Source organism: Rosa chinensis, chromosome 1 (assembly GCF_002994745.2).
Source record: "Rosa chinensis cultivar Old Blush chromosome 1, RchiOBHm-V2, whole genome shotgun sequence".
In the NCBI taxonomy this organism is placed as follows: Eukaryota; Viridiplantae; Streptophyta; class Magnoliopsida; order Rosales; family Rosaceae; genus Rosa; species Rosa chinensis.
In genome coordinates this window covers 21,279,852-21,422,819 of record NC_037088.1, presented here as the reverse complement: position 1 = coordinate 21,422,819, position 142,968 = coordinate 21,279,852, and the positions used below count along the sequence as shown (strand labels likewise).

General features: G+C 36.2%; 10 protein-coding genes, 4 long non-coding RNA genes and 1 pseudogene across 32 annotated transcripts in view; 5 read left to right on the top strand and 10 right to left on the bottom strand.

Moving 5' to 3' along the window:
• The window catches only part of LOC112189256 (serine/threonine-protein kinase VPS15), an 8,096-nt gene extending 4,696 nt beyond the window's left edge, over positions 1-3,400 (bottom strand). Inside the window, exons 1-8 of the mRNA XM_024328552.2 lie at positions 3,031-3,400; positions 2,830-2,952; positions 2,693-2,738; positions 2,458-2,618; positions 1,923-2,002; positions 1,540-1,645; positions 1,205-1,381; positions 1-1,106 (exon numbers count right to left, since the gene is read on the bottom strand). The exon at positions 1-1,106 is cut by the window's left edge and continues 2,074 nt beyond it. Of these exons, the coding sequence (XP_024184320.1) occupies positions 1-1,106; positions 1,205-1,381; positions 1,540-1,645; positions 1,923-2,002; positions 2,458-2,618; positions 2,693-2,738; positions 2,830-2,952; positions 3,031-3,303 (2,072 nt within the window). The 5' untranslated portion in view covers positions 3,304-3,400. The remainder of the gene's footprint in view (positions 1,107-1,204; positions 1,382-1,539; positions 1,646-1,922; positions 2,003-2,457; positions 2,619-2,692; positions 2,739-2,829; positions 2,953-3,030) is intronic.
• Positions 3,401-17,730: 14,330 nt separating this feature from the next.
• On the bottom strand, positions 17,731-20,865 carry LOC112182499 (alcohol dehydrogenase). The gene is made up of 10 exons (XM_024320997.2): positions 20,735-20,865; positions 19,992-20,128; positions 19,693-19,739; positions 19,257-19,582; positions 19,067-19,149; positions 18,911-18,986; positions 18,758-18,819; positions 18,340-18,435; positions 18,088-18,249; positions 17,731-17,971 (listed from the first exon to the last, which is right to left on the bottom strand). The coding sequence occupies exons 1-10, from the start codon at positions 20,772-20,774 to the stop codon at positions 17,855-17,857; spliced, it is 1,146 nt and encodes a 381-aa protein (XP_024176765.1). The 5' UTR covers positions 20,775-20,865; the 3' UTR covers positions 17,731-17,854.
• Positions 20,866-36,985: 16,120 nt separating this feature from the next.
• On the top strand, positions 36,986-38,924 carry LOC112194065 (60S ribosomal protein L18a-2). Its single transcript, XM_024334329.2, has 2 exons — positions 36,986-37,805; positions 38,274-38,924. The coding sequence occupies exons 1-2, from the start codon at positions 37,611-37,613 to the stop codon at positions 38,610-38,612; spliced, it is 534 nt and encodes a 177-aa protein (XP_024190097.1). The 5' UTR covers positions 36,986-37,610; the 3' UTR covers positions 38,613-38,924.
• Positions 38,925-43,395: 4,471 nt separating this feature from the next.
• On the top strand, positions 43,396-49,999 carry LOC112194044 (probable beta-1,4-xylosyltransferase IRX10). 2 transcript variants are annotated; one of them, XM_024334314.2, is made up of 10 exons: positions 43,396-43,626; positions 46,042-46,148; positions 46,230-46,715; positions 47,005-47,151; positions 47,266-47,330; positions 47,420-47,489; positions 48,199-48,417; positions 49,023-49,166; positions 49,271-49,406; positions 49,542-49,771. In XM_024334314.2, exons 3-10 carry the CDS (start codon positions 46,344-46,346, stop codon positions 49,769-49,771), a joined length of 1,383 nt encoding a protein of 460 aa, XP_024190082.1. In that variant the 5' UTR covers positions 43,396-43,626; positions 46,042-46,148; positions 46,230-46,343. The 2 variants fall into 2 exon arrangements, with proteins under 2 accessions (XP_024190082.1, XP_040368517.1); XM_040512583.1 differs by having other exon boundaries at positions 46,042-46,715; positions 49,542-49,999.
• Positions 50,000-81,627: 31,628 nt separating this feature from the next.
• Positions 81,628-83,345, bottom strand: LOC112180253 (zinc finger BED domain-containing protein RICESLEEPER 2). 2 transcript variants are annotated; one of them, XM_024318774.2, is made up of 3 exons: positions 82,355-83,345; positions 81,926-82,235; positions 81,628-81,837 (listed from the first exon to the last, which is right to left on the bottom strand). In XM_024318774.2, exons 1-3 carry the CDS (start codon positions 83,294-83,296, stop codon positions 81,746-81,748), a joined length of 1,344 nt encoding a protein of 447 aa, XP_024174542.2. In that variant the 5' UTR covers positions 83,297-83,345; the 3' UTR covers positions 81,628-81,745. The 2 variants fall into 2 exon arrangements, with proteins under 2 accessions (XP_024174542.2, XP_024174553.2); XM_024318785.2 differs by having other exon boundaries at positions 81,628-81,801; positions 82,355-83,342.
• A 294-nt stretch (positions 83,346-83,639) lies between these two features.
• Positions 83,640-85,514, top strand: LOC121051192. The gene is made up of 2 exons (XR_005805336.1): positions 83,640-83,995; positions 84,149-85,514. It is a non-coding gene; the product is annotated as an uncharacterized LOC121051192 (long non-coding RNA).
• Positions 85,515-95,214: 9,700 nt separating this feature from the next.
• LOC112183657 (chlorophyll(ide) b reductase NOL, chloroplastic) lies at positions 95,215-102,310 on the top strand. Of its 2 annotated transcripts, none has more exons than XR_005805071.1 (13): positions 95,215-95,518; positions 95,882-95,950; positions 97,095-97,156; positions 97,340-97,426; positions 98,171-98,238; positions 98,341-98,389; positions 98,473-98,558; positions 100,090-100,147; positions 100,766-100,816; positions 101,488-101,534; positions 101,620-101,661; positions 101,889-101,999; positions 102,127-102,310. XR_005805071.1 is itself a non-coding variant. In XM_024322021.2 (13 exons), the coding sequence occupies exons 1-13, from the start codon at positions 95,278-95,280 to the stop codon at positions 102,172-102,174; spliced, it is 1,023 nt and encodes a 340-aa protein (XP_024177789.1). In that variant the 5' UTR covers positions 95,215-95,277; the 3' UTR covers positions 102,175-102,310. The 2 variants fall into 2 exon arrangements, 1 of the variants encoding a protein (XP_024177789.1); XM_024322021.2 differs by having other exon boundaries at positions 101,488-101,538.
• A 1,228-nt stretch (positions 102,311-103,538) lies between these two features.
• On the top strand, positions 103,539-108,418 carry LOC112181728 (probable inactive leucine-rich repeat receptor-like protein kinase At3g03770). Its single transcript, XM_024320114.2, has 7 exons — positions 103,539-105,116; positions 105,309-105,439; positions 106,314-106,554; positions 106,914-107,119; positions 107,208-107,257; positions 107,758-107,869; positions 107,982-108,418. Exons 1-7 carry the CDS (start codon positions 103,766-103,768, stop codon positions 108,228-108,230), a joined length of 2,340 nt encoding a protein of 779 aa, XP_024175882.1. The 5' UTR covers positions 103,539-103,765; the 3' UTR covers positions 108,231-108,418.
• Positions 108,419-112,729: 4,311 nt separating this feature from the next.
• LOC112188519 lies at positions 112,730-117,989 on the bottom strand. 3 transcript variants are annotated; one of them, XR_002931463.2, is made up of 7 exons: positions 117,846-117,989; positions 116,749-116,857; positions 116,384-116,671; positions 116,183-116,230; positions 115,202-115,271; positions 114,790-115,065; positions 112,730-112,922 (listed from the first exon to the last, which is right to left on the bottom strand). It is a non-coding gene; the product is annotated as an uncharacterized LOC112188519 (long non-coding RNA). The 3 variants fall into 3 exon arrangements; XR_005805512.1 differs by having other exon boundaries at positions 112,730-112,917; XR_005805511.1 differs by lacking the exon at positions 112,730-112,922 and having other exon boundaries at positions 114,939-115,065; positions 115,958-116,230.
• On the bottom strand, positions 113,317-114,339 carry LOC121051358 (bZIP transcription factor 53-like). The gene has a single exon (XM_040513638.1). The coding sequence runs from the start codon at positions 113,970-113,972 to the stop codon at positions 113,700-113,702; it is 273 nt and encodes a 90-aa protein (XP_040369572.1). The 5' UTR covers positions 113,973-114,339; the 3' UTR covers positions 113,317-113,699.
• A 2,272-nt stretch (positions 117,990-120,261) lies between the features above and the next one.
• LOC112181989 lies at positions 120,262-122,588 on the bottom strand. 2 transcript variants are annotated; one of them, XR_002929228.2, is made up of 4 exons: positions 122,445-122,588; positions 122,054-122,220; positions 121,745-121,876; positions 120,262-120,603 (listed from the first exon to the last, which is right to left on the bottom strand). It is a non-coding gene; the product is annotated as an uncharacterized LOC112181989 (long non-coding RNA). The 2 variants fall into 2 exon arrangements; XR_002929229.2 differs by having other exon boundaries at positions 122,054-122,287; positions 122,445-122,575.
• Positions 122,589-123,199: 611 nt separating this feature from the next.
• Positions 123,200-123,697, bottom strand: LOC112203618 (annotated as a pseudogene).
• A 3,379-nt stretch (positions 123,698-127,076) lies between these two features.
• Positions 127,077-131,854, bottom strand: LOC112186795. 10 transcript variants are annotated; one of them, XM_040516929.1, is made up of 8 exons: positions 131,594-131,850; positions 130,903-131,022; positions 130,706-130,789; positions 129,653-129,730; positions 129,129-129,254; positions 128,954-129,037; positions 127,581-127,631; positions 127,077-127,452 (listed from the first exon to the last, which is right to left on the bottom strand). In XM_040516929.1, exons 2-8 carry the CDS (start codon positions 131,018-131,020, stop codon positions 127,112-127,114), a joined length of 882 nt encoding a protein of 293 aa, XP_040372863.1. In that variant the 5' UTR covers positions 131,021-131,022; positions 131,594-131,850; the 3' UTR covers positions 127,077-127,111. The 10 variants fall into 10 exon arrangements, with proteins under 10 accessions (XP_040372863.1, XP_040372855.1, XP_040372860.1 ...); XM_040516921.1 differs by having other exon boundaries at positions 131,608-131,850; XM_040516926.1 differs by having other exon boundaries at positions 131,619-131,850.
• A 5,034-nt stretch (positions 131,855-136,888) lies between these two features.
• LOC112203609 lies at positions 136,889-138,948 on the bottom strand. Its single transcript, XM_040505452.1, has 4 exons — positions 138,930-138,948; positions 138,275-138,521; positions 137,560-137,735; positions 136,889-137,394 (listed from the first exon to the last, which is right to left on the bottom strand). Exons 1-4 carry the CDS (start codon positions 138,946-138,948, stop codon positions 137,180-137,182), a joined length of 657 nt encoding a protein of 218 aa, XP_040361386.1. The 3' UTR covers positions 136,889-137,179.
• Positions 138,949-139,952: 1,004 nt separating this feature from the next.
• On the bottom strand, positions 139,953-142,768 carry LOC112189994. 4 transcript variants are annotated; one of them, XR_005808631.1, is made up of 5 exons: positions 141,996-142,768; positions 141,346-141,435; positions 140,637-140,739; positions 140,494-140,559; positions 139,953-140,214 (listed from the first exon to the last, which is right to left on the bottom strand). It is a non-coding gene; the product is annotated as an uncharacterized LOC112189994 (long non-coding RNA). The 4 variants fall into 4 exon arrangements; XR_005808632.1 differs by lacking the exon at positions 139,953-140,214 and adding an exon at positions 140,221-140,386; XR_005808633.1 differs by lacking the exon at positions 139,953-140,214 and adding an exon at positions 140,221-140,386 and having other exon boundaries at positions 140,662-140,739.
• Between the last annotated feature and the right edge of the window lie 200 nt (positions 142,769-142,968).

Here is a 142,968-nt window from a genome sequence, read left to right as displayed (position 1 = left end):
AGGAGTGCTCTCCTGATATTGGGAGTTTGCTTGGGACCCATAACAAGCTCTTGAATGACTTCAGCTATGGACTTCCTCAACTGGGCAAGCTGTGCATCATTATTTACCTTGTGGAGCTGACCAGATGTCTCACTAGATGATGCCAGTAGCTTCTTTGGAGAACTTAATTCATCAAGCACACCAGCCTCACTCAAGGTTATTGAGTGAACTAAAAAACCATAAGCAGTTAGTGCCAGCTTAGCTATATTACTGGCATAACATATCCTCACACTTTCCTCTGTATCATCAGGAAGCATGGAAAGCATTGGTAGAATATACTCTGGAAAAATTTTTGCATCACTAGGAGGAAAATCTCGAACTAAAGGGAGAATGTCACATAACGTCTCCAAGGCTGCACAACGCACAATTGCAGCTTGATCTGAAAGCATTGCAACAACATATGGAATTACACGCTGCAACCTGTTTTCATCATCAATATACAATGCAGATGACTTCAGCAAAAGTATCGCCCTCCTCCTTAAATGAGGCAATTTGACATTGCGTATGCAGGAACATAGCAAAGAGGTAATCAGAACCATGCCCTCACATCTCAAACTGTCTTCAGGTAATGGTAAAAAAGGCATACCAAAGGTATCTGACTGGCTGTCATACTTGGACATCAATGAATTCAGATCATTCATTGTAATCTTTTTTAGAAAAGGATGATCATTTCTCCTAAATGCATGGGAGATAGTCTGAAGTAATTCACCAGGAGATTGCATGCCATAGTTTCCAAGATTCTGGGAAAATGCAGAATTAGTGTTGTCCTCCACCATTGGCTTCATATTAGAATAATGATTGCTCTGTTTAACATCCCTAAGAAGCGTATTGATATCACCGAGAAGTTCAAATTGATCGCGCTTGAAACCTTTATCCATCTCTACTTTCTTTCCCGGTGAGCCCTTTGTCAAATTCATGTTCTGCATTGCAATCATGTCCTGAGAAGATTTACCGCTAACAGCATGGATGTTTGAAGGAGTTCCATGTCCAGTGCTAGTGTCCTGAGATGACCTATTGCTCATCATTTGTTTCAGTATCTCAGGAAAAACACTCTGGCAAAGTGCAACCTGCACACAGTAATTACATGGTGAATTACTATAACATAACTACGTGAATCAGGAAAAAAAAAAAAATGGCATCTCATATATGGAACAAGATTGTCTACCCTCATATCAGAATGAAGCGGATTCCAGAAACAATGAAAATTATGCAGAAATGGAGAGAAGTAACTCGGAAACACAATAGTTGTATACTCCTGCAGGTAGCTATCAGCAGAAAGTCGCAACTCTGGTTCCAACTGAATCATATGAAGTATCATTTTGCGGATTCCACAATCTGGTATCTGCGTACAGAGCATACAATAGAACAAGGTACGACAATAAGCAAGAAGAATGTAAAAGATAACCACTATTAAACATGGTAGTCATAACATAATCATGTAAAACCAGTAAACAGTTATATAGAACAATGTAGAGAGTGTCAGAGAGAGAGAGAGAGAACCTTTTCAAGAAGTTGACTAGGATCGTATTGCCCTCTACGATAAGCGAGAAGTTGAGAGAGTTCAAATAGGGGCTGACCCTCAAGAAAAAGCTCAGCAATCACACACCTAAAAAAGTGTCAAGAATAAATGATAAAAATTCCAATGAACAACTTGATACATCTACTGGTTTTTGAGATATACTTTGCAGTGCCACATGAAAATATGAAGTATGAATATTTAAAAGGTTTATATGTTAACAAACTGACATGCAACTAACTTTCATCTAAGAAATGTCAAAAGCCGTTTCGACCATCTAGTATATGAGATTTCAATTTCAAAATTGACATAAAAATGAAATGGTAATGCTTTTGAAAAAAGAGATGCTAGTGCCTCGAAAGCTCACCCTACAGCAAAGATATCCATAGATGGTCTTAATGGTGCATCTTGCGCAACTTGCATCTCACCTCCATGCTCATAAAATCTCTGAAAGTTGAAGGTTGTGAAGAGATTAATTATGTAACCATCTTAAAAGTAGATATGGTGACAAGTATCAGAAGCATAAAAAATCATAACTTTAATGGTGATTGGTGAAAGATTCATTAGCTAACTTCTAAATAAGAGGACCAAATACAAAAGCAAAATTGTATAGAAGGCCAGAAATGTTGTATACATTGCAAACAAGAATATGCTAAAGTCTTGTAGCTTATAAAACTGCTTAAGTTTTTGTTCCAGCATTCCAGGACAGAAGCCATTGTATGAATTCCACAAACATACTTCAATCAAGATATATTATGAGTGCAACCATACCCCAACCCTTCAAAACCTACATATATGAATCAGAAATTCTTACGGCTTTCCAAACAAAAGGGAAAATTGAGATAGATATGTATCTTATAAATTGAAGAAAGCAAAGAAAGTAAAAGGAATCAAAACGCAACCTCGGGAGCAAGATAACAAAGCCTTCTTCCTCCGGTGTCGTAGAAAAACGAGAAATCAGAAGGGTCATCATACGGAATGTAAGTGGGTTTGAAGGATGCAAAGTCAGCAAGATAGAGCCAATTCCAAGAAGTCACCAGGACATTCTCGCACTTAATGTCACCTAAAAAATGGCACAGATTAGACACAAAAGATATTGACAGAAGGTCATTGGTGAAACTCAGATGATGAACTCACCGTGACATATTCCTTTGTCATGGCACTGTTTCACAGCAAGAAGTAACTGCACAAGCACAAGCACCGGAGGAGAATATAATTGCCAAAACAAATCAAACTTGGTGGGAATTGAGAGAGAGAGGGAGAGGGAGGGATACCTGAAAAGCCAACCATTTCTTTTCGATGAGACTGAGAAAGGGGCGCGTGCTCAATCGATCATGCAGATTATTGAAGAAGTATTGTCTCACAAGATAAGCTGCTTTATCCGTCTCTTGCCAAAACTGGAGGAAAACTCAAAACTACTGAATTAGGAATATGAGGTGTTGAATTAGGGAAATTGGGGAAAGGAATTGAACAACCTGGAAGGGCCAGAGGTGAGGGTGATCGAGGGCGCGAAAGGTCTCCTTGATATGGAAGAGACGGCGCTCGTACTCGCGGAGATCGATGGAGTCGCCGCGCTTGAAATAGACCTTGACGAGGACCAAACCCTCGTCGTGCTTGCACTGAATCGACTTGAAGAAGCGTCCGCGACCTAAAACCTCTTTCAGCACGAGGTTGTAGGACGACGGCAGGTCGTGCAGGTAATACTCCGACGCCGACACCTGGGTCGTCCGCGCGATCTTGTTCCCCATACCTACTCCTTCCCTCTCCCAATCAATTCAACTAATTTTATCACCCATGCTTCATCTCAATAGCGCCAGCGATGGGATTTTGCAGCTGTCAACTGGGAAATCAGAACAAGTAAGAAGAACAAAAGACCACCTGAGGGCAGGGCTGTAATTAAGCTGATTTTCATATAATTATTTTCAACCTTTTTTTTTTTTTTTTTGAATCGGCCCGAGGGGCAATAATATCATTCATCACAAGCCAGAATAGACCGTTACATACTCTTCCGCTGCCATTTAAGGTCATAAGCAGACAAGAAGATAGTGTTAGTAAATTTATTGTAATTAGACAAAATCTAGATTCCCAATACAAGGAAATTTATTGTAATTAGACAATAAAGCTAAAAACATAAAGTTGGACCAAGGGTCAAAACCCTAGCCCAATTGAAGGCCCTAGGGTAGCCCAAAAAGAAAAGCCCAAACCACAAGGCCCAGCAGGATTTGAAGCAGGCCCAAACTTCATCTCCTACGTGTGTCCGTGCAGCGCCGTTTGCTCCACCACCATCCGCTGTAACTAGACCTGTAAATGGACCGGATTTTTATCCGGACCCGCTCCAGATCCGTGACTATTGGACGGGTTTGGATCGAACATTTTGATCCGTTGATCCGTTAACCCGTTTAATAAACGGATCGGATTTGGATTTAGGTCGATCCGATCCATTAATGATCCAACCTGTTTTCGTAATAATAAAATATTATTTTTTATTAATATATTATTATTTTTTTTAAATATAAAATATAATGTAATTTTACTTTTGGTGATACTCTTCATGTAGATCATATTATTTTAATATTTTATTAATATCTTATGAGGTATCATGATATAAATTTAATATTACTATTTAAAATTTAAAAATATTTGAAATTATAAACGGATCGGATTAACGGATCGAGTATCCGTTAATCCGACGGATACGGATTTGGATCGAGGTATCAATGATCCGCCGGGTTAACGGAGCGGGTTTGGATCGAATTTTTTTTTTAGTAAACGGATTTGGATTTAGGTCGATCCGATCCAAACCCGGTCCATTTACAGGCCTAGCTGTAACTGGCCGCGCCAACCACGCTCAACCAAGTCGCACCGGCCTGACCCAGCCTACAACAACCACCGTTGGCCTCGCCGCGCACCCCACCAGAAACAGAAGCCACCCAAGTCCTTCAGATCCTCACCGCCGCATAGCTCGTTAGAACTACGCGGCCGCTCCACCTGTCAGAACCACGCCGCCGCACGAATCTGCAGAGCCCACGTCGGACCTCCATCCCTGTACAACGCTACGCGACCACACCCAGAGATTTAGTCTGGAAACCCACCCAGCCCCGTCCAACACCTTGAGCCCCGATGCTTCCCTCTTTGATCTTCCCGAGCAAATAGTGTTCAACACCCGTCCGGCAACGACCCAAGAGTGGCAAGGCGAACCTCTACCTATCTCGAGCACCATCGGACGAGCAGAATTTTGGAAAACCTCGACCTAGGGTACTCCGGGTTTCTTGGAGCCTTTTGGGACAAAGATAATAAGAAATTTTCAATCTAATTAATTATTTTCAACCTTAGTTACCTGAGGATAGTTTTTAAAAGATTGTGTTACATTTTTTTTATATATAATTATAGAATGTCAAGCCTTTTATGGAACATTAGAACCAATAGGAGGGAACTACTTACGTGTAAGGGTATGTTAGGCTAAATATCCGGATCTTCATCCATCTCCAAAGCATGCTTTGTCGAACATATATTCTTTCTTTGAACCCAAGGCAGTAGCTACAAGCTTCCACGGATTCACTTATTCCATCGTGGGTTTATTCTTGGCCCCCAAAGGCCTCCTAACTTTGCATTTCTTTGGAGGTGAAACAAGAAGCATGTCAACCTGATTTGGGATAACCAACTCTGACGTAAACCCTAACTCCACTAGGGAAGTAGCTGTACAGGGGACCATAGCCTTAGATTTTTTGCAATAAGTGATCATAGTCATGGAATCAGCTATGTTTGACTCCACTAATCGTTGAATGCTCCACCACCGGACACTGCACATGAGGAGGCACAACCAACTGCATAGTCAAACGGAACTGTGCCAAATTTGAGTCGACTTCGCAACTGATATCCCAAGCAGAGACATGATGAAACCAATTAGAGCAAATGGGAGTGACCGTTGGCGCCACTACACCACTGCTGCCCACCAGTGAGTGATTTATTAAACCTAAGCCCAAGCCTAAGCCTGACTCGGAACCCTTAATCCCATTTCGAGAAAGGTTAGGGTTAGGGTTTGCAGCTCCGGCCCCTAGCACCGACACCCACTGTTGAGTACCAGCCACCACGAGATCGAGTTCCATACAGATCCAATGGCATAGAAAAACCCTGCCATTGGTGCTCCAACAATCCACAAACGCGACAAAAGCCCACCACTTTTTCATACCTAAAAGTCACCATCGCAGTGAAGGAATGGATGGATTTCAAAACTTTTTAAATTAGTGCGGAATTAGTTTAACCATTAAACTACTAACTAAACATAAAACTCATTCCTTTAACCCTTGATCTTGGCTTATTATGATACGTCTATAAACATAGTATGCTTAGTAAGGAAGAATAAAGAGGGAGTTTATGTTCTACTCACCCTTGGAGCGTGATCTCAATCCAATCTAAGTGAACCACCAAAGTTCCTCTCCTTGTGTGTGTCTCCTCCACCTTGAAGCACCTTGGATTAAGAACTCCTTCTTGTACTCCTTCTTGGGTTTGTAATCTTCTCTTTGATGTAACAAGTAAAGCCACAAAAGGATATGGCCTCTAAGGATCTTCACCAAGTGAATCAAGAGATGAAGAAAGATGAAAGAAAAGAAGAAGTATGCAAGTGTTCTTTTTTCCTTTAATTTTTGTAATGGACCAAGGGAGAACTCTCTCTCTCTCTCTCTCTCTCTCTCTCTCTCTCTCAAATCCGAAAATAATAGTGTGGAGATCCACACACACTTTTGTCCATACTTTTACTTTATATAATAGGAAATAAATCCAATTACTAAAAGAAAAATATTGACTTTCATAAAGCCAATATATTGGCTAGTCCATACATGTTATTGGGCACTAAAATTGTGTCTTGGGCTTTCATTTAAGTCTCATTTAGTGAAGCCCAAGTCCACACAAAAAACCCGACAATCGTTTAGGCCCAATAGGGTCGGTTTTACCCGAAAATCCTAATTATGTCTAAATAATAAATCTAATTAATTATTTGGTCATAACCAACTCTTGTTTAACCTTCTTTATATACTATCTCAATGATACACTTATATAGTGTGCGATCTCTTAGGTTTTAATTAACAAGACAGTGAAGTTTATAGAAACCATTCTATGTTGTTTACGAATCAAAAACTCCATTTTGGATTCTCCCTTGTTATTAGGATCATAAATGTTTATCAATCCTCAGGGACTTCACAAGTCATGAGTGACGTCTTGCAACATATCATGACTACCCTAGTTAATATAGAATTACAAATAACCTATTCAATTGGAATTACAATACAATACGGTCATTCTCTAACACGATCTTCTAAATCACATCATTGGGGTATGGAATTGATATGTCAACCCCCTAATATGATTTCCATTCTTATGTGATTCTTAGAATGTGATTAGAAACTCCTTTTTAATCTCATTCATTGCTTTGGCCGAAGACTCATTGAATCATGTCTTTGAACATACACCTTATTTACTTAAGGATAGAGATTCCTTGTAGTACACTCACATGTCTGCATCACCGAATTGATTATACCAATGAATGCATCTATTATATTCATTAAGGGACACAATATTATTGCATCATCAAGAGATAATCCATTCACTCATAAGACAACTATGGTGTCTCAGGTCAAAGGACTAATTTGTATTATTACAATTTAGAGTTCAAGTTTGACATGTAAGTAAGACTCCATACAAGAACTCTAATGATCGCGTTCAGTGTACTCTTTAAGATAAGAGCACCCACATACTTGTATTAGTGTCTCTACACAAATGATAAGAGACATATCATCCTCTATATTGAGCATACACAGTATGTGCCAGTCTTTCCGGATCATTAATGTTCAAGTGATAATCCTATGACTAGCTAGAAACCTTTTAGGATAAGAGTGCAAAGAGTAAATGTCTCACACATCTAACTCTTTAGATTATTTTCTCTTCACTCATATTCCTTGGACCTTGTTCAATCAAATATCAAATATAAGCAATGAACAATAAACTTGCCCTTTTGATTAATAATAATTACAATAATAATTATATCAAAATGATTGTTTTAGGACACAACTCCTTCAATCTCCTACTTATACTAAACCCAATCAGTCATGAAACATACACCCATCTTTTCAAGATGTCGTTCTAACTTTACTTGTGATAAAGACTTAATGAATGGATCTGATATGTTATCAACAGTGCTACTTTGAGAATGTTAACGTCTCCACGATTAACAATCTCCCTTATGATATGGAAACGTCTTTCGATGTGTTTGGATTTTTGATGAGACCTCGGTTCCTTGGCTTGAGAAATTGCCCCATTGTTGTCACAGTAAAGTGGAATCGGTGACTCAATGGTAGGAACAACATCAAGTTCAGTGATGAACTTTTTCATCCAAACTGCAGCCTCTGCAGCTGCAATGTATTCTGCCTCAGTAGTGGAATCTGCAGTAACGCTTTGTTTGCAGCTTCTCCAATTTACTGCGCCTCCATTCAAGGTGAAGACAAATCTTAATGTGGATTTTTTGTCATTTACATCAGATTGAAAATCTGAGTCTGTGTATGCTTCCACTTGCAACTCTGATTGCAAATCACCACCTCCATAAACGAGGAATAAATTTTTAGTCATTCTCAAGTATTTGAGGATATTCTTAATAGCATTCCAGTGTTCTAAACCTGGATTGGGTTGATATCGACTAGTTATGCTTACACCATAACTAATATCAGGTCTAGTGCATAGCATCACATACATGAGGCTCCCTATTGTAGACGCATATGGGATTTTGCTCATTTTTTGCACTTCCTCAATCGTTTGTGGGCACATTTTCTTAGAAAGGTGAATCCCATGTCTAATAGGCAGAAAACCCTTCCTAAATTGTTCCATGTGAAATCTATTCATCAATTTGTCTATGTACAAGGATTGAGATAATCCAATTAATCTTTTTGATATGTCTCTATAGATCTTTATTCCTAGTACATAGGCAGCTTCTCCAAGATCCTTCATAAGGAAGGTCTTGGACAACCAAACTTTAATTGAAGATAACATTCCTACATCATTCCCAAAGAGTAGGATATCATCTACATAAAGTACAAGGAACACAACAGCACTTCCACTGACCTTCTTGTAAACACAAGGTTCATCCATGTTTTGTGTGAAACCAAAACATTTGACTGCATCATCAAAATGAATGTTCCAACTCCTTGAAGCTTGTTTGAGTCCATAGATGGACCTATGAAGCTTACACACTTTATGAATGTCATCTTTATACGCAAAGCCTTCAGGTTGATCCATATAAAGCTCTTCCTCAAGGCTGCCATTCAGAAAGGCAGTCTTTACGTCCATTTGTCATATCTCATAATCATAGTGAGCAGCTATAGCAAATAATATCCGAATGGATTTAACATCTATCTAAATGCAGCAGTTTTCATATATATTTGATTCAAATGACAATTTTTTTTGTGAAATAAACTCGCATTACAAATAGAAACTTATTGGGGTTTGATCAGCGATTACCTATAATCGTTGTTATCCCGTCCATTTGTTTTTTGTTTTTTTTTTGTAAGGGTCTAACAATTGCTCTCATCCATATCCACCAATGTTGCGGAGGAGGAAATATATAGTCAGGAGGCCATTTCATGTATATGAGGAATATCTTATCAAGAAAGTCATAGGTTGTTGAGGAAGAAATATAACGTCGATGAAAAAATATATAGTCAGGGACGTCGTATATTATCCATGCAGAAATATCTTGTCAAGGAGGACATATTATATCAAGAATGAAATATAACATTGATTATGCCTTATATTGTCGAGGCGGTCATATTTTGTTGAGAATGAAATATATTGTGAAGGGGTCATATTTTGTCAAGGAAGCCACGATATGGTTATTCATTTATGTGAAATACATGTCCAACTAGTTATTTACTAGACCAAACAAGAGCAAAATCAATCCATTAGACCCAATTGTAGAAATAAATATGGTTGGAGACCAAAGGCCCAAAAACACTAATGCAACCCTAAAACTGAAAGGGAAAGTTGGACTGGGCCACAAGAAGGATTGAGGCAACATGGAGCAAGCCCATAGCCTCACTATCCCCTTGCGACCAGATCAACACAACCACCTGAGCTCCGGCTACTGAACCTCGCCACCAGCTTATGCTCTGAACCACTAGATACTGGCGCGGCAGAGAGGACTACTGACGAGAAGAAAAGTTTCGACGGATCAGTGGAAACAATTAAAGATGGCCCAACCACCGTGGTACTAAGTCCCTTCCAGCCGCACTCCTTGATACCAGAGGCGGAGGAAAAACCACCGCCGTCGCTAGCCAAGAGCGAAACCGTAGCACAAGTTTTATTTCTCCTGGGCCAACTCTAATTTTCAAATGTGTGATATATTCTTTTCTCAAAAAAAAGAAAAAGAAAAAAGGCACATATATACTAAGCAAGATAATTTGCCTAAAAAATAATGATTATGATGCAGAGATTTTTTTCTTTTAATTTCATCATCTGAATGACCAAATTGTTAATGTCTAATAAATATGGTAGTTCCTTGAACCAAATAATTCACTAGTATAGATGATCAGAAAAATATTTTCTATGTTTTTAATGTCATTTTCCCAACATTTTACGTAATTATTCTCTTAACAATATCATTTCTAACTTACTTTGTTGTAATTAGGTACATTTGAGCTCCAAACGCAAGAAATGAGCTAAGAAGAGCTAGAAATCAAGGAAATGAATGCAAGGAGGAAATGAGGCACATAAATGATCAGCAATGGAGAAATGAAGTTTTCCCAGGAAAATGAATCCCAGTTGAAGTAGGAATCCTAAGTCAACTAGGAGTGAGCTCAGAAAAATGGCATGTGGAAATGAAGAAATGACAGAGTCCTAGTTGGACTAGGAAACCTTATGACACTAGGAGTCCTGGTGGTGTTAGGAGATGTTGTGGCTTCAAGATGACTCAAGATAGTTCAAGAATGTTCTAGAATGCATAAAGAATTTCGGCAGAAGAATAATGGGCTTTGAAATTGTCCAATTGAAAAGTCTGGCCCAAAAATTGAAGCATGTAACTTGCACATGAGTTTCTAGACCCTTCTTGACGTCTTGGAGAAATCCTAAATCAATTATTATAGATTTTTGCAGAAAATACATAGAAGATTCAAGAAGAATTCGGCAAGAGCAATTATGGAGAGTTTGGGAGAAAATCTACTTCGTATGCAATCAGGAAAAGAAAATAAAAATCACTTGAGGTTTCCTGGTTGTATTCTACATGCATGGTGGCCGAATTATGGCTAGATATATTGAAGAATTTTGGCCAAGAGAAGTTTACTTGTTCTCTAATTCAAATGGAATTTTCTCATTGGTCGGATGATGCAAACAAGGAGAACTCTTAGAGAATTAAACCCTAGGTCGTGCACTATATAAAAGAGGGATGTTTTTCTATAAGAATCATCATGAAACCCTGAATCAAAATCGCAATTCCTCTCCCCTTTACGCTCAAAGTTTCGGCCTCTCCAAATTGTTCAAGACTTGAACCAGTGAAGCAAGTTCATCCTCCATTCATCCATCCTTGCCGTGAGCCTCATCATCCTCCAGCACCTTTGAAGATCTTCTTACATTCTGGAAGCCTCTTTAAAAGTGTAACCATGAACCTTAACTTGTTATTTTTGGTTTTATTGTTTTGTGACTTAAAAATCAGATTGTGTAGCGTTCTCTATTTTTGGTTTTATTAGATGTTGCGATTTCTTGTGAGGTTAAAGTACATGTTTTGATGTTTAGTTTCCAATAACCCTGAAGCATGAATTCCTTTTAGGATTTTCAGATTTATAGTTTTCAATTTCTTTATATGTTCTTGAATGTTTGTTGGCTTTGATCTTCAATCCCACCTATCATGTTTTCGATTTCTTTGATGGCCAACTTAGGTTTCGAATTGCATGATTGAATCCATAATAAGATGCTAGCGTTCTAGGTCTTGTTAATTAAAGTGGAAAACCTATAATTACTTAGGTAAATCAACAAAGAGAATTGAATGCTTGATTAGCATTCTAACTTGTGTGTTTTTCTTAAATCAATCAAACTTTCTAAGTGCCTAATGTGCTGAATATGTGTGTTATTGATCACTCACTAGCATAACATGTTTAATAGGGTTAATTATGGTGCGTTCATCTAGTTAATTTAACTAAGGAAAGTAAAAAGAACTTATGCATGCGTTCATGGTTTGTTCTTGATTGATTTCGTTCAAGTATGTGTTTTGATTCGTGAACTATGATTTGTATTCTTGGCTTCATGTTAAAGGTTGTTAACTTCATCAATGCATCTCATCCGTCCATTATATCTTTGATTCTTGGTTGATTGGTCAATGTAATTAGTTAGTTAGATAATTAGTTTAGGAAATAATGCAATTTCGAAATCCCCTTAATTTCTTTTCTAATTTTCGTAAATATTGTATACTTGTGATTAATATTCTTTCTTTGACGTTTAAATGACAGGAGCACCCTCAATCCTCAGATAGAACGATCCTTACTTGCTATATACTAACAATTGTCAACATGGTTAATTTTGAGAACTCACTTTGAGCTCATCAATAGATAATAGATTGTTACACCTAAAAAAGTTTGCTTAAAAAATTGGATATGAAGGTTTGCTTAATAAAAAAAAAAAAAAATTGGTTCTGAAGTCTTCTCACAGATATGGTTTCTACTTCAAAAAAGCCTAATAAGGAAAATAATAGAGACACAAGTCACACAACTACATGAATTGCTGTAAAAAAAAAGAGCCAAAAAGAGTTTAAAAAGGGGCTTACCATGGTCGTTGGCCAGGAGAAGAGGGTGGTAGATCTTAGATGTGTCGGTCGGTCGGTGGTGGTGAGAGTGAGAGAGAAGGAGGGGGGGGGGGGGGGGGGGGGGGTGGGAGGGGTTGTATGACTTTTTGAGTGGGTGTGGGACTGTGGGCATGGGGCGAGGTGAAATGACTTATTGTTTTTATTTCCTATTTTCTTCTAAAAACGTTGTTTTCCCTTCCTCTATTTCTCACTACAATTCGGCCATTTCTTCCTTTATCATCTCTTCACCACCGTCCTATCTTAAAATCCATATCCAAAGTTGTGTAAATCATCTCATCTTCCACATTCAACTCCCCATTTCAATCGTGCTACTTGCATGAAAGCCGTCCGCTTTGTCTGTCAAAGATTCCAGCATCAACCGCACCCAGTCTAGATATCAAAGGGTTTTGATGTTCATGTCTATGTATGTCTGATTCAGGTGTTGATAGCACCTCAACCTTGTTTGAAGATCTCCTACATCCTCTGCTCCTAACGCTTGGCTGTAAAACTTTAGCTCGTAGAGATTAGTGTTTGTATGCAAAACATATTTCTAGCTACAAGATTTGATATTTAGGTTGGGGGAGTAATGACCTGCACAAAAGTTAGTACTCAATTTAAAACCCTACTAATGTAGTAAGAATAAGTAGGGATCGTTCTTAACCAGAGATTAGGGCCTAATTAATTCCTGAAAAATAAAACGTTAGCAAAACAAATTAAAGAATATCTTTACATTATTTACAAAAATACAAGAAGGTGATTTATGATTTATTTAATTTAACAACTAAGTAATTATATACACATGACACATCAAAACACAAAATCAAGTAGAATTTATGGATGGAACGAAATTAGATAGGATTAACCACTATTAACACATTGGCAAGGTTTCAAACATCAAATCACGAATCAAAATATGTTATAGCATAGAATCAATCAAGAACAAGGATGACCGCATACAAAGTTCTTTTTACTTCCCTTAATTAAATTAACTAGATGAACGCACCATAGTTAACCCTATTAATCATGCAATCACTAGTGGTAGCTAATCACTAACAAAAACACTTTCAGCGCATTAAGAATCATGGAAGTTTGATCAATTCAAGCTAAGAACACAAGTTAGAACGCTAATCACGCATGCAAGACTCATTGTTAATTTACCTAAGTAATTTTAGGTTTTCCACCGAATTTATCAAAGCCTAAAACGCGAGCACCTTAATATGGATTCAATTATATGTTTATCAACCTCAGTATGCATCCAAAGATCAATTAGCACATAAAAGATGGGATTGAAGCTCGAAATTAACAATTATGCAAGACATATATGAAATCGCAATTTTTCAACTTGAAAACCTAAAACATGGTTCATAGTATTCAAAAATCACATACTAAAATCAACACTTCATCAACCATAGAAATCGCAATTCATAAAACCAAGAAGGAAAACCAAATCGCAATTTATTAAAAACCCGAAATAGTTTACAATCCAAAAACCGAAAACAAAAATAGAGTTTCATGGTTACATTTTTTGATCTTCAAGGATGCAAGAAGCTTAAAAAAGTGGTGGAATGGATGAGGATCATGGTAAGGATGCTTGAATGGAGAGGAGGATGCTTCAGGGCCTTGAACTTGGATTTCTTTGAAGTTGCCGAAACTTGGAAGAAAATGGGGAGTGTTTGTGGCTTTTGATTATGAATTTTGTGGTGTGTTGAAGAGCTTCACAAACCTCTTTTATATAGTGAATGGCAAGGGCTAGGGTTCCCTTGAATTTCTCTTGAGTTGCATCACTTCTGCCAATAAGAAAATTTCATAAGAATTGGAGAGCGCAAGTAACCTTGAATTTGCCGAATTCTTCCTTGTATCTAGACCTAATTTCGGCCTCCTTACATGTAGAATGGAATTAGGAATCATAAGTCAATATTTATTCCTCTATTTTCTGCTCCAAAATTCCCTAGAAATTCGAAAATATCCCATAATATACCTTTGCCGAAATCTTTGATATTCCTTGTAATTCTCACGGCAAAAAGCAATCCTAATGGACCAAGAATTCATCTAAGACGTCAAGAAGGATCTAGAGACTCATGTGCATGTCACATGCTTCAAACTTTGGGTCAGACTCTGCCAAATTGGGCCAATTTGAAATCTATATTCATTATTGCCGAAATTCCTTCAATATCTAGAACATTCTTGAATTATCTTGAGTCATCTTCAAGACACAACATCTCCTAGCGTCACCAGGTCCCCTAAACTATTACTCAATTGACATTTTGATCATTATATTTTTAAATATATCACTTTAGCCAGTCAATTTTACATTTATTTTTCACTTTAGTCACTGCAGGTAAATACTCCATTACACATCGTTGAAACTAAGAATATTTTGGTCCAATTACTAAAAAATATTAAAACTCAAAATAATTTAAAAAGAAAAAAAAATACATCGTTAAAATTCACTACTTTTATTTAAGAAAGTAGAAGGATCAAGCTTAGTGTCGTTAGCCAAATAGTCACCCTCAAATATAAGGGACAAGTTATACTGTAGGGGATATCATATTCAAGGGATTGGAAAACTCACTCTAGCTAGGGAAACCTAACGGATGCTAAATGAATATGCAAATGTACAAATCACAAACAATGGCTCACAAGTGAACAAAAATTCATAGTGATTATATGCAAGGTGGAGTAGTGAATTGATTTTGGTTTTGGAGATGATTTGATTAGGAAACAACTAAATGAATACTTGAAATGTAAACTAGGCTAAGCTAAAGTAGATGTACTGAAATAGATGGGATTAGGACTTAAGATTTTCATCTCTAGCCTTTCTTGCAAACAATGATGCTTCTATAGTGAATGATGTCATTTTAATTAGCCAATTTCTCTCCTTGCATCCCTCTCGGATATGACAAGGGATATGCTCCTTTGATGATGTCAAGCAACCCCTCTTAGGTGTAACTTAACTACTTAAGTCATGCATTTCAATCCGGTTAGATATCTAATGCATTTACCTAAGTGCATAAAGCTTGGAGATGAAGAAATTATGCAAATCAATCATGCTTATCTTTAAGTTATTGTAGTTTACAACCCTAACATGTACATATGATATGCTATCATGCTTTAAACAACCAAGGTTAATTAAGCCCTATTTGTTTATCATATTATGGTAAATATTCATACGCAAATTGATTAAGTTCCTAAACAATCAACTCTTGAACTAGCATGTTAAGTTACTAACGGAAAGTGCATCAAACATAATATTTAGGGCTAAATACGAATTACTACCCTGTGGTATAAGTCCAAAATCAATTCAGTCCCTGAATATTTAATTTCATCAAAAACACCCATGCATTATGATTTATCATCCAATAGGTCCTTCCGTCTTACTTCCATCAAATGGAGCCGTTAAACAGCTTACTTGGCATGCCAAGTCAACTCTAGTGGGACCCACATGAAAGGTAAAATGCCAAAATTAACCCTGGCCCTCTTTAAACCCAGGCATCACCCAAAGCCCCTGTTATGCAGCTTTCTTTCTTAACACAGTCCCAAATCGAAAAAAATTTCGAGAAACCCAGAAACCTAACTCTCTTGCTTTGAAGTTAGGTTTCTGGGTTTTTAATGAAATTGAATTGGAACACTAAAATCCTCAATAAAAAACAAAGCAATCTCGCCGGCCATAAAGCCCAACACAATAAACGAAGAGAAGCCCATGTAGGCTTTCAAGAACTTAGTGCATCAAAAATAGAACAGAATGACCAAAACAAAAGTGACCAGAGTGACCATAGCCACAAACACAAGAGAGTTCAGAAGGGCACCTACGAATTTGTCCCAGGTGGAGATCGAAGTGGTACATGGAATTAACGATGATGGTTGAAGATGAATCGGAGCTTAAAACCGAGACCAATATGACAACGAGTAACATGCAGATGGAGACAAGGGTGATGATTCTGACGAGTTCTTCGCCGAGAGTTTCAAGAATGCTTGTGGGTCTTGGGTTTTGGGCCATTGGGTGGTCATGAATTGGGTCGATTTGGGTTGTTGGGGTGGTCCAGGTGATCGGAGAGATTTCAGAGTTGCGATAAGGAAGTTTATGAAGGTTTTGGTTGTTTAACTTGACCGTTTGGCCAATTATGACCTAATGGTGTTGGGTAAGGAAGAGATGAATGAAAATGAATGGTTTGTGGCTCGGTGTGTGGGCACATAACAGGGGCTATAGGTGATGCCTGGGTTTAAAGAGATCCAGGATTAATTTTGGTATTTTACCCTTCATGTGGGTCCCACTAGAGTTGACTTGGCATGCCAAGTCAGCTGTTTAATGGCTCCATTTGACGGAAGCCAGACGGTAGGACCTATTGGATGATAAATCATAATGCAGGGGTGTTTTTGATGAAATTGAATGTTCAGGGACTGAATTGATTTTGGACCTATACCATAGGGTAGTAATTCGTATTTAGCCCTAATATTTACACCAATGTCATACGAAATTGGTTAGGGCATTCAACCCTAACTCCAACAAACTAACTACTCACTCATAATCAAATACATAAGTTCCGACATGTTTATGAACATCAAACTAAAAAGTATGGATAGAGAAATGATTAGTGATGATCAAGTTGAGGATGGTGTAGATGAGCTCATGAAGACATTGACATGGTGCTAATGGTGACGGTGATGATGATTCCTCAAGTGATTCTAGACTCTTCTTCAGTCTCCTCGCTTGATTGTAGAGATGATTGAATGATACTTGATGTATATGAAATGGAATGGGTAGATGGAAAAAAATGATGAATTTGGTAGTGGTGGTAATGGAAATTATGGATTGAATGTGGTGGTGATAATGGAGGTTATGGATTGAAGGTGGTGGTGATGGAGGTTTGTGGAGGAGATACTAGTGGATTGTGTATAGAATAAAGAGAGAAAAAGATGTTATGGCTAAGTATGGGTGATCATCTTACTTATAGGGAGATGAGATGCTTAAATAGATGGAGAGAGATGTGTGAAATCATTATCAGAATCAAAAGGGAGCAGCTATAACCTTATAAGAAGCACGGATGTGAAGCATGAGAGTAGTATTAGATCCCAAAACCAAGGGAAAAGAGTATGAGAGTGATGGTGTAGATTAGAGTAGGTAATGATGAGTGAGAGATAGTGATTAAACCTAAAACATAATAGATTTTGAAGTGATGATGATGGCGGACCTTAGGATAATTGAGAGTAGAAATGGTATGAGAAAGATGGAAGAAATGTATGGTCGAGTAGGAACAAAAAAGTTCGAAATTTGATCATCATAGAATGATAGTGGGAGCGCTGTGATTAATGAAGAGTACCATGACAATGCGATATGTAGCGCGACCGTAGAGAGAACAGAACAGAATAACATGTAGAACATTATACAACTTTTCATTACTTAAAGGAAAGACATCCAAACTATTGCAAATTCCACACGCACTCTTTCGATTAACATAAAAACAAAGAAAACAAAGTAGAGTAGAACTGCTCTAATGCTCCATGCGGATGATGCACCGGATTCCCTGTCCTGCCAGCATGTACTCAAATGCCTTGTTGATCTCAGAGAAAGGAACAGAGTGAGTGATAAATTTGTCCAATTCCATCTCCTGCAGACCAAATTAATTCCCATGTCAAATTAATGTTTTCTACTCGTATCTAAGAACCCATCAGAGCTAACATGAAGCCAGTTGTAGAATGGACGGCTGAAAGAAAGTGCGATTACCTTGTTCATGTACTTCTCCACAACACAAGGCAGATCGGTGCGGGGCTTGTAGTTACCATAGAAAGTACCCTTTAGAGTCCTCTCATTCAAGAAGTTCATCGGATGGGTTTTGAACGCATCGTCTTTGTTTGGCACTCCAACAAGTACAGCAACTCCCCAACCCTAAATTTGGACAAAAGAAAATAAGTTACAATGTTAAACGTCAAGAGCAACCAATCAACAAGAACATGGAAGCATTAAGTAGATGCTTACATCATGAACACATTCAAAGGCAGAGATCATAGCCTGGATGCTTCCAGTGCACTCAACACTCCTATCAACTCCACCATTGGTCATCTCAGCTATCACCTTTATGCCAAAACTCAACTGTTAGTCTCTGTTATACAGTAATCACCACTGACTTTAAGTCCAATTGAGGAGTCATTATGTATTTGATTCAGTAAACCAGTAGTATAAATACATCGATGCAGAATTGAAATTTTCAAGTCAAGTCCTCAACAGATCTTATAGGGTGGAGTGATCTTTTACAGTGTGCAGTGCAATGAAATAAGAAAATACATTCTGAAGTGCAAGCACAACTGAGTAGTGCTAACCGAGAAATGAGACAAATGCAAATGCTGGGCTAATCAACTAGCAAGAAATACAAACAAAGAAAATCTTCTGTACTCACCTCCTGAACAGGTTTGTTATGATCTTTTGGATTCACAAATTCATTCACCCCAAACTTCTTGGCTGTCAAAAAGTGACAAATCAGTACTTCAACAAACCTTTAACATTCTATAAAGCAGAGTATTTCCTGAACATGAGTAGGCATTGTCTATACCTTCCTCAAATCGGTTGGAGTTCAGATCAACCCCAATGATCCTTGAAGCCCCAGAAACCCTTGCACCTTCCGCAGCCTAAATTGCATAAAAAAGATCATCAGAATAGTTCTAAATAGCTGAAGAAATGGAACAGAGAAGAAATAAGAATAACTTACAGCAAGACCAACAGCACCCAATCCGAAAATTGCAACAGATGAACCCTTTTTCGGCTTTGCAACATTTACAGTAGCACCAAAACCTTTTGAACACATATAGAACGATTCATTACTAAGATATACAAGTAACGAAACCAGCGATATATGTTCCACGGTAACGATTAAATGTGATAAGTTTGTTCAGCCGAACCTGTACAAATTCCGCAACTAAGAACACAAACTTTGTCAAGAGGCGCTGCAGGGTTGATCTTCGCAACGGAACCAACATGTGAAACAGTGTATTCACTGAATGTAGAGGTACCAACAAAGTGATAAATTGGCTTTCCATCCTTGGAAAACCGGGTCTGGCCATCATTGAGCATAGTACCCCTGTCGGTATTAATCCTTAGGAGATCACACATGTTGCTTTCCTCTGACTTACAATGTGCGCACTCCTTGCATTCTCCGGTGAACACCGGGAGGACATGGTCTCCCGGTTGGAGTTCAGTTACACCCTCACCTACGCTTTCCACGATTCTAAACAAAAAATCGCAAGCAAAAGTAAATATACCATATGAAAGGGAATTAAAAGCATAGTATTAATTTTCCTGTTAAAAAATAGCTTTAAGATTCAAAGATACACATACCCTCCAGCTTCATGACCAAAAATCCGAGGGAACAGTGGATTTTGTCCCTGTGACACAACAGAATTGTTTCAGTTCCAACATATGACGTCTATAATCTTCAAGGCTAGAATCGCATATTTAAATTCATCAACAATATTAGATAAATAGTGACATATTATAAATTTAAAAACGGAACAACTTCACTGATGGATTCCCATATATGAAACTAAACATTATGCTGAAACTCATACTGAGAAATCAGTTCACTGTACCTAGTTCAAACATTGATGGACATAGCTTTAATAAGTTTAAATATTTACCTTTGCTTCCCAGAAGTATACATCAGTGTGGCATAGAGCCGTAAAGAGGATCTTCAAGCGTACTTCATGTTTCTGGGGTGGTGCCACCTCCACTTCCTCAATAACCAGCGGCTTCCCAGCTTCCCAGGCTACCGCAGCTACAATCCACATATGCCATCATCAATTAGCAACAATTATATAGTCAAAATCAGTGTTCTCACTTCTCACAAAAGGAATTAACTACAAGACCAAGACATTTGAGTGTGGTAACAAATTGTAGAAATGAAAACAAACAAATTTCTTTATCAGATGTTTCACTGCATTGCCAGATAATAAAAGTAGTGTTTTTAACCAACTTTAGAGATCTCCCCGCATTACCATTCTCCTAAAATCTAATCAAGCAAAAGTTACAAAACCAGAGGAAGCCCAAGCCACTAGATGTTCAATTTACTAAAATGAAGCTGCTTATCGCAAGATGGTACAAATCTTAGACCAAAAGACAGAGTGATCATTACGATTCCCACTAACATTACTAAAGAACAGAATGAATGACACCCCCTTATGAGATACGGAAAACCCAATAATATCTTTGAAGTAAAAAAGAAAAGAAAAAAGGTGGAGTCATGATCATAAGCAAAAAATCACTAATGGGAAAGACCATCAACAGATCAATAGGGCGAAAATAACACAGTGGATCTCAGATTAGGGAATCAAACAGAAGGGTTTAGCAAGAAACAACGATCAAAGTGTCTAACATGTTTTACCTTTGCACTTGATCACCTTGCCAGCAGTACTGTTGGACATGGTTGAAATGTTTATGTCTGTTTGTGAGAGTAGAGTTCAGAGAATGTTTTGGATCTGAAATGGGACGTGAGTGGCGGTTTTTATAGTACGTGTGACTATGACAACAAAACCGCATAAGCCGTATGTACGAGAATACCATTTTCGTGTTGAGGAAATTACAACCTTGGAAAGTACGAATGTCAATGAAATTTTGTGATTCTGTGGAAGCCAGTTTTGGTATTACAATTACGAGCGCTAGTTAAACCGGACAAGGTTTTGGTTCTTACTTCTTCCAGCGGCGCCGTTGTTTCTCAGCCACTGCCACGGGGCCCCTTTTTTTGTGCTTGTTACTTCGGCTTTTCGGTATGGAAGGGAACGTGGCTTCTTCATCATACGTGTCTGCCAAGTCTTTTAATTAAACTAGAAAATATGCTCACGCTTTGCTGCGGAAAATGTGGAAGAGAGTAATTGCTTGAATGGATGGTAATGTTGTTAATATTATAGAATTATATACCAGAAATTCTTATGTAAAAGCACGCAGGGAAAAATTCTAGAGGAATTGTTTTTATTGAAATTATGTTCTTAAGTGAGGTACATTATGGCCAAAATTTTGTATTACAATGCATAAATTGAATTGAAGTATGCTCCTGAAGTAGCTGTTGATGGAGTTTTGTCTTGAATGGATGGAGTTGTGTGTACAGTCCTGCAAAATATTTGAAGAATTAGTAAGAATAGCATTATTATATTTGAGGTTAATTTTTCTTATTCATAGAAGTAAAATAGTTTAGAGAAGGTAAGGGGAACATGAATGGAATGACACGATTATATGTGGATTGAAAAGCAAATGCAGATAAACAACTAAAGTTCAATTAACCACAGTTCTGCAGAAGCTTCTGTATCAAGGAAAAGTAATTTGATTGAAAAATGAAAAGGATCAGAGATTATAGTCGGATAAGCACCACATCCTTGGACATTTGTGCAATTGGTAATTAGAAACAGTGCAATGATAAAACCCAACAGAACATCAGTTACTGGCAAATGAAGGGAGTATACTACTTTGCTGCAATTGAACACTATGCCTCCATTTTTACATTAGTTAGACGTTGAAGCACAATAATTAACAGTCTAAAGGTAAGAAATTAGCTGATCATTAAGGAAGAATCCCGGGGACTTTTTAATTAAACTGAAGATGCATTCATACATGTATAGAGCTTTTAATTAGCCTAGGGATGTTTATGAATATTGTATATTAGACAGAAGATGGATTAGAAACAGTAGGTGTTCATCTTAAAGCACCGTTTATATAGAAACTGGTTCCGGATATCAAATTTGTGTGGAATCCAACGTGGCAATCTACTGCCAACATGGTCTGTTTCAAGTTAATTGGCTTTAAATCCCAGACATACATTATATGGACAAAGAAAGCTGAAGCTGAAGTATAAGATCTTTAGTCACTCACAGTGAGGTTTCCGGTCAAAATCTAGCTAATTCATCTGTTCATCTGCCACCAAACAATGACGGTAGTTTCATCAATACACCACAAAATTGAGCATGACTAAGTCACTAAGGTGATCTGGCCAAAAAAACCTCCACTTAATGCAAGTAGTATCACAAAGCATTGATATAATAACTAATCTTTTGATCACAAAATCCCAAATTTCACATCAAATAAATACAGCAACAATGATACAGAAGCTTAATATCCCACCATATACAACTTTCCAGTCTAAACTACATAAAAACAACAAATTACATTTTTAATACCTAAAAACAAATAAAGAAAGAAAAAAACAGTAAAAACAATTATCACCACTTCTAATTGCAAAGTCTAATCCTTGAGGATCATAACGCAGCATACCAAATATGATCAATAAATTGCATACTTTCTTTGTAGCTATCTTATTTCTCAAAACCCAGCATACCAAAAATATGACATTATAAGAACGAAAGGTGATTCAACAGAGCAAAAACACCCAAATATTCCAATGAACAATATTTAGAACTGCGGAAGACAACCAAACAACAGATCAAACTGAAAACCCATAATAACACAATATTGAGATCCAAGAACAATCGACCGTGACAATAGCGCGACAAAATTATCAACTCAAAGCTTCAAATTCTGGAATCTTACCGATTTCAGGCCCTATTCTTCTTTCCTAGATATTCCAGTGAACAATATTTAGAACTGCGAAAGACAACCAAACTACAAATCAAACCCAATTCCAGCAAAAAACAACAAAAACGCAACCCCCAAAATCTAACCAAATGAAAGCTTCAAACTTTAGAACCTTACCGATTTCAATCCCTCCTCTTCTCTTTTCTACCACAGCTTCAAAAGAGGAAAAACTTTGTCATCACCAAAAGAGGTTAGACTTTCAGACCAAAAAAAAAAAAAAGGAGGTTAAACTGAACAGAAAATGTGCAAGTACTTTCATATGAGGATAAACTGACAATGCAGCATGTCATTTCGAACCAAGATATTAGTCCTCTGTAAACAATCTATACATTTCTTCTATATTTCTTAGGCCAGAAAAATCAACAGTGTTTTTAAATACTAACAACTGAATACAGACTTTAAATGGCAATCAATTAGAAGAAATTATAAAACAAAGACACAAATCAAACCTTGGAAGAACGAAAACTCAACTCATCCCAAAACCTTGGAAGAAAGTAACCCTAAATTGCCTAAATAATAGAGAACAATCCCAGATTTCTTACCATATTATAATCCAAAAAAGAAAGAAAAAGAAAGGAGACTACCATATTACAAAACTTCCTTTCAATTACCATTTTTGGATTTATTTCCACAATCATATTAACAAATTTCATTTCCAACCAAGTGAATCCTGGATGACGTCTATATCAGTGGCATCAAACAAAGTTGTCTGTTAAACCAAGGATTTATCATTTTATAAACATTTACAACAATGATGATCATAATAAACATGATAAATATACCATCGATTTGAATACCAAATTTGACTTCTACCAAAACAAACAGTATCTTCCTTTACTTTGAGTATTGAGACCATCTGTAGATATAAACAGACTATTTATGTGTTGTTGAATTTAGGCAACAAGGGATTTAAAGTGTAAAAGCAGAGGGACCCAAAACACGAAGAGGAATTTTAGATTCACTTCAAATCATAATAAACCCAGCAATCTAAGTACATTAAGACTGTTATGAGGAATTTTCATCCAAACCTCTCAAATAAACAACTCACCTTCCAGACAAAGAAAGACAGAGGCAGGCACTACACTTCCAACACAGAAAAGAAGAAGAGAAAAACCTCTATCTGCAATCAATCAAATACAAATTCCTCAGAAAAACCAAACTTTCGAATCAAGATGAGTGAGGCGCAATGTGTAAAAAGGAGAATGAGTGAGGTTCTACTTTCTGCAAGTCTCTCTCTCTCTCTCTCTCTCTCTCTCTCTCTCTCTCTCTCTCTCTCTCTCTCTCTCTCTCTCTCTACCCCGCAATGTTTCTCTCTCACTCTCTCTCTACCCCGCAATGTTTCTCTCTCAAATTGAGAAGTAAGAAGCTGGTAAGAAGCTGATCGAAATGGGTGTGCTAGACTATCTATCAGAAAATTTCACAATAAGCTCCAAATCCAAAAAGAAACACAAAGCAATACCAGTATCATCCAAACCTCTCAAATAAACAACTCACCTTCTAACACAGAAAAAGAAGAATAGTAAAACCTCTATCTGCAATCAATCAGATACCCTTGCGCATATAATCTAACTTGAAAACAAACTGAATCTAATCAGAAACAAAAGCCAAAGGAGAAAGAAAAGTCAAAAAATAAAAAACAAAAATGCCTACCAAGAACAGGAAATAAAATTAATAAAGTAATCGTAACTGCCACATGACTGCTAGCACTACTTTAATACATGAATACAGGCATTAAAATATTTCTAAATCTCATTAAGCAAATAAAGAGAACACAAAGTCAAGCCGTGAATCGCAATGTATAAAAAGAAAAATGAGTGAAACTCTACTTTCTGCAAGTCTCTTCTTCTAAGCACTATATGTACAAACCCAACGAAACACTAAATTCGTAAAACCCCTAATTTTCTCAACTCCTTGATCCCAGAAATTGTGACAAACAAAATGCAGATCCAATTTCAACAAAGCATAAAATGATTCATGAAATGAATCCCTCAATAAACAAAGCACTTAATCAATCATGGGTGACTTTGGGCTCAAAAACCAAACTTTCGTCAGAAACAAATTCCTCAATAAACCTCTATATTTACATTTTGAAGCAATCAATCAAATACAAATCCTTAGAAAAACCAAACTTTCGAATCAAATAGCGGACACCCAAAACCTAATCAAACCAATCAACCCGCCCCCACTCTTTGTCAATTCAACTCAGACATCGAACAAACCCATCAAATTAAACATACCCGGAACAAAAGGGAAGGAAGTAAAGCAATTGACCTGAAAAACCGAACGATAATTCGCCGCCAAAGACGCAAACAGGAACCTCAGATCTTCAAGCTGAATATGAGTGAAAACTTTGCAATCAGTTCGAGATGAAACTTAATCTGTATGCATGATCTGTTACACAAAGAGCATTACTGTAAGACTGCAGATGAGTTCCAGATCCATCCGTTTATGCGCATCACACACCGAACAGGCGGGAAAAACGAAAAAGCAATGGCAGCCTGAGATTGTGAGTGCAAAGAAAGGGCAAAACCGACCTTTCCACAATGAACAAATGTGAACAGGTAACATCAGTGGTGTTCACCTGATCAATTGCTGACTAAAGAATTTATGCTCAATAACCCTTAGATTTACATCTAAGGGTGGAAAACAAAACACCTCAACTTAATATAATTCTCTCTACCATTGGATTTACATCCAAGGGTGGTTGAGCATTATTTTCTTGGTCAATAACTGACCAGGTGAACATTTTCGCAGGTAACATTCCTTTAGTATATTTAGAAGGATTCTTGACCCAAAACACTAAAATTGACAAAAATCATAAAATGATGATATTACCCTCAACTCAATACTACCATCTACCACTCATCATCCTCTCTCTCTCTCTCTCTCTCTCTCTCTCTCTCTCTCTCTCTCTCTCTCTCTCTCTCTCGCGACCAGCGCTCTCATCCCTCTCCGATTCGACGATATCTCTCTCTCTCTGCAGACCGGCGGCAGCAGGAAGAAGAGTTCGGCCATCTCCGATCCAAACGTCCGGCCATGGCTGTTTCGATGTTTCCGAGTAGCGCACGAGGCACACGAAGTTGTCCCCAGCATGATCCAATCACCAGAGCTTCCAACCAGCGGAGATGGTGTTGTCGAGGAGGAGTCAAGATCCCGCAATCAGATCGGGTTTCGAGAAGGCTTTGGGCTTGAGCTCCCGGAGGTCGTCAACGACCTCATACACGACCCCTGCCTCGCCGGAAGACTACTTCCTGTCCCGGGTCTGCAGCCAGAAAGATGGGAGAAGAGGACATGGGTGCCCAGATCAGATTTTTTTTTTTTTTTAAGTAGGAAAGGAAAAAAAGTTTTAAATGTCCCAATAGACGTCTATTGGAGGGCAATAGATGTTTTTAAATTGATATAGTCTCTTTGTTTTTTTTTTAATCAAAGTTTTTTTTGTCTAATTTTAGGAAAATTAGTTCCCATTCCGGCTATCGAAAATTCTATTGGAGGGCAATAGACTTCTATTGGGGGGCAATACATAGCTGATAGTGGTCTATTGCGGGGTAATAAATATCTATTAGGGGGCAAAAAACATCTATTGGGGGGCAATAGAGGTCTCTATTAGGAGGCAATAGATGTCTATTGAGGAAAAAAAAACATTTCCGGTTAGATTTTCAGCAAATTCCGGTAGGCGGCAGCTAGTGACCAGATTCCTGGGAAAGTTGGCAGGAATCCGGCGACCGGTGACCAGGCTCCAGCAAAGTCTCCTATGATTTCTCTCTCTCTCTCTCTCTAAGTAACAAAAGAGTGAGGGTAAATGCCCACAAGATAGGCCAAATGCCCAAAAACGAAGCTTCAGAAATTTATCACCCAAGAAAACAAAGGCCAGACAAAAAGTTTTTATTTTTTTTGTTTTTAGTGACTGCAACATAGTTATTTACAAGGTTCTTGAACCGTAACCCCATTTTTAGAGAAAATATAGCTAAAAATTTACAGAAATGATCTACGCATAAGAACCTAAAAACTGAAAGGTCGAAATGTCGATTTGTAACCAAAAAGCCTTTTTTTTCTTTTAGTGACTGCAAGATAGTTATTTACAGGGTACCATAACCTCATTTTTAGAGAAAATATAGCTGAAAATTTGTAGAAATGATTTACTCACAAGGACCTAAAAACTGAACGGTCGAAATATCGATTTGCGATAAAAAAAAATTGGTCTGATGAGTCATCCCTTTTGTCATTTTAAGGGAACTTTTTGTGGGGTCCATTTTTTAATTGCATTTCGGCATCAAGACCGTTCGTTTTTTAGATCCTAATTTATAAATCACTTTTGCAAATTTTCAACCAAATTGAAGATCGTTAAGGTATCGAATTAGATTAAATCAATGGACGAACTGAATCTGTCTAACCTAAACCGTTCATGCTTATAATTGTAAATTGCAATTATAAATGTCTTAATGATCATCAATTTGGCTAAAATTTACATAAGTGATCTACTCATATAAACCTAAGATTTGAACGGTCGAGATCTCAATATGTGATCAAAAAGTGAATCTAATAAGTGACCCCTTAGACCATCTCCAACAGATTGGTCTTTTTCACGTGGAGACATTTACTGGTAACAAAAGAAGTATGGAAGCACTCCAACCCATGGGTCTTATCCTATGTGTAAATGACATATGGAGTTGGACTGTCAAATTTGATAGACCAAAATCAATCTGTCTTTTGTTTTTTAATCATTATCTCTCTATCTTCCTTCTCTCTCTCTCTCTCTCTCTCTCTCTCTCTCTCTCTCTCTCTCTCTCTCTCTCTCTCTCTCTCTCTCTCTCTCTCTCTCTCTCTCTCTCTTCTTTCCCCACAGAGCTTCTTTCTCTTTCCTTTTCCAGTTCTGCATCTTCTCATCTTCTCAGGCCTTGGAAGGGTGGCTGTTGCCGCCCAATTCCAGATCCACAGATCATTCAAAATTGAATCGAGGGACTAGTGAGTGAGTAGTGACAGACTGAGAAAGAATCCGGCGATGGCCGGGTCGACTCAGCTTGAGCAAGTCGTGACGACTCTTGGCCCCGACCCCCTCCCCTCTTTCAAAACCCTAATCTCCTACCTCCTCTGCCCCTCCTATTTTGAAAGCCTAATCTCCTCCCTCTTCTCCTCCAATTCCGAGCAGCGATCCGTGGCCGATCTCGTCTTCAACATCTGCAAAAACTACGATCCCGACTCACTCTCCCTCACACTCGCTCACCTCCTCCGATTCTCGCCCGCACCGGACTCCCGATTCATCTCCGCCGTCCTCCTCCACAATCAAATCCGCCTCTGGCGAAGCCTCTCTGAGAACACACAGTCCATGATACAACAAGAAAAACAGAGAAGAAGAAGAGTGAACATGACTAACCACGAAAGAGGAGAGATAAGAAGAAAGAGGAAAAGTGTTTATATATATATATATATATATATATATATATATAAATTTATAAACAAATAATAAAATAATATTTGAATTTAACACATCTATTGGAGTATAAATTTGTCAAAATTGACAATTGCCACCTCAACCTTCAAATTCAAATTTGACATAGGCATTTTGACTCAACCATTGGAGATGCTCTTAGAATGACTAAAAAAAAGTGATCTCTCATTAAAAGCAATCCTTGAATCTGAGGGCTGAAAATAAATGTACTATTTTAAGTTGTTATAGTTTCTGTTTTTGTATTTAATATATGTGGTTGAAATGCAATTGTCCCTCACAGTTCCTTAAAATTGTCTCATATATATATATATATATATATATATATATATAGGATCAAGAGAGAACATCTTTACTTTAAGTATTTGAGGATTTTTACTATTTTACATTAGTATATGACCTAATTCAATGATTTCAACCGTTGATCTTTTAGCTTCTTATGCAACTATTGTGTCTACAAAAAATTAACCAAATCCATAATCATTTGGTCACTCAAAAGTGTGTAAACAAATGTAGTCCGTTATATAAAATTAAAATGACCATTGTGCTAATCAAATGGTTAAATGTTTTCCAATTTGGCTAATTTTTTGTAGGATTCATTTGTGTGGGGGTTACTAGAGAATGAATGATGTGATTATTAAAATACATGGTAAAAATAAAAACATCTTCACTTTAAGAGTTTAAGGACTTCCTCTCTTGATTCTCCCTATGTGTTACGTCCCGTATCTCAAATTTACCGGTTTACTAGTCATTTGGACGGTAAACAGTAATTACTTTCACTTTTTACTTTGTTTCGATTTTTTTTTTTTTTTTTTTGAATAAAGGGCTGGTGCGGCTGCCCTCAAGCCTTGATTAATGAAACTGTCGAACACAAGGGGGGACATTGAGCCTAAATCCCTTATTATAATAAGCATCTAGAGAACGTCCTGAAATACTATCATGCGTCTCTACCAAATAACTGTATTCAACAAGGCACCAACTAGCAAAGAGTGCTCTACTGGCGACTCTATTTACTTTCACTTTTTACTTTGTTTCGATACTTTTAGTGGCCCTAAAAGTTGACTTTTTGTTCGGGTCAAAATTTGAGAAAATTTTCATCTGGAAAATCGTAAAGGATGTTAAACTGAGTCTGTTATATGTGGTACATAAAAATTGGAGTTCGTATGCTAAAGTTATGAAAAAAATTGTAAAGTTATTGTTCATGATAAGTTTCTATATGAATGAAAAGTTACTGAAGTAGGTTTTCATTTCCAAAAACCTACCCACTCGGTAACTCCCCCCCCCAGGCCACCTCTCTCCCTCTCTCTCTCTCTCTCTCTCTCTCTCTCTTCAGCATATCTTCGCCTCCAGGCCACCTCACTGATAGGAGCAAAAAGTGTGACGATATTATTGAATATGTGCCTCATTTTAGCCTTGTTTCTCCCTTAAGTTTAGTGTTTTGAGTCATTGAGTCGTTTTTAGAGTCTTGTTGAGTGTTTGGAGTGAAATAAGCGGAAAAAGTAAAATTCATGAAAAATCCTAACTGGATCAGGATTCCTCACTGTCGACTGTTTTTGCGGTCTTTACATTTTATTTTCTCTAGAAAATTCTGATATTCTCCTGCTTGTAGTAGGAAACCTTGCCTGGTTAAACTCTTGGAAACAGCAATGATTGAGTCATAAAATAAAGCATTAAGATATTTGACCAAGCAATGAAGAAGGGAATTAAAGGAGAAAGATGTTTTCAGTTGGGGAATAAAGGAGAAAGAAGTTTTCAGTTGAGGAATAAAAGAGAAAGATGTTTCAACTGGAAAATAAATAAGAAAAAGATGTTTCAGCTTGGAAATTAAAGGAATTGCCCCATTATGAGAGGAGTTAAGGCCTTAAAGGAGATGTTTCAGTTGGAAAATTAAAGGAATTACGATGCAATCCCATCCGTCCAATGATGAAGGGTATGATCGACAAAAGCCAACCAATGCTCCCCTATAAATAGGCAACGTCCATAACAGAATTAGTATCACTTCCCAGCCAAGATAATCACTTCCTGGCCAAAAAATTTTCCGAGACTCTGCCCAATTCACTCTTTAAACTTCCATCACCTACAAGACCGTGACACCATCTATCCATCAATCTACAAAGCTCTAAGGCGCTGAGTCAAGGACGCTCCACCACCATAGCAGAGACGAGTTCATCACCGTGTTGCTAAGCCGCTGAGAAAAGCTTCAAAGTGTAACTATGACTCTACTTACAATTTTTATTTCGGTTTTGTTTGTTTCAATTTGCGAGTTGTGTAATTGGAGACATGAAATTTTCAGAATATTTTTATTAATATTTTTGAGATTTTCAGTTTATTATTGAGTTAATTTCAAGAATTCTTTTATGATGCATGTTACAATCTTGTGCCCTTTTACGTGTTTAGGTAATTTTCAGAGTTAGGTTCATAAGTTTGCATGCTAGAATAACGGAGAGAGTTCTTGTATGTTTGCTTAATTTGCCAAGAGTAATTGTTATTTGTTAAGGCGCTGAGTTAAACAAGTAGTAATTAGTTCTAACGGGTGGTAAAAACTATGTTCAATGGTTAAATGATTCTGGAAATTACATGTTAAATTCTATGTGTAATGGTTAATTTGCACGTGTGAGTTGATTCGAGGGTTAGATAATACTACGAGTTAAGAGAATTACGCTGAGTGTTTTCGAAAATTAGTAGTATTAGGCTTGGTAAGGACTTTTCCGATCCAGGCCTACATTAGAATGAATCAGATAAGTGGATTGATCCGCTGAGGCTTTTCATTTGAGCTCTTATCTAGGCATTTAAGATGGGCACATTTTTGTAGCATGTTGAAATGGATTTTCTGTTTTTACACTTAGTAATTTCCGAGTGGTTTTGGTCAAGGTTAGGGAAGTCGATCATTGTATATAGTTTTATTTGTTTCGTTTTTATTTTAAGTAGATTAGGAACCAAATTTCAAAACCCCCCATTTTATTCTTTTATTTGTTAATTGACCTTTTTGTGTAGGCGTACCCTACAATCCCCGGACTGAACGATCCCTGCTTATCCTATACTGACAACTAAATTGTGAGGCTATTTCAGCCGCATCACTCACGACGTGCAACGGCTTTGTTGGCTTCGCCTCCTCCTCCCCTTGAAGCCTGTGGCAGTGATTTGTGGTGGTTTGGCCGGAAAACAGCCCTATAATCTCAAAAACCCGACTGTAGCTATTTCGGAGTCATCGCCGGTTTCTCTCATTTTTGGCCACCACAGATGACCAAACCACATCCATTAGAAGCGTCTTGAGCCACTCTTTATGCTTTCCAAACCTGTTGAGCAATTTGCAGTGTGGAGGAAGAAATCATAATTGAAAATTCTCATTGTATTTCAAGTTGCTTAATTGTTGGACCACTTAGAGGTATTTTCTGACTTTTCCATAGTTGAGAAAGTTTTTGGAAATGTTAAGACGATGTTGTACATGAAATTTGGTAGCCATTGGTGGTGGTGGGCGGCACACGCCGCCACTGTAGGTGTCGCGTGGAAGCGCGTAGGCCAGGGTTTTGGTCCTTATTTTTAGCCTATTAAATCCTACAATTATTTTAGAGTTTGAGTATGTGAATTTGGTGAAGATTGGAAAAGTTTTGAATCGATTATGAATTTTTGAAAATTTAGAATTTCGATTATCGATTTACGAGAATCCAACCATCGGATTTCTCTCGAATTTGCTTTTGAATTTGCAATGTGGATTGAAGGAGTTGAGTTCAAAGGAGATGTTTAGAATTTCGATTTCTAATTATCATAAATTAAGTCTCGGTTCTTGAAAAGCAATTATTTATTATATTGACTATTCAGGACAACGGATAATGCCAGTTGAAGAAGAAATAATTTGACGGTCGTCGTAACCGGTATCTGTGAGTGGACTTTTGTTTTAAATGATGATGCATGCGTTTGTTTCTTACATTAATGCTTTATTTAATTATCACGTTATATTTCGAGCATATAATTTAATTTCAGAATTTGATTTTCGATTTATCTCGTGGATTTGCTTTCAAGGACGATTTTCGGAGATTGAATATACTTATCTTGATTATGATTTGCGAAGTAGATTTGTGTTACTATTTCTTGGATATTGAGTTTTCGATGGTTTATTTTCGATATATGAGTATTATTAGAATTTATTATTTATGTGATTTTCGACTAATATGTTTTCCGAGGTAAATCCCGGGGATTAATATTATATATTATTAACTGATGTTGAGCTTTATGGATTTATATAGAAAATGAGATTTTCGAGGGATTTATTTATATTTATTATTTCTCACTTATTTCGAGGGAATTTGAGAATATTTTGGCGTGCGGGGCCACGTCATTGGAATATATTTATTTTCTTATGAGGAATTGGGGAAGCCTTATGAATTTATAGATTTACTAGTTTTCAAATGTTTCCTTCACCATACTTTGGTTGCTTTATTTCTAGTTCTCCTCCTCATATGAGTTGCAGTCGAGGCTCCTCCTCACTTACTTTGTGTTTGTGGGTCGAACTTGAGGATAGAGCCTGGGAGGCTCCTTTGTTGTATGGTGATTTCTTCTTCCCCATACTCTACCGTTACTTGACTAGCGAGGCTAGTTTGATTTATTTTAACCAGCAAGGTTGGAATGTTTTCATGAACATTTCGTTTGGCGAGAAATATATTTTAGATATATATTTTATAAATATTGCATGCATCGAGATTTTGGAAATAATGCATCTGTGGGAAAGTATCAAAATTTATTTAATTTAAATTTTTCTATTTATTTATTTATTTTTGTCCACTCACACTTACTTGTTTTTTTCAATACTTTTCCACTGGGCCCTTCGGTTTCAAATGCCCAGTTTGCAGGCTAGATTAGTTGAAGTCAGACGTACTTGGAGTTGAGGCATAGTTGTCACTGCTTCCACATTATAGGATCTATCGATCCTTTACTCTCTTTACTTTTTATTCTAGTATATCTTTTGTTTTAGAATTGTTCTGATAACCTGTGGGATTAATGTTATTAAGTTGAGATTTGTGTAATGTGAATTGGATGATGTTGTGCTTTCGGGAGGAGGATGGCTCCAGGAGTTGAGGATGGTGTTTGACATTAGAAGTGTAAATGTTTTTGTACAGGTTTTTGGTAGTCCATTTTTAGTGGAAGTTCTGCCAAATTTTTGGTAGAATTTCTTCTAAAATCGGTCCCGCAGGGCCATTTCGGATTTCAGGGTGAAATCCGGGGCGGGTCCTGTCACTATATAAGAGCCCTTCTACTGAGGGATCCTTTTTTTTTATTCTTTTCTAGGGATAGGGTATTAGACCAACTTTTCGATCATAGTTTGGCATCTTAACCGTTCAGTTTTTAGGTCCCAATTTGTAGATCATTTCTGCAAAGTTTTAGCTAAATTGATTATCGTTAAGGTATTCAAAATGACAACTTAAGATTACAAGTATGAACGGTTCAAGTTTGAAAGATTTGGTTCGACTATTGATTTAATCTAGTTTGATACCTTAACGATCACCGATTTGGCTGAAATTTTATTGAAATGATCTATATATTAAGACCAAAAAATTGAATGGTTGAGATGACGAAATGTGATCGAAAACTTGGTCTAATGCTCTATCCCTAGAAAAGTCCAAAAAAAAGGATCCCTTAGTGGAAGGGCCCTCCCTATATATATATACAGATTCTATCCAGAGCGAAGCCTCACTCTGAAATTAAAGTGCGAGGTTGGAGTTTAAGGTTACTTTTCGGTCTCATATCCACATCCCGACTGTTCAGCTTTTAGGTACTAATGTATAGATCATCTCTGCAAAATTTCAGCCAAATTGATAGTCATTAAGGCATTGAATTGCCTTAGAGCTAGTACGGTTCAAGTTGGACAGATTCAGTTCGTCCATTGGTTTAAGCGAGTTAGATACCTTATAGATCATTAATTTGACTGAAATTTTGCAGAGATGATCTATACATTAGTACCTAAAAGCTGAACGGTCGGGATGTGGATATGAGACCGAAAAGTGACCCTAAACTCCAACCTCGCATTTTAATTTAGAGCGAGGCCTCGCTCTGGATAAGATTTGTATATATATATATATATATATATATATATATATATATATATAATCACTCAGTAGACTATTTATTAGTTTTTAGGTCCCTATGCGTGGATTATTCTATAAATTTTTAGCCAAATTAATAATAGTTTTTCTCTATAGGCAATGTCTTATTTTTCTCATGAAATGTACATATTCTCAACACTCAGATGTTTTTTTTTTTAATACAAACACTCAGATGTTTTGTGGTGAAGAGAATGCATCCTGCCACCACAATTGACTAAAAGCCATTGCCTTATAGCAGATGCAGTGGGAAATCAAATGACACACCATTTGGGTGAAACATCAATTATGGCCAATGCAGCAACAAAATTTTAGTCAACTAATCAGTGATCCCCATGCGCCCGAGCAAATGATTGACCAATTTTCAGTCACCTAAGAGCCAAAATTCACAATGGACACCACAGGCACTTGGCTCTGCAGCCAACGGTCAAATTTTTGTCCTATCTAACATAAAGGCTAGAAAACTTGAGTCTTTCGATATCCAACCCAAAATGCTGTGGTTGTGCTTCTAGTTGAAATTAAAAATCCAAGCTACTAACAAAAATAAAAGGGGAAATGATCGTCTATCCAATTTTGGGGTTAATTAACCCCACTTACCCAAACACTCTAAGAGATTGCCCACTTTACACAATATTTTATATATATTTTGTCCTAATACCCAATTAAGTATTTTTTTAGAGTGGTGCTATTCACACACCCCCTCTATTTTTCTATTACTTTAATTCAATTTATTTTTACAAATTACCCTAACTACCCTCTCTTACAATTCTGATTATTATTATTTTTTTCTATTTGGCAAGTCAATCATGAATTAATTATCAATTTTTTTTTAAATATCCAACTATTACGCATCTTCCTATTAAAATAAGAGAAATGTAAACTTTACATTTTTTTTTTGATGAAACGGGATGAAGGGAAGATCCCTAGCATCACAGAATTTATTAAAGAAGAGAAAAAGAGAACAAGGGAGGGGACATATAAAGCCAAGAACTCCCTAAAAAAAGATACCAACTATTGAAAACAAAATTTCGGAAGACCCAAACGGTCCTCATTACAAAGCGAAGCAATGAAAGGGGGAGATATATTCCACCACACAAAACCATTATTCGACATACCATAGTTAGCCAACGCGTCAGCAACATGGTTTCCATCACGAAATATATGAGATGAACAAAAATTTATCTGAGCAATACTGAACAAACAGTTTTTCCATTCTACTCGCAGTTTGTCCTCATACGAGTAGGAGGGGTAAGACGCCTGCTTTACTCCTTTGTTATCTGGGGTTCCAATATTTCATCTAGCTTATTAAAGTTTCTCGTTTCTTATAGATTGGCAGTGGGTAAGTCTAAGGTATGTTAATGTATGTCATACATTAACTTTTTAATAAATATATATTAAATTAAATTAATTGGTGAAACCTGTTATCCAGGTCAACAGGTTAACCACTTATAATTTGACATGTGTACTTAAAAAAAAAAAAATACCATAGTAAGTACTCATTTATTGTTTTATACATAAATTATTCAAAAACTTGTAATGAAGATCGTAAATGTAGTAATTACTTTGATTACAGCTATAATTATCACTAAATACGTTCAATGTGGTTGTTTGTTGTAAAATGTCTCATCGATGATATAATTTACAAAAGAAAGGACTCTAGTTACAAAAAGAACAATTGGATTACAAGAATAAGGACTTGAAAAATTTTAGGTCTAATATGATTATTTACCATATAAACAAAGCATTTGTTGTAGCAGTGGTAAAGTGATCCTTTTTTTTTGTAAATAGAATCATATTTCAAGTAATTATCATAAAAACAACCATAATTACAACGTTATACCTCAATTGTTGTAATTTATAATAAAATGCATTGTCAAATGAGTAATTATCTCATGGATGATGAGATTTACACAAGAAAAGTATTAAGTTACAAAATATAGAACTTTAATACACAATTAAAGACTCGCACCTCATTTACAATATATACATAAAGTTTTACCACTTTGACAGCAATTCGTTGTCACATTAGTAAAATGGTTATGAGACCTGTAATATAAAAAATTACCATAAATAAGAGCTTGATTACTACTTCTACAATAATTCTTTGTCTCATTGATCAAATAGTTCTCAAACTTGTAATATTAAAGAATTACCACAAATACAACCTTGGTTATTACTTTGGACCTCAATTGCCTTAAAATCTAGAAAAAAACATTGTCAAATAAGTAAATAACTCTTAAACGACAGTAGTTACAAAATAGACAACCTTATTACGCTATAAAGGACTCACCGCAAATTGACTTAAATATATGACGTTTTGCCATTATAGCAACACATTTGTTATTTTATTAGTAATGTGGTTCTGAAAACTAGTAATAGTGAAGTATTAACACTTATTACAACTAAATTACCACTTTTTACCACAATACGTTCTTCACCTCTATTATCGTAAAATCAAAAGAGAATATGATTAATTTAGTTTTTTTTTTTCTTTTTTTTCATCTCGAGACTGAGGATGGCCCTCATTCTGACCTTCTCTATCTCCTTTCTTTGCCTCTGTTTCTTCCTTCTTCCTTCTTCCTTCTTCCTTCTTCCTTCTTGGTTGAAATTCTAGCGTATCGGAGTCATGGTGGCCTGACCATCGCTCGGCTATCACTCCTCCGCTGCAATTCTCTCCATCCTCTGTTTCTCTTGTGTTTGAATTTACAGAAATCTAAGCGAAGAAACCCCAAAACCCCCAAATCAGAATTCCCAAACCCTAAAATTTTCAATCTCTCTTACCACCCCAAATTCTCACCACCTCGACCATTCGTGCATGTCTTCATCGGCTACTGGAGTCGCCGGAAATGCAAAAGAACCGCCGGAACAGTAGAAATTTCTCGGCTTCGATAGAGCTCGTCGATGGAAACCCAAGCCGGTGGAAACCCAAGGCATAGAATTGGTCGCGATGTCGAGAGGAGTTGAATGAGACCTGTGCGCCGCCGTTTATTGGCTGGACGGAAGATTTCTGGTCGGGTCTTCTTTGCGGTTTCCGGGTTCGAGAAACGGGTCTCCAGCACTTCGCGGTTGCATGTTGTGCAGGTGGAGCGAAAGTGAGAGAGGCCTCTGAGATCGTAACCGTCTTCTCTAAATTCGCAGACATGGTTGCTCTCAAGTTTCACCAGTACCAGGTGGTGGGTAGGGCTCTCCCCAAGGATGCCGAGGACACCCCCAAGATCTACCGCATGAAGCTTTGGCACACCAATGATGTTCGCGCCAAGTCCAAGTTCTGGTATTTCCTGAAGAAGGTGAAGAAGGTGAAGAAGAGCAATGGCCAAATTGTTGCCATCAATGAGGTTATTTTCTTTTCCATTTTATCGTTTGAATTCATATTAGGCTCTGTTTATGCAGTATTAGCATCTCCTGTTTTGTCCTTTCACATTTTGTTGTATGAATCAAATCAAATTATGTTTATTCACTCTGTTTCAATTCGGGCATTAGGTGTGAAATGGAAGTTAATTATGTCCATTTGTGTTTTTGCTTAGTGTTGTTAGCTCATTTCGCATTTTGCCCGTGTTGGTTATACACATGTTTCATTTAAACCATAAAGAATCAGATTTTCTGTGTATATGAATCTACATTGGTCTTGGGTGCTGGTTTTTCTTCACAGAGTTTCTGCGGAATTGTACTATTTTGTAATCGTTGGTTGTGATGATCTCTTTTGTATTGCATTGTAGTTGTTGAAATGAGTTTTTTAGGTATAATTTTGAGGATTCTTTCTTTTCCTCTCTGGGTCTTGAGTATTTGGTTGGAATTGGGTGCAGATGTTGGAGAAGAAACCTACTGTTGTTGAGAACTACAGTATTTGGTTGAGGTATCAAAGTAGGACAGGGTATCACAACATGTACAAGGAGTACCGTGACACCACTCTGAATGGGGCTGTGGATCAGATGTGCACTGAGATGGCTTCTCGCCACAGGGTCAGGTTTCCTTGCATCCAAATCATCGAGACTGCCACGATCCCAGCTAAGCTTTGCAAGAGGGAAAGTACCAAGCAATTCCACAATTCCAAGATCAAGTTTCCATTGAACTCTGACGATGCATTTATGTCAGATTATGTTCGAATCCTCATTTTACTAATCGTGCATTGGACTGCTAACTGAAAGAAGTACTAGTTGCATATTGAACTTCTAACTTGTGGAATAGTGGTTTAATGTTATTGGACTACTGTTGCATCAGCTTGTTCGCATCATATCTCATGCAAATAGATAATCCATGGAAAGCCTTGTATGAATGCTGTTCGATAGAATGTTGGATAAACAAGGCTTTTAGTTTGTCATCATCCAAATGTAACTTGCAAAAGAGTCTGATAAAATGAAACTAGTTGTGCGCTATTGGTTATTTCTTAGCTTTATTCTTTGAGCCACGAGGCCGATCAGGACCTCACAGCGGCATTTGCAGTAATAAAGGTAGCTTATGAACGATCAAAGTTAAGAGAAGCTGCATTATTGTTTCTGGAAAATTAAACCATGCATGCGGCCAAGTTCGACGTAAAAGTGGTCCTCAATCCCTCATGGTTTTTATAAACCAGACGTGGTCCATTGCGCAAGTGTACGTATGTTGAAAATTAAACCAGACGTGGTCTCATTCATTCAATGTATAAATATCTAAAACTGAATTACTCCATTCTAAATCTTCAAAATGTGGTAGAGGCTAGCATATACTTGGGGCCAGACTGGTAGAATAAAGAAAAAATGATGCTGAAACCTGCTTTACTTTCTAACGTTTTCATGGCTATAGTTGGATTCAAATTGCTGGTAGGACCTGGTGTTCTTGGTTGCTGTATAATTTATTCCATCTCTCTTGTTAACCGAACATGTGATTGTGAAGATTGAGTAATTTGAAAAACGTTATGTTATTTTCATAACTGCTTCATACATGGTGTGCTATTTTTCTTGGAGGGGTATAGAATGTCAAACTAATACTCTTTTTTTTGGTCAACCATGACAAACTAATCTGTGTTTCACTATCTATGGATTATATAATTGACTCTATTGAATCATCAGAAACATTTTTTTTGGATACAAAGCAATCTATTGAACCAATAACAGTACAAAGAGTATGAGACAGCTAAGTTGCTGAAGGATATGTTTTTGGCATCAAAGTCGACTTCACAGGAGGTTACTTATAGTAGAGGGAAAGATCTAGCATTTGATGCTCTGAAGAGGTGAATGCTTAAAGCTTAGCTTCTTCTACATGTTAGCGTAGGATCATACAAAGATATCATCTCTGGTGAAGGGTATGAAAATTATAAATGATATTGTCTGTGTGGACTCCATGAAAAGCCAACTGTAAGTCTGTAACAACGAAATGAGACTTCTGATTGTAGACTGAGCCTGGATACCTTTAGATATTTGTCTGTGTATTCAAATCAAAGGGTGTAGGTATGTGTAGCAACAACCATTTCCATCATACTATAGCGCACCCATTTTTCTCAAGATACTAGGTACACTCCTTTTGTGGCAAGGGATATTGAACTATGTCATATCAAAGCCTAATTATGAGGAAGGAATTGCTGTGGTAGGGCAATACAATGCAGCTAAAATTTCATTAGAACACAATTGAATGGAGAAGGGAATCTCGAGCAATAGAGATAAAGCATCGGCATACCTGCACTTTGCTGAGGGTTAATTCCAACACCATCTGCAAAATAACAAGCAACAAGTGAGGAATGACAGAAATCTAATATCAAGAGGTAGACCTTACAACGGTGATGCTCAAATGTCTATAAGTGACATAAACTTGCTTTTCTTGATTGTTACTCAGCCAGTTACAAGGAATTGGGGAAATTACATGCCAGGACATATAAAAGCAACAATATTTGACCACTCAAGGCATTGATAGCCTAGGATTAAAGACCTCTTGCCGAGAGTCGCCTCATGAATTCGAAACTGTTTTATCATTGTATATAAAGCTCTATCCTTTCTCATTCTCCCCTCGATTCAATAATCCCGATTTTAATTCCAGCCTAACATCACTTCCCTCCTCTGTACATGGATTAAAAGTCCCTGCTCTCAATTAAAGACTACAGCTTCCTAAATTCAGAGGATCTAATCCAATCATTAAAGTATCGCCGTCACTTCCCAGAAACCAATAGCCCTAATCTGATCAATAACCTCTAAATTCAACTAACAATCAATCAAAATTTCCAAGCATACACGGATCATCAACTTCAAAATCACAAGCCCAAAAAAAAAAAATGAAGATGCAGAGCCCAGAAAGGGAATATACCGTTGGTGATGATAGCGCTAAACCCTAAACCCTAAACAAAGTTATCAGGCTAGGAAGATATACTGCCTTGGATCCGAGTAGAAAACAATCTTGTGTTTGTTGGAACTAGTTGTGTGTATCCAATGTTCCAATCCACCTCTATGCGGATTGTAGTTTGTTGTAAAAAAAAAAAAAGAGAGAGAACAGTACAAAGAAATCAGAAACACACTCCACACCTTACATAGAAGGTGGAATACGTCTGGCATCAAACAACATAAAAGGAGAAGACGAACAAACAGAAAACCTAAACCCATCATCTAGATGATAATGGTGCAACCTACCACTACAAAGTCTTGTAATCGCAGCTTATAATCACGTTTATATTATGGCCTGTCTCTTAGTTTCATCTGTAAGGCACTGCAATCAAGAAATGTAACTAATTCCCAACAAAGCTCAACTTCCCTAAAACCAGCAATTAAAGGATTCTACGTACCTGACTATTGATTAAAACATCCAGTTGTAGTGGTCGTTCTTTCTCGCTTTGTACATGAACAAAATGTCGTTCTTCCTCTTTTCCTCGTCTTCTCCTCTTTTTCAATTTAGGGTTTTTGTTTTTTAAATTTCATTGTAGATATGTAATTCAAAATTTTGAAAAAGAAAAAAAAAAAAAAAGATTTATAAAGGCTACCTGGTAAGCAGGTCACCACTATTGAATATTTCTGACCATCAGATATATTTAACTTTTAATTAAATCTAACGGTCTAAAATATTCAAAAAACTTGATGTATGGCATACGTCAACATATGCTAGAATTTTCCGATTGGCAGTAAGCCATTTTCATATGCAGTATGCAAATTTGGAAAATTTTTGGGCACAAAAAAAAAGGAGTATAGTAGAAAATTAATTGAACGAGACTTACCTGAAGGGTTAGACAAATGCAAACACACGCATAATCAATGGTATGAAACTCTTAATATAATGTATTTTAGATAACTGTATTGAAAGAACACTCACCCATAAATAAAAGTTCAACTATTAGGATGAAAAGAACACTATACTTTGGATATTACTTCGGGTATATAACAAGTAGATCCTATGCAATAATATCTCAAATGTTGCAAATACATCCAAAGAAAATACAATAGCACTTCAGTCGAAAAATTGTTGTCACATAATGGCACTACGAATTTGCAACAAAACATAAACAGAAAGAGCACAATGTTAGTCAATGCAAAGTTTTATAATGGATATCAGTAGCCACATAAACTTTCTTGATTACTTCCTCATCGCTCAAAACTTAACTTCTTCGTGCAAAATCTAAAGATCATGGTCAAAATTCTGATGTTAGGAAAAAATTTGAATCATCAACCCTACATAAGGTTTTAAGAACATTAGCTAATGACTTAGAAAAATAGTCTACCTCATTAAAATTGTCAACGTTCATGAAGCACAAAGGTGCTCCTCATTTTAGTTAATATTTTAGTTGCCCTACAAAAGTAAATAAGACAAAACACTCAATTTCCTTGATTACTTCCTCATCACTCAAAACTTAACTTGTCCAAGCTAAATCTAAAATTGCATGCTCTGTCATAATTGAACTTCAAAGCATCACAGTAGAGAGATGAAATGACTATGCTAGAGAAGTTTTTGATGGAAAAGAAAAGAAGGAATCACAAAGAGTTTTGAAGTCTTCGTTGATGTGCGGGAAAATAAGGGTTTAGAATTTGGCGATAATTGACTTGCAAAACAGAAGAAAAAAATAATCAGAATTGCAAGGGATGGTAGTTAGGGTAATTTGTAAAAATAAATTGAATTAAAATAATAGAAAAATAGAGGGGGTGTGTGAATAGCACCACTCTTTTTTTTATATTACTTTTTACTTATTTTTAGGACAATTTTGGCCTCTCCTTTTTTTTCACTTAGAGAGAGAAGTCATCAGAGACCTTGCCGGACTTTGGTGACCGGTGGCCGGATGCAGACTCTAGTGACCGGTGGACGGATGCAGACTCTAGTGACCAGCGGACGGACGCGGACTCCGGTGACCGGAATCCGGCCATCAGACTGGTGGTCAGATTTCGGCGTCCGATTTTATTGCCACCTAATAATACCCAATAATCATATTATTGTCCCCCAATAAACATATTATTGCCCCCCCAATACTCTTTTTATTGCCTCCCAATAATCATATTATTACTCCTAATAATCATATTAGTGCCTCCTAATAATCATATTATTATCCTCCAATAATCATATTATTTATCTTTAGTGAATTGCATAAACTCCCAAAACCAAAATGAATGCACTACATGCGCAATTGATCAATTTATATGTTCAATTATGCATGTTCACTTTTTTTTTCTTCCCTTTCCCCATTCTCGAAGCTCACAGTTTACCAAAAATAAAAAATAAAAAATTGGCCACCCAGAAAATGCTCTGGGCACCAACTGGAGTATGAGACTGGCTTTGTTTTTTCGTTGGTGCTTTGGAGCTTTGACTCTGAGATTGTCTATTCACCCATTGGCGGTTTGGAGGTCTGGGTTGGAGGACTGGGAGACCACACTATCCGAGACGGCAGCGTCTCCGGGTCAAGATCAGTTGCTGCTCCGGTGGATCTCAGGCGACGTGGATAACACGTCTAATATCCGGCTGCAAATTGGCGACATCGAGTTCAACCTCGGTTAACTGTTCATCGCTGTGCAAAATGAAGTGTCACTTTTGCCCTTGCTGTTTCGCTCAATTACAAGTTTGCCATTCTTTCACACGCTTCTTACGCGACCCTTTTTTTTTAGTCTGACGGTGGTGTTTTAGAATAGAAAAGACTGGAGCAGTGGAAGGCGATAATATACTGTTGGAATCGGGAGAGTCTCCATTTTGTTTGTATTGATCTTGAAAGCTTCGCTATCGAAAGTATTGTTTCCCAAATTTTTATGTTTTTTCATTTTGATTGGATTTTTTGTTGTTCTGTTCTGATTCGGGTTATTGATTGTGGGTTTCGGAAATTGGGAATTGAGTTATGTTGGGTTGTGGTTAGGGGCTTGATTTTGTTTGATTAGCTTTTACGGTTAGGGTTACTGAATTGGGGGTTTTCTTGGGTGATTGAATTTGACTTCTAATTTTAGAGTTTCGATTCCGAGTTTGCTGAAAAGCTGGGAATTGAGTTTTGTCGCTTTGCTGTGTTTATGCTTAAATGAAGAGTTGGCTAATATGATTAATTGAAATGGTAATTGAAGTGAAGTTTTGTAATATGGCAGTGTCCCTTTTTTTTGGATAATAATATGGTAGTCTCCCTTCTACCCATATATATCAGTATATGTGTTCGATCTCTTTCACCAAAGAGTCTAAATAGCAACATGTAATGGTGATGTCTGTTCTTAAAATAAGAAATAGAAGAATGAGTAAACATGACCTGCAGGAAAATGCAATTGATTGAGAGTATTTGGTTGAAATTTGGGATTTTGAGTTATGGATTTGATGTAAGGTTTTTGATTTTGATGGTAGATCGTTGGGATAAGAAAAAGAAGAGGAGAGATTGAAGATTTTGGTCGACTTTTGGAGGAAGGTTTGGGTCTGTCTTCGAAGAGGTTGCTGGGTTTTCGAAGAGGTTGCTGGGTTTTCGAAGAGTTGTGTGTTTAATTTGGGTATATCTTTGGTAACATGAAAGATGATGTCAAAATTGTTTGAACTTTAAACATTTAGTATTGAAAAAGATAAAATTTGAAAGGAAGCTATTTCTGCAATTTTGGTTTTAGTTTTGAGTTTAGGATCATTTTCTGGACTTTGCCCTCAAACTAAATCTGTGAATTTCAAGTGGTGAGTTTTCTCTCCAAACTATTTTACCCCTTTGATTAGTAAAAATATATTCTCTATTACTTCTCCACTTTCTTCACATTAAAAATATGTGATCATGTATCTAACTTTGTTAGTTTTCATTGAAAGTAAATTGTATTCCTCCAGTTAGGTGGATATTGATAAAAATATGACATAAGCATTTCAATGATTTCATGTTGTGTTAAATTCTGGGATAAAGAATTCTGGATCTCTGGAACTTCATGTGCCACTATAACTTGCAGAAACGCTTGGCAACTGAGTCTATTTTATCACTGGTCAAAATGGGGTTTCAGATGCCAAAATCAAAGTATAAAACTTTAGAGCAGAATTACATATTCTTGCCAGAGCTGGCACATCGACAAGCGAAACTCATAAAGAGCTTCAGGGTCATTTCCTCATATCTTTAAGATCGTAGTTATCTTAGGATTGAAGAACAGCAGACTTGATGAAAACCTATCTATACTGACATTCCAATTTAATAGAGTTTGTCTGTCTTTAACTAAGAGTTTATTGGTCTACATTTGTCACTATATTATAGATGATGAATAAAAATTCGAATAATGATACTATATTTGTTTTTGTGTTTGAGGTAGAGCTGTGAATGAATAAATCAAAGTTCAAATGTGAAAAAGAAGATCTCAGTAAATTCTACGCCTTGAAAAGCCTATTTCTCTCAATTGTGAATAAAGAGACATTCTGCTTATTCTTTACTTTTGGGTTTAGGGTTGAATAGAGTAAATTGAGAAAAGCATGTACAACAACTGTACTTTTTGTTAATGTATTACCTGTTGTTGCTGTTTAGGGATGTTCAAAAGTACCTAAACTTTGAGAAGTTATAACTAGAGAAAGACCTGCAATACATAAGTTTAATGATTATTCAATGTCTTTGTATTTGAAGCAAGTGAAGCTTGCAAAAATCCAAAAAGCAAATTACTTTGTTAACTGGGGACAACAATAGAGAATGAATCATAGTAGCTAAAATTTTACCAAGATAAATTCTTGGATTGGAAGATGAAAACAGTGAAAGTCATTGTGGTTGTGATGTTGTCTGCTATCGAATTTTTTTGATTACTATTAAATTTTTAGACAATTAGATTAGTTTGTTTCAAACTTTTTCACATGTTATCTGGTATATAAACTTCTTTATCACCATGTTAAACGGTTTTGCAGTACTGTTTTTCCTTTGTTTTGTTTTTTTGTTTTTGTTTTTTTTTGTTGTTCTCTCCCATAACTTATTTCAAAACATCTACAATGGAATTGGAGTTGAGCTGTTAGAATACACAACCGCAGCAAAGAGTATCAGAGCCAATTCTATGAATCACAAAGTTTCATAGTATTTAAATTAGGCTAAATTCAGATATGCTTGGTGACACTTTGGATAACAAAGTTTTGATGATAAATATTGTTACATTTGGTCAGTTTTTTTTTTTTTTTTTTGGCAAGAAGGAAAGGGACAAATTTAAGTGGTAACTGAATGGTTTTCTGTGTGTACAGTTCATGGAGTCCACTTAAGTTGAAGATGCATTTGAGTCTGCCAATGGATTAGATCAGTGCTAAACCCCCATTGTAGAAACTTGATACAAGCTTGCTTAAAATACCAGGTGTTATCTGAATCTTTCTCTTTACGATTGAAATACCAATTTTTGTAATATGTAAAATTGTAATTGTATTATATTATGTAGATTAAGATCTGAGGGGAAAAAAAATTTAACCCCTAGCATCGCGGGGGAGAATTTTCTAGTGATATATTTAGTCGACGTCGTCCCATTCCGATTCCATCGTCCTCACCGGCAGTCATGCTGGGAAGCGTAAACAGCAAAGCCCGACCATACAGTGCGCAGCACCACCAACAGCCTCTCTGCACCCGCAAGCACCAGATCGGAGCCCTCCTCTTGGTAGCCACCACCGTCTTCTTCACCAAGCTCCTCGACCGCTCCTCACTCCCCTGCTCCTTCACCCCCGCCGATCCCGTCACCGCTTCACGGAGCTCCGTCCACGTCACCAATGGCGGAGACCTCTTGTGGCCCCACCGCGGGTACGGCCCCGTCATCGACCTCAAGATTTACGTCTACGACGAGCGCGAGATCGACGGCCTCAAGGCCTTGATGTCCGGCAGGGATGGCGCCATTGACTCCACCTCTTGCTTGAAAGGCCAGTGGGGCACTCAGGTAAGCATTTTCTATCTGCTAGCTCAATTGCGGTAATGTTTGAATCAGTTACTTTTGCAACTACGGAGGAATCATTGTTTGTTTTTACTGTTTAGTTCATTTGAGGATTAATTGGTGCTCTTTGCTTGAAATTGTTACCTTTCATAGCAAGATTTGTGTGGAATAATTGGTTTCCAGGTCTGAGTTTTTGCTGAGGAAGTTGTTAAATGGAGAAAAGAAATTAAATCTTGAAATGATTAGGAGAAATTTTGTTCATGTGTGTTGATTTTGCTTGATTATTCAAATTTAGGTGAAAATACACAGGCTACTGCAAGAATCGAGATTCCGAACGAGGAAGAAAGAGGAAGCAGACCTGTTTTTTGTGCCGGCGTATGCAAAATGTGTTCGAATGATGGGTGGTCTTAATGATAAAGAGATCAACCAGACATATGTGAAGGTAAAGTCGTTGCGGTTTTGTTTGGACTATAAGTGGTGGGTGTTTGTTGTTCTTCCTTTGCATCTTATAAAGCAATAGGTTGTTATGTTATGCTCACAAGTTCAATACTTACAGGTGTTGAGTCAAATGCCGTATTTCAGGCGATCTGGTGGTCGTGATCATATTTTTGTATTTCCAAGGTAAATTTTGTTTTTCATGAATTATGCTTTCTCCTAACTTTGCCAGAAGTTTTTGTTATTGATGCTCACTTTCATGCTTTACTATGCAGTGGAGCTGGTGCTCATTTATTTAGGTCGTGGGCAAAATTCATCAATCGTTCCATTATTCTTACCCCCGAGGTATTTACTTATTCCAGCATGTATTTTCTGCTTTAGTTATTTACAAATTTGAAAGTGCAATGGTTTACATATATACTATATTTGTAAAGTTGTAGATAGTAGTTACTAGGATAATGTGAGTATTACAGTTCTTAAAATGAAAAAAGTTTACTCTAGATAACTTCAAGTCAAGGGACTTTACCATCTCATTGGCTAACTTGACAGAATATGGCATAATTAAAACAATAACTTTAGATAATAGAGGTCGTTGACGCTTATAGACACACACTTTACTTTTTTGTGGATAAGGTAATGTTCTCTACTTAGATGTCTTGTATGTTATGTTACCTGATTGTGATTCTAGATCATATATTCGAACAAGAGTTGAATGATCATGGTCCAGATTCCTGATTGAGTATGACATTAACATATTAGACTATCAAGACAAGCAGTCTTTCCCTCTCTTCCCCTATGTATTTTATAGGTTATATTAAGAGAGGATGTGCCTGAACGATGTAATGAAAAGAAATGAAATCTTGAACTTCTGCCATTTCATTCTCTCTTCTTCTTAAAATTTTTTGGGACAGTTTGTTTTTTCATATTTCAATTACTTTGTTAGTGGCCTTTGTATGTAAATTTTAACTTGTTCTGCTATAAGAATTAGTTTGGCACAGATAATTGTTTATAGGGGGTAATGACATAAACGTAGTAAATTCATATGTTAGTGCAGGGTGATCGGACTGATAAGAAAGATACAAGTGCCTTTGATACGTGGAAAGATATCATCATTCCTGGGAATGTTGATGATGGGATGACTACAAATGGTGCCACCCTGGTCCGCCCTTTGCCACTATCGAAGCGGAAGTATCTTGCTAACTATTTAGGTCGTGCACAAGGAAAGGCTGGCCGCCTTAAGTTGATAGAGCTTTCTAAGAAATTTCCAGATAAGGTATACTTTATTTCCTTGCAAGTACTGAAGGAGATTATCTCATCTGTGGAATTTATCATTTTCATGTACATTCCAGCTTTAATTGGAGTTCAGTTTGATCATGAAGCTTAAGATTATTCTGATGTTTTACTTACACTGGATGTATTCTGTGGACAAATAAAAGATGCTTCTTATTGAAAATTTTCAAAGGAGGAGCATGATTGATGCACCTCAATAGATGCAACATATAAGTACAAGCATTTTCTTTGTGATTTTTCAAACTGTTATGTTGTAATATCAGATACTGTAGAGGGAAAGAAAAATGACCTTCAACTTCTTTTCTAACCATTCTTCTATCCTGTTGGTGCTTGGGTTTTTAATTCAGATTATAGGCATTGATGTTAAGCTGTGACTTAATTACGGCACTTGCATTTTGTTAACGGCCTGGTCCTTTTCCTGTTGCTAATATTTATAATTATATGTACTGGTTTATGAAGTAGGATTCCTCTTTCTTATCAAATCGCTGATACCATGTTATATCTTTTTGGTTTTGTCTCATTCGACACATTTAATGTTAATTCATGAAGTAGGAATACCTTTAATTCATGTACTGATGTTTTGAACAGTTGGAATCTCCTGAGTTGAAGTTCAGTGGCCCTGATAAATTGGGAAAGATAGATTATTTTGAACACCTGCGCAACGCCAAGTTCTGCCTTGCTCCACGTGGGGAGTCATCTTGGACTCTTCGTTTTTACGAGTCTTTCTTTGTGGTCTCTCTCTCTCTCTCTCTCTCTCTCTCTCTCTACATGTGTATATATATATACATATATTATACCAGTACTGTGGAAATAATTTTTTTCTGGTTCTGCTACAGGAGTGCGTTCCAGTGATATTATCGGATGAAGTAGAACTTCCTTTCCAGAATGTTGTTGATTACACCCAGATATCGATTAAATGGCCGTCAACTCGAATAGGTCCTGAGCTTTTGCAGTACCTAGAGTCAATATCAGGTGAAATGCAGAATCCCATTCACATCTTACTTTGGTTACTGTATACTATACCATCTTTCCAAAGAATAAGTTCTAGTTCTCACCATATAAACATTTTGTTTTGTGTCTTGGTTGTTGACTTTTTCTTTCTCACAGATGAAATCATAGAGGGAATGATAAGCCGTGGTAGACAAGTAAGATGTTTATGGGCCTATGCTTCAGAATCAGCTTCATGTTCTGCAATGCATGCAATTCTTTGGGAACTTCAGAGAAAAGTCAGGTTGTTTCACCAATCAACTGAAACATTCTGGCTGCACGACGGATCTATTGTTAATAGAGACGGGGTCAAGTTTTCTGATTGGAGGCCTCCAATGCCCTTGCCTTGAGTATGCAACATTAGGGCCCCCTTTATACTTTCTTTCTCCATTTCCAAAGTTCATATTTGCGCTCATCTTTTCCTTTTTCAACGGTCCAAATTTTTGTTATATATTGTTTATTGATATTCTTTTCATTCTTAGTGATATAATTTCCAGGGTTTCCCATGTTGTAATTGTAGAACATCTCTGAGAAAATGATATTGCAGATGTAACTGAATTTTTTTGAGGTCTGCCTAATTTTCAATGTTTTATCTTTTTGTTACTTTGTTATCATGCTCGTCTAATGGGGCTCCGTAGGCACAACTCGATTTTATTCTTTTTTCTTTCATTAAACGTCATTTGCATTCGATTTTCGAATTTGGACCTAGGGTAAATTATCTGGTTATCAAGAATTTACTGAAAAGAAGCAAAAAAATTTGACGACAAATATGTCTGCTGATTACGTGATTTTCATGGTCTTCAGTGAAAAATGACTTGTTCTTTCTTCATAGTAGTCAAGTTGACCCCGGAGCTATCACAATCCACAACTGATATGAAATGCGACGTGTTCAGTTTTGAAGCAATGAAAATATGAAAGCAAAATTGTGGTTGTGCGCCACAAATGCTCAAGAAGCCGAAGCTTGAGAACCTCAAACTTCACAACATTCTTTCACAAACACTTCTTCAGTTCTTCTTGACCTGTCAAGTCACTCAAGTGACATTCGGTGACTTTTTGTGAACAGTATCTGACTGGTCAAGAAAAATGGTGGAAATGAAAGACAAAAAGCAGTGAATAATATTTACCTACCAACCTCAACGGGTGGACTTGCTTAAATTGCTTATCATTCAAGTTGTTCAAAATTTTTTTTTAATTGCATTTTAGATATTTTATACAAGGGCAGTAAAGAATTATTTACAAAATATGGATGTAGGATGAACTGAGAAAGGGGAATGCTAAATACACACGCAGCTGAGTGTGTGTTAGCCACACTCAGCCATGTGTCACTTTTTCATTTGATAAATGAATAAATCAATAAACCCACTTCTCTCTCCTCACGTGCATGTTTTTGGGTCAATTTTACCTCGTGTCTCACAGCCAACTCTCCTCCACCACCACTCCCTCCTACTTCCATTTTTTATCCAAAAAATTCCACCATGAATTCCGATCTGGGTCTCAGATCTAACCACCTCAGATAGCTCAACGATCAAAAGAACAAAACCTCCTCCTTCACCACCTTGCAGCCATCCAAACCCGCTTGGCAACCCAACAATATCTCATGGACCCACCATCCTGCTTCGGCGCCCCAGACGCCTCTCAACGACCCAACTTCCATGGTCGAAGAAGGGAGGACCACCAGCACCACCTCCATCACCACCTCTATGGGGATTTGATAATTCAATGAGAGCCTTGCAAATACTGAAATTTGGGATTTAGGAAAGATGAAATGCGATTGGGTTCTTCTTGCTTAAAGAGTAGGCACAAAATTAGAAGAGAGAAAGCAAGGAAAGATGAAATACAAATAGAAAATTGGCTGAGGATTTTGGTCTGGGTATGAACTAGGAAGACAGAGAGAGAGAGAGAGAGAGAGAGAGAGGAGAACAGGCCGAAGAAAATTTCAGCACATGAGAAGAGACAAAGGGTAAAATTGACCCAAATGATATGGCACATGAGGAGAGAGAGATCTGTTGCTGGTTTATTTCTCTAACAAATGAAAAAGTGACACTTGGCTGAGTGTGGCCAACACACACTCAGCTGCATGTGTATGTAGCATTCCCCACTGAGAAAATAATAGGGGTAATAGCCTCACTCTAAATAAAATGTTCCAATAAACAAGAAATTATTTATTAACAAAGTCTCATCCATGGTCCTGACAATTAATTTAAAAGACATTGATGACAATGGATTTCATTGACTGGCCATTCACAACCTCTTGTTTTGGAATTGAGGAGATCGATGCTTCTAGTTCTAGCTAGCTAGGCAAGGGACCGCTCCATGCACCTTGCATGAGTAGATGATGTGCCTGAATTTGCTCTTCTCCAAACTGAAAATCCCACCGTGTATTATCCAACCACAACTAACTAGAATATATTAGATTGTTAGCAAAAATAAAGGGGAAATGTGATCTTGGCATGGGGTCATCGTTTTATGGAAGGAAAAAAAGAAAAAAGAACAAAAACTACTTTGGTAATAGTTACCCACACATTTGAGATGTGATACCTAATGTCCTGATCCCTTTGACACACACAAAATCTTATGATATCATATACAAGTTCTTGGCAACTAATTTATGAAGGCCTAGCCTCTTTCCTGGGTTTATCGCAGATGACAAAAGTGCGGTTAATACGAGGACTTATAGTTCAAAAATAACAGCCGTTTAGGTCTTCCATTTCCAGTCTAAATATGTAGATTTACTTAATGGGAATTAGCTTTAGGTTACATACAGGGATACAGTCGAGAAAACTAAGAGCATATCTAAAACTCGATAGGTAGCCATGAAGGCGCATAAGGCATGTGGGTAAAAGACATTGGTTGCGTGAGGCCAAGTCATCATTCTAGCTAATCGATCACCATGGGAATCTCTCAATTCTTGGTTATCCTTTCCTTGAAGTTGGAAGATTTTTTTTTTTTTTTTTAGAAATAGATAACTTCATTACTTATCTATGGCCAGAAGACACATATATCACATGTTGTCTCATACCAACAGTTCTAGATGGAATAAGCCACCAAACAAATGACAGGTGACCCTCATTGTAAACAAATGCGCACAATTAGACAAGTGACAAGCAAGAGAAAATCGCAACCTAGTGAAGATACATGACTCAAAGCAACTGAACAACAAGTAAGTTCGCCTAGAGACCTCATTTGGTGTACGAAAATACTAGTAGATTGCAAAGATCCTCCCACAAATGTAAGATCCAGTAGGTCATGAGATATGGTTTGTTGACACCACATTTGAACTAAGGCCCAAACAACCTAAGCTCGATCCTCTCCTCCTTGCCCTTGAATATGACAGGAGACTACTCTCCCGGTGGCCGAACACCACCAAAATCCAGCAAAACCAGCTGGCAGATCGTTAATTCCTGGGTCCCAAACCCAGATCTATCATAGATCTCGTGAGTACCCCATCACATTGATCTGGACACCCAAGAACACGACATCCAGACTCAGTGCTTGACCAATCCTGTCGCCGTCGTTGATCTGCACCCACAACAACCACAACATCACCAAAGCAAGGCTCCGACTCCCTTCTGCAAAAACTCTGCTGCCATTCCTGTACCTCCATCGAAAATCTTCCAATCCCTATAAGAAGGGAGACGCCGCTCGAACCCGATCTCAGGTCTCCTCCTCCAACCAAGAAACCATCCCCACCGGAAGCTGAGCCAATCCAAACAACATGCAATCCACCCTTCCCTGAAACGAGGAAAGGGCCAATCAACAGCCTGGAGCAATCGAGGATGTAGAGGCGTCAAAGGCCTCCATGGAAGCCGGACCATGGGGGCAGCGCTAGGGTTTGTCGAGGAGAGACTCTCAACTCTTGGTATACTGGTCAGAGCATAAATGATAGAACCCCATCTTGGAAGATTTATTAGTACGTAAGTACGTTACTTAATTATTATTTTTAGTTTTGTTTGAATAATAAGCTTATAAATGGCCTATAAAACATTGTTTGATAGTCATGGCTCCAGTACTGCGGTCGATCGATCAACAACCATGAATATTCCAAAGCTCATGTTCAGACTAGTCTTTGGTAGGTTTTCAAAACAAATGTTTCTCCTCACTCTTTGCTTAATTTCTTCTAATTTCAATTAGCTTTCTGATCTTTGTGTACCTGCGCTTCTTTAATTTTTTAGGCTCCGCCATTCATGGAAATCTTGAACAACATTAAAAATTAAATAAGTTAGTAAACTATACAATAAAAGAGATACAAATTAATATTTTTATACATGGTAACGTTACACAACAAACAAGAATACAAACGTACAAGTATATGTATATGTATAAAACGAAAATTCAAGTATGGTGTAAGTACAAAACGGGTTTTTACAATTTTAGGGGTGGATTTATGAAATCAAGCAACTTACAAGAATTTAAATTTAATCACAAGTTTTAAATTGATTGAACATGCGGCCCAAGTATAGTCATCTAGACACAAGCTTCCTTTCAAATCTTTTGGGCAACCTTACTGAAATGGCCAGGTGGGGGAGGACGAACACAAGAGGTACAATTCATTTTGGCTTGTTCTACTCCCACATAGTGGTTTAGGCCCAATTGCATGCACTTCTGAATTCAGAACGCGTCATGGACGTTGTCCCCTTTCTAGACACCACCTCACATAGGCTATACTTACTAAGATAAGAAATTTCACAAGTGTGAAGATAGTTCAACAAGTGTTAATAAAAGCCGCCCTCAACCTTAAGGTGATACGCTCAAAGCAAGCATATAATTTAACCCTAAAAATATCATTAGTAGTATAAGCAAGTAGGGATCGTTCTATTCCGGGGATTGAGGGTACACCTGTCATTGTAAGACAAATAAAGAATCAAAATAAAACAAAGTATAATATTTACAAGAATATATACAAGTATACACATTTACGAATTAAGGAGGGGTTTTTGGAATTGGGTTTCGAAAATTAAAAGAATTAAAACAAATAAAACTATACAAACACAAGTACAAGAATGAAACATAAGAAACAAAGATCAAAACCAATTCCATAATCAAATTCGATTCAACCCTACAATTGTTCTTCCAAGTCATGAGAAAGAAGTTGATCATGTAAAACATTTGAAGCAAATGATTTTCCATATTTTACTTTCCTTTACTAATTAACCTAAGTGAAAGCATCTAGATCAATCCTATCAAACATGCAATCAAAGTCTACTTAGGTAAATTAACAATGAGTCTTGCATGCATGATTAGCATTCTAACTTGTGTTCTTGGCTTGAATTAATCAAACTTCCATGATTCTTAATGCGTTGAAAGTGTTTTTATTAGTGATTAGCTATCACTAGTAATTGCATGATTAATAGGGTTAACTATGGTGCGTTCATCTAGTTAATTAATTAAGGGAAATAAAAAAAACTTTGTATGCGTTCATCTTTGTTCTTGATTGATTCTATGCTATAATATATTTTGATTCGTGATTTGATGTTTGAAACCTTGCAAACGTGTTAATAGTAGGTTAATCCTATCTAATTTCGTTCCATCCATAAATTCTACTTGATTCTGTGTTTTGATGTGTCATGTGTATATAATTACTTAGTCGTTAAATTAAATAAATCCTAAATCCTCTTATGTGTAATTTTCTAAATAATATGTGTATATATATTCTTTAATTTGTTTTCTACTGTTTTATTTTCATGAAGTAAATAGGCTCTAATCCCCGGTTGAGAACGATCCATACTTATTCTTACTGCATTGATAGGGTTTTAAATTGAGCACTAACTTTTGTGCATGTCAATTTTTGGCGCCGTTGCCGGGGATTAAAATCTCTTTATTTCTTGATTAATGGCTTTGGAAATTGTTAATTTGTAATTAAAATTGTTTTCGAGATTTATGTTTGATCGTAATTTGTGGGAGTTTGATTTTAATTATGAGTTGATATTGATTGGAATAGGTGAAATCTCTTTTGTTAATATTAGCCTAAACCTTTTAAGGGCACCTAGTCCAGGTCCCTTTGATAGGAACATTTTAATGTGACGTTTTAATTGTTATTTCCTCATATTTACTTAGTTATTTCCTTAAATGAATCTTTCTTGTTTTAGAAAGTTACTATTTTTAGAAAGTTTCCATTTTTAGTAATAGTTTCTATTTTCAGGTCCTTGGAGCAAACAAGCTGGAATAAGCTCAAAAAGAGAAAGAAAAGCTGGAGAACGTTGGAGGGAGCTCAAGGACTGCATAAATGAGCTGAAACGAAGAAATGAAGTTTTCCTGGTCCAACCAGGAAACCCTGTTTAGAAAAGGAAACTTTGTCAAAGCAAGACTCCTGAGCAAACAAGGAAGCATGAGCGGAAAAATAAAGGAAATTGACGTTGGAGGAAGATTCCTGGAGGCACTAGGAGACATCATGGCTTGAAGATGACATGGAGGCCCAAGAATCTTCTAGATTAATGTGGATTTTCGGCAAATGAAGAAAGCCCATTGGATTTTGGGTTTGTGACGCATGTGAGATATATTTGGAGGATTTATATGTGTTTGTCGTGAAATACAAAGAGGAAAAGAAGGAGACAACGTTGAAAATCAGAAATATAATTGAAGATATGCCTTGGAGATTTTCGAGGGAGAGTTTTAAGGGAGGAAATATTCTTGGAGGAGTTAATTGTGTTGTTTCCATAAAATACCAAGAGGAAAAGAAGGAAGTAACGTGAAATTCTCAAGAGGAAATCAAGGGTGACGTTGGAGATAAGGTTTGGAGAGTTTTAAGGAAGGGTGAATGCTCAAAACAAGTCTAGGTTCATCCCTATATTCCCTAAAGGAATTTTGGCCGAAAATAAGAAAATAAATCAGATTTAATTCATAGATATTTCGGCAAATATATATTAAGGGATTATAAACTTATTTTGGAGAGTTTTGATTGGATGGATGACACATCAAAGGTGACATGGCACTCTATGATTGGTCGAAGCTGTGTGAAATTTTCTGAATGCTTGGAGAGCCTTGGCCGACCCCTATATATACTCCCCTATTCTTGACGTTAAGAGTTCCACACTCCACACATTCCATAATTCAGAAAATTCTCTCCATAACGTCAAGCTCTCTCTCTCCACCCTCTAGTGCAAACCACGGTTTCAAGCAAGGAAGAAGAAGAAGAAGAAGAAGAAGGAGCCGTGAGTATCATCATCCATCCTCCACCTTGAAGACTTGCTTCCAAGATTCAAGCATCCAAACGTCAACCCTCCATCCTCATCTCCATCTCATGGTGTAATTCAACCTCTTTCTTTGTAACCTTGTTTGATTTTCGTGGAATTTTTTCTAGTTGACAATAATATTTGAACAAAGTTTAAATCCGAATTCTTATGATTGAATGATATTTTCGATTCCTATAATTGTGATTCTAAGTTGCTTTTGTGAGATTGTTCAATTAAATTTGCTTTACAGAAAACTTTTATATGTTTATGTTCTTTGGTGGCCAACTTAGGATATATGCATGTAATTGATGCTAGATTTAAGTTTATGATGCACCTAATAGTTTTGTGAACTTGAATCAAAAGTAGTAAAGGCTTTGGACAAAAGTCGAATTTAATTGAAAATGATTACAAATAGATAAACTTTTTCATACTAGGTTGTGCACTTAAGTTGATAACCTTTTCAATTACATGTTCATCAACCTAAGTATCTATCCAAAGATCAATTAACACATAAAAATGGGATTGAAGTTCGAAACTAACAACCATGCAAGAACATGTTCAAATCGCAATTTTTCAATTCAAAAACCTGAAACCTAAAACAGGCTTCATAGTATTCAAAAATTACATAACTAAAATCAAGACTTCATCATCACAAGAAATCGCAATTTATGAATCCAAAACAGAAAACCAAATCGAAATTTATTCAAAACCCGAAATAGAATTCTTATACAAAATCGAAAACATAAAAAGGTGTTCATGGTTATACTTTTTGATCTTCAAAGACGCAAGAATCTTCAAAAGATGGTAGAATGGATGAGGATCATGGCAAGGATGCTTGAATGGAAAGGATGGATACTCACGACCTTGAACTTTGGATTTCTTGATATTGATGAAACTTGGAAGAGAAAGGGAGTGTTTATGGCTTTTGATTTTGAATTTTGTGGTGTGTCAAAGAGCTTCACAAACCTCCTTTATATAGTGAATGGCAAGGGCTACGGTTCCCTTTAATTTCTCTTGAGTTGCATCACTTCGGCCAATAAGAAAATTGCATAAGAATTGGAGAGCAAGTAACCCTGAATTTGCCGAATTCTTCCTTGTATCTAGACCTAATTTCAGCCTCCTTGGAATTAGGAATCATATTTCAATACTTTTTCCTCTATTTTCTCTCCAAAATCCCCTAGAAATACGAAAATATTCCATAATATACCTTTGCCTAAAGTCCTTGATATTCTCTTTAATTTCCACGGCAAAAAGCAATCCTAATGGGCCAAAAATTCATCCAAAACGTCAAGAAGAATCTAGAGCATCATGTGCAAGTCACATGCTTCAAACTTCGGGCTAGACTTTGCCAATTTGGGCCAATTCGAAATCCATCTCTAATGTTGCCGAAATTCCTTCATTATCTAAAACATTCTTGAACTATCTTTAGTCATCTTCAAGACACAACATCTCCTAGCCTCACCAGGTCTCCTAGCAGTATCAGGACTCCTAGTGTCATCAGGTTTCCTAGTTCAACTGGGACTTTGTCATTTCTTCATTTCCAAGCTTAATCCTAGTTGCATTAAGATTCCTACTTCAACTGGGAGTCCTTCTCCTGATAGAACTGGGAAAACTTCATTTCTCCATTTCTTCTCATTTCTACGCATCTAACTCCTTGCCTTCCATTTCTAGACTTAAAACTACCTAAAAACACAAAACAAGTTAGAAATGATGTTGTTAAGAAAATAACTAATCAAAATGTAGTGAGAAATGCACTAAAAATGTAGAAGAAATTAGTCTAAACAATTCCAATACATCATGAGTCGTTCTTTTTCTGACCCTTAGATGAGATCTTTTTAGCATTACAGGATAAAGTGGCTTCTTGAATACAATTAGCGATTTGCTTAATTTTAACCATGGCGGCGGCCAAACAACTTGATTTCGAATAAACATAAAATATGGTTCAACATCTAGTTAACCATAAGACGAAAAATAAATTGGATTTAATTGGAATGACGTACTTTGTTGAATCAGTTCAGATATTCCAACAATATAGAGATAAACGGTGTTTGTACTAAACCAAACCTACAATTATGCAAAAAAAAAGAAGAGAATTTAAAGAATTTTTAATTAGCAACTGAAGGTCAAAAATCAAAGAGTAAAAATAAGAACAAGCTATTTTTATGAATTGTGGATCACCATTCCATACCAGTTCAACAGAATTATATCAACAATATAATGAGAAGACCAGTATTTTTGTTTTCTTTTTCTACAAAGCGAAAAGATTCTTAAGTACTACAACTACATTCCACTATATTCCAATCACTCTCAATACCTCTTTCACAATTGCTTTGATGCTATTGCTTTTTCTAACCAACATGAACGTTCCGCATCAGACAGTTGTCTTCCAATGCCTCCTATGTCAGATACCATATATGAAAAGGTCAAGTGTAGTCTTTCCATATGAGACCTCAATTCTTCTTTTCTTACACACTTCCAACTATTTGACTTGGAAATTAGACGCACATCCTCTTCTAATCCTTTCTCCTTCATTTTGCAAATACCCATATCACCTTCCTCATTGTTTTCAAACTGTTTTTCAGATTTAATGCGTCCCTCTCCTGAAGATGACTTAATTTCATTAATAGCAATGAAGATGGGCTACAAATCATTCATACAAATAAAAATATGGTCTAGTATAAAAATTACTATCCTCTAATAATTCATGTACCTTCAATATTCTCCGTTTTGGCCTGTGCTCCTTTACTACTGTTTTGCTATATTTATATCACATCATATATTACAATTCATTTTGATTAAAAAATAAATAAATCAACTCTTTGTAATAGTATTACTTTCCTACTATTATAATACTTACACATAATTATGATATCCCACAACTCGTTCGGTTTTCCGCTTCCTTGCGATCTCCAACTTATTATCTTCTTTCTTGTATAGCTTCTTTGTAGGCATATTTGTCCCCATAACTTACATGTCTTCAATCAGTATCCTTAATTAACACATTCAATCATTCAACAGATAAATCGTAGACAACTTAGCAACATTACATGATGGAGTTGTTACATGACCAGCATAATAATGTAATTGCCTTTGTTAAAAAATCTAACATCAGTTTGATTGCAACTCCATACAAACTAATTGAAACACAAAAACACAAAATCAGTGGATATTCAACATCAGTTTGTATTAAACATTCTGTTTCAGTCCAATTAATGCAATCATAAACTACTAATCTCACACCTCCAAAAACAAAGCCATTAACCTTAGTAACTAGAATAAATTCATTTCATACTTACCCCTTTTTTCTTACCAACCTAACAAACCAAAATAAAACCTCAACACCCAAAAGTTTCAGTTTGTTAAAGGAAAAACATATTATGTGCCTTCGTCAAAGTAACTGACGAAGAGGGAATCAAGGAATCAGTGATTACCAATCAATTAGCATAAAAGATAGATCAATCAGTATTTAATATCATAATTGTAATCAATATTTCCATTGTAATTTCTTCCCTATATAAAGGGACTATGAAATGAAATGAGTAGACCATTCCAATCTCCATTTACTTTTACACGTTATCAGCACGCTCAGAGCAAATAGCCAAGAAAGAAAAAAAAATCCAAACCCTAAAGAAGAAAAAGTTTTTATTTTCTGCCGCTTTCAAAAAAAAAAAATAATAAAATAAAAAAATCTGCAGAAGCAGATCGAAAACCCCATCCTCCATCCTCCAAAATCCCGATTTCTCCTCCCCACCTCCTGCTCGCCCGTCACTACACCGATCCAAACCGGCCAGCAGCACCGACTCGACCACCGGATCGGCCCCAAACTCATCCCAGTCGCTCCGGCATCCCCAGACCGGCCTCACCTTCGCCTCTCCGGCTGAGCACCACAAGCCACCACCGGCCTCCACCGAATTACTAAGGGCACCCAGACGCCCCTGCGTCCACCCACCTGCAGTGCCCCCGCGCCAGCAGCACGATCGAACCTTCGATCCAGCCTCCGCGCGCACAGCCCAGCCTCCGACGCTTATAGCAGCGCCTCCGACCCGGCCCTGCATCAGCCCAGCCTCCGACCCGGCCCTGCATCAACCCAGCCGCGTCCGGCCTCTCATCCCCGCAGCCCAGCAGCGCCCGGCCTTACCTCCTTGCAGCCCAGCTACGCCCGGCCCCGTCCTCGCCCACCTGCAGATCCTCCTAAACCAGAAGGAAGGAAAGCCGGAGGAGGAAGAAGAAGAAGAAAAAAAAAAAAAAAAAAAAGGGCAACTCGGGCCGAAGTAAGGACCCGGCCCAGAAACGAAAAAACAGGCCCAGAACAGAACAAAAAAGAGGAGCAGGCCCTGCAGGCCCAAAAAAAAAAAAAGGCCCAAAGAAAAGAAGGCCCAGAGAAAAAAAACAAAAACAGAAAAAAAAAAAAAACTTGACCCAAAGTAAAGGGCCAGCCCAGAGAAACAGACCCGGCCCAAATATCGCACGCCTGCATCAACACGCACGTGCATTAGGATTGTTTTTCTCAAAACCAAGTATGTTCTCTTTTATTTTCATATTATGGTATATTTAATTATTTATCATTAGAATTTATTTTATTTTATTTCTTGAGCATGCTATTTTATTGCTTGTTATATATGTGATATATATTCGTGGAATCTAAAGCATGTGAATTTTATTTATATTTTCTATTTTTAAGCATGCTTTATACCTTATTGTTTATACCTTTATATTTTGTTATTACGCATGTTTAATTAGATAATTTTGATCATTTTCAGCATGCCTTGTTTTTATGTTTTATATAATTACCTTTAAGCATGATTTATCCTTATATAAATTATTCCTAAGCATGCCTTTATATTATGCTCTCATTTGTATTTTATGTTATGCATGATATATTCTTGCTATTGTTATATGTAGTATATAATTTGTTGTATATTTGTAAAATTTTGAACAAGCCATGTCATTTATTTTTATATATGCTATGTTTTATTATTAAATGTGTTATAGTTATTTTTGTAATACAACATATAAAATTCTGCTTTGCCATGATAATGAAAATTCATGCGCATTTATACACACAACATTACTGTGATAAAGTATTTTCACATAACATCGAAAAAAAAATGTGTGACCATTACGAATCTTGGTCTTGAAATCTAATTCATATTGTTTGGAAAATAATACACGTGGATGTCTTTTGTGACTGCGTAATTTATATCTTCTCTCTTGTTGATGTAGATGGCTGATCCAACTCGACCTGAATTTGACATTTTGGACTCAGAAGGACTTGAGTACCACCGTTGGGTTTCCGATGTAGAAACCGCATTTGTGGCAAAAGAATACACTGCCACCATCAAAACTACCACTGACCCCAAAGACGATGGACTGTCTGATAAGGTAAAAGCAAACGCCTTAATGTTTTTAAGGCGACATATTGATCCTAGCCTACGCTGGGAATACCTCCAGTTGAAGACACCCAAAGAATTGTGGGATGCCCTTAAGGGACGTTTTGGGAACATTCATGACACTTTGCTCCCAGAATTGACTGTTCAGTGGAATGAAATCCGCTTGCTTGACTACAAAAGGGTCAATGACTTCAACAAAGACATGTTGCGCCTAAAGGTACGTCTAAATTTCTGTGGAAAGGAACTCACAGAAGATGATATGATCCAAAAGACTCTTTCCACCTTTCCTACTTCAGCAATTATACTAGCGAATCAGTATAGGCTGGAGTATGATAATAAAAGAATCACAACCTTCAATAAACTGATCAACCTACTGCAAGTGGCTGAGAGGCACAATGAGGTTCTTTTGAGCAACAATGCCAGACCCGTTGGGACAAAGAAAATTCCTGAGGCTAATTATGGCAAAGTCAAAGGTGGAAAGAACCCAAATGAAAAGAGGGTTGGACGTGTTGATCCCTACCCACGTGGCAACAATGCACCACGTGGCAACTATGCACCACGTGGCAAGGGACATAGGGGTCCTGGTATGGGCCGTGGAGGTCCTGGTATGGGTCGTGGAGGCCCTCCCAATGTATGGCGCAGAGATGGTGGTGCTGGCCCTAGTGGTCATGGGAACAAGGTGCAAAGGGCACATAAGAACCCTTCAGTCAAACAGGGAAGAGTTGGCAATGAACCATGCTATAGGTGTGGAGTCATGGGGCATTGGTACAAGAACTGTCAAGCAAGCAACAGAGTAGCAGCCAATTACAAGAGGTATAAGGAGTCTCAAGAACAAGAGGCTCACTATATGGAAGAAGGAGGCAATGACCCAGATGTCAACCTCACAATTGCAAACTTCAATGGCAACAAGGAACTTGCTCAGTCAATGGATGCTTCAGATTTTGACTGATCTGCTTTATTTATTCTATTTTTCCAAACACAGTTATGAAGGCATAATGCCTCATTTTTTTTAATTAGACTATTACGTAGTCTTAAAGTTTATTTCAATAATTGTTTGAATTAGATTTCTGAATAAGACCTTGATTTGATTATCGTTGGCATATTAATAAATTTCGGATTTTATTCTGAAGCATTGAATTTATTCGATTTTTATGTACCACAAATATTCACATGGTTCGAAAAAGCACTATAAAGATGTAAAGCAATACATCTAAAAATATATATATATATATATATATATATATTATTAGAATGAAAAAATTATCATTCTACTAAAATAGTCATGCTCTAAAGAATATGAGTTATATTTTCAAAATTAATAATATATCCCATTTATTTGTAGGAATGAATCGAGGAGAAATCGAGTGCTTAGTTGATAGTGGGACTACCCACACCATATTAAGGAATAGGCAATTATTTATTGAATTAATAGCCTATAATTCCTCTGTGACTACGATGATTGGATCATCACAAGTGATAAAAGGGCGAGGAACTGCCAAATTTTTGCTGCCTAATGGCACAACATTTAAAGTCACAGACGCTCTATATGCACCTAGAGCTAATCGAACCTTGTTAAGTTTCAAAGATATTCGTGCCAACGATTATCATGTAGAAATACACTGTGAGAATGGAATTGAATACCTTTATATTACCTCTAATGAATGTGGAAGGAAACGCATTTTAGAGAAACTTATGAGTCAATCTAGTGGACTGTACCTCACTACGATTCGGATCATTGAATCATATGTTGTCACCAACAATGAAATGTGGGACACTGACTCATACAGGCTTTGGCATGACCGCCTAGGGCACCCTGGTCGTGACATGATGATCCGCATTTTGAAAAACTCACACGGACATCCCTTCTTTCGAGTGAAAAATAAAATGGGAGAAAAATCCGCCACACTGAAAGGTGTCGGTCCTCGTATTGCTCAAATACAGCCATCACATTCTGAAGTACCAGAAGCACTACCTCCCTCCCATTATGCCTCATTGACTATTTCAAAGGCACATCACTCGTTTTGCAAAGCCTGCTCTTTAGCAAAAACAGGATCGAGACCTTCCTATGCTAAAGATACAAAACAGAATATTCCATTCTTACAAAGGATATAGGGAGACATCTGTGGACCTATCCATCCAGAATGCGGACCATTCAAGTACTTTATGGTTCTGGTGGATGCCTCGACACAATGGTCACATGTCGTTTTATTGTCCACAAGAAATGCTGCATTTGCAAAACTCCTAGCACAGATTATACGCTTAAGGGCTCACCACCCTGATCACCCTATCAAGTCTATAAGGCTTGGTAATGCTGGAGAGTTTACATCAAAAGCATTTGATGATTATTGCATGTCTATTGAGATCGATGTAGAGCATCCTGTACCCCATGTGCATACACAAAATGGTCTCGCAGAAGCCACCATCAAAAGGCTACAGATGGTGGCTAGGGCATTGGTTATGCGCACCAACTTGCCTATATCTGCATGGGGTTATGCAATATTGCACGCAGCTTTACTCATTCGTTTCAGACCCACTGCTAGCCAACCATTTTCTGCGTACCAGTTGGTAACTGGATATGAGCCTGACATTTCACACTTACGCATATTTGGTTGCGCCGTATATGTGCCTATTGCACCCCCACAGCGCACTAAAATGGGTCCTCAGAGACGATTAAGTATTTATGTTGGATACGAATCTCCAACGATTATCCGCTATTTGGAACCCTTGACAGGCGATCTCTTTACCGCTCGATTTGCGGATTGTCACTTTGATGAGACAGTCTTCCCGTCGTTAGGGGAGATAGGAAAAAGGATTTTCCAAGGGAACGACAGGAATTGCTGTGGTTTGTTCCCACTCTGTCTCATTTTGATCCCCGCACTTCACAATGTGAAAGTGAAGTGAAAAGAATAATCGATCTTCAAAACGTAGCAGATTCGATGCCTGATGCGTTTTCTGATATCTCAAAAGTGACGAGATCACATATACCAGCTGCAAATGTGCCTGCAAGGTTAGAAGTCCCCAACAAGGGGCACGGTGCCGCAGATAGAGGCACTACAACCACACTTAGTGGAGGTATGGTTGAGGCCGTGGCTCCTCAAAGGAAGAGGGGGAGGCCACTAGGTTCGATTGACACTCACCCAAGGAAGAAGAGGGCGAGTAAGGACAAACCGATCCATTAATCATCAATGTAGAGAATCCCTCTCATGAGATTGTCTCTGATTATAGCTATGTCCATGAATCAATACTGGAGGACGCTCCGATGTTTGAAATGATTCCAGAGAACAAAGAAATCTCAATGGATTATGAGAATGCATATGAGTTGATAGAAAGATCTTCCATACACATTGATGATGTATTTGCATACACTGTTGCTCAAGAAATCATAGAGCACGATGACATCGAACCACGCTCTGTTGCAGAATGTCAACAAAGAGCAGATTGGCCTAAATGGAAAGAAGCAATCCAGGCAGAATTAGATTCTCTGACAAAGAGACAGGTATTTGGTCCGGTAGTGCTAACCCCACCAAGTGTAAAGCCTGTAGGACATAAATGGGTCTTTGTTAGAAAGCGTAATGAGAAGAATGAAGTCCTGAGGTACAAGGCTCGCCTTGTGGCACAAGGTTTCTCCCAACGCCCTGGAATTGACTACGAGGAAACATACTCTCCCGTAATGGACGTTATAACGTTCCGCTACTTAGTTAGCCTAGTAGTTTCCGAAGAACTGGAAATGCAGCTCATGGATGTGGTGACTGCATATCTCTATGGGGATCTAGATTCAGAGATATATATGAAAGTGACTGATGGCCTTACATTACCCAAGTCAAGTGACTCTAAACCACGGAGTGCGTTTGCAATTAGGTTGAAACGCTCACTTTACGGATTGAAACAATCTAGGTGGATGTGGTATACCTGTCTAAGTGACTACTTGATTGGGAAGGGATATAAGAACGATGAACTATGCCCCTGCGTATTCATAAAGAAAACAAGTTCCGGATTTGCAATTGTAGCAGTATATGTCGATGATATGAGCATAATAGGTACTCTTGATGAAATAAGAGAAACTGCGAGCTACTTGAAATCCGAATTTGAGATGAAGGATCTTGGGAAAACTCGATTCTGTCTAGGCTTTGAACTAGAACATCGAGTTTGTGGAATACTAATCCACCAGTCTGCGTATGTCCAAAAGATGCTCAGGCGATTTAACATGGACAAAGCGCATCCTGCTAGCACTCCTATGATCGGTCGAAGTTTGGATGCAAAGAAAGATCCATTTCGTCCGAAGGAAGATGACGAAGAAGTGTTGGGAGCTGAAATTTCCTACCTAAGTGCAATAGGCACATTATTGTACTTAGCCCAACGTACTCGACCAGACATTGCATTCTCAGTGAACTTGTTAGCTAGATTTAACTCAGCGCCAACGCAGCGTCACTGGAATGGTATCAAGAACATCTTCAGATACCTAAAAGGAACCATTGACTTGGGACTGTTCTTTCCCTACAGAGAGACAAGAGGGACCGCAGATGGAACTGCAATCCCTGAAGGAAATATTGATGGTGAAAGTGCCACACACTACACCGAAACGCCAAATGATGTTTTGGTTGGTTTTGTTGATGCTGGGTATCTCTCTGACCCACATAAAGGTCGTTCCCAAACTGGTTATGTATTTACCATTGGGAATACGGCGATATCTTGGAGATCAACCAAGCAAACCCTTGTGGCTACCTCCTCGAACCACTCAGAGATCATCGCCCTACATGAGGCGGTTCGTGAGTGTGTATGGTTAAGAGCTATCATCACACATATTCGAGGGACTAGTGGATTGAGTTCTACCACTAAAGAGCCTACTTGCATTTATGAAGATAATGCAGCTTGCATCGAACAGATGAAGATAGGATATATCAAGGGTGATAATACAAAACACATATCGCTGAAGTTTTTCTACAATCAGCAACAACAGCCCCTCCTCAAGATTCAAGTGAATCAAGTAAGGTCTGAGGAGAATGTAGCAGATTTGTTCACCAAATCATTGCCTAAAGCCATATTTGAGAAACATGTGAAAAGTATAGGAATGCGAAGACTTTCCAAGCTCCCTTGATTAATGTAAGTATCAGGGGGAGGTGTAGATGTCAGGGGGAGTCTAACACACACATGTCATTCTCAAAAGTAGAAGGTGCGTTGTGCTCTTTTCCTTCGACCAAGTTTTATTTTTTGTCCCACAGGGTTTTTATTGTTACTTGGCAAGGTTTTTAGTGAGGCAACAACTTATGCACCATTTCGTCTTTGACTTGGCACAAGGGGGAGTGTTAAAGGAAAAACATATTATGTGCCTTCGTCAAAGTAACTGACGAAGAGGGAATCAAGGAATCAGTGATTACCAATCAATTAGCATAAAAGATAGATCAATCAGTATTTAATATCATAATTGTAATCAATATTTCCGTTGTAATTTCTTCCCTATATAAAGGGACTATGAAATGAAATGAGTAGACCATTCCAATCTCCATTTACTTTTACACAGTTTTTTTTTTTTTACCCTGAATGATTCACAAACACCTAACATACATCACATCATGACCCTAAACCTCGGCCACATTAGGAAATAAGAGTTTTCAATGTACGAGGATTTGAACTGGGATGTTTATCCTCTATCTGCACAATTTTCGACGATCACAAAAGTTTTGCTTCGATCAAACAACTTTACGATCATACAAAACGAAACAAACCAAGCCTCCTAATTGCAGCTATACAAAAGTAATTGTTAAAGAAAATGAATGAATAAGTTCAGTACAAAAAGTCAATCTAAACCCGCGCGTCATTCATTTTGATATGGTAATGAGATTCTCATAAAAGAATTGACTTTATTGTAAATCAAATTTCATTAATTGGATGAAAAAGGGATTAATTTCCCTAATATACCAGTTGAATGTGTTCAACTATTGATCACAGAGCTTATTCCCCTATTGATCAGTAACACATTGCTGAAAAGATTATTCAAAAGAAGAAAATCAGGCACAAAGATACTCACCTCTTCGCTTTTCTAACATCACACTATATGAACACCCATCCACACCCAAAACTTACTCAGAACACAAAAGTTCAACATCGTAAATCACATTGAAACAAACTTATAATAGCAATCAACGCATCTACAGAACAGAGATAATCACAACAAACCAACAAATGAGAGCTTGATTACAGCAATTGAAATCCAAAATGGTTGAATAATATTACAGCTATCTTATAAAAATATGGTTGCTTTTATAATATTTATTGAACTGTCAATGCAAACTGGAAAACTTTCCTGAACTTGGATTGGTTCTTTCTGATAGATAAACTGAACTCTTCCCCTTTAAGTTCAAACTCAAAGAGAGAGAGAGAGAGAGAGAGAGAGAGAGAGAGAGAGAGAGAGAGAGAAAACCTTAACACAAAACAAAATAGGAAAATCGAAGAACGATCAGAAAAAGGCACACACACACACGATCAGAAAAAGGCACACACACAACACACACACACACACACACACACTTATGACATGGTCATGTTTTACAGGACAATCAATCCTGGTAAAAAAACTTTGTCAAATCCACTATCTCTAAATTTCTCTATGCATGCCAGTTTTGTAGATTCATTTTGGAGTTGAAATGATGAGAAATACATCATTTTCTAAAATGGTTAATCAAGTATCTATATCATTATTATGGAGAAAAATGAATTGCTAGATAATACCTCGAGAAATCCAACACTTATTATCTGGAAGGCTAAACTAAAGCTTCTAGATGGAGTACACAAAACTAGAAATAATTCTTTAAAAAGCAACCTCACTTGCAATATCAAAAATTGTAGTTCATTGGCATCAGTAAAATATTTTGGACTGAAGATGGCATCATGTACGAATTACAAAATAGACAATGAAGAAACAATCAAGTGAGGAAGGATACTTCTTGAAACTATTGTTGGTGGGTCCACGGAACCAACGTGCGGCTGCGTTCGTGTGATCACAACCCAGTACAAGCACATACCTCACTCAGTGACAACTAGCATGGGCCTCAGTGCACACCACTGCCTATATAATGGGAGCCTTACCTCAGGCTCCAGGCATTCATTCCATTCCACTCACTTTGGTTCTCTTAGAACTCATAGTTAGCTTCCGCTTTTCCCCATGTCTAACTTGAGTGTCTGTACCATTTCCTTTATTGTAAGTTTATCAAGAAATGTCAAGCGCAAGCCAGATTACGGTCAACTTCTGCTCAGCTACCCCGACCAGATTCACGTACAAACATTTGGAGCAGTCTATGGGAATTGCTGTGCAAAAGTAACTGATGAGAAATGTCAATCAGGTGGACAATTTGTAACCGATTTGGTTATATGATATAGTCATGTCATCTGGTTATCAAATTGTCGTTTTTTCTTTTCCTCAGTTTTCCTCACTACACTAGCAATCAATTAGGGAAAACAAAACAAAGACATACAACAAAATCAAATACTAAAGAGTACACAAGACATATATATCAAATTGTCGTTTTTTCTTTTCCTTAGTTTTCCTCACTACACTAGCAATCAATTAGGGAAAACAAAATAAAGACATACAACAAAATCAAATACTAAAGAGTACACAAGACATATAGTCTAGATAACAGTAAAAAAAAAAAAATTCTAGTGAAAGCCAAAATTCTTTTGAATAAGTTTTTTGGCTCTTTGATGCGAAGTAGAACCCATGTTTCCACAAATCTAAGGTAATAAACAATTGAAATATGAATTGAAACAGCAATGAAGGAAACCCAAGGAGAAGATTGAATTGAATGTGAGATATTACAGTAGATACAATAAAAAAAACACATAATTGAAGTAGATTAATACAAGCACGCTTTGATTGAACAGGAAAACAAACAATAAACCAGAAGCAAAAATGAAGAGAACTGCAGAATCACAAAACCCATTCAGCAATTACAAAAATTAATTCAACTTGATGAATCACACAACTAATTAGAAACCCCAATATATCAACACCTTGTAATTGGGAGAGTAAAGTAAAACAGCTTACCCAAACCCAATACGCCTCCGCCAATCGAGTCACTTATTCGAAACCCCAAAACATATCAACATCTTCTAATTTAGGATCACTACTAGCAAAATGGGTTACTCACACATATTTAAATCTGTGTGAAATAATGCTAATTCACACGGATGTCAGTAGGTAAAAGGCTGTACCTACAGTGCAAGTACGGAATGTTTTTCAGTTGCCTTTGGAGGGGGCGCTAATGCTCTATTCACACAGTTTTCAGAGTCTATGTGAAAATTCTTGTGGATCCCACTTGTCTTCCAACAAGCATGGTAAAATTTTATGTAATCTGTGTGAGATGAAAATAATAATGAATACATCAGTCAATGTGGAATACCTTAGTAACTCACATAGGCGTCTGAATGAAATACATTCTTAACTCACACATATATCTGTGTTCGATACATTCGTAATTGGCAGAGATGTATGTATGAAATACCTTTTGAACTTACCGAGATTTCTGTGTTGAATACCTTCTTAATTCATACAGATGTCAGTGTGGATTGATTAATATGGTCACACAGATTTTTGACTCATACAGATATCTGTATGAAAATATAAATGACATTAAAAAAATATTGTTGTTATTTGACAAATACAAAAATATAGGAAAATTATAATTTATCTTTCCCAACAGAATATATTCAATCTCATTCACAATTACTAACAATCAACTCAATGAAAATATTGAACTTTACATTCCCAATGGGAGTTTTTTTACATTATCAATAAGAAGTTTTTTTACATTTCTAATGAGAAGACATTTCATACCTTAAATAAATTCATGGCATACAAAAAACAAGGACGCTTTCCAGGAACACAATAGGTGGAACCTAACTAAAATATTCCCCCCTTAAACAACATACTCCTTGGCCAAGAACATAGTTTTGATGGAGCTTTGAGAATTAACTCAAAGTAGACAAAAATAAAACCATCAAATTAGGCAAATGACATATTTATAAGGAAAAACTTACCAACTCAGCTCAGCTGCTATTCTGGAACAATTTGAGGCATTTTCTGGCGATATCCATCATTGATGGCTGCGGTTGGGATCATGCCTTTGTCTTGTGATGCCGTCTCAATCCCTTAAAAACCAGCTTCTTTCATCCATCTACCCATTTCAAGTACTGCTAGTTCCTTTACCATTCTTGCATTCTCTGCCATCATTGCCTCTTGCTGCATCTTAAACTGCTCCATTTGGGCTGTGAGTTTTTTGTCCAACTCAGCAGCTTCCTTCCTAATTCTTTCCTCCCTCTTGGCAGCTTCAGTTCTCTCTTTTTCAGCTTCACTCCTCAATCTTTCGGTCTCCATGTGTTGTTCCTCAATTGTTGTTTTCAATGCTTCCACTGCTTGAGAAACTTCTTTTGTCGGTACGAATATGTGGAACATCACGCCAGCAGACTCCCGCTCTGTGATGACCTGGATTTCTGTTATTTAATTTTGGTAATTAATAATAGACCAGTTGTGCGAATAATTGTGATTGTGCTTTATTCGTAAGTTGTATGTGAAGTGGAATGGTTTTCGTACGTATAATTATGCAAATTTCACAGTTTAGGGGGTCGTGTGAAGTTTGACTTTTTCTATGTTGGGATTCTCGGGAAACTTCCTTCTTGAGAGTTGTAGAGCGCGTCAATACGAGTTCATGGACATGTGGTTCGCGTCAATCGGAGTTCGTATGAGAAAGTTATGGCTATCAGAAGAAGTTTCCGTTTTAGTATAAATATGGAAAATCAGAAAATATCTTCATAATTCCTCATTTCCTTTTTCGGAAACTCTCCTTCCTCTCTCTTCTCTCTCGGTCGACACCTTCAGAATAGATATTTTCGACTCCCGGCCCGACCCGAACCCGGCCAACCCAACCAGACTTTTCGGGGGTTTCCGGTGGTCTCTGGCCCTGAAAATTTCCAGACTAGCTCGTCTCAGCCGTCTGCTCCTCCCTCTGGTGTCCTCTAGCGGCGATTCTCCTCCACAGTGGTGTTGCAAGACGGCAAAGATTGAAGTTTTCAGACCCGACCGGAAAACATAGTTCTGGCTACGGTACGGCTTCAAGTTTCCTTTTTTGGCTTCGTGGGAACCTTATGGATCGATCTATGGTGTTTGTTTGGATCGATTTACGTGGAAATCGGTTCAACTCGGATTGAGCAAAAATTCAAAGCTTGTGAGGTAGTTTTCGACCCTTTATGCTTGTTTTCTGACTTCGAGCTAGTTATGAAAATTCATAAGCATGCTTAGATGAACAGCTTTGATGTTGGGAGTTTTGTGAAATATTGAGTTTTGGCCTGCGGCGGTGCGCCACCGCCTGTGGCGGTGTTCCGGCCATGTAGGGAACTGTTTTTGGTGTTATATATGTTCTACTCGTTGATACGAGCATTTCGATATATAGTATGCAAATTTTGGAGTTCATATGGATTTGTTATGATTTTTACCGTTTTATACTGGTGGATTTATTCAATCTGTGAGGTTTCGAGCTTCCAATCGACTTGTGGTTTGGACGTATCGATCGTGAAACTATTCCGAAGACTTTGGGAGGTCTCGGATCTGGTTTGGCCTCGATTGGCGCCACTTTGGGGATTTTAGTTCAAATGTGAATTGTTACTAAGTTGGAACCGTATGTGTTAGGTACTTGAAAAAGTATTTTGGATGGTTATTTTGTGGATTAGCTGCTTTGTGCTATATTGAAGATGCAGCGGGAGTTTCGAGGTGAGTAATCGTACAAGGTTCATTATGAACGGAATTATCATTATTGTTTTGGCATTAATTATTTAACTGCAAACTATAGTTGGTATTAGTAGGCATTCCTGAGCGAATGACTACGTATATATATTTACGTGAAATATATATATATATATATATATATATATTCTTGTAAATGATGTGTGATGAATAATATGCATGATGGTGTTCATATTATTGTAGAAAGCGACTTTTGAGGAAGCTATATTATGGAAAAAGATGTTTTCTATTGTTTGAAAAGTAGTGAATTTGATGTTACATGTTTGAGTCAAGCGTGACTCATTTTAGATATATTGGTCCTTGTACCAAGAGCCACAGATGGTGAGCAGGGATGGGGAAAGCCGAAACTAGATGTTGTAACGTTTTTAGGTCGGGTGCGACTTACTTAACGTTTGATTTTAAGACCAGACATGGTCTAAAGATCATATGTCACAAATGGTGACCTTGATGTTTGATTTTATGACCAGATGGGGTCTGAAATCATGTCACAGATGGTGACAGGTACCAAGGCAGAAAATAGGTAATCACGTTATAGATTATTGGGGTAACGGTCGAGGTTGTGATGGTGCTGAAATAGCCTCACAATTTAACCCTGCAAAATGTAGTTGTCAGTATAGGGTAAGCAGGGATCGTTCAGTCCGGGGATTGTAGGGTACACCTTCACAAAAAGGTCAATTAACAAATAAAAGAATAAAATGGGGGTTTTTGAATTTGGTTTCTAATCTAAAAATAAAAACAAAACAAATAAAACTATATACAATGATCGACTTCCCTAACCTAGACCAATACCACTCGGAAATTACTAAGTGTAAAAACAGAAAATCCATTTCAACGTGCTACAAAAAATGTGCCCATCTTTAATGCCTAGATAAGAGCTCAAATGAAAAGCCTCAGCGGATCAATCCACTTATCTAATTCATTCTAATGTAGGCTTGGATCGGAAAAGTCCTTACCAAGCCTAATACTACTAATTTTTGAAAACACTCAGCGTAATTCTCTTAACTAGTAGTATTATCTAACCCTCGAATCAACTCACATGTGCAAATTAACCATTACACATAGAATTTAACACGTAATTTCCAGAATTATTTAATCATTAAAGCATGATTTTTACCACCCGTTAGAACTAATTACTACTTGTTTAACTCAGCGTCTTAACAAATAACAATTACTCTTGGCAAATTAAGCAAACACACAAGAACACTCAGCGTGATTCTAGCATGCAAACTTATGAACCTAACTCTAAAAATTACCTAAACACGTAAAAGGGCCCAAGATTGTAACATGCATCATAAAAGAATTCTCGAAATTAACTCAATAATAAACTGAAAATCTCAAAAATATTAATAAAAATATTCTGAAAATTCCGTGTCTCCAATTACACAACTCGCAAATTGAAACACACAAAACCGAAATAAAAATTGTAAGTAGAGTCATAGTTACACTTTGAAGCTTTCCTGAGCGGCTTAGCAACAGGTGATGAACTCGTCTCTGCTATGGTGGTGGAGCGTCCTTGACTCAGCGCCTTAGAGCTTTGTAGATTGATGGATGGATGGTGTCACGGTCTTGTAGGTGATGGAAGTTTAAAGAGTGAATTGGGCAGAGTCTCGAAAAAGTTTTTGGCCAGGAAGTGATAGGCTAGGAAATGATCTTGGCTGGGAAGTGATGCAAATTCAGTTCTGGACGTTGCCTATTTATAGGGGAGCATTGGTTGGCTTTTGTCGATCATACCGTTCATCATTGGACGGATGGGATTGCATCGTAATTCCTTTAATTTTCCAACTGAAACATCTCCTTTAAGGCCTTAACTCCTGTCATAATGGGGCAATTCCTTTAATTTCCAAGCTGAAACATCTTTCTCTTATTTATTTTCTAGTTGAAACATCTTTCTCCTTTATTTCCCTTCTTCATTGCTTGGTCAAATATCTTAATGCTTTATTTTATGACTCCATGCTGTTTCCAAGAGTTCCACCAGGCAAGGTTTCCTATAACAAGCAGGAGAATATCAGAATTTTCTAGAGAAAATAAAGGGAATTAAAATGTAAAGACCGCAAAAACAGTAGACAGTGAGGAATCCTGATCCAGCTAGGATTTTTCATGAATTTTACTCTTTCCGCCTATTTCACTCCAAACACTCTACAAGACTTTGAAAACAACTCAATGACTCAAAACACTAAACTAAGGGAGATATAAGGCTAAAATGAAGCATATACTCATTAATATCGTCGCACATTGTGCTCCTATCAGGTTGCTGGAGACTCATAAGTATGTAGTTTAAAGGAGAGTTTCGAGAGTATTTTTCTTTTATTGTCTAGATAAGACTTGAATTTTTTCTTGATGGTTAAGTTAGCAAATAAAACATTGTCACAGCGGTGACTTATGTTGTCATTTCACGGAAAGGATATGAAATATTAGAAGGAATCATGGTTGCATGGTTTCCTTAAGCTGATTGTGTGAGTTGTTGATTGATATTCATGAGTTACTCATACGAGATTTCATAAGCTTACTGGGTTTGTTGTGTGGGAACCCGGTGCACCATTCTATGGTGTAGGGGTTAATCCTACAGGTCAGGGTAATCGTGGCTGAAGCTGAGGTAGTTTGTTGGCAGTTGAACGGGTAGGAAGCAAATTTTGTTGGCTTTGCTATTGTTATGACTTCCGCTATGTAGTAAGCTCTGAGGAGCATTTACGTTTTATTGTGTGATGACAATTTAATTCGTAAGTTGTGTAATATGTGACTCTGTGGAGCGAGTCAATATTTGAAATTGTGGGTTCAGGACATTAATATGTACTTGCTGTAAAGAGAAGATGTCTTCATGTATTTTGTATTGATGGCTGAACGATCGCGCATGTATAATTATGGGATTATATATCTATTTTTATTTGTGTTAAAAATCAGGGGCATGACACGCTCCAAGTCCCCTCACTTGGTTACGCTTCTCTACCCCCAAGAACCTTTGTATAGATATCTTCTCTAACTTGTAGAGTTATTTCGACATTTAAATTCCTTCTCTCCTCTTCAGCTTTTTCCAAATCTTGCTGCATTAAAAGTTGAAATTATTTATAAGTAAAGCGTTCGATTCATAAACCATCAGCCCAGTCATAATTGTATGTTTAGCATTAGGGAAAAGTGGGATGTTTGAAAAACCATAGCTAAGCAACAGAACAATGGCCTATAAATGATTCTATTACATTACTGCAAGTATGTGTAGTATTACATGATATCAGTTGGGACATGTAGCAGTTCATCATGAATGATAGAAGCAAAAAAAAAAAAAAAAAAAACAGAATAAGAACTAAACTCAAAGTACCCAATCAATAGCTAAAGACAAGGCAAAATGATCATGTACGGATAACCTTGTTCTATAAGGCAGTACTGAAATTTGTATCTCTAAAATTACTTTTCAACTATTTGGCACATGATGTACAATTGCTTATCCTAAGTTCTTGGAGATCTCTTTTTAGGAAACTCATTCAAAGAACCAGAAGATAATGATGAAAAATGGGATTTATGATGTTGGTGCATGTGACAGTTTTGTGAGGTCAAGTTCGTACAACCTAAAACTAATTCGCTACTAAAACACACAAAATAAATGCCAAAACATATCTTATCTAGATACATGCCAAAACATAATATTATTACCTTTTGCAACAGTATAATACAGCTATGATAATTATAGATTATCCCTCCTGCCCTATAGATTTTGTGAGCACCTGAATCTTTTTAATTTTTTCTTACAATCTTACATGTGAAGGCTATATCTACACTAGAAAATGTTTACATTTTCTCTTATTACCAAGAAGAGTATAAAGATATCAGCAGTAACTAAGAAATGCAAGTACACCTGCAGACATGTGATATATGGTGATTTATTTTCCTAACAGATATATATAACGTTTTTAACATCTAATTTGAACTCTCGAGAGCCGCCATACCCTTTGTTTCTTTCTCTTATGTCCATGAATAGGCAAATGGTTGAACCCAGGAACTATAACTTGAATACCTTTACAATATATGTAAGATCCTAAGTAGCCATGTGCTAAAATCCTGAGATCATGCGTTCAACAAAAAAAAAAAAATTCAAATCTTTCACACAAACCATGCACCAAAGCTGTACACAGTCCACAAACTATGCATTACAAATGTCACATGAAATCACATAAGAAAAAAAAAAAGCAGAAACCTGTACCAAACAACAAGAACAATCTAAACCAAACTATTGGATAAGAAACTTATAAGATCAGATACTCACCACTGCTTTGGTAGATGCAGCATCTACATACTCATTTTTTTCCCCTTCTTACGATGTGTCAACTTGAATATTTCTAGCCTATTAGGTTCCTCCTCAACCCCATTCTCAAGTTGTTGCGATTCATGATATAGAAGTATTCAAAATCTAAACCAATTTAAGTGAAATGTATGAGGAAAAACTAAATCATAATGCATATTATTGAATTCTAAAAGACAAATGAACAAAATCTGGAATATGACCAATCTAGCTAACAAATAAAATAATTTAGGAGACTAACAAGTAATTTACATGATGTAATCCAGACAATATCGTAGGGCTTTGAATCAAGTGACCGTGCTAAAACTATTTTATTTGGAACCAAAAGCAAAGTTCAGATGTCCATCGAGAAAGAACAAAAGGAATGTTAAGAGAATTTTAAGGACTTCTCAGAGGCATTACTTATTGTAGAGCTTTGAATCAAATGACCATGCTAAGACTATTTTATTTGGAGCCAAAAGCAAAGTTCGGATGTTTGTTGAGAAAGAACAAATAGAATGTTAAGAGAATTTTATGGACTTCTCAGAGGCATTGCTATTCCATACCATCCATCATGGTACAAGCTAAACCCTCATCATTGTTGTCAATATAAAGTCATCAAATGCATCCAGATTATGGGAAGTCAAAATGGAGTAGTAAAATCACCAAAACCTTAATGTCAACTTGAGTCGGAACAAAACCTTAGACAACTAATAAATAGAAACACTCAAACAATTAAGTATTTGGCCAACTATTCACTATTTAATCAGAAAAATGAAAGTTTTTAACCTGCTCGTACCTTAGAAATCTCGAGCTTCCCATTCAAAAAATCTAGTACTATAATTAATTTTGTCAAAATGTCAGATTATATATGCATGTCACCTACAAACTTGTCTTCATGTTGATAGTGAAATTAGTAATACAAGTTAATTTTCTGATCTTGCATAATAACAGGTAAACTTAAAAAACATATAATATTCATACCTAAAATACTCACCCATTGATAAATAACTGCTGGAAAGGTTCTTGTTCTAGTACTGTGATGCATTATCTGTTGCGAGCGATTACTAACATTTATGGTAGCTTTGGTCTATTAAGGACACTTAAATATCAGATTCCTTTTGTTCATATGGACTCAATTCATATATACACATGTTTTACATTACCTGAGTATCCTCTTCATCCAAGTGAGAAACCCACCTTACCCATTGACCTCTATCAATGGCAGCATAAGGGCACCTAAAACGGTCAGCAATCCCTTGATTAGGTAACCAATACACTTTTTTCAGATTTGACTTGTGTTGCTTCCAGCGATCTGCAAGTCTTTTAAACGTATACGACTTGATTTTGGATCTTTTAGCTGAAGTTGTTTGGTGTGTCTAATCAATTATTCCTTGCGTTTTGTCCAAACTAATTGAGCAATCTGAAAAACTAATTGGTCTTTTTTCATACCTCAATACGTGTCCATGCCCTGCTATGGACATCCTCCTCAAAGTTTCGCCAATCCTTGACGTCAATAGGGTAATATCCACAGTCAGCCGCCAGACTACCAATGAATTTTGTGTAGTGTGCATACTTATCCCTCAGCGCCATTGGTGCACCAGATTTTCCCCACTTAACTCTTTCTCGTAGTCCATTCACACCCCATTTAATAATGATTTTCCCTCTTGTGTTTTTCTTATTACTCTAATTAGCTCCGCTATTTCTGTTTTCGTGATTTGTTGCTCGTTCATTCACAAACAAACAGCCAACATCTTGAGTTTCACTATCATCATATTGGACTTGGTCATTCAGCGATGCATGACATCATCATCCAATTGGAAATCCATGTCTTCATTAGACATATTTGCATATATTAAGCAAATATCTCACTTTCTTGTTTTTATAGATGACTGTACGATAGCTTGAATTAATAATTATACCAACTATAAATCATCAAATGCCATACACTATAATGAAAATTAAAAGAAGAGGCATAGCAATTTTGTTGGTTTAGTGGGATGCCTTCGAAGAGGCAGAGCAATTATGTTGGATACTTTAGTTGTAGAGCCATGTCGTACTAAGAGTATGTATTCTGAAACAAACAAATATACAAAACAAACAAAACTATATATATAGATCATATCTAGAGCGGAGCTCTGCTTTGAAATTAACTTGTGAAGTTCGAGTTTTGGGTCACTTTTCGATCGTACATTCACATCTCGATCGTTCAGTTTTTAGGTACTAGTGTATAGATCATTTTTGCAAATTTTCAGCCAAAATGATGATCATTAAGGCATTGATAATTCCCTTAAAGCTAGTACGGTATAGGTTGACAGATTCAGTCCGTCCATTGGTTTAAGCAAGTTAGATACCTTAACGATCATCAATTTGGCCAAAAATCGGTAGAGATGATCTATACAATAGTACCTAAAAACTGAACGGTCGAGATGTGGATATGCGACCTAAAAGTGACCAAAAACTCGAACTTCACACATTAATTTCAAAGCGGAGCTCCGCTCAGAATAGGATATGTGTGTGTGTGTGTGTGTGTGTGTGTGTAAGGTCATGATCAATGGACACACTAGTTGACACAAATTTTTACACGTTATGTCAACCCTTAGATATCAATGCATTCAATGGTTAAGATTAGTTATGGAAAATGACTTGGTATTAAATTTCATGCCCCACCAAAAGCATAAAATTTGTTAAAAATTATTTTCTAAAATAATATAATAAGTCTAACAAGATATTAGAATATAGAAAGACAAGTTCAAAAAGAAAAAAAGAAAGATCAAAAGAGCAAGAACTCCATTTTCTAAACAAGAACACCATTTTCCCTTCTTCCATTCATTCTTTGGCAAAGTAATAAAGATGAAACAAATGGGAATTTCCTAAATATTGCGAAGACAAGCTCTTTACATATTTTTCTTTTCTTTTTATAAGAATTCTTTTGACAATCCATATTTTGGTACATAAAACTTTAATTGTTCAATTACAAAATTGCTTTGTTGATTTTCTCACACATGTGTGTTTATATCTGTGTGCATGTGTTCTCTAACTATTTACAATTCACAAAACCTAAGAACAATTAACACCAATCTCAAAACCTAAATCATGCAATAAAGAAAAACCTAAAACCATATAATGGACATGGTTTTGTAATTGTTCTCTAACCTGTAACTGAGAATCAAAATTGTGGTGATCCATCATCTTCTTTTCTCCCTATAACTATATCCGTTCCATGAATTGCTGTACCTTGGGGTAATTCCTCGAGTTTGGGCAATTCCAAATATCCAAATTTCTTTTATACAATCACTTAATAAGGTTTCCATTTTCAGTTCAATCCAGAAATAAGGACAAATTTGTGGTGTTTTGCTTCCCAATACATACTAATCTTGGTTGTTTAAGCTAAATACCACATACCAAATACCAACATGACAATGACCAATGATCATAGAACTATACCAAATACCAAATTGAAGAATAACCCATATAAAATGCAACTAAGACCCAACTTAAAACAAAGAAAAACAAAAACTAAAAAAACAAAAGCAAAATTCAACCATAACCTCTGCGATTGTTCTTCTTCTTGTCTGAGAATGCTATTTCACCCGACTGTTCCCTACTATTGCCCTTCACTCTTGCAATCTCTAGCTCAGTAAATCTCAATATCGAATGTCCTTCACCATGGAGATTGAGTTTTGCAGTCTCTGGCAGTGGAAAAAGGAACTGGTCTTTCTTTAGTGCAAGTGCACTCTTCTATACATCAATTTTTACTATTTAAAAATACATTCACTATTATCCGTGTGAAAAGGAAAATATGGAGCGGGAATAAATTGGATCGGCCTGCCTAAATTTTTAGTTCTTAAGTATTTCAATAAGTCTTATTAATCTCCTAGCATTTTTATTGATCCTAATAACATTTAGTATATTCATATATTCAATAATAATAAAAAAGCACGGTATATATTCATCACTTGTAGGGAAATATCATCATTTTGTCATTAACAAAAAATAGCAAACATTTGAACAACTACATAAAACATATTAATTAAAAAATTTTAAAAAAATCGCACAATGAAAATGGCAAAGTAACCAGAAGCAAAAGATTAAGATTGGGAACTGGATGAAGGTATGTCTAATTTAAATTAACTCATGAGACGTCTGTGCGCGCTATCGTGACATCTTCTTAGTCCATGGGGGCTAATTATTGATGTGCGTACGGTTTTGGATCGAGGTCCATAGGCCTGGCAACGTGCGGGTATAGTGCGGGTACGGGCCGGGTTTTTAACGGGCCGACACGATAAAAACCCGTTAAGTTAACGGGTTTCGCGGGCTAAACCCGACGGGTTTGCGGGTTTTCCGTTGGAACCCGTTAAGAAGCCGTTAACAAATTTTTTTTTATTTAAATTTTTTTTTTAATTTAAAAACTTTTTTTAATTTTTTTTTAATTATTATTTTTTTAAACAACTAGAACCGGTTAAGACTTATGTATATATATTTTTATTCCCAAATCCATTAAAATCCGTTAAGACTTATGTAATTTTTGATTCATTTTTTGATCAACTGTTAGAGGAATATATTCAGATCAATTAATATATACATATGTTGGTTGAGCTAAGCTAGTAGATATAATTAAATATTTCAATAGGTTCGAAATACATATTTAATGTACTAAATAAAATACATTTTTAATGTACTAAATAAAATACGTCTAAGTCATCTTAATTGCGGCTTTCTCCTTCTCCAGATCTATCTTGCAATGTCAAATCAAATACGTCTTCAGTAAGATCCTCCAATTCAGCGCGCTCTTTTTCTAAAATATAAACAAACAAAAAAGAAAAATATTAGAATAACATAAAGATTGATAAAGTGAGAATAGAACCAAGTTGTTTTGAGCTTACCTTTGTTACCAAAAATCCAATCTCGAGTACAAAGCAGAGCTTGAACTGTGTCAGGCAACAGTGAGCTGCGGTATTGATCTAAAACTCTCCCGCCAATGCTAAAGGCCGATTCAGATGCAACGGTAGAAATGGGAATTGTGAGCACATCACGAGCTAGATGAAAAAGAATAGGATATCGAATTTGCTCCATTTTCCACCAAGAAAGTACATCCAACTCTTGCTTTCTTTCTAGCCTTACTTCATCCAAATACTTGCTCAATTCTGTCTTCATACTTGAACTCGAACCAATTTTGTAAGCATTATCAAAAGCCTGCCAATGACCAACTATCAACACATATATGGCAACAACATAGATATTACTAAAACTCAAATATCAACTTGAATCATTAAGATGGAAACTCAAATAAGTTTTTTTTAATTTTTTTTTACCTCAAGTAAGCTGTGATCGCCTTGTGCTTGAGAAGAACCCTCATCTATCGAGTAATTTGAATCATTAGGATCAAAGCTCTTCTCCACGTATGCATCAAATAAAGAGGACAATGTATCATTAAAGACCTCTAATTGTGAAGAATCTGGACCATAAAGTTTGTCATAAGCCCACTCCACAAATTGCATCTTAAACCTAGGATCCATAACAACTGCAATTCCAAGAATCAAGCTATAATCTGACCAGTACTTCTCAAACTTTAGATTCATCTCCATCCCCATCCGCCTCATGAAACTATCGTGATCCCTCATGGCTTCCTGTATACTATGCTGAACAATGAACACTTTCGGAAAGAACAAGTGTGAAGTAGGGTATTTTGTTCCAGAAAATAGACACGTTACTTCATAAAAATACCCCAAAAATTTGGTGATCTTCTCTATTTTAGCCCACTCATCAGCAACAGGACACAACTTGAAATCTTTGTCACTTAAGCCCAAATTCATCAAAGCTCGGCGATAGTAGAGAGCACTATCAAGCATCAAATAAGTAGAATTCCACCTAGTAGGCACATCTTGCCTCAAACCTCTTCTACTACCTCTCAATCCAACTTGTGCAACACACTCCAAAAATCTTTCTTTTCTTGCCGAAGAACCCTTTATGTATTTGATGCAATCACGTACCTTTATCACAGAAGGATCAATTGCTTTCAATCCATCTTGAACTATCAAGTTCAAGATGTGAGCACAACACCGAACATGAAAGAATCTGCCATTCATTAAGAGCAATCCTCTAAAGTTCAACTTAGTCTTCAATTTTTCAACAAATGAATCATTGGCAGTGGCATTATCTAAGGTAATTGAAAACAAATTCTTTTCAATTCCCCACTCTCCTATCAAGGTATTTACCTTATCAGCTAGTGCAACACCATTGTGCGGAGGAGGCATATGACAGAAATTTATAATCTTCTTTCTCAATCTCCATTCCGAATCAACAAAGTGAGCCGTAATTGTCAAATACCCATCAGTTGCCACTACTACAAATCCCTTCATAGACATCGCCTGATTGACACCAGGTTAACCAAAATCTGATGTTATAAATATTTTAACATCGCATTCTCTTATTTCCGATTTCTAATATGGCCATCCACATCAAGCCTTACAACGACTGATATAAAAAAAAAAAATTTAATGATAATAATAATAATCTAAACTGCGGGAACCTCAAAATTTAGAAAAGCTGAGCGCGCTCCTTTATTAAAATTTTTGGAGAATGAAAACTTCCCACTTTCCACGATAAAAGATAAAAAGAAAAATCCAAATTCCCACGTTCTGAAGACCTGAACTGATTCGTTGCTAGAATCTCTCCCTTCTTTCGTTTACCTCTCTCTCTGATCTCTCTCGCTCTCCCCAATTATCAAAGGCCAAAAATTTCTTAGAAGACTGAAAATTCTGGTTACAAAAGAATCCAACCCAAATGCGATGAAGCAACCGACTTCGTCCTCCTTGATGATGTACGCCTCTGGATCTCTCGTATTCATTTAGATTGGGATAGCTGATGCGATTTTGAACCTTGTGAGTAGTGGGACGACACTGAAAGAAAACAACTTGACAGAGATTGAGGGTGGAGTTGTGTTGCGCAGTCAGGTAATTAAATAGGCTTAATTTCTGGGTTGTACGTCTCTTATCTATTACCAAGCTTAGCATATATACACATGTACGTTATCGACCAAAAGAAAGAAGAAGAACTAGCATATATGTTGTCTACCAGTTCTTAAATTTCGAATCTTTTCTTACTAGGCAGTTCTGGTTGCAAGCAAGAGATCATTGCTCCAAAAAAATAATGCACTTGACACGAACATGAGATTCTTGAAACATTGGAGGCACATCTAAGGGCAGAGGATAAAATCATGGTGAGGAATTCATCTTTAATCCAAAAATCTATATACTATTATATATACCTTTTCTTTATTGTCAATTTCTTTAATTCATTTGCCATTTACTATCTTAGAAGCTATTATGGTTTTCTCAAATCTGTCATATTTTTATTGTGTTTTCTTTTAATTCTGTAGTTAGGCTTTTTTCTTTATATTCATTACCTCTATTGGAATAATTAGGGTTTGAATTTTCATAGTTTCTGCAAGTTTGCTTTTATTTTCCAGGGTCTCTCCAAGCCTAGCATATACAACATAAGGTCAAGGCGTTTGGTGCGGTGTCAAAAGCTTTCTCTCGCAATTTTGATATCCTATTGGGTCAGATTTTCTCTCTTCTTTGTATGTGTACTCAAAAGATTATGTATTTAATTGAATTTACCCCATTCATGATAAAGAGCCACTCTCTTATGGGTTTGAGTAATTCCTTTGCTTTTAAACAGATTTCACAGATGACAAGTCATTTGTAAATGTGAACTGCCATCAATATGACCCCTCTTATGTGTTTGTATTTCATTCCTATATGTTGTGTTAATGGGTTACACCACTATTGTCTTATTCGTCTGCTAGCAGCTAGCTAACTAATATAGAACAAAAGACTCTTCTTTTAATTTTTTTTTTTTTTATTCTCTTGCTGCCCATTGAAAAGTTCACCATACGGTTTGGCTTTAACTTTTCAGTTTTTTTTTTCTTTGAGTATCTTTTATATGCATGTCAATGCATTCATTCTATTTGTACTGGTGTTGCTTGTGTTTACCTCTTACAGATAAGTTGTTTTTTGAATTGCTAAGAATGTCCATGACAAACTAGCCTTGTTGGTACTTTTGATCATTAAATATTGGATCTTTGTTATTCAGCATCTATTCCTGAGCTTCTATATATGTATTTGCATTATTTTACTTATTGCATTGATTTCACTGGAATTTTTTTTTTTTAATCATGCAAGGAGGGGTTGCTTGCTCTGTTGGATTTGCACAAAGAGGATTTTTTGCTCTGTTTTGTGCAAGGAAGCTCTCTCATTCCAAGGGTGTTTATGTATTCATGTAACATTTTAATTATATTAATTCTTAGGTAGCAATTTGATTTGGATAGCCAAGATATATAATTTTGATCAATTGAATTTTAGTGCTTTCCATTATGTGAGTTCTTTATGTTTTTTGTACTAAGAGGTCAGGCATCATGTCCCCCTCTCTATTGTATTTGTTTTTTGTGCTAATAAAGAATATTGATCATTACTCTTATCTATTTTTGATATGAGAAATAAGAATAACTCTTTTAATATGTAAACGGTTGTATTAATTTTACTTCGATCGAAGTACAAATTTATTAGTTTTATAGTAAGAATTGAAGGTAAAAAGGGATGCCAAAGATTGGATAACAACAGATTTAAATGCATTCTGTGGTGTAAAGATGCATTTATAAACATAAACTAGTAAAAAACTGATGTTGAATTCTTCTTAGACATCAAATATAAGTGAAAAACTGATTTGGTTTCAGGGTTACACATTAGGTGAAAACAACTCGCTGATGTTAAACTAATATGAGACATCAGAAGTTGGTGCTTAGACATCGATAATCTTGGTAGTCATAGGTTTATAGTATACATAGGACATCGTTTTCTTGGAAATCTATGTTGTCTAAATATGTTTAGACATCGACCATTGACCGATGTCTAAAAGCATGACATTAGACATCACTTAACGAGACATCGGTTGTTTATTGAAATAGACATCAGTGTTTAGCTGATGTCTATCAACATTCATGTACTAGTGTGCTAAAGAGGTCCACAAATCAGCAGTCAAACAAAGTCTCCCTTGAACAGAACTTAACAAAGTTTGAAGTTTCACTTTTTCACTCTTAAATAACTTCAACACATGAGCTTTAACAGTATTTCTGCAAGGGAGTTTAAGTGCAGGAGAGATATAGGAAAATACATCTCTAATACCCTCATACTCAACAAAACTGAAAGGTAAATCATGTCTGATAATAGCCTCTATCAATAACTCACAGAATTTCTCATACTGAAACTTAGTAGAACGTATGGCAGATTGTGGTGAAACAACATTACTAGCAGAGGAAGTAGAGCACGAATTGTGATGACGTAACATGCTACCTGTCCCTGTTGCCGAATCACATTTAAGTATTGCTCCACATTTCTTGCATTTTGCACGCTCAATCATATCCTCACCCAAAGGAATTTCCTCAAAAGACAGCCAACATTGAGAACTCTTCTTCCTCTTCTTAACTGTAAAACCTCTCGTCCGATTTCTTCTAGGAGGCAAATCATCTCCTTGTACATTTGTTGTAGCATCTTCTCCTCTTTCCTCCACAGATATAAATTGGGACTCATCATTTAAACTCATCTACAAAAAAAAGAAACGAAAGTGACTTCTTAACAACGTATTGTATATAGTGTAGCACACTGATGCTCACTAAAGGAACAGATTATAGCAACTGAAGATGCATGAAACCGGGGTTGTAGTAACTTATTATCCCTAACGTAAGAGAACATCAGGCCAGGGTCTTTTGCACTATACTTAAGCTTCTAACCATAATTATAAGATTACCAATATTCTTGAAACTCTTATATATACAATACGACATAGATGGAACGTACATTGCCAACCAATGAAAGCTTCCAGAAATAAGCTAAATACAAATACAAGTACAGTTACTAGCTCTTTCTTCCCTGCAGTAGGGCATACTGAAGAAAGATAGATATAGCTGCTGAAAAGCCACAAACTCAGGCTTCCAAAAGTTACAGGAAGTATAGTCGATCAAGGTAACCCAGAAGCAGCAAAAAGGTGGCAATATTAAATTTTTGAACTTTTTCGTGTTAATTGAGTGCAAATAAGGGAGTATTTAAATTTGAAGCTACCATGTTGAGAGTTTGAAAGATAAACGAAGCAAACCCACACATTCAGGTCAACTTGGAGTCCACACAAACCAAAATCAATACTCTAAATCCAAGATAAACGAAGCAAAATCTCAAGCTAGGCCAGTATACAAAAATCACACAGAAAATGTATTATCAACAGCAACCCATAAAACCCAACATTCGATCAAGAACAACAAAGCTTCAGAACACTCAGATCTTTAAAGAACTAGTACAACCCCAGAACCATTTTCTTTAAATATCTGCATATCGATTTCCAAACCAGGGAAGAGGCAGCAGAGAATGGAAGAAACAGAAGAAGGGTGAGAGTAGTGCAGCAGAGAAAATGCTCACCGCGATCGTCCTTGTAGCTGAACCAAGGGCTTCTGGGGGGTCTCTGGGTTTCAGATCTGGAAGAGAGAGAGAGAGAGTGGCGTGAGTGTGCGTCTACCTCAGTGCAGCAAACCCAGATTGGGTTGAGTTCCAGAGAGAGAGAGTTGCGTTTTGGTGAATGACGGAAAGGGTCGAAGACGGAAAGGGTTTGTTTAGAAGTAAACGGGTTCCATGGGTTCCAGTGGGTTTAGCACGCAAGGCCCGTTAATTTGCGGGCTTTTTTCGTGCGGGCTTTTTTAGCACGAATTTAATAAATGGACGGGTTCGTGCGGGCTTTTACCGAGCGGGTTTCAGGCGGGTTTGCGGGTAATGGGCTCAGATGCCAGGCCTAGAGGTCCATACCCATATCAAAAAAGTCTCTTGGTTTCGTCTTCACAACAACCTCCCAGTCAGTGTCAATAGGATCTTTTATATAAAAAACTTGTTGTGCTTAAGAAGCAAAAATAAAAGTATCGGTTGGTGGAAGCAAATGATTAAAGTTTACCAATATGAATCCAAACTCATCCTTTTTTAGTCCTCGATGTTCGGCCCGACTATCAATCCAATTTTCCTCAAATAGCAATACTTTCCTACCATTGTGATAGTCCAATTCTATGATATCTATCAATACGCCATAATAGTCGAGCATGTCATCTCTTGGTTGGCGGTCATTAACAGTAGCATTGCAATTACTTCCAGCATTGACAAAAATACTACTATTTTGATATGTAGAACCAGTGTCAACTAACTTCACATGTAAGCAGCAAACCATTCATGACATATTTTTTGTACCGTTTGGCTTCATTGTTTGGTCCTTCCGTTAATGCGCAAATATCAGGATCAATCCTATCACCTTGATTAATCTTTTCTCTTATCTACACAAGAAGATTACAATTACCACACATGAGATCAGTATCTAAGTTAGTAATTAACAAATAAAATACAACATATCAAATATCATTTATACATTCATTTATACATGAAAATTTACCATACTCTTAAAACACTTGAAAAAAGATCAATTTGCCAGTCTTTCTGAGTCCTGCAGAGAACGTCGACCTCTTTTCCCTTTCTCAATTTCCACATGTTCCCTATTATTGAAAAATAAAAATGAGGACATTATATATCAATCAACCAAATCATTTTAATTTAATTAACATGCTATAAAATGACAGTTATACAAATATTACTTTAGGTGGTTGTCAATATCTGGACAGTTAAACAACACATGCATCTGAGGTCGTTGTTTCTCCTCATCAGTCAACACAAACTTTTGCGGACTTTCTAAAGTTCGTCCCTTTGTAACAAACAGTGGCAATCTAGGTTTGACGATGTTATTAGGGTCATCAGCATCATGAGATAGTCTGATTCGTCCTGATTCAATATCACCTGATAAATAAATAGTACAAAATGAGAGACACTCATCTATTATGTATCCTTCTGCAATGCTTCCTTCGGGATGAGCCTTATTGCGAACGTACTGTTTCAAAGTGTGCAAATACTTCAACAATAATAATTTAATTAAATCAGGCCAAGCGATAAATATATTATTCATTAATAACTTATCAAATTAAATTTACCTTTCGATAGGATACATCCATCGATACTGAACTGGGCCTCCTATTGTTGCTTCATCAGCCAAATGAATGGGTAAGTGCTCCATTATGTCAAAAAATGAGGGTAGAATTATACACTCTAAGTCATATAACGTTAAGGCAATCTTCCACGATAGATCTTCAAAGTAAGCTTTTGAACCGACCTTTGTGCACAATTGTCTGAAAAATCCACTCAACTCTAGTTGCACTTTAATAAGTGTTTTACACTTAATAGGTTGAGGAATGACAATTGGTAACAGATATTACATCAAAATATGACAATCGTGACTCTTCAACCCAAATAGTTTTCTTTCTTCAACTCGGACACAGTTGCTAATATCGGAATACCAACCGTCTAGTGGTTGATAGTCAGCCATAACTTTACATATCATAATTTTCTCTTTCCTGGACAAATTAAAGTTAGCTGGAGGATATCTTAGGTTGCTACCTTCGGCCACATGATGAAGACCATTCTTGAGATTGAGAAGAACCATGTCGTTTCAAGCATATTTACTATCCTTGTTTTTCCCTTTCACTCATAGTAAGGTGGCAACAACACTATCAGTGACATTCTTCTCGATATGCATGACATCTAGATTATGGCGCAGATAAAAGATGCTCCCAATAAGGCAATTCAAAAAATATACTTCTCTTCCTCCAATTACGAAAATCTTGCTTCGGTGGTCCTTCATATGTACGCTTACATTTTCGAGGAATTTTCTTCTTTTTTCCATTCCCAAATTGAATTGTCAAGCCATGCGTTGCTCGTAAACAATCTAAACCCGTCATAGGCTTCGGCAAGGCCTTCATTCAGCAGCACCGTTGAAATTCTTTTTCCACCCACAGTACCGATGATTATCATTCAACCATCTGTTGTCCCATATAACATTCTTTTTAACAATTCACTAGCCTAACAGACTATGTATCTTCAACACACACCGAACAAGCTTTGTAACATTTTGTGCCATAACCGGATAACATGGCATATGTAGAAAAATCATTTATAGTCCACAACACAGCAGCTCGCATGGTAAATTTCTCTTTCTTGAATGCATCATATATCTTAATCCCTTCAGTCCACAACATCTTTAGCTCTTCCATGAGTGGTTGTAAATACACATCAATATTATTACCAGGTCTCTTTGGGCCTGGTATGAGCAATGACAAGAACAAGTATGGTTGCTTCATGCATAACCAAGGAGGTAAATTATAAACCGACATCACAACAGGCCACGTACTATGTGCAGAACTCATCATTCCAAAAGGGTTAAATTCATCACTAGCCAACCCTAGACGAATATCACGACACTCACTACCCAATTCTGGATACTTTTCATCTAACTTTGCCCGAGCTGGAGAATCAGCAGGATGTCGGAGTATCCCATTTTTAGTCCTTAGTTTTGAATGCCAAGACGTCGAATCTGCAGTATGACGTGACATATATAAACATTGCAATTGAGGACCTAATGGAAAATAAAGTAAAATCTTAGCAGCTTTTGGTTTTCCACCAACTTCATTGCCATTCTTCTTCTTTTTCCATCAGCTAATACCACAAACTTGATAACTTGTATCATTTTCATGCTCTTTCCAATACAAAATATAATCATTCAGACATGCATCAATTTTTTCATATGACAAACCGATGTCCTTGATTAATTTTTTTGTCTTGTAAAAACTCTTTGGGAGAGTCTATTTGCAGGAAATGTGTCTCTCAATAGATCTAGAGTTTCATAAAAAGATACATCACTATTTGAGTGCAAACGCTTAATCTTATATAGCCTTACTAGAAATTCAAGCTTCTTCATTCGTGCTCCAGGAAAAAGATTAGTATCTGCATCGTCAAGTACCTTGTATAATTTATTGTCATCTGGGGTTGGACTAGAGTCATGACCTCCAACTGCCTCTAAAGAAGACGGAGGCATGGTAGTATCATCATGAAACCCAAAAGCATCCTGCAACATATTAGCCATATCATCTTCTGGCATAATATCTTGTGGGGTGGAGGAACCTACCACATCAAGTTCATTTATTAGGGGTAATTTCTCGCCGTGTGCTATCCAAGGCATGTTTACATAGTCATTCCACATGCCTACACAACGTATATGGTTTTCCACATCTTTCACAAATTGTTACCACCAGTTTTTACACTCTTTACAAGGGCAATCGATTATATTGGAAACAGGAGATATAGTTAGTGAATGATTGATAAATGCACGGAGCCTAAAAATATATTCATCAGTTTCTCACTCGAGAAACACCCAATATTTGTCCATATTGCTCAACTACTCACTGCTTCGGTAAAGAATCACTGCATAATGAAAAAATCAATTAAGAAATCACACATGATCAATAAATTAACTATCGCCTTATATCTTCATTCCTAAGGTGTAGAATCTAACCCATTCAGCAATGACATATTATGTATATCTCTATGATACCTAAATCATCGCTACATATTATTGAAAAATTCGGCAGCACTCTGCCTATGATCCCACCTATATATGCACGAACTTAATAAGCATAGAGGGATCATAGGGTCAGGCTGTCGGATATTCCAATAACATATAATGATGAATATGTATTGTAGAGTATCCATAATATCTCATTACCAAACGGTCAGAAAATGGGACAATTTAAGGATTGGGCATGGAGGCATCAAATTCTAGTACCAAATCCTTAAACGGGTACTAAGGCTTTATGCAATAATTTAATGAATTTTACATAAATTTGAATAGTATATATAAATTTTCTTCACAAGCAATTGGTATAAATTTATACAATTACATTGTGTTTGGAAAATTTATATCATCCTACTCTAAGTAAAGCTTCAGTAGTAAATTCTAATTATGAATATAATAAAGGACTAAACACTTGTTACTTCTCATACTTTTCCCTGAAAAACAGTTTAGTCCCTTGCCTTTTAAATTAAACAGAATAGTCCTTATTCTCCTTAATTCTCACACAACAGGTCCCAAAATGACTATTATACCCCTCACTTTTTTTGTCTATTTTTATTTATTTATTTATTTACTCTCTCTCTCTGAGATCGATTCTTGTTCTGCGTTCGAATTCGCCAGTAGCACCAACGAACTCGGTGGTCCAGTCTCTGCTGCCTCTGGCGTCAGACCTCTCCTTCCTCAACAACAAGCTCCGAATTGATCAAAATTTGAGCCAGGCTCCGATTCTCCTCTCGGAGCTCCGGGCCTAATGCGGCGACTTGGATCAAGCCCTAATCGACCCCATCTTCTGATTCTCTGTCCTCTGCGAGATTTGCCCGATTGCTTTAGCAGAAGAAGAGAGGCACCGTTTTGGCTGAAATTGATAGGACTTGATGCTTTTGTTGCTCACGAGTCAGATTTGATAGAGGGAGGTCAGAGAAGGTGTCGGAGGAGATGGATGAGTTTCTGAATTGTGACTCTGTCGCCACCAAGCTTTAGCCTTTTTGGAAATTTTGTGACTTGGGCGTCAAAAAACCTTGAAAACTGGGCTAGGCGGGCTGGGAATGGATCCCGGTGGAGGCGGCTTGGTGGTTGGGCTGGTCGGAGCTGGAATTGGGGTTGGGGAACTGGAGCAGGGAATTATGGGAGATTTAGGTGGTTGATGATGTTGATCGGAATTCGGTCATTGCAGCCATGACTTTCAGGTCAAAGAGGTGGGGCATCCCATCAATGATCGGAATCCGATCATGGGTCGCCGTCAATGTGAATAAACTCGAGGTCGGAGATGAAGTTCAGAGAGAGAGAGAGAGAGAGAGAGAGAGAGAGAGAGAGAGAGAGAGAGAGAGAGAGAGAGAGAGAGAGAGAGAGAGAGAGAGAGAGAGAGAGAGAGAGAGAGAGAGAGAGAGAAGAATAAATTAAAAAAGAGAGAAAAAGTAAAGGGCTAAATATAAATTACTACCCTGTGGTTTAGGTTCAAAATCAATTTAGTCTCTGAACTTCTAATTTCATCAAAAACACCCCTGCAATTTCAATTTTGATCTAATAGGTCCAATTTGTTAGTTTTCCGACAGTTGAGTTATTTAACTTGTTAACGTGGCTCATATATGACCTATGTTTTATGATGTGATGTCGAGGTGGTCTGCATAGTCAATTTAGGAGATTAAAAATAAATAGTTTTTCAACAAATAATCCAACTATAACGTGAAACCATAACAGAATATTAACGAATTGGACCTATTAAATCAAAATTGAAAGTGCAGGGGTGTTTTTGATGAAATTAGAAGTTCAGGGACTGAATTGATTTTGGACCTAAACCACAGGGTACTAACTAGTATTTAGCCCAAAAGTAAAAGAAAAGAGACAAAAAAAAGGGAGGGGTATAATTGTCATTTTGGGACCTGTTGTGTGAGAATTAAGAAGAATAATGACTATTCTGTTTAATTTAAAAGGCAAGAGGGACTAAACTGTTTTTCAGGGAAAAGTATGAGGAGTAACAAATATTTAGTCCTATAATAAATTAGCAAATTTGCAATCAATTTACAACTAATAATTAATTAATCTCAATTTAGTTTCTATACAAACACACAAATATATTTTCTATATAGAGTAAACCAATGATCCAAACAGCAACTTTTGTAGACTTTCATTCTTCAAATTATGTCTTTCTATATATCATGATCATGAATTTTTTTCTCCTTTCAAAAAAAAGAAAAGAAAAGAAATTATATCATGATCATGAATATCCTAAAACCATTCATGAACACACCATCATGTCTACTTGAAATATACAATCTGAGGTTAAGGGAAGTGGAAAATGATACATACAATCTATGAATCAAGTGAAATCATTCACAGCCTTCTTCTTCATCATCTATGCAGCTATAGAAATGAAAACAATGACAGAAAATAACAATGGCAGACTTCTGATCAATCTTCTAGTTTTAAGCAATATAGCTACTAAAATCCATGTGAAATGCATTTCCAACTCTTACTGATGTCTGTGTGTATTTACCTAGGTAATCTACTTCTGTTGAGTAAATTGTCATTCCAATTTTCACACGGAATTTCGTATGAAAATTATATTCTCGCACGAATATCAGTATGTTCATTGTACACTGATATATGTGTGATGCCCATTTCATATAGACATCTGTATCAAATTGTATTAGCTACTGAAGACCGTAGTTGTATAATACATATAACAATAAAAAAAATTTCATGTTTAAGTAATGAAGTACTTTATTCGCACTGAAATCTGTGTGAACTGATTTTTTCACGAACAACTGTGTGAATAGATGAGAAAGTATCTTAGCTTTCATACTGAAATATGTGCATTTTCACACAGATTTTTGTCGCTATTGGTATGACAGAAATTCATGTGGGTCCAATTCAACTGATTTTATACAGTTATATGTGTGTAATTGTCTTTCACACAGATATCCGTGGCTGTGGAATATCTTGTGTGACTAAAATCTACGTGAGTTGCCCGTTTTACTAGTAGTGGATTCCGGGAGCTTAATCAAATTGGAGGGGTTGGATCAAATTGGGGGAGAAGGATAACAAGAGCGAGATGACGATGAGAAGGAAAAGGATATCAATTAGGTGCCTCTCATGTGACTTGTACTCGCAGCCGGAACTTGTAACCTTGATCACCTCCTCTAATAAGGCTGAATCAAATTCAGGGGCGGGGAGAGAAAGAGTACGATGAGAGAGAGAGATCCGAGATCCGCTTTAGGGTTTTTTTTTTTTTGTGGGGGGGGGGGCGGGGGGCGGGGCTATCACATGGGAGGCATGTGACTTCTAAGGTCGCCCAAGTGGCCCAATCTATCCACCCATTACTCTGCCTAACCAGTCGCGGTTAAAAGATTGTGCATGTTTCTCACGCGCCGAAAGTATCCTTGGTGCATGTGGACCACGATCCACAAAAACGCTCTCCTAAATACAAATCAGGCTTTCTTGTTTGATAATTTAGAGTTTGGTTAATATGGGGACTAAGTTGTAATTTTTGCTTTATCCAATCTTAAAACTAGAGTTTGGCGTCATCACCTACAGCAACACAATTGCAACTTGACAGGCAAACAAGAATAGATTATTTGACCCTTTCAAAAAAAAAAAAAAAAAAGAGAGAAAAGATTAGTTGATAAAAATAAACTTATAATACTATTGGCTTGGAGGGCGGTAGGTCAGTTTTATCCGGACTCTGGTGTTGGTGTCAGCAATGGCCATCAACGCTTCCCCAGCTCTCTTCTCATCCAAATCCGACCATTCCTTGTGTTTTCGTCGGTCCGACCCCCACCCCAATTTCCCAAAATTCGACCGTTGCAGCTTTCCTCGACATTACCCTCCAAGACTGAGCAGCTACGCTACGAATGCTTCATTACTAAGACCCAAAGCCTCTCAGAATACAAGAAAGCCCATGCTTCCTCCTTACAATGTGCTCATCACCGGTTCAACCAAAGGTCCTCTTCATTCATTTTTTTACTGCCCAATATTCTCGCTTTCAATATTTCTGGAAACTTGGGTTGCACTGGAGTATAGTTGCAATGTGTTCTTCCACCAATTTCCTGTTATTCTTTTGCTTGTCTTACCAAGCTGTCCACGTTCAAATATATGGAACGAGGTCCAAGGAATTCTACTGTATGGTTGTAAACAGCAACCAACATTTCATGTAGGAAAGTTTAAATTTGGTGAAACTAGCTATCTTGATATTAAAGACTTGTATAGTACTAATCAATTCAGGTCAATCTACATATATATTATTTGTTTTGAAATATATTTTCTACTTCTAATATGCCTTCAGCTTCCCCGTTATCCTTAATCAGGTATTGGTTTTGCTCTGGCCAAAGAGTTCCTCAGATCAGGAGATAACGTCGTGATTTGCTCTAGATCAGGTAAGCTCTGATTTGATGTATCTAGTCTGAAATCCCCTTCACATATGTGGTTTCATTGATTCGGTGTTAAAGTTCTTGCGGTTAGCTGTGACATATCTTATTGATTTTGCTAGTTTTACTCACTTTTGCTTGTCCTTGTATTTTCATATTCAAGTCTTTTGTGCTTTTAGTAAAAATGTCGTGTGAGAGTTTAGAGTGCTGACACTTTTCCTTGAAGACAAAATGATACGATGATCTGATTGTATTATGATAACTTCTTTAGAGAGGGATCCATAATCGAAATAGGTAGCATGATCTGCATTAATCATTTTCAGATCATATGGCCAATTGTAAGCAAGTTAAAGTCTTTAGTTCATTGAAATATCTTTACTGATTCCTGCCAATAATCCAAGCCGAGAATAACTTGAAATATGCAGTGTACACAAACCATTTCAGCAATATCCTCATTAGATCGAACCTGTCAGTCAAAGGGATCATAGTCATTTGATGCTCCAGGTTTATTCTTTGGACTGTGCATGTGCAACTAGAGACGCTTGTTTTCCCTATATAAGTGGTTCACACTAGGAGCAGAATTTTGTACGTTGAATCTCTGATGACCCTTTGAGACCACATCAAATTTTAAGTGAAGCCCCCGTGCACAAGTAATATTGCAAACCTAAAAAAAAGTCAATAGAGGCCAGGGGTTTGGGTCAGTTCTGGAGTTGCTACATTTATAATTGGGAATATTTTAATTATTATTAACTTAATTAGGAAATTTTGCTATTCTTATATCAAGCAATTCAAGAAAGGTTTATTTTATGTGTTTTCACTTCTTCTTTTCATTTTTTTTCTTCAACTTATTGAAGTTTCTTCTAGTATTTATTTTCCTTGATAGAAATTGTAAATTCACTAGCTAGTTGACTAATTGACTTTGTTTATGAGTATCATTGATAAAATAATGATCTTCATCATCTTATATGTTAAAATTCATTCTGAAGTTTAAAACCTATTGGAAAGGAGACGTGATTTGAGAATTTATTTCAAGCTTACTATTGAAGTACCAAGTGGTTGGTTCTTTTAATTGCTTAGTTGCTTACCTTTTGATGTCTTTTTATAATTTATTTTATTATTATTATTATTATTTTTTTTTTTTTTGTCTCCATAGCTGAACGAGTTGAATCTGCTGTTCAGAGCCTTAGAGAAGATTTTGGCGAGCAGCGTGTGTGGGTGTGTCCTTTGAGACTTTTATGTTTTATTTTTTGATTTTTTTTCTTTATTGTTATTGTATGCAGGTGCACTTGTGTGTGTGTGTGTTTTTGGCAGTTTTTGCTTGTAATTTCAGGCCTGGGGTTTATATTTTTGCTACTACACGGCACTGGTTCTAACTAATTTTCAATTCTTTCTTTACAGGGTACTAAATGTGATGTTAGGGAAGGGAAAGATGTGAAGGACTTAGTGGCCTTTGCACAAAAGAACCTGAAATACATTGATATATGGGTACTGATGTTTGATCCTTGTTTTTTATTTTTTATTTTTTTTATTATTATTATTCCTTTTATGTCACCCCTCTATGCATTGTTTTGTATTAGTTATATACTTATGCTTAAGAATTGTCACTACATTCAGGACTGGTTAAGTGCTCTTGCTAATTATCTGAACTCATTATTCTAAGTGAATGTTAGCTTGATAGGTTTTTTTGTTTGAAGTTTTTTTCTCATTACAAATTCTTTAAAGATATGTTTCTGATTATGCAATCCTTGTAACAAAATATGTCTTACTGAGTAATGTACAGTTAGCCCAAGTACTATGTTCGACTACTATGAGTTCTTTTGAAGAATTGAATACAATTGTATTAATAGTACCTCTGGTATTAATAATACATTTGCTTCCAAAAATTCCAACCTTATGTTAAGAACTACCCTCAATGTATTCCTCCTTTGCATTCTAAAAGTTGCATCACAACTAGATAGTGAGAAAGTGTAGGATACTTTGGGATGTTATTTTGTGGAATAATTTTATGCTAGGCTTTTCATTTTTCTGCCATAGTCATTAAAACTTCTCCAACAAATACATGTACTTTCTTTATGCATGCATTTTCTTTCTCATTCATTCACTTTCAATTCATGTAGCAGTTAATGTTGTCAACTTCTTGATGGTTTCTTTCATTTCGCTTCATTAAAAAAGATCATTTTATTTGAAGAAGATTTAATTCTATCTTGTCCTATGGTGAGATTGATGCAGATTAATAATGCAGGATCAAATGCTTATAGTTATAAACCCCTGGCAGAGGCTTCAGATGAAGATCTTATGTGAGTTTTCTGGTCCTCATTGTTGTCTTTCAAGTTCATTACCTTTTTCTATCTACCATATTTGTAATTCATTGGGTTCATGATTTTGAAACGTATGTGCAGTGAAGTTGTCACCACAAATACACTTGGTTTGATGATATGTTGTCGTGAGGTAGAAAGTTCTCTTCCTTTGTAAGCGGCCTGTACTAAGCTGATTCTCATGCAGAATTGTTGTCTTGCACTCTTGGTCTTTAGGCAATAAAGATGATGTTGGACCAGCCTCGAGGTGGTCATGTTTTCAACATCGATGGAGCTGGTTCTGATGGAAGACCAACCCCAAGGTGCTACATCAGTTTCCCTTAGCTTTTAATATCTACTGTTGGATAGAATTCTTAGGTCTATATGATCATCAACAACCATATTCTTGTTTAGTGGGAACAGTTATTGATTTTGGAGGTTTTCCTGGTAAAATGGCTGAATACAAGTGGGCAACACTGAATTTACGTTAATGGAATCCTTAAAGATCTTGCAAACCTGGATCTTGTCACTAGAATATCTAATAAAGTGGTATCTGTCACCATATATGTAAAACTGATAGGGGAAGGCATAAAACTACAATTTGGTTTACCTTAGTTTTTAATTATCACTATGGAGAAACTAAATACTCCTGTGTTTCATTTGCCTCCAAAATTACTCACATACATGGACCCCTGGCTTTTGTGTCAAGTTTCAGTTTTTATCCTCATAATCACCTTGTTGTCAGCATTGTCAGCTGCATACTGGTACCATCACACAGAACATGTTGCCTTCCTTTGCTTGGATTTGGTCTTTTTTGGCACTGCGATACCAACCAGCCATGTGCACTGCCACATCTGATGATACCGCTAGAATAAGTCTCCTTTAATACTTCTATGCATCATGTTCAAAGTTCACTGGTAGTGTGGTTCAAGTAGGATGCTGATATTATTCCATGATATTGTAAGCTGTCATAGGTTCAACCAGTGGCAGACCTAGAATTTTATTTATACGGGGGCGTAATGAAAAAAAGATCAAATAATTTAAACAAGAAAATTAGAGACAATTCGTTGTTTAGCGCAACTTGTAAACATTGAATGTCGTACAATAATAATCAAACTAAAAATTGAGAGAAAATCTATTGCCAATTTACAAGTTAGGAGGTTAAAGAAAGAAACAACTGTAAAAAACTAAAAATCGAGAGAAATCTAACCTGTGTCGGTGACTCGTTGTGCAGCAACACGCCAACAGAAGTAAGCCAAGTAGAAACAAAGTTATTTCGTAGAAGAGTTTTTTGCTTTCACAAGTTTTTTTATCTTCTAGTGCTTCCTCTCAACTCTCAACCAAACCAATTTTGTTAAACTTTTTCTTCTGTTTGCAATTTTCTTCCATTTTTTCTTTATATTTTGGACTCTTGGTGCCCGCCCTCTTCTACTGTTGCTTACCCTTGTTTAAATTTTTAATCAAACATTGATTAAACATGGAGATCAGTGGTGACTGTCTTCTATTATTAGTTACATGGAGATCATCGTTTTCTACTATTAATAAAAGCACTTAGTCCAAAACAATAGAGTTTTACACTTTGGTTTGGCTGCCTTTTGACCGACACATTAGACTTAGTGGTGGCTTATATATTAATTATAGACTAAACGTTTATCAGCTGAATCAATTAACTAATACTAGAAGAACAAGTGAGTGGGCGCATCAGCCCCCACTTGCACCAAGCTGGGTCCGCCAGTGGGTTCAACTACATTCTCTTATTTCTTAGGTACATGCGTGTGATATGAATCTGTTAAGATGCACTTTCCGGGTCATTGTTTTGTGATAGCTCATTCTGTGTTTTGTATAATTCCATAGGTTTGCTGCATATGGAGCAACAAAGCGTAGTGTGGTGCATTTGACAAAATCATTACAGGTACACCTTGTTGATTATTACTCGTTGTTAACTTGAGGGCACATGTTCTATTTTAGGTTTAATGATGTTCACTTTTCTTTCGTAAGTATATCAATACAATTTCCAAAAGGATCATACCAGAACTCACACCACCTTAATCACAAAATTGCAGCAACTATGTTCCCTTAATTTTTTCAGTTCATGTTTTCCAATTTTATCAACTGTATGTGCGCGTCACTCAGAATCCCCAAAAGAGTATAAGATTGTAAGATGAGAAGGAGGTATAATGGGATTGCCCAAATTAATTTATGCCCAAAAGAACAAGTCTATACTCAGTAGCCTTAAGTCCTGGATTAATCATTTCTTGTTATGAGCTAAACACCTATAGAGAAATGAATGAAAATTTATGAATACTGTAACAACGTGCATTTCAAGTTGTGAGATATAGTGAAGAGAGGATGGGGTTTGAGCAAAATACTCTCTGTTTAAGATGCTCCGATTTCTCCCTCTATTTGTTTCTCTTGTTCCTTTTCTGATTTATGTGGAAGCAGAGTGAGCCCTCCTTTTTACAGTTTCTCTCCCTAGAAAGGAATTGTGGTTTCTTTCAAATAATAATATGCAACTCAAAGTCTTTTGCAGGCAGAATTACAGATGCAAGATGTCAAGCAAGTCATAGTGCATAACTTGTCGGTACGCAATTACATGCTTAATGGAATTTTTTCTGTCTTTTTATTTCTCTTTTCTGAAAAAAGAAATAGAAAAAAGAGAAGCAATTTTCCGCACACTTATATGACAAATTGTGAGATATAATGGTTGCCATGTTGGTATTAGCTATCACATTGATGCTTTGCTACTACTACCCTGCAAATATATGGTCCACCCCATTTTTTGGCAAGTTTCTGTGTGCATATACTTTAGAGGTATCAGATTGTTGGGCACTGCCCAATGTCTTCCAATGATCTGAACCTTAATTTAGTAGGATAGCATTAACTGAATCAGAAGCTATGTAGATAGCTATGGGCCATATAAATTGTTTGAACACAGCGTTCCTTATAAACACTGATATAATCATGTCTGGTAAAATGGTAAAACTATTTACAATTTGGTTGATTCTTGGACGATGATCATTGAAAAAGACCTAACATATAACATTTGGAAATATTAGACAATTTCGTAGAATCGTCTGACTTGAGAAGGATGGTGCCTGTAGATATAAAAATATATCCATGTATAGTATCACCTCATCATGCCTCTATGACAGTTCAGTAGTTCTTCTAAAGAAATATCATGCTACTTTGTTTGGTTATGAATTATGAGTAGTATTTCCTTCTTCCACTTAAGTCAGTGTTGTTGCATTGCAGCCAGGGATGGTTACAACTGATCTTCTCATGTCTGGTGCAACTACAAAGCAGGTTATATAAACCTCATAGAATATTTTCCTTAAATATCTTCTGCACAGTTTGTGATTAAATAATATAACTTATGGTTTGCAGGCAAAGTTTTTCATCAATGTTCTGGCAGAACCAGCTGAAGTGGTAAGAATTTGTTCATCATCCAAGAGTCTAATGATGTATGAGTCTCTCTATTGCTTCTGTTTTCCCTCAAGATGTTTTGTGATCATTCACAAACTATTTGGTCTTTCCTGGTCATAAAGCTATGAAGGCTACCATCTTGTTGTGTCTGAAATTCAAAATCTCCCTATTTTGTGGATTGAGTCTCATGTTTATTTGGTCTTACTTGTGGTTGGCCATGGATGTCATAGGTTGCCGAGTATCTTGTTCCAAATATAAGATCCATCCCTACCAAGGGATCAATGAAGCCCACTTACATCCGTTTCCTAACAGGGATGAAAGCCTACTCCCAGATATTCTCAGTTAAGTAAACCAAAGAAATAGCCAAATTTATAATAAATATGATCATGGACATAGGATCTCATGGTTCTAGTAATTTTCTTTAACAATACCTCGTCATCATCCTAATTTGTTTCAATTGATCCACAGAGACTTGCTTTTGGTGCAAGAAGGAACAGATATTTGCTCGAAGATTAAATATTACAGTGTAATTTTTTATCTGATAGGAAAATAGAAACTTTCCATCTGATTTTGTAGTGTAAATTACAGAGTTTTGTGTAATATAATTCCAAACTTGTGAGGAATATATCTAGTTTGGTGTATATTGCTTTACTGGTACGATTGTGGAGCTGTATGTTGTTGTTGTTGTTTTTTTTTTTTTTTATATAATTTTTTTCTAGAAGCCCAGAGAAAGTGGATGGATATCCACATCCCTAAACGCCCAATAATGGTTCAATTATTAAAACACCTTTACATATGTGACCCTTCCACTAAGAAATTTTCTATATGTATTTGTTACTTTGAAGGAATTGCTAGCGGGACTAAATTTGCAAATCATATTCCGGGGTTCCGTTTAGAGTTTAGGTCTCCATTAATAATGGTTCCCTCTTGCCGACCCTGAACGGAACCCGATCGGAATACAGTGTCTTCAGGTGAGCAGTAGATGAATTGATACAGTTGTCATCCAGGCTGGTCTGGTGCAAATCCATAGCAGAAGCCATCCACAGAATAATGAATGTAGTGCAGGCTCACACCCGTGACCAACAAGTATTTGTTTGCTAGCTTTCTAGAGGAATGGAATGGCCGTGCATGTTTAGTTTTCCTCCAAGAAAATGACTGATTTGGAGCTATGTTATTATCTGGGGCATCTTTTTCTCTCCACTACTGTAGGCAACTGATCTTGTTAAGCTTCACGTTATATTATAACAAACAAGTACGAAATGTATTTTTATAACATCTACATGCTCCCGTGAGCCTCTTGCAACGCATCAGGTATATTACATGTTTTCTCTTTTTTATGTTATTTTTTTGGTCTGAAAATCCAGGGAGATGACAATATGCAATGACCCTAGGGTTTTTTTCTGTGGAAGTTCATAGAGAATATAAAATGCCCAAATATTGTGCTAGTTTTCCTTTGGGACCATTGTGTTCAGATTCTTATATAAAAGACAAATGCATGTCTCGGACAGACACTAGTATATATTTCTTTTATGTGTGCACTTTATTCTTTGTCACTTACAAAATTGGCATTAATATTTGCTGCATAATCTACTTGTCCTTGCCCCTTGAAAACTTCAATGTGCCGTTAATTTTTGAAAGTACTTGTGAGGTCATTATCAACCGACTGGATGAGATGGAGTGGAAACCTTACTTTGCAGCCACCTATGAGTTAGGACTGTGAGGTGTAACTGCATGGGATAAAGAGAGAGTAACAAATCAAATTAAAGAGCTAGCTAGCTAGGTTGGTGGTAATCAGCGTAATTAGCACATTTTTAAGTAGTTGAGTTCAGAACTTTAATTATTGAAGAGAGAATAGAGAAGAGAGATGACCAAGAAAAAGACAATAAAACAAAACAAATTATTGAGGGAAATATTACAAAGGGGTGGAATAAAATCAAGTGATGCAGTTAAAGATGACATCTTAGGAACTATCAGTCATTCATTCAGTTCCCAAAAATTATGCTGCTGGGTTTAAGCCAAGAAGAACAGGGAATAGTACCATAGCAATAGAGCCCTGAGCTTCTTGTTGGCTGAAGCTTCAACTCTGGTTGGAGATTTTGGGTCATTAATGGCAAAACCTCTTTACCCTTCACATCTTCTCTTCTTCCTGTTGTTGGTTTTGCTTTGTTTCCATCACTCACAGCAATCCCAGTCCCAGTCCCAACAATGGCAGAGCCTTGTGGAAATCCAGAAGCTTCTAAACTACCCCTCAGCTTTACGTAGCTTCAAGTACACCAGAAGAGGCAGAGGCCTGTGCAGCATTGAACCAACCCCATCTTTGACTCTAGCCTGTTATCAAGGCAACATAACCCAGCTTCACATCACTGGCAACAATGAGTTTCCTCCACTGCCTAATGATTTCTCATCTCACTCCTTCTTTGCAAGTATTGCTCAGTTACCAAGCTTGAAAGTTGTTTCTTTGACTTGTCTTGGTTTATGGGGTCCCATCCCTCCAAGTATTGCTCAGTTATCTTCTCTTGAGATACTCAATGTCAGCACAAACTACTTGAGTGGAACCATCCCTCTTCAAATTTCATCCCTCAGAAACCTTCAGACACTCATACTTGACCGCAACAAGTTCACTGGTCAAGTCCCAGCTTGGTTAAGCTCACTGCCAGTCTTGTCTGTTTTAAGTTTCAAGAACAATTGGCTTAATGGGTCTCTTCCGTATTCTTTCTCGTCTTTGCAAACACTCAGAGTTGCCTCTCTCTCCCACAACTACTTGTCTGGGGAAGTCCCTGATCTTACCAACCTGACAAACTTGCAAGTTCTTGATTTGGAAGGCAACTACTTCGGGCCACATTTTCCGAGTTTGCCTAACAAGTTAGTCACACTTGTGCTTAGGAAGAACAAGTTTCGCTTGGGAATCCGGACCACATTAGACTCCTCCTCCTGGTTTCAGCTTCAAAAGCTGGACATCTCATTGAATGGATTTGTAGGACCATTTATGCCATCATTGTTGTCTCTGCCTTCCATTAATTATCTCGACATTGGTGGCAACAAGTTCACTGGAGTACTCTTCAAGAACATGTCTTGCAATGCTGAGCTTGCTTTTGTCAATTTATCCTCAAATCTCTTGACAGGGGAGTTGCCCGATTGTGTTAAAAAGACCAGGATTTCTCAGTATACTCAGAATTGCTTAGCAAATGAAGATCAGGATCAGCAACCTTCTAACTTGTGCCACAATGAAGCTCTGGCTGTGCAAATACCGCCGAAGGAAGAGCATAAGAGACATTATGCTAAGCATGTAATTGCATCAAGTGCAGTGGGGGGTATTGTTGGTGCAATTGCACTTGTTGGTCTAATTTTCGTGGCGGTTAAGAGGTCTAACGGCAACCAAACTACTAAAAATCCTCGGACAAGGTTCATTACCGACACTGCCTCAGCAGTGAACACAGCTAAGCTCCTCTCAGATGCAAGTAAGTTCAGTTCTCTTTGCTTTACTTCATATGTCAGAGCTCGTAGCTTATCTTCTGAATTTGGAGTTATGAAACAAAAATATGGACTAAACTTTTCTATATGATGTCAATTTCAAATTTGAGTAGCATCAATGCTCTGAGATTTCAGGAGATGTTCAACCCATTTTTGATAATAGAGTCTCTTCTTTGCAGAATACATATCAGAAACAATGAAGATGGGCGCTAGCCTTCCTGCTTATAGAACTTTTTCTTTGGAGGAGCTCAAGGAAGCTACCAATAACTTTGATGATTCAACACTACTAGGTGAAGGTTCGGATGGACAGGTATGCATTCTCTATGTGACAAATACTTTGTGAAAGACATTCTTTGAATTCAATGCTCTCTACCTAAATGAGTCCATCTGTCTTCAACTTCAAGTTGAAATGCACAAAAATTCTTTTCTTATCGAAGAATCTCAGAAGAGATTCTTTCTTTTAGTCCATTGATGATGTTGTTACATACTTCAAGCTTAAACACAACTTGGGAAAAATTACATTTCAACAAGCGGAATGCAACCACTTAGGAACAGCTTGGACGATACCACATTTTTTGCTTGGCCATTGATGCTGGATGATCAATGTATATAGGTTTTTGATTTCCATGCAATGTTATGGTTCTGGGACTTAATTGAAGAAATACATGGTGGAAACAACTGTTATATATATAGGAAATTTGTCTTGCCAGGAATGATTGACGAAGTACAGTCCTAGATTACAGTTTAGCAACATACAGGTCATGTATCTGACAGGAGAACATTACCGTATGTGTTTTCCATACGTGTACATAGCAGTCCCTTTAGTACGTGTCCATTTACCATATCCAGACAGATATGCTTCCAGTTTTAGAAATTTATATTATCAATTATTTGAAGCCCATCATATTCTTCTCTATAATCCTCTTTGCATTTATTATAAATTTTACCTTTTATGATCGAGAAGATTCACTAAAGGCTAGGCAGCCAGTCATTGATTGATGTTGTATTCCTGGATTTCCTTTCTCATTTTTCTCCACAACAATCATGAAGGTCCTCATGTGCTTATTGAATAGTTGATTGAAAGCAATGTGCTTCTCATTCTTCACTACAATTCATAAAGGTTCTTCTATTCCAACTGGCACTGCCTCCTAATCATTTGTGTTTTTCTTCAACAATGATGTCAGGTTTATAGAGGAGAACTCCCTGATGGAACACTTGTGGCTATAAGAGGCATGAAAATGAGAAAGAGGCATAATCCGCAGGTCTATACGCAACTTATTGAGCTGATTTCAAAACTGAGACATAGCCATTTGGTTAGCGCTCTTGGACATTGCTTGGAGTTCCATCCAGATGATTCAAGCGTCAGTAGACTATTTCTTATATCTGAGTTTGTTCCTAATGGAACGCTACGAGGCTGCATCTCTGGTAAAGTAGCCCTAATTATCATTTACATAATTTATTCTCTTCTAATAACAAATGGTACTTCATAGTTATTTCATGGAGACATAATGAACATGTTCTTACTCTTTCTATGCTTAATGCATGCATCATATGCCAAATACATTTCATTCAATAATCTTTCATATTCTTTCGGCAAAAATACTTCTAGGTGAAACCTTCTTTAACTTTTTAACATGACTGTGTTATGCATACATACCATATAGTTTGAGGGAGAGTCATCTGTTGTGTTAATATTCTTGCTAAACTGTTTTCTTCTCCTTTAATTAATAACTGTTTTAGAATTTTCAGGACTTGTATATTTTCCCTAACACTTGGTTTTGCAGAAGCACCTCCAGGACGAAAGCTTACATGGGCACAAAGAATAGTAGCTGCAATAGGAGTAGCAAAGGGAATTCAGTTTCTGCATACAGGGATTGTTCCTGGTGTGAAATCAATTAATCTGAAGATTAAAAACGTCTTGATGGATCATGATCTTCATGTAAAAATAAGCAATTATAGCCTCGCTCTTTTAGCCGAAAACAGGGGAATGGTAAGGCATAAAAAGCTTATATGTTTTAGTGAATGAATTTCCACTTGACCTTGTTCTCCAAGTTAACTTCTGTTTTGTATGCCTTCAGGTGGGCACTTCAGCTGCTTCTCCCTCACCAAAAGGAAGCTTTCAGGCAAGGTAGTAACAGTTTTTTGCCAATAATATACTTGAGTCGCATTAGTTTGTTTCATTAAATATTTACCTCTTTTTACAAATTACTAAATTTAAGGGCGTCATTTAAGGATAACCGCCATAATTAGTTGCTGTTTCCACAGGAATGCAAATGCTCAATTTAAGTTCCTTCAAAGCCTTTTTGTTAACCAGATATTATTCTCTAAGTTTGAGTTACTGATCATCATTAAGAACAATGCACTATTTTAGTTCTCATAGTTGATATTACTACCTTCTAGCATCATTTAGTCATTTCTGGTTTTCCCACTCTATGTCAACTACATTATTGGCTTTGTTAAATCAGACACTGACAGTGGAAAATGCCAACAATCTCGGTCATTAGGCCTGTATTTTCTTATGAACTGTTTCAATATTGATTCACAATACTCTTAAAAGCTCTCTGTCTACTTTGTGCCGATTTCAAAAGCAATGTCTGAGCTGGTTTTTCACTTTTCTATGTGTTGCAGGGTGAAACATGAATGCAAGAACGATGTTTATGACTTTGGAGTAATCTTGCTAGAAATCATTTTGGGGAGGCCCATCATGTTCCAGAATGAAGTTGGTGTCTTGAAAGACCTTGTGAGTGTTAACTATCAAATCAATTGGTTCCTTCTTTTGCACAAACATTCGTATCCAAAATTTGCTTTTGATGTCCAACTAAGGCAGCAATTTTGTTTTGGGTTTTGCGTAGCTACGAGAAAGTTTAACCACTGACGACACAGCTCGAAGGAGCATAGTTGATCCATCAGTGCACAAGGAGTGCTCAGATGAATCACTGAAGACAATGATGGAGATATGCGTGAGGTGTCTGTCCAATGAGCCAACTGATAGGCCTTCAGTGGAAGACATTCTTTGGAATTTGCAGTTTGCAGCACAACTCCAGGATTCAGCATCCCATCTAGACTCACCTGTCTCATCAAATCATTGCCAAGAAGTCTAGACTATCTAGATAACTTGGCTAGACCTCCCTTCTATTCCGGCATGGATTACTTATTATATCTAAACAGTAGGTTGTTGTATGTGTTGTACCAATAGGATACAAGATAGATGTACAAGCTCCTATACAAGTCCATAATATTTGTTTCATATTACAGTTTTGTTTCGGTATTATATATTTATGTTTATTTAGTTTCCATCTCCCCAAAGTCCAGTGTCTGAATTCAGTCGTTTTGGGTTAGCCGAAGTGGTAAGGGAGTAGTGAATTTGGTTAAAATTAGGCTAGATCAGGAGTTTGATTCCTGACTGATGTAAAAAAAAGAAAAAGTCCGGTTTTTGAATTACAAGGTCCTTTTATTCCTAATTAAATGTGATAGTGAAATTACTAGGATGGATATACAATTAAACCCGGAGGAGGAGGAGGAGGAGGAGGGGGGGGGTGGGGGGATGACTTATGAGATCTTCAACGACTTCTTTGGAAATCTCCGGCGAGGTTTCATAAATTTTTATTGCCCCCTGATAAATGTTTATTGGGGGTAATAAACCTCTCCGGTGACCTATGGGATCTCCGACGACCTCTTTAGGGACCTCCGGTGAGGTTTTCAGAGAAGTTTGGATTCCAGTGACCGGATTCTTGCAAAGCCTCCTATGGTTTCTCTCTCTTCCATTTTCTCTCTCTATGTGACAAAAGGGTGAGGGCAAAATAGTCTAAAACAAAATTAAAAAAAAAAAAACTTAATTGGGTATTAGGAAACAACTTATTAGAGTCATTATGGGTAAGTGGAGAAAAAAATAAATAAATAAGTGAGTGGTGTAAGGAGGAAAAAAGTCCCCTAGAATTAAGGTAAATTGTCAAAACCCAAATTTAAAAGTCCACTTCCAGTTGGTCAAACAATTTGTTTGATCACTAAAAAAATATAGGAGACTAGGAGTCAAGGTCCACAATTATTTAACTTGATTCTAAAGTTTTAATATGTCAACAAACCTCATGTGTCTATGTTATTTATTTCCGATGTGGTTGTTGAATGTGTGTTACTCTATTCACGACTAAGTTTGAAAATACTGAAAATTAAGTATAATTTATATAAATTACCTTAATCGTATAAACATTTATTGGGGGGCAGTAAAAGTTTATAATGAAACCTCGCATTTTATTCCGCCCCAATAAACCTTTATTGCCCCCCTTAATGAAAGTTTATTAGGGGGAAAAGGAACTAGTTTCCTTAAAATTTAGACAAATAAAACTTTAATTGAAAAAGAAAATGAGGAGATTACATCAATTCAAAACCTTTTAATGGGGGGCAATAAATGTTGAGAAATGTTTTATTCCCCCACTCCCACACCAAAAAAAAAAAAAAGGTTTATTGCCCCCAAATTTGTGCATAGGAAACATGAGGAGAAGAAAATAGAAAGCCCCAACCAAGCGGCCCAAGCCCAATTGATGAACACTCTTTGATCCCAAAACGCAGCGTTTTACTCCAAATTCAGAAACCTCTCAACCTGACATGTGCTATGTTACTGTGATTAGAAGTTATGGCGACTTAACTCATAGGAATTATAATTCCACCGATTTCCATAGATCTTGTTTTGTAGGTATTCACCTCCACCAACTAGAGATCAACCACATACAGGAGAAGGGTTTCTCAACCCTCAAGCTTAGTGGCTGCGGATTATCTCGACTGCATGTCATACGGAGATACCATGCTCCCACAGAATCGTTATATGAGCGCAATTGTTCCACACGGTAGAGAATTGGAGAATGCTGCCTATTTAGTAGATATTTAAAAACCGAATTTATTGTCTCCAAATTTCACTCGGTAGATAATTAGAGAATGCTGCCTATTTTGTGATTCCGTTGTTAATTATCCCAAACGGGTTAAATATAATTCTTCAAAACTAAATCCAGACTTTATCTCAAATTCCATCACTTTTTGTTCCATCCAAACACAACCTAAGATAAGATTGCAGATGGTAATTAATAATTTAAACCAAGATTAAGCTTGAGCTCATCAAGAAAACATGCCAAGCTCAAACACGCTAATAGAGCTTGACCAAATAATCTAAACACGCTCAGCCTTGGCTTGATTCGACTCGATCAAACTTCTTATATAGTGCCCTTCCACTAAAGGGTTTTTTATTTTTTATTTATTTTAAGGGATTAGTTGCGGAATCTGTTTTGCAATTTGATTTTGAAAATCCCACCATTGGTCTAGTTTCAGCCGAATTAGAAATGTTCAAGTAACCAAACTACTGTAGGGTTAGGTGGGCTTTGTCCTCGGTCTATGCACTCCAATATGTCTTGTTAGTTCTGGTGAAGCGGCGACTTGTTGTCGTACTCAAATAGAAGCAACCTCCAAGTGGAAGGATAAAGCAAAGTGTAGTCAGATTTATTTTGGTCAAAAGCATAAGAGGAAAGTTGGATTAATTATCTTAGGGTTTCGCATTAGCATTATCTTTTGAGTATATAACTCATAATGATAAAGAAAATGGTGTAGCAAGTAAAGTACTACTCTTTCCTAATTGGTGCATGTTAGAGTACTCCTTTAAGATTAATGCTCTAAGAATTTCTTCTTCTCAATTTGCTCAATGAAATGATACAAAAATTTGTAAGCAACTAACCACCATAGGTGGTTGAGTTGGTAAAAGTCTCCAGGTTTAGAACCCTCACATTGGGGTTCGAACCCTGCCGACACTGATTAGAGTTTAAATCTCAATGTACTCTTAGTGGCCAGGGGAAAGAAAGCATTTTGACATGACCCTTGACATGGATTGGTCTCTAAGCCTAAAAAGTCTCTATCCTCATGTAATCTCGATCAAATAAAAAATTGTAAGAAACATCATGTTTTGAAATCCAAAACTGCATGCTATTGCAAGGAGAATGTACATGACTTGTGTAATACCCCGAAAATTCGATATTAATTTCTTGAAATTTCTTGGAACTAATAAAATGTTCGTTTGTACAATTTCATGGTTCGAGGGTGGAGCAAAAGTGTTTCGGACAAATAATTACTCAAAATGTTTTATTTTCGAGGGGTCAAGGGGATTTTTTATTAGTTGAGTTTCTCCAAAAACTTCCTTCACAAAAGTGATACAGCGCGTCAATACGAGTTCGTGGATATGTGGAACACGGAAATCGGAGTTAGTATTAGAAAGTTATGGTCAGCGAAAGTTATTTTCATCTTCAGAAATTTTAGTATAAATATGGAATTTCCGGAAATATTTCACAAAATAAGAAAATTTCAATTTCAGTCAATTTTCAAAAAATTCTAGAAACCTCCGTTCTCTCTCTTCAGACACTCGACCTGACTTGGACCCAGAAACTCGACACGACTTTTCCGGCTGACTTTAGCATCCTCCGATGACGGTGCTTGTAATACCCCAGAAATTCATTATTAATTTTTAATGATTTTCTAAAATTTATTAAGTTGATTGCTGGGAAGATTTCGTGGTTCGAGGGTGGAGTGAAAGTGTTTCAGACAATTATTCGCTCGGAATGCTCAAATCCTCCTTTTTTCAGAGTCTCTTCTGTGGATAAATACATGTTGCATGTTGCTAATGCAAAAACTTGTTCTATTTTCAGGCTTTGTAGGAAGTGCAATGAACCATTCAGAAGACTGGAGGGGAAAGATCAAAAATGCTCAAGCTTCAATCAAATGTTGTACGAGCACTTAAATGCAGCTCAAGACGTCATTTCTACTTTCTGAATTTATATGAAACTATCAAAACCCTAGTATTTTTTTTTCCAGAAAGTGTAGAACCAAATGACATTAACTTTGAAGCATGGATGGTTGAAATGAAAGGCATAACTATCACAACAGCAAACATGGTAATCAGACTACAGTTAAAAACTATAGTTTGATTCATTTGTTGGCCTAGTGCGGTCACGTTTCTGAATTTGTTATGTGTTTGACTCTAAACAAAACCCCCAACTCCAAATTTCTGTTGTTTAAGTTGCATTATTGTTGTTCTACTCTGATTGTAAAGAATTGCTCTTGGGCTTCACATATGATAGACGCCATAATTCTATTTTAATGCTAGGTTTGCCATGTTGTGGTGCACGCTCATGTGATGTATATTCTAAGTTAAATATCGACAATTGGGTGGTGCTACAGATAAACATAACAAGAGAAATCCGTGTTTTTGTTTCTCATAAAATCATAATTAACTTGGCAAACAATTAAGAGTTTTGGTATGGTAATATCAACTAGGGTTCTCGGGGTTCTAGAAAAGGTCTATTAAGGTAATTGGTTTAGGCATCCCAGTATCAATGCATAGGATGCTATCCTTAATTGGCCAAGGATTCATCAAAATGAAGAGGAGCTTGGGGCACAAAGAGGAATACGAAGACAAGAATGTGCGATCCAAAAATTTCAAAATGGAAATCAATCAATCCGACAAATGCCCATAATTCAAAAAGGGATAAATGGCGCAACCATACAAAAATAGTCTCTACATATATATACACAAGTAGGGATCTCAGAGCTTATAATGCTGCTCAACAACCACACTAGTTGTACAAATTTTGGTTCAGCAAGAAACTATAGTGAGGAAGTTTTACAATCCAGTGTCATGCAGCAACTCCTACCTTGTTTTGATGACAGCAGTATAAGCAAGCAGTACAATAGTTTTCCTTTGGACTCACAACCACGACAGCCTTCGTAAATCTCCTTACTCAAGTGTGATGCCAAGCACTATACTTTTCAAGGACATAAAACATGGATCAAGAATTTATGAATCCTAACAACTTATATAGGTTTAACAAATAGAATAGTGATAGTGGAAAGACTTTGTAATCTCAGTCTCAAAAATTTCATTTCAGAAGCGCTAAACATAAATATAAAATGAGAAAAATTCAGCTACCGTCCCCAAACTATGTTGCCAAGCCCGAACTCTCAAAAGTATCAATGTGATACCCAAAGACATATTTTGACACCAACGTGATACTTCCGTCCAAAATTTCTGACAGCGCCGTTTCTTTGCTGATGTGGCAAGCATGTGGAGACAAAAAAATTTTTTATCAAGGGCAGAATAGTCTTTTACAACTAAATAATTAAAAAAAAAAAAAACGAACCATGAACGGAGCTCTCTCTCCCAACTCCGATTCTTCATCTTCTTCCCAACACTACCTTTTTTTTTATTTTTATTGAACACACATTTGGATTACACAGACAATGCTGATACTGATTACATGAAACAAGCTACCACTATAGACATCGAAACCAGAGACTAACACAAACCCGAAAACAGAAACGATTGATATAACAGTAACAATCAAAAAGCAAAGGACTAATGCAATTGATCATGGCCAATCGAGAAACATATCAACAGAAGAAGCGGTGATCGACTGAGTCGCGTAAGGAAGCTACCACGGATTGAGCAGAGAGTCATGCATCTCAGCCATGTCGTTAATGTCCTCATCGAAGACGCCGCTGAACTCCACAAAAGTCTATTCAACCAACTCCAAGTAGCGAAGTCAATCAGTCAGCTCCTTCTCCTGAGCCCTCATGACATTGTTCCAGGCCTCCACCTCGCTGTAGGCTTTGTCATTGGCGTCGATGCTCTGCCGGATTTGGCTGTTCGAGATCTGGAGCTGACTGATCTCCGCCGTCAGCTCATCCACACGCTTCAGCTTCTTCATCCTCGATCGCCAGGCCGATTCATGATTAGACTGCATCTTCTTCCTCTTCTTGTCATCCACCACAGATCCGTCGGAGCCGGAGCTCGATTGGCTCTGAACCGATGACATTTTGAGGAGAATCAATTCAAGAAATTAACAAATTAGAAATTAACATAGCGGTGATCGGAGATGACGGAGGCGGGCCCAGTTGCGAGGGTCGTCTTCCAATTCTTGCAATTCGAAGACTCCGATCAAGACTCTCTCTGGGAATTCATTGACCTCTCCGACACCGACAACCCCCGCCACAATTCTGACAACAACCACCCCCACCCCCACCCCAACTCCGACTCCGAACCACCACAAAACTCCGAGCCCATTGGGCCCAACACTTCATTCGACTTCCCAGTCGCTTCGCCGGTCGCTGACCAAATCCGAGCCCACACCCGCCGTCATCAGACTTGTCTCGTTCGACTCTCCTGATGATGATGATGTCAAGTTTTCTGGGAAAGTCCCCAGTTCATCAGAGAAGAAGAAGGAAAAAGAAAAAGAAAAAAATAATTAACAAAAGAAAAGGGTAAATTGGTCTTTATCTTTGTTTTTTTATCTCCACATGCTTGCCACGTCAACAAAGAAACGGCGCCGTCACAAATTTTGGACGGAAGTATCACGTTGATGTCAAAATATGTCTTTGGGTATCACATTGATACTTTTGAGAGTTTGGGTATCAAATTGGCCTTGGCAGCATAGTTTGGGGAGGGTGACTGAATTTTTCTCATATAAAATGCAGTAAAGAATTAAACTCAGTAATTAAGGTTATCAGACAAAACATATCAGAATGAAACAAAAAAGGCTAACTATTGGTACCCACAAAAAAGGGAAGCGATACACAGAAACAACCCAAAATTAGACTTGATGATCAAGATTCAAACTTGATTGAACTACTCACCACCCACAAAGGCAAAGCAGCAATCTTTTGTGAGACTATAAGCCAAAGCAATCCACATCCAAGAAAATTGAGCACTGCTCCAATGGTCAAAAGCCCCCACATTATGATGTAGTTAGGATGAAGTTGTTAGTTTGTTACCATGGAAGAGGCACTTGCATATTGTGTTCCAGACAGATTAGCATATCGTTGTTCTTCTTTTGTTTCAGTTGTCGAAAACAGTGTGGACATGCTTGGTACCACAAACTGTTATGTGTTACAAATCTGGAGATTAAAGCCCTGAAGTAGATATATTTGGGATGTAAACAATGTTAGATGGTTAATTCATTATGTTTCAATATGTTATGCACATGAAAGCCACCCAAAACCAAAAAACAAAAACATGGAATATATTAGGAAAGCTACCAACTCTTACTGAATCATATTGAATGCCATAGACTGACAGAACAAAGCATACTTGATCTGGATCGCATGCCAGATAGTACCTAAATAAGACAAAGAAAGGATTAAAAATGTTGGAGGGGGGAAAAAAAAACTAAAACACACACAGCAACTTCAGAATCACTTCAATTCAAAAACATGAAAATCTACATATTAGCAACAAAAAACGCTAGTGCAGCATAGGCTTGTACAGAACTTTACAAAGATAAGCACTCGAGTGCATTATGGAACCTAAAGGAGTTAACTCTACAGAGATGAAATTGGCAAGAATGCTGAAAGTTCAGTCTGTATCTATGCAAAGTCTCAAACATATAATACTGGTTATGTGTTATAGTCATCAAGACAGGTGCGTGGCAACATGTGAGTGTGTAGAATTTCATTCAGTTAACAAACACTTAAATCCTAATTGCCTAAAGATTTAAAACTAATGGCAGTATGGCACCCATTAATGGTGAAGCTGAATAGCTAATTCAAAGCTTGGTTCTTCATTTTAAAATATGTCATTCAATGATCCTGATATACATAGTGCAGGAATCATGCATACGTATATATGGGATATATGGATATATATTGTACTGTATCTAGTCGACCAAGAACTTTTGCATCTGCATTTACATCACACAGGTGAAATCTCTCATACACATACCAACCAAGTGAAAACAAATGTGCATTAACTCAACTTCAGGCTAAAAATTAAACCAAAGCATCACCAAGTTTTTGCACCAATTACCAGAACACACCCTGAGTACACGCATTCAAGAGAAAAGAACTTTGGGATTGCAATTAGATGAAGCAAGAAACTCCTTTGACAGAAGACACCAATCTAACACTTCTATAAAAGCTGAAAGTTCATCACCATAATTAGGGGGGGGGGGGGGAAGACCACACTTTAGCTAGATTTCTACATTTTACAGGAATACTCAGATGTAAAGGAGTCAAATTTAACGATAAGTACCGATATCAATGAATCCTTCCTTTTAGATTCCAAAAGCTGATCAGCATCCTGCATCGAAAAGTACTTTATCAGTAACTGGTCTGAATCCAATTCATCAATAACCATTCAAACAATATACTCTAGCTACTACCACGAATTTCTCTTTTGGGTATGTTTTAACAATAAGAAAAGATTAAGAGGGGGTGGTGCGCTGTCACTGACTCAAGAAATTGATATTCATACCGCATCGGTATCATTTTCTACAGGATGACCCTTTATTGCTGCTACAGCGGCGGCTAGTTCTTCAGCTTATTTGATTAATACCACCAGCATTAGCATCTTGAAATGATTAATACTACTTATAGTTCTGCACCTTAAATCTATTTGAATTCTCCATTAATAAGTCACGATTTCACCATATTTGATATATCTGTACTGAAGTGGGTAAAAAAAAAAACTGCTTCAGTTTGGTGGTGAGCTCATCACGCGACCTTGAATCTCCATGAATGCCTGTAAAATATTGACTGTGGCAAATAGCTAGCAAGTAAAGAAATTGGAGAATTGAGAAAGGATAAAGAGGGGCTTACAGCTCTGTTGGCTTCATCGGCCATTTTTAATCGTTTCACACAAACTATGCACTCTGCTGTGTTGGAGGAGATTTAATCTGAAATTCTATATATCCACCGCTTTGCACACCTTGAACAGAGACATTAAGCTCATACAATCAAACCCATAGTTCAAATGATCCCAAAAATCATGCAAACACAGCAAACCCAGAAACCCCAGGGGGGGAAAAAATACCAAAACCTACAAACAAATTGGGTTGTGATTCCCAAAAAAAATAAAATAATAAGAAAACCAAAACTCTTCTGCAATCAAAACAAAACCCTGAGAGCTTCTCGTTATTGTTAAAAAAATAATACCAAAACTCTTGCGCAATCAAAACAAAACAAAACCCTGAGATGCAAATAACCATTAGACCAAATCCAGAGCAAATGTGATTTTTCCTCCTCTAAACTATAGAGTCTAAGAATAATAAAAATGCAAAAGAACTTCTATGAGTAGCCTAAAAGTACAAAACCCAGAAGCAATGTTAGCAACTAATCCTATCCTATATAGATACAAAGAGAATAATATCACTCTAGAAGTTTCAGGAATTAAGAATGCAGAAGACCAAAAAAAACCAAAACGGTCCTGTCCTGCTAAAGTCGATCCATCTCCCTCAGGTTTTGGAATAAAGAAACACACAGGAGAATATATACATAAAGGAAGCATCAATATTGATTACTTTAGCTGCTAGCTATCTTTTAGAGCAAGTCTTAATTTAATAATAAACGATGTATTTGTTAAGTCATCTTTTGTCAATAACTTATATGTAATTTGTTATTAATTCACAAGCAATCTCCCTACAAAACAAAATTAAGCAATCTGAGTTTTTTTTTTTGAGAATGATAAGCAATCTGAGTTTGACCACTGCAATTGAAGAATGAATGAATAATGCAGAACAAGGCGTATCGCACTCCTCTCTCCCCTTTTTAGCAACCCCCAATCAAACAAAACCCAAACCCTACTGATCTAAAACTCCAATTGAAGAAATCAAAATCAATAAATTTCATATTGATGCAACGATCCTAACAGAATACAGAAACTAAAGAATAATAGAGAAAATTAAATGATGACATACTGGCAGTCAAGGCGAATACAAAGTCTCAAACTTGGGAAATGGCAGAGAGATCCATACGTGTTTTGGGGGCAAACCCAGACCAATCTCTCATGTTCATCTTTCTACTACAACTTCGAGCACTCGCTCAATCTAAAGGAACTAACTTTAACATCTCCAGTAAAAAAAAAAATTAAAACTCCATCATTATAGTATACTGAAAACCAGTTCATGAATCAAAAACATATGCCATTATCAAAAGAGAAAAATGCACCAACAGTCCCCTAACTCTTGTGCACCGGCCAATTTGATACCCACACTCTCAATGCTATCAATGTGATACCTGAACACTTAGGGCACGTTTACTTACTTGGAAGGAAAGAGAATGATTACGGGGTAAAAACATTCCTGCATTTACTAACACATAAAGCAATCGGAATGATTCCGGGTAAAAGAATTCCTGCGTTTACTAACACATGAAGGAATCGGAATGGATGTAGGTCTCACCTCCTTATCAGGAATCGATTCCTGAATACTCATGAATTCGATTACGAAGGGGGGAGATGGGTTTAGGAATCATTCCTCCGAAATCAATACCGATTCCTTTCTTCTCCCATTCCACTTGTCTCCAATTCATGATTATTTTCCATTCCAAGTAAGTAAACGTGCCTTTTGCTATCAACGACACCCTGACAGAGACGTTAGAATAGTGACGTGGCAAGCACATGATATTTTTATTAAGAGCAAAATTGTCTTTCTACTAAGTAGTTAAAATAATTTTATCTTTCTTTTTAATTTATTTTCCTTTCTCCTTCTTCCTCATCTACTTTCTTCTTCTCCCGTCCTCATCCTTCCTCAGATCCTCTCTTTCTTTTTTCCTTGAAATTTTTGGAATTAGTGTTTAGAGGATTTCGGGTTGGAATCTTGATTCATGGATTGGGGATTTTAAAATTATAGCAACATTCCTCATCATTCAACCCACTTGTTCATACTGAAACCCAGAAACTCTGGATCGCTTTCTTTCCCATCAAACCCGATAATTTCTCAATTCCACCCATCACATCTAAAAACCCCAATCTTGCTAGAAAACCCTAACCCTAAACGAATTCTTGCAATTACCCCCAATTTCTTTCTGAATGGAATTTTTAAAGAAGAAGCTATCATCAAGAAGCATGAGATCATACTTGCAATTACCAAGCAAGAGATTGACATGGGCTCTATTCGAAAACAGAATAGACGTCTCTGGGTCACTCAAAGCTTGGGTATTGATTGCCCTGATGTAGCAGTCTATGGCATCCGAGTAATTCTTCTTACCCTTTTTCACAAACTCGTTGCCCTTCTCCTACAGACCCAGTAAAATTTTAAACACAAAAGACCAGAGTCATAAAATTGTTTTACTTGTTGAGAAAGAGAGGACCTTGAGTTCAATAGCAGCAGATTCTTTGAAGACGGCGATGGCATCAAGGCCAGCTTTTTCGCTTTCGGTTTGGGGTTCGGCAACTTTCTCCATCCATAGTGCCATTGCTTTGCTTCTCTGAATTCGCTTCTTCTCTTGCAAATCCAGTGGGTTGGATTTGGATTTGGTGATGGTTGGGTCAAAGCCTTAAAGGTTGAAGCTTTAACGGATTCGGATGGATAGAGTTAAAGAGAGAGAAGGAGAGACTTCCCATTCTTCTTTGTTCTTTTAAAACCCAGACCAGGCAATTGATGAACAACAATGAAAAAACAGACCCAGAAAATTTTTTTTTTCCAGAAGAAATAAAATTAGCTAGGATTTGATTAATTACTTAATTATCTTCTCCTGTAAGAACCTCCGCGATCCTTGAACGTTTCGATACTCTTGTAACTCTCTTTATTCAAATTCTCGGACTGAACAACATCATCAAGAGCATCCCAAAACGATGAATACCCAGAAATTTGGTATATGGCTTGATTTAGTCATTTAAAAAAAAAAAAAAAACAAATTAATAAAATAAAAGGGTAAATTGGTCATTTAATAATTTTTTATGTCTCCACGTGCTTGCCACGTCACACATCTAACGGAGCCGTCTGCGAAATTTGACGGAAGTATCTCGTTGATAGCAAAATAAGTGTTCAGGTATCACATTGATAGCATTGAGAGTGTGGGTATCAAATTGACCGGTGCACAAAAGTTGAGGGACTATTGGTGCATTTTTCTCTTATCAAAAACACAGACCAGTATGATCACTTCTATATTTCTGAACTTTACAGAAAACAAATAGATATCTACTTTCAGGTTGGTAAGAAATTAAGGAAAAGAAAAGAAAACTGATGTTTTTTTGGGAGAAATTTCTATATACAGAGACTACCAAAAAGATGCATGGACATAAAACTGTAAGGAGAACTGAAAGCTATCAGAAATCGAATGACAAACATTTTGCATGTTTACTGCATCATATTTCACAGCATTCATATAATTACTAGCAATGTTGCCCGCGCTTTGCTGCGGGGCTAATTCTCCCATGCGATGGTGCGGGTTTTTTATTTTATTTTTTAGGATGATAATTTTGAGCAAAGATATAGTTCAAGATTAAACTAAAATCAACCACCAACCACTACATAATGGAATAATTACTTGCTTGGACCTAAGACTGAGAGCATAGCTTGTATACATAAAAATATGATGTACATCATATTACAATTGAGCAAGTAGAGAGAGATTTCATGGATTGCAGCTTTAAGAAACTCAATGAAGCCCATCATATTTATCAGTGTTCAACCCTTCGGTCTCCATACCCTTGTAAGTCATTGCTACGTCCATCTACAATAAAAGAGTAAGTATGAGTAGTTAGTTTTTTTGTATCAGATTCAATATATTAACTTAAATGGTAACTTTTTTTAACATTTTCAATTATACTCGTATCTTTGTTAGATAAATACTTGCCATGATTACAAAGGCCAAAATAAAAATTTTGCTTTAACAAAGATAAACAACATTCTTTATGGGTCATTAATCCTAGAAGCAGAATTCACAACTTCTGTATCTACAGTTATGAATAAGAGGTGCACATGAGATGCAGTAAATTTATAGTTGTGCTTTGTGTATTTGACTCACACAGTCACACATATAACATAGCACATCATAATGAAACGAAAAAAGTTGTGCTTAACAACATATAAAAATTTCATACAATCTAAGTTCATACAAAAAAAAAAAAAAAAGCATATATAAAACTCTCAGGTCAGATGAACAAAAGAACAGATATTCATTCCTTTCCTTGGATGAACAAAGGACTTTAATGAAATTATGAAGTAAAACAATTCCAATATAGGTTCCACTTTTCAGAGCACAAATTCCTCACTGTCATCTATCTGAGTAAATAGTTAGTAAATCAATGTTCAGCTGGAGTTCACATATGAGAACAGGTAATTGAACTGGTCATTACTATAACCATCAGCATCATCATTAGATTTTGATTTATAAAAAATAAAAAATAAAGTAAAAAAATTAGTTCCAAGAATTGAAAATTTTTGTGGAGAGAATAAGAATTTGATTCAAATACAACTTTTTTCGTTGAATTTTTTAATATGAAGAGTGGAATTAATAACTATTCACTAAGCAGATGAAATATATGCTTATGAGCAGATCAAGTGTAACATACCTTTGTAATATTGTATCTAACTGTTTTTCATATTTTTTGTTTAACTAACATTATTAATGAGTATGTTCTTGTGTGAAAGCACGGATTATCAGAATTTTTTTTGTGTTGGAACAATCTGTTTATCATTGTAAATAGTTTTAAATACCTAGATAAGGTCATTAATGTTGAAAACTGACTGAAAATTCTGAATAATTTAGATAAATAAATAGACAGATGTATGTAGCAACATGTTTAGGGAGATATATATATATATATATATATATATATATATATGTCTTGGTTTTTAAAATGGGAATTTACCTCAGAGGGGGAGTCTTTAGCTTGGGGAGACTGAAGCAATGGAAATGGAGAGGTCTCGGCGGCTGCTTTGGCTTTAATCTTTATATATAAAGCGAGACTTCCATTGCCTGCAAAATTCATATCTTCTATTGCCTGCAAACACAAAAATATGAAAACCCTTTCAATCACCTATCGAAATTAATAAATTAAAATGTCAATCTTGATCAAAATCAAAATCAATTGTGGTCAAAATTTTGATGTTTTATTGATAAGTTTGAACCAAATACCCAAAATTGGCCAAAAAATTTATATAATGAAGTTAGCTGATACCTTTAAAGATTGAAACTTTGAATGTGAAATGGAAATTCCAAAATTGGGAACAGACTGAAATCGACCAAGACATCCCTTCCTCCTCTTTAAACTTTTCCTCAGCAAATTTTTTTTTTTTTTTTCTTCTGATTGGCAGGGAAAAGTCCCCTCCCTCTTTGCTTCTCACTCTGTGCAAGTCCAGCAAAAGCTCTTAGAGATTGAATCCAATTACAGAATTCGAATCCAGACCCTCACCTAATTTTACACTATCGATAAGAAAAACATGTTGCCTAGCTTTAACAACAAAATCGATAAGATTAGAAACAAAGTGATCTTGTTTTGCTGCTATAGACTGCAGAGATTGGGAAAAAAAAAAAAAAAAACCGTTGATTGAGCAGAGAGAAAGCCCTACCAAGTTTTGATGGAGATCAATTGGGATGGATGAGCTGAGATCATGAAACAGTAGGCGGTGGGTGAGTGGAGGCTTCTGGAGTAGATAAAATGTTCCAAAGGTTAGCTTTATACTCAGTTATTCAGGGTAAAAGGGTAATCATGAAGCTCATCCCTTTCAGATACTGTTTCTGTCTATTCTGGAATTATCTCCACTCTTCTTTTTTGTCTGGATGCATACTTGTGACAGGTTGGACTGAATTGAGTGCTTGAATGAGCGATGAAGGACACAGATTGATTATCTCTTTCAAATTGCAGCTGTTTTAAACTCTGTTTTTCACCTTGATCTTCACTTTGAAATGAATTAACGGTTTCAAATTTTTTTTTTTTTTTTTCCTTTCTTTCTTTAAGCATTTGACTTTTGTTTTGCCTATATATTATAATTATTATTATATTATGATCTAAAGTTATAGAACAATAAAGGAAGCTCTTCTTTTCTGAAGTAACATATGGCACATGACTAATGTTAAATGTGTAAGCTATCGGTGGACAATGTATATCATATATAGGTTACAATGAATTCGTCTTATATACAATTGATAAGTATGTACTAACAATATATATATATACATACACTTCAACTAAAATGAGTCAGATTTTTTCGTCATGTTTGCAAATTTTTTTCTTTTTTTCTTTCTGTCTCTTTCTGTTTCTCTCTCTCTCTCTTTCTTTTATCGACACTGATGATTCAGTAATACAAAATAAGCATATGCTTATTTATAAGTTTTGTAGTACATCTTTGTAAACTATATTTTTAGTATATATGTTTGGAATATCGTGGTCATTATTTATCAAAATTTTTAATCCATTTCTCGTTGTAACTCTTGAAAGTGCTACATATAACTATCCATGAGTAAAGACTGGTTCTGGCAAATATATTCCTACATGGTTTAATGATTGACCTTGACTTTTGTTAATAGTCATAGCATAACAGGGTTTTACTGGAAATTGGCGTCTCTTAAAAATAAATGGCTATTTATTTTCTGATGCAGTAAGAACTATTCTAGGTATGAAAATTTTTTTACCTGTGTTATTTCCTGTCAATATTTTTGCTTCAATTAATCGATCAAATAATTTTGTCACTATTAATCTAGTGCCATTACATAAACCAGATATTTGGTTTAAATTTCTCAGTAACATTATTGGCATTCCAACTTTTAAAATTAATTCATGTGATGGTAATCCATTAAATTCAAGTTTATTCAAGAATTCCATAGGGTATAAAGTATCAATATTTTCATTCTTTCCGGAGTTTAATATAATACTATCAAAACTTAAATAAGTAATTTTGTTACCTGGTAATGAATTTTCAGCATAATTATTTATATCTCGAACTATAGTATTTCGTGGTGTAATAATTGCATGTTCTCTTAAATAATTAAAATCGTTATACTTCATATCAAAATTTGGATAAGTTGTCACAAAAATTGCTTCTATTGGATATTTATAATTGTGGATGAGCAAATCATTTGGTATTTCTATCCAAGATGTATCTTCATCATCTTTATAATTAATTGAAGATATACGACCTTCCCCAATTTCCAGTAACCAATTTACAAAAGTTGAAATATTTTTCTTATCTTCTTCAGTCAAATTGTTTCTTGATAATCTCATATTTTCTGTTAAGTGAAATATTTTAAATGATGGCCATAGATATGAACTATTTAGTGTAACTTCAATTATTTCCTCTTTAGTTCCTCCAGTAATAACAGGTAAAATTTGTCTAAAATCCCCACCTAATAAAATTGGTTTACCACCAAACGGTTTATTAATTTGAAAATTATTTGAATTTGATAGAATATCACGTAGAGATTTGTCTAACGCTTCAAAACAATGTTTATTACACATTGGTGCTTCATCTCAAATAATTAAATCTGTTTTCTCAATTAATTTGGCAAGTTGTGTACCTTTTTTTATTGGACATATTGATAAATTATTAATTATTAATGGTATCTTAAATCGAGAATGAGCTGTTCGACCGTTTGGTAATAATAATGAAGCAATTCCAGATGAGGCAACAGCTAAAACAATTTTTCCTTCAGATCTTAGTTTATTTATAATTGTATGCCATAGAAACGTTTTACCGGTTCCTCCATGACCATGAACAAAAAAAGTATTACACGTTTTTTCTTCAATTTCTTTAATAACCTCATTATATACAATTTTTTGACATGTATTTAATTGAGCAACTAAATTTAAATGTTGACGTTTTAATTCAAAACAATCATAATCTAATTCTTCTTTTAAGAGTTTGTTGTTTAAATCAAATATCATATTTATATCCGGCATTGGCAATTTATAATCTTTTAATGAACTTGATGATTTGTTAAACATTTGCTCTAATTCAAATAGCAATTTATTTTTTAGTTCGGATTCAGGTAAAACTAAATTTGGGTTACCAGTTTCAATTCTAGCTTTATACAAAATATCGTCTGCCATATTTACCCAATACGAATCTAGTAATGTTTCAGGATTTGTAACATCACAAAATAACATAATTGTAACAAATAATTCTCTAATTTCAGAAGCAGTTGCAGCGTGTAAAGAATTTTCTAATACTTCAATCCATTCTTTATCATCTCCCAATAAACCTAAGGCTTGACATGCTTCTTGATAAGAAGGATATATAATACCATTAATTGTTTTTATTGAATCAAAATTGATACAACCTTTTTGAATATTTAATAACATTTTCATATAATATAATTCATTTGCTGTGAGATTAATGTTTGTTATTCGACCAATGCTTTCACCTTTTTTTCTTGGTGTCCAATATTTTTTATGATCATCCCATACAAATTTAGTTGGAAACTCTGTATACGTTAATTCCGATGCTTTTGGATAAATTATGTTTGCTTTAAACCATCCGGTAAGCGTAGTATCCTCCGTACTTTTTTGTTTTATTATTGATTCAATTGATTGATGTTCATTAAAAATTATATTTTGTTCTGATGGTAAATGAATTTGTAAATGTTGTACAGCAGGATGTCTAGAATGAATTGAATATTCAAATAATCTCCATACAGATTCATGAGGAGTTAAATATCGGCAATTAAGGTAGGTCGAAATTTCATCATTTAAATCTTCACGTAATAGAATTCGGGCTCGATCTGGTCCTTTGTTTATATATTTAAACAAATATTTAATTAACATAGATTGAGAACATAATTCAACATTTATATGAGCATTATATCTTAATAATAAATTGCATTATAAGGGACAACAAAATTATTTCCAATTTGAATACCATTTTTTAAAACATATTTTGCGGGATCATTACGATGTCTATATACTGTAGGTGTATTTAACTCAAATATAGTGTTTACATTAAATGACTTTGGAAAAAATTTTGAACATTTTCCATTTCGCATGCAAGGGGATTTTATATTTAACTCTCCGCAAGATCCATGAATCATAAATTGACTAACAATTTCAAAGAGTTCTGGATTTGTATTTTTATCTGGTATTTCTGCTGAAATGATAGAGTCAATGTCAGCTGCTGTATAACATTTATAAGCCTTTTTCAGCCAGAATAACATATGAGCATGAGGAAGTCCTCTTTTTTGAAATTCTATTGTATGAACATATGCATCTATTTCTCTAAAAGGTTCTCCAGATTTAATATAAGTAATCATATCTTCCAATTTGATTTTAAAAATTCTTGAAATTATCCTCAATTTTATACTTAGGTTTATTTTCAAAATATCTTTGAATTTCTATCCATTTAACGTTGCAAGTAAAAGTTATAAATAAATCAGGATTACCATATTGTCTACAAATTGCCATAGCATCTTGATAATTATTAATCATATCTCTTGGACTTCCTGTATGAGAGCTAGGTAAAATAATTTTTTGTCCTAAATCGCCAGCTTTATTTAGTTGTACTTGAAGCTGCATTATAAAAAAATTTCAAAATTTCACTCCGAAATTTTTTTTGATTTTTTCTGATCCAATCTAAACGATTTTCTTCAACAATTGCATAAGAATCCACTAAAAATTGTTGAAATAATCGTCCACCTTTTAATAAAGTACTTAATTCGTTGTTCATTCGTTGTTTCGATCTTGAATTTGGTATGCTATATATTCTCGCATAGATATTCTTTGTCTCTTCTTCTGAGAATTTCCTTCAAGTTGTTGTATTAATAAATCAGGTCTATATCCATCTTCACCGTACGGAAAAAGTATTGAATACTGTAATGACATATACTTGGAATGTATTTTAGAAATTCGTTGCAAACCACTATTTTTTGATTCAATGATTAAATCTTTATTTGAATCATGTTCTCCAATATCACCTACAATTAAACCACCAATTTCTTCACTTATAGGTAATTCATATTATTTGTTATCAGTTGATTGACGATCAAGTATAGTCATATTTAATATAGGCATCAAACCATTTTCAAATCTATTCCTTATTGTACGAAATTCTTTTACTAATTCATTAGTTTGATCAAACATTTTTATGAGTCCTTTAACAATATCTAATCTAATGTTTTCATTTACATGATTAGGATCAATCGCATTAACACGCTTTAACACTTCATTTTTCATGTCATATATATATAATTGAGCATATTTAAGAGATTCTCCATTAAAAGGTAATATAGATCCCATTAAATGATGTACTTAACCACTAATTTTAAAAACATAAAGACCTGATCCAATATTTATTTTATGATCAATACATGCTCCCATCGATGTAAAGGAAAACATTGAATTATAAACTCTTATATTTTCTCTAAATAATCTGCTTTCTGGGCTATTATCTGGATTTAATAGATTATCAAGAAATAACGGTGTTGGCTTTGCTTGTTCAAGTTTGATTTCGCCTTTTCTGCAACAATTTGTATAAGTGATGGATGCATTAGAGGATGGTCGTTTAACAGCTTCTCCACGCCAGAATCGTGCACCACAATGCTCACATCTATAGCTGTTATCACTGAAATCTTCATATCTGACAGTTGATCCTGCAACAAAAATGTTTCTTTTTGTTAAATTATTTCTAATCAGAACCTTTTTTTTTTTTTGTTTATCTTCCTTGGCATGTATATATATATATATATATATATATATATAGTGGCTTCACAGGAATAACCTTGCTTCGCCCTTTGATATGACGCTTGACCAAATGATCGTCGGCATTGACCTGCATATAATATTTGAAATCAGTTTCTACATATCGGAAACAATTGTGTTCGTTTAATTCTGTTGATAGATCTGTATAACAGCTCAAAAAAAGTAGTCAGATTAAGATAACACCTAAATAAAAAATCTTAAATTGACACATTATAATAAACAAAGCTGTTATTTATCAAGATTTGTATTACGTTTTCATTTAGTTATGAAAGGAAACGTTTTCATTTAGTTATGAAAGGAAGGGAGAAAAAAAAACAGACAAAAACCAAACAGAAACCTTAAATCCAGTAGTTTATCAACCTAGCAACCGAATTCTATCATTATAAGCCGCAATTTGAAATTAACTTTTTGAATCTTCATCTCATCAAATTCAAATCATACTCCAACAGTTAACCAATATTGCAGTTTCACAACTTCTGTCATCTGCATTAGGTTATGAATTGCTTATATGAAATGCTTTCAGAGATACCATTGTGGCCGGATCAATCTTACTGTGAAGGACTATATGCAATTAACAGGTCTATAATTCTTGAACTAAACATAAACACGGGAAAGTTACTAACTCAACTTCCTTAGATAATGCACATACTTCGCTTGATAGCAATTCAATCACTGATAAACCTTCACAGAAAAAGAAGAGTAAACTTTAACACTTAAAACAGCATCACCTAAGATAATATTAGAACCAAACGACAAAGAAGGTGTTGGTAGGTATGATCTCGTACTGTAGATAACTTTCATCCCCTGAACTATATTCTTTATTATCATGTACAACATCAAATTCTTAAGTAAAGAGAAAAGACCAAACAATACACTGAAATATAATTACCACAAAGAATTGAGTACTTTACATAACTGATTTAAAATACCAAACTGACATATAGGAACAAACATTGCCACCTATAGTAAAGTTTTCCTTAACAAAGATGTTTTATTACAGACTAAGTGAAGATAGCAATCGTATAGAATAACCATACTACCATAACAAATAACAACAATACATTCAAATCGTCAACAAAAAGCACACAGCAAACCCTCCACTGAAACAATATTCCCCAAGATAACATAGAAACCAAACAACAAAGAACATAATAAATTGGTTAATACATCGTTTCACTGTCATTCCCCAAACTAATATATGCAGAAGGTACAGCAGGCTTTCAGATTTAAGAAGACTTGCAAATGTAAATTGTCATCACTACATACATTTACATTCCAAGCCACAAAATAAGAATGTAAAATCAAAACTGGATCACCCAAATCAGTCGTAGGTTTGCATTTCACTTTCTGTATCTAAAAACTACAAATAGATGAAGAGATTTTGATTTATACCTGGAGTACTATCTTTATCACCATCTATAAGTTGACTTCCATTCTCACATTCATTAGATCCTTCAGTAATGCTTGGACAAAACACTGTAATGAAAAATGAAACAAGATGAATTAACTTACCTTTCCACATAAACATACACGCATAAATATCAATTTTTAACAAAGTTATACTTACTTCTTTTCAATCTCTTTGATCTAACATGACTGGATTCAGTTTTTCCTTCATCAACTTTCTCACCAGAAGATTGTTTTAAGAACTTTTTTCTTCCTCTCTTGGTATTTTTAGCTGCCCTATTTGTGACTGCACATAAAATTAAATTAACATTTTAAATTACCATGCTCACGCATAATAATCTGGCATTGCCCTATTTGTGACTGCACATAAAATTAAATTAACATTTTAAATTACCATGCTCACGCATAATAATCTGGCATTGAACTTCAACATAAATGCTCCATATTGTTAAAATAACTTATTCACAACCAATTATATCCAAGTAAATAAATGCAAACTCTCTGATTGAAATGTTAAAAAAATGAATGAATTAGTTCAGTTCATACAGTTGAATGAATGAATAAAGGAAAAATTCCTTTTCAATATGCTCACATTATGTGAGTGATTTGATTAAAAACTTGTTTAAACAAAGGACTGCCAAGAAGTAAACAAAGTAAAAATATATAATTAAGAATCTTTACTACCATCAGTTGGGAGGTGTTGGAAAGAATTATTTTCATTTAATTCCACCAATGAATCTGCAGGTAAAACAGGGCAAAAAACTAAAGTTAAATTAGCATTCACGTTACACAGAAAATGTTAAATTAATATATAATAATCAATCAAACAACCACTCATTCAAAATCAACAATATGTATGATACACTTATAATATGTTTCTGTTTAGTACTTCCAGTTTTTGCTCTGTATCCCTAGGTAGTCTACAGAAAACTATATTCAAGTCAAAACAATTACCATTTATATTTTTTACACAGAGAGCCAGAAACTAAGAACCTAAAACAACCACCGAATCAAGCAAAGCCCACTCATAGAATACACGTTCACAATTACAGGTTTTTAAGACACATTAAATTTTTTCAATTACTGTGTATCTACTGTTTAAAATCAATCCTTTCACACCTGCAACATGTATAATGGGAATGATACATGAACATCATTTACTCACAATACTTTAAAAAAAAAAAATTTGAATACATAACAAAAGAATTCATGTCTCTGAGCAAATCATTTTTAAAAAATTTGACAAAGCAAAGGAATTGTATAATAGAAAATCGTACATAAACCACAGATTACTAATTCAGTATTCTAAATCAACACAAACAACAAATAGAAACTTACATCAAGAACAACAGAAGTACACAAAGAAGAAATAAAATTTAAAAGTATTGAATACCGATTCTTTGTCAGCAACTTCATCAAACAATCTCTGGATACCAAGCCTCCACTAATCTCTAAACCAAAGCATTACAGAAATAATCAAGCAAAATCTTAAACTCTCATCGATAAAGAGAGAATGCAGACCAACAACATAAACACTTAAAATTGTGATTTCTGACCCTCTAAACTTTATTCTATGGCAGCCATTAAGCTCAATCCAATTTGAACAAATTAGTTTACCAATACTGACTCAAAAACTAACAATAACGAATACCCACGCCAGATACAAAGTAGCCTGTAAAGCTTCCATCTTTACCTAAATAAATCAAACATCCAGCCATAAACAGAACTTCATTATACCTTGACTGACATTTTGATCATCATCTCCTGATTGCATTTCATTCTGACATTCATTAGATCCTCCAGCAATTTCTGGATGAAATACTGTAACCAACAATGAAACAATATGAATTAATTTACATTGCACAGACACAATTATTTTTCTTCACACCACTTATAAATGTCAATGTTTAAGAAAGCATCAAAGCGATACTCACTTGTTTTCAATCTCTTCGATTTGACACAACTACATTTAGATTCTCCTTGATCAACTCGGTCACTTGTGGATTGTTCCAAGAACCTCTTTATCCCTCTCCTGGCATTCTCAGCTGCCATCTCTGTAGTTACATATATAATCCAATTAAAATTTTAGATCATAATCCTCATTCATGATAATTTATCAATCAACTTGATTCCAAAGAAGGTCATTAAACATGGAAAAAACAAATATTATCACTTAATAAACAAATATTAAGAATATTGTAACAAACTAAGCACAAATTGCATAATAAAAGCATATGCGACGACGAACAGAGAAAAGAAAAACCTGCCTTTGAAAATGATCTGACGTGAAAGAAAAAAAAAAAAAATCATTTGAACTCAAAAAGAAAAGCAATATTAATAATCTAATAGTTTAGCTGCCAGTGATATGCAGCTAATTAGTCAAATCTACAGAGTAAAACCCCAAGATTAATCAAAGCGGCTACAAAGAACTGCAATTTGCAGAATTCACTCTATACCCAAACCAACTTTAACATACAAAGACAATTCTAAAGTCTCCACATTTGGAATTTTCCAACTGTAAAACTCTAGAAACTAAAAACCCAAATGCTTACACGACTTGGACTAAATCCTAATATCAAAAAGACAATGAAATTCAACACTGTGCTGTAATAGATTAATTAATACCCCTAGAGGTTTACCCAATTCTTACTGTGATTTCAATTCCCCCGCCGAGGTCGGTTGAATATGAAGCTCGATTTGGATAAAGGCTACCTGAAAAGGATGAATCACTATTTTTTATTTTTATCGCTGATGTCGGTGGATTATGAGATGGGATTTCGATTTTGATAGAGATTTTCGGAAAAGTATGAGGTCGGTTGCAACGCTTGGTTTAGTAAGGATCGACTGTGGTTTTCTCTATATTGCCTCAAGATAGAGACTTCTGGAAAAGTAGGAGGTCGGTTGCCTCATATAGAGACGTCTGGAAACGTATAGAAGCATGGCAACCCATAATTAGACGAAGAAGAGATGGGCAAAAGCGTCATTCAATTGGGGCACGAATGAACAGTAACGCCCGGATAGAGACTTTCGGAAAAGTATGAGGTCGGTTGCAACGCTTGGTTTAATAAGCGTCTTCTTATTCTGAATATTCAAGTTCAAAATATTAATAGGAATTTACAGCTGTGTAACTTTTAGACAGAGCACCATAACTATAAACGAAAAACAATTATTAGCTCTGCTGTGTAACTCCCTGGTGATCAATTGCTACAACGTTTTTAAGAAAAACAATAATAACAATTGTAGTCAGAAAAAAAGAAGGATCCTCTGCTAAATATGGTCCTGAACAGGATAACTATAAATGCAAAAGAAGTATTAGCTCTGCTATGCAACTTGCTTATAATCAGTTCCCACAATTTTTTTAAGAAAAGCAATCATATCAATTGAAGGGATCCCAAATAATTGATCCTTGTTTTATAGTCTACTTGAACCGACAATCAATAAAACACAGAATAGACAACATGGTTTGCAGTGAGCTGGCAAGCCTACCTAAATCAATCCAAGCATTAGTTATATCTTCTTCAGCATTGAAACTTTGCTCATGAAGAAGAGGGTGGAACAGATACCCAACAACAGATCAAAATCACAAACAATAACACCTAATTCAAAAGCAGACTCAAAAATTTCTGAAAAGTGCATTATGGTTGTTGTGTTTCACATAGATCAGTGAAAAGTTTAAGATGAATTTTAATGTGTGGATGAGATCAGTCATCTAGCAAGTAGCAACAAAGTAACAGAGCCAAAACAAAACAAAAAAGTTTGAACCAGAAACCAATTTCAATGATGATCTTATTCACATAGAAGCAACAATGAACATTAAATTGAGCATCTAAACTAATTGACTGAGATCATACCTTGCTAGCATGTAATATTCTGGATGGTGTGAATTTGATTTCAACAGCATTAACTTGCTTGCATGAGTTGTAATGATGGGATCCCCACTGAAACCAAAACCAGGCTGCAATGTCTCTTTTTTTCTTTAACAAACTACATATACCCCCTTGATAGGATTTCAAAACACAAAAAACTCCACAACATTTGATTTTGAACATTTAAGGACAAAAGTTTACACTTAAGGACAATATGCTCTCCACTTGCCACATGTCATGAGTTAATTTACTTTTTTACCCTTAACTACTTATTTTGACTTGTAATCCCTTTATAATGATTAAATCTTACAAATAAGGACAATTTGCTCTCCACTTGCCACATGTCATGAGTTAATTTACTTTTTTACCCTTAAGTCCTTAACTACTCATTTTGACTTCTAATCCCTTTATATTACTTTTTTTTCTTTTTCTGAGATTAATCCCTTTATGTTACTTTTTTTTTTATGAGAATAATATGTTTATATTACTTTTTTTTTTCTTGAGAATAATCCATTTATGTTACTTCTCAAAAGCAAAAAAATATATATATCTTTCTTCTATATGTTGCTAAGAGAATGAACTCTCATCTCATCGCCTAATCCTACTATTGCACTCGTCCAATCCTGCTACTGCACTCGCTGCACTCATACTCGTAAATTTTTGCTACTGCACTTGTACTCGTGTCCAGTTCTGCTACTCATGTTCTGCTACTGCACTCATCATCACCTAATCCTGCTACTGCACTCGCTGCACTCATACTCGTCCAGTTCTGCTACTTGTGTTCTACTACTGCACTCGTCATCGCCTAATCCTGCTACTGCACCCGTCCAATCTGCTACTGCACTCGCTGCACTCATACTCGTCCAGTTCTGCTACTGCACTCGTCATCACCTAATCCTGCTACTGCACTCGCTGCACTCATACTCGTCCAATTCTGCTACTGCACTCATGCTCGTCCAATTCTGCTACTGCACTCGCTGAACTCATACTCGTCCAGTTCTGCTACTGCACTCGTCCAGTTCATGAAGAATATGTACTGCACACATAGTAGCACATGACAATAATATGTACTTCACACATGCACATTATGAGTGATGGGATAGTGAAACAATAGAGATCTCACAGAAGTGAAAATCATATTTTAGGCTCCATGTTTGGTTTCAAACAAAATCTCCAACAATAATAAACTAAACACAGTAGCACATAACAACAATAAACTGCAGAAAGAAACTTCAAATAAACACAGTAGCACATAACAACAATAACACAGTAGCACAAATACAACGATAACACAGTAGCACATAACAACAATAAACTAAACACAGTAGCACATAACAACAATAAACTAAACACAGTAGCACATAACAACAATAACACAGTAGCACAGTAGCACAAATACAACGATAACACAGTAGCACAAATACAACGATAGCACATAACAACAATCACAGTAGCACAGTAGCACAAATACAACGATAACACAGTAGCACAGTAGCACATAACAACAATAACACAGTAGCACAGTAGCACAAATACAACGATAACACAGTAGCACATAACAACAATAAACTACAGAAAGAAACTTCAAATAAACACAGTAGCACATAACAACAATAACACAGTAGCACAGTAAACTAGTGACTGTCAAATCCTCAACCACCTTACAGATAAAGAGAAAAAGGAGCATTAACATTCTGCCGTTAGTGTTAGTGCTAAAAGAGCTGTAGGACAATAACTAGCTGCCTAATAAAATAACAACAGGTCAGTCCTAAGTTGAATAAAAACCCAGACCAGTTACCAACAAAATATGCTGTTGTCCTTTATCATTGTCGTAGTTTAAAACAACTAACAAAGAAAACTTAGATATTATAGTTATAAAAAGTTAAACCTAAAACCTGAACACAATTCACAATAAAAGAAATAGATGGGAAGGCTAACACAACCTATACCTCACAACAAATAAGCCTAATCTTTTTGCAATTCAGTTAATCCACATAACGTTGCAATGCAATGGGGTGAAGAATCCAAGCATGTGAAAAACAAAAAGTTTACTACTTAGCCCACTCTCTGCGACTGCTAAAGTCACCTAAACTACACTGAAAACAATTGCATATCAGAGAAACTCAGCAACCTCACCAAAACAAACAACAATTCTCATACATAAAATAACCGAAAAAGCCCACAAATTCATTTAACAGCTTGCTTAAGGAAAGGCGCTCAAGTTCACAAACAAAACAAAAATAAGAATACATCTGGGCACCGGCATCTTCTTCTAAAACAAATACAAAAATAAGAATACATAAGGCTAACACAGTAGCACAGTAGCACAAATACAAGATAAGAACATTGATATACCTTTTCAGGAAACGGCGCCGTACTGTTCTCTTCTTCTTGCCCAGCAGCCTTGCTAGCACTCAAGCCACCACTATCGTCAGCCATCACAGCTTTGTTCTCTTCTTCTTCTTCCTCCCTTTCACCCTCCGAATCGGAGTCTTCCTTCTCCGAAATCACAATCACGCGGTCCTTCTACTTCTCCTTCTCCGGCTCCGGCAGCACCGCCTCCTCCTTCAGCTTTTTCACAGCTAACCTCGTCCTCGGCCTCACCACAACGACTCGATCATTATATTTACAGTTGCGAAGCTTTGAGAGTCATGGACATGGCTGAGATTTCAAGCTGAGCGCTGCTACTACGGAGATTTTGCAAAGCGTTTTGGATATGTCGCTGGAGTTTTTAGGTTTTCCAATTTGGGTTTGGGGGTTTTGCGTTTTGCATTTGGGGATTTCAGGTTTTGGTCGGTGAGGAACTGAGAATTATGGCAGTGGCATGAGCGTAAATTATAATAAAAACTGAGCATTTTAGTCATTTTTTATCAAAATTTGAAGCCAGGTCTGCTTCATTTGGTTTTGGGCCTGGGCTTATGTCCTTATTTGTATAAAACAAATTGAATGTGAGTTTTCTGTGTTTATATCTTTGGTCATGTGCTACTATGTAATTTTCTATTTTTTCTTTTTCTTCAAGGAAATTGGTATATGCCTGCGGGATCACATATAAGCAAGAGATTTAGACATAGCAAGACTGGAACGTGTGGTACAAATAAATCGATCTACAACTCATGGACAAAAAGAGTGAATTCCTAAAGAAATTGTATTGGGTACCTGAAATTAGAGGAGATAATGAGCAGAAACAAAGAAAGGAATTCCAAATCCACAGATCAAAAGCAACGAACCGAACTCTCTCAATCTCGCTTATACGGCTGTAGAAGATGGTGGCACGATTGGGAGCTCCAATTTGGGTATTTGGGTGTAACAGTAGAAGAGATAGATAGTCGATGAGACGAAGGTTGAAGTCCGTGGAAGCAGAGGTCGGTTGCAACGCTTGGTTTAATAAGGATATTTGGGTGTAACGGTAGAAGAGAAAGAGATATAGTCGATGAGACGAAGGTTGGAGTCGGTTGCAGAGGTCGGTGGAAGCAGACCCAGTTCTTTATATTGCCTCAAGATAGAGACTTCAGGAAAAATATGAGGAGGTCGGTTGCCTCATATGGAGACGTCTGGAAACGTATAGAAGCATGGCAACCCGTAATTAGAAGAAGAAGAAAAGGGCAAAAGCGTCATTCAATTGGGGCTCGAATGAACAGTAACACCGGAATGAACAGTAGAACAGTGTATCCTCCTTTAGTATATAGTATAAAAGTATAATAATAACTAGGAAAGTATGCCTGCGCGTTGCCGCGGGAGTTACGATTCTTTGTGAATTGTTTATAAATGTTGGTTGTTTGTGAGTTAAAAGGAATTACAGGAGTAAAAACAGTGGAGATACACACTAGCAATATGAACAATTCTTAGGTTCACCCCTTGGGTGAATGAGCATATTCACCCTCTCTTGCGATTAAGGCATAATAACTTTATAATTTTCTAATCTGACCATTCGTGTTGTATAACGTAATACAAAGATTAGCTCTGTAAAAAAAACCAATCAAATTGAAGACCTTCTAGTCGTTCATTTCTATGAAATATATGGACAGTTCATCATAATAGTAGTTAGTGTTGTTAGAACCATCCTTTTTTTTTTATTCAATTAGATAATTAAATGATTTCTGATTCGATTGATTTTTTACAGAGATGATCTTTAAAGGCTTATTTAAGATATGTACCGTTGGATTATAAATTTATTAAGTGAAAATACGTTAATCGACAATGGGGGTGAATATGCTCGTTCACCCTAGGGGTGAATCTAAGAATTGTTCTATAGCTATTCATTTAAATATGCTACTCTTGCCTAATAAAAGTTTCAGAGAGAAACAAAAAAGAACTATTAACTTTGGGAAGTGATGCTTCTCTCATATCACTTGTGATCACCGGACTTGTTAATGCTGCTGCAACAATAGTTTCGATGTATGGTGTTGATAAGTGGGGGAGGAGGAAGCTCTTCCTTGAGGGAGGAAGTCAAATGTTGATATGCCAAATAGTTGTGGCGGCTTGCATTGGTGCAAAATTTGGATTGGATGGAAATGCCGGTAACTTGCCAAAGTGGTATGGAATTGTTGTGGTAGTTTTCATCTGCACATATGTAGCGAGCAATCTAAATTCAGAAGCTTCATTCTTTATTATGTCATAAATTATACCCTTTCCTTTAGACAAATCAACAACCAATCAAAAAAAAAAAAAAACAAATAACCTACCAATGAAGATAGAATAGTACACAACTGGAACAGAGGGCATTACCTTCCCTTGACATTAAACTCTGAGTCAAGGAGAAGAAATCACCAGATGCAAGGCAGTGAGATGTGTGTAGGTATGCCAATCCAGTCTTCTGTACGATGTCTTCAGGGTGAACAACTTTATGCCGAGAGGGAGCTTCTGGATCTGTTTTTGTGTCGATCACATATATGTGACCTGATCTGAAAGAGAAGAACACTTAATAAGACATATATCATACAGTGGAATCCTTCTATCGAATGATCAGCAAATTTTTCCTAAATCAATGCATAGACTCATACTTGAAAAAAAATATTGTTGACTTCACTTGGCATAACTTCTTTCCAGTAGGCTTTATAATGCTTAATTTATAATTTAAAACCATGCAGCTCACATACATATGGGATCAATATGAATGTAAGCTCAACAACTTAACATTTTGGGCTTCAACTAATCAATCATGTTTTAATTCAAGTCAACTAAGATTCCAGCTTTTCTGTTTTTTCATCTTTCTAATTTTTAATCATAATATCTTGCATAAGAAGAACCTACATCTAACGCGAGCTTCTCCAACTGCTCCCCTGTATTCGCATAAATTTCTTAATTTAGGTACCTTTTATCTACTTAACTACTGATTAAACCAAGCCTAAATGCCTGGAAAAAAGAGAGTTTCCACTAACAGAAACAATTTCAAAATTTCTGGTAAAAGCATGATGCTAGAAACAAACGAAGGAAAACGCACCTGTCAAAAATTCCCTGACAAAGAATAAAAAGTGACAGTAGCTGTCGTCGACCAAACTGCCTCCTGTTGGTCCTCTGGGCCCCATGAAATCTGTTTCGAGAACGGGATCCAGATCCACTGCTACCCCCACTATCAATAGACGATCCAGAACCAGAAGTAGAAGTAGCTCTCTTCGCTAGACCCTGGCTAGGGCCACCAGAATCCGAAGAAACTGCTTCCACCTTCTGAGTGTCCACACTAATGCTTTCTGCAGAAACAATATGACCCAAAAACCCAATACTGTTGAGCCAAAACTCACATTTGTTGATACATAGACGGTATCAAATAATAGACATTTTATTTCATGGCCGGTAGGAAAAAGAAAGAAAAAAAATCAATGGCTAATTTGGAGGTTAGTGTTTAATTTTCATCACCTTATTAACAAAGAAATAAGTACTTACTATTTGAAACTTTATGATAATGCTTATAGTATAGTTTGAATTTGATGAGATGAAATGAGAAAGGGTTTCAACGTGTTGGAGTGTGAGAAGAAGACTCCTGAAAGTGAGGTTGACGCTTCAAAACAAAAGTTCAAATAAATTTGCACATGTAACTTTGCCGTTTTGTTAAACACCTATCCACTTACCTTAAAAACTAATTGCATGATATTACATACCATAAACAAATAAGAGCATGAGAATAGTAGCTGAATAAGCAGTTGGTAAGAAGCAGTAAACTTACCATTAGGAAATCATCTGAAGTAGTACATAACAACTGCAGTGATATGTGTCTTCCCGAGTTCGGTTGGTAATGTCACCAGCGTATTAAAAAAAAATGTTGTCTTGATGATACCAAATTGATAGTCACGCCTAGGAAAACCAAGATTAATCAATTTCAGATACAGTGCAGGTTGGAACAGCTTCTTGACAACTCTGTCTAATTCACGCAAGTCGCATTGTTTCTACAACGAAAAGCAAATTGAACAATAATTGAGAAGGTCAAATGAGAGCACTATAGGAATGATCTGAAACTTGTTCAGATCAAATTCAAACAGGGGAGCAGAATAGGGAATGAAAGAACTCTTAAGTCAATAAAAAAAGAAAAATGCAAGAAACATATTTTCAGAATTTTTGCTTGGTTATTATATTTATTTCCCTTTGATCAGAATTTGATTTTGGGTAAAGAAATGATCTTATATATCCAGGCATCTAAATCAAGTGGCTTTGAATCGTCGTACGTTTTTACTTGCTAATTATTGGAAACAGTGATTTGCAAAATCAAAGAATGTGCTTGCAATTTATAAACCAAATCATAAAAGGAAAAGAAATTGCAGTTCCAAAGATACACTTTCCTCATGAAGAAAAGCCAATTTATTTTAGTTACTGAGTTGAGATTAGTGGTTTGAATTGCTTCTCATTGCTTGGTTTTTTTTTTCTAACATTGCTTCAATTTGAAGAAGTTGTTTTCTGTTGTCTGCCAGTGCCAAATACAATATCTTATACAAACCAGGATGAAATGTCTATTTTACTTGTTCTTCCTTACGAAGTTTGATGAGGAAGGAGACAAACTGCAGCTTTTGGTACTAAAAATTGATGAATGCAGAGATCGGTGAAAAGTTTAAGATGAATTTTTATGTACAAAAGAGATCAACTATCTATCAAATAGCAACAAACTGACAAAGCAAAAAGAAAAAAGAAAAAAATCTGAACGAAAAACTTATTTCAATAATGATCTTATTCAAACAGAAGCAACAATGAAGGTTAAATTAAGCATCTAATATTCTAGATGGTGTGCATTTGATTTCAACAGTATGAACTTGCTTGCATGAGTTGTATTGATGGGATACCCACCGAAAGCAGAACCAGCCTGCAATGTTTATTTCTTCTTTCTTCAAGGAAATTGTATATCCTTGCTAGACCATGTATAAGCAAGATTGGAACATGTGATACAAACGAATCAATCTACAATTTATCGGCAAAGCAAAACACATAAACCATGAACATCATCAAAGCTAATTTACAGTTATTTGGAATACGTCTATCTAATTCTAATGTATAGAAAACCTTATGATGAACATTATTGCTCATAAGATAATAACTATTTTCAACTCTTTAATATCTGAATTTATGCTCCCTACATCATAAACCAAAGGGAAACAAAAATTTCAGTAATCCATTAAAAACAGAGATTAGTAGTATGTATAAAAGCCTAGCTATATGTAATTTCATGACTATACTTACATGGCTATGATGACCAAATGTAGTACAGACAGGTCTTCTTGAAGGTAGTTGCTGGTGTTGTGTTCTCTGCAAATTGCCAGATTAATTGGATTGATTAGATGAATCAAAAGTTACATAACTATTAAAAAGAGAGCAAAGTATACTTCAGTAATGAAGATTGGCATTAACCGGTGATCCTGTCAATGTGCAATAATCCCCCATGGTCTTCTGTGCATGCTGAAGCTTCTTTTTCTTTGCCTTCCTGACCTGCATTTTAATTTTTTTAATTTTTTAGGCACTACTAAATTTTGAGTTGAAAACATTTAACAAATTACACATACAAAGTCCACATATACAATAAAACTACAAACATAGAATTACAGCTTAAAATTCTATAGGACACCTAGATATACAATAAAACTATAAACACAAAATTCATCTCTTACACTAAAGTAATCTTTCTAAAGAAGCTGGCAGAATGTAACGTCAAAAAGTTGCCCTACAAATAGCTCAACCTGCTTGTAGAGAGGAAAGAGTCCCACACTTGATCAAGCAATCCAGATCATCTAACTCAATGACTGACAGAGTTATATTTGTAATTATAGTGAACAGTATAGCTTCCTTTTTTCTTTTTACTTAAAGCTTTCTCTGGAAGCTGCCAGTATGCATTTTTTTTTTTTTTATTTTTTTTTTATTAAAAGTGTGTTGTGAAATGTAAGAGAAGTTACAATCTACAATCTTCCTTTCTTTTTCTTTTTTTTTTGCTTTGTGTATATATATATATATATATATATATATGGAATGAATGAATGATGGTGTTTTTCAATCACACATACAAAGCAATAAATATCAGAAAAACGCAAGAAGACTTACAAAGCTATGATCAACGTTGATGAAATAGTGGTGTCAAGTCTTCAGGATGGTCTTTTTCCAAACGCAGGTTTTTTTATTTCAACATTATTCCTGCAACCAAATCTTTAAATCAGGTTTGTAGTTGAAATTTTTTACATTCAATATTGTAAAAACATTATCAATCAAATGCAATTACCTGGAATATTTTGATATGTTGTAATTTTGATCGATGATTTAAAAATTCAATAGATATGTTTTGATACAGAATAGAAGTTGTTATTTTTATGTTTTTGTATGGTTTGAATATTTTATTTCTCGCTGCTTTTATCAGTCAAAAATGATATTAGAAATAGATGAAGGTCGTTGGTATTTTATTTGAGTAATAGATGATTTTAGTATGGTTTATATATAATTAATTATATGCAGAAGAAATTGATCGTTTGATCTCATATGATTTCATGTGTAAAACATTTTTATCTGATTGTTTTAATTTCAATTACTTGAATGCAAAGAAGATAGCAAAAGTTAATAGAAAAACGTTAAATACTATGAGACATAGTAGAAGATTATATATCTTATTAATATAGGAGAATTTTTACATTGTTTTGTAGAAGCTAATACAAAAATGCCAGCTATGAAAGTTTGCTATGCATGAACCTGGCTCTGATTACCTGTCTACACTATCCAAGATGTCTATTGCTGCTACTATTCAAAAAGTTAGATGCTGCTAAAGCAACTGGAGTTGATTCACAGAGTTTAAGTCTGGAGTTTCTTCCAAAAAAAACTACTTACTCCAGCTGTAGATATACAAAATGCTCCAGTTGATTCAGTGACTACAGTGATACAAAAACTGTAGTCAGTGCGGCTGCAGGTGAATAACATATATTGTTATAGTATCAGACATACACATACACATACACATACCTTCACGAAATCAAAAACTAATTCCTCTACATCATCAAAAAAACAAACAGAATGATGAAAAAACTTTAGATAGTTAAGTAGGTTGAAACAGCCCTATTCCAATTGAAAGTATTTATTCAAAATAGGATTTCAATCGCATTCAAATAGACAGCTTTAGGGAAAGAAGTGAAGGATAACGATTGCTGATGCTAACCAATTTCCTGTGAACACTGATGTCGACTGCGGATTTGAAACCGTGGTCTTCGTCTCTGCCAACACTACCCAAACAAACTCCATGGTCTATGCAATACTTTATATAAAGATGGTACATGGTAGAAGTGTAATTATCTCAAAAGCTGGATAGATCTAGAATATCAGAAAGAAGACAAAATTAGATATTTATAGAAGGATGTAGAAAGGATGATCTGGAAAGTTAATATCTGTGGAGCAATCTGGAAACCATGATTTGGAAAGGAAGGTCATCATTAGGTAGGAGAATGGGTGCTTTTCGAACTGTGTGTGGATTTGGCATGAAGGTTTTAGGTCAGATTGTTGGTCTGAGAGAGAGGCTGTGAGATAGGCGTCAGCAACTATTTCAAAGTGATTACCCTTTTCTTCTTTTTTCGTGTGTGTTTTTTTTTTTTTTTTTTTTTTGACTCTGTTGTCCGTTGTTTACACTAAGTAACCATTATATAAAAAATTATGAAACAGTAATATCAATATGGCATAACTTTTGTGATA

What these genes read in the sequence shown, in the direction of transcription:
- LOC112181728 (XM_024320114.2), top strand. Translation starts at nt 103,766, where the DNA reads ATGGCAAAACCTCTTTACCCTTCACATCTTCTCTTCTTCCTGTTGTTG. An exon ending in GTGAAGGTTCGGATGGACAG is followed by an intron (nt 105,440 to 106,313) that starts GTATGCATTCTC and finishes CAATGATGTCAG; the next exon opens with GTTTATAGAGGAGAACTCCC. An exon ending in AAAGGAAGCTTTCAGGCAAG is followed by an intron (nt 107,258 to 107,757) that starts GTAGTAACAGTT and finishes TATGTGTTGCAG; the next exon opens with GGTGAAACATGAATGCAAGA.
- LOC112183657 (XM_024322021.2), top strand. Translation starts at nt 95,278, where the DNA reads ATGGCCATCAACGCTTCCCCAGCTCTCTTCTCATCCAAATCCGACCAT. An exon ending in TGGCAGAACCAGCTGAAGTG is followed by an intron (nt 101,662 to 101,888) that starts GTAAGAATTTGT and finishes TGGATGTCATAG; the next exon opens with GTTGCCGAGTATCTTGTTCC. An exon ending in CCTACTCCCAGATATTCTCA is followed by an intron (nt 102,000 to 102,126) that starts GTTAAGTAAACC and finishes ATTGATCCACAG; the next exon opens with AGACTTGCTTTTGGTGCAAG.
- LOC112180253 (XM_024318774.2), bottom strand. Translation starts at nt 83,296, where the DNA reads ATGCCTCCTCCGCACAATGGTGTTGCACTAGCTGATAAGGTAAATACC. An exon ending in GCGATCACAGCTTACTTGAG is followed by an intron (nt 82,236 to 82,354) that starts GTAAAAAAAAAT and finishes GGTCATTGGCAG; the next exon opens with GCTTTTGATAATGCTTACAA. An exon ending in TTGGATTTTTGGTAACAAAG is followed by an intron (nt 81,838 to 81,925) that starts GTAAGCTCAAAA and finishes TTTATATTTTAG; the next exon opens with AAAAAGAGCGCGCTGAATTG.
- LOC112194044 (XM_040512583.1), top strand. Translation starts at nt 46,344, where the DNA reads ATGCTGGGAAGCGTAAACAGCAAAGCCCGACCATACAGTGCGCAGCAC. An exon ending in CATATTTTTGTATTTCCAAG is followed by an intron (nt 47,331 to 47,419) that starts GTAAATTTTGTT and finishes TTTACTATGCAG; the next exon opens with TGGAGCTGGTGCTCATTTAT. An exon ending in TTTACGAGTCTTTCTTTGTG is followed by an intron (nt 49,167 to 49,270) that starts GTCTCTCTCTCT and finishes GTTCTGCTACAG; the next exon opens with GAGTGCGTTCCAGTGATATT.
- LOC112182499 (XM_024320997.2), bottom strand. Translation starts at nt 20,774, where the DNA reads ATGTCCAACAGTACTGCTGGCAAGGTGATCAAGTGCAAAG. An exon ending in CAAGGTGATCAAGTGCAAAG is followed by an intron (nt 20,129 to 20,734) that starts GTAAAACATGTT and finishes TGTGGATTGTAG; the next exon opens with CTGCGGTAGCCTGGGAAGCT. An exon ending in TTTGGTCATGAAGCTGGAGG is followed by an intron (nt 19,583 to 19,692) that starts GTATGTGTATCT and finishes TTTTTTGTTTAG; the next exon opens with AATCGTGGAAAGCGTAGGTG.
- LOC112203609 (XM_040505452.1), bottom strand. An exon ending in TGTCAGGGAATTTTTGACAG is followed by an intron (nt 137,736 to 138,274) that starts GTGCGTTTTCCT and finishes CTTCTCTTTCAG; the next exon opens with ATCAGGTCACATATATGTGA. An exon ending in GAGTTTAATGTCAAGGGAAG is followed by an intron (nt 137,395 to 137,559) that starts GTAATGCCCTCT and finishes ACATATGTGCAG; the next exon opens with ATGAAAACTACCACAACAAT.
- LOC112194065 (XM_024334329.2), top strand. Translation starts at nt 37,611, where the DNA reads ATGGTTGCTCTCAAGTTTCACCAGTACCAGGTGGTGGGTAGGGCTCTC. An exon ending in AAATTGTTGCCATCAATGAG is followed by an intron (nt 37,806 to 38,273) that starts GTTATTTTCTTT and finishes AATTGGGTGCAG; the next exon opens with ATGTTGGAGAAGAAACCTAC.
- LOC112186795 (XM_040516918.1), bottom strand. Translation starts at nt 131,020, where the DNA reads ATGGCAGCTGAGAATGCCAGGAGAGGGATAAAGAGGTTCTTGGAACAA. An exon ending in ATCGAAGAGATTGAAAACAA is followed by an intron (nt 130,790 to 130,902) that starts GTGAGTATCGCT and finishes TGTTGGTTACAG; the next exon opens with TATTTCATCCAGAAATTGCT. An exon ending in ATATCAAAGGGCGAAGCAAG is followed by an intron (nt 127,453 to 127,580) that starts GTTATTCCTGTG and finishes TTTTTGTTGCAG; the next exon opens with GATCAACTGTCAGATATGAA.
- LOC121051358 (XM_040513638.1), bottom strand. Translation starts at nt 113,972, where the DNA reads ATGTCATCGGTTCAGAGCCAATCGAGCTCCGGCTCCGACGGATCTGTG.